This window comes from Medicago truncatula, chromosome 8, assembly GCF_003473485.1.
Source record: "Medicago truncatula cultivar Jemalong A17 chromosome 8, MtrunA17r5.0-ANR, whole genome shotgun sequence".
NCBI lineage: Eukaryota > Viridiplantae > Streptophyta > Magnoliopsida > Fabales > Fabaceae > Medicago > Medicago truncatula.
Window position 1 is genome coordinate 35,910,007 of NC_053049.1, and position 136,914 is coordinate 36,046,920.

The 136,914-nt window shown below is 31.7% G+C and overlaps 9 protein-coding genes across 22 annotated transcripts; 3 read left to right on the forward strand and 6 right to left on the reverse strand.

The window, feature by feature from the left end:
- The first annotated feature begins 17,211 nt into the window (after positions 1-17,211).
- LOC11411247 (BEL1-like homeodomain protein 4) lies at positions 17,212-26,238 on the forward strand. The gene is made up of 5 exons (XM_003629479.4): positions 17,212-17,599; positions 17,769-19,277; positions 20,181-20,566; positions 22,529-22,589; positions 25,219-26,238. Exons 2-5 carry the CDS (start codon positions 17,859-17,861, stop codon positions 25,870-25,872), a joined length of 2,520 nt encoding a protein of 839 aa, XP_003629527.2. The 5' UTR covers positions 17,212-17,599; positions 17,769-17,858; the 3' UTR covers positions 25,873-26,238.
- Positions 26,239-37,305: 11,067 nt separating this feature from the next.
- Positions 37,306-41,777, reverse strand: LOC25501643 (BTB/POZ domain-containing protein At3g50780). 2 transcript variants are annotated; one of them, XM_024772753.2, is made up of 3 exons: positions 41,491-41,777; positions 40,215-41,188; positions 37,306-38,529 (listed from the first exon to the last, which is right to left on the reverse strand). In XM_024772753.2, exons 2-3 carry the CDS (start codon positions 40,869-40,871, stop codon positions 37,558-37,560), a joined length of 1,629 nt encoding a protein of 542 aa, XP_024628521.1. In that variant the 5' UTR covers positions 40,872-41,188; positions 41,491-41,777; the 3' UTR covers positions 37,306-37,557. The 2 variants fall into 2 exon arrangements, with proteins under 2 accessions (XP_024628521.1, XP_013446421.1); XM_013590967.3 differs by lacking the exon at positions 41,491-41,777 and adding an exon at positions 41,322-41,460.
- Positions 41,778-47,939: 6,162 nt separating this feature from the next.
- On the reverse strand, positions 47,940-59,394 carry LOC25501644 (histone-lysine N-methyltransferase SUVR5). Of its 4 annotated transcripts, none has more exons than XM_024773630.2 (13): positions 59,157-59,394; positions 58,292-58,912; positions 57,343-57,613; positions 52,862-52,950; positions 52,464-52,737; positions 52,102-52,193; positions 50,095-51,037; positions 49,650-49,799; positions 49,282-49,398; positions 49,097-49,200; positions 48,873-49,004; positions 48,432-48,519; positions 47,940-48,292 (listed from the first exon to the last, which is right to left on the reverse strand). In XM_024773630.2, exons 7-13 carry the CDS (start codon positions 51,013-51,015, stop codon positions 48,203-48,205), a joined length of 1,602 nt encoding a protein of 533 aa, XP_024629398.1. In that variant the 5' UTR covers positions 51,016-51,037; positions 52,102-52,193; positions 52,464-52,737; positions 52,862-52,950; positions 57,343-57,613; positions 58,292-58,912; positions 59,157-59,394; the 3' UTR covers positions 47,940-48,202. The 4 variants fall into 4 exon arrangements, with proteins under 4 accessions (XP_024629398.1, XP_024629399.1, XP_024629400.1 ...); XM_024773631.2 differs by having other exon boundaries at positions 50,095-51,042; XM_024773632.2 differs by lacking the exon at positions 52,862-52,950.
- Positions 59,395-61,596: 2,202 nt separating this feature from the next.
- On the reverse strand, positions 61,597-69,843 carry LOC25501647 (histone-lysine N-methyltransferase SUVR5). Of its 6 annotated transcripts, none has more exons than XM_024773633.2 (5): positions 69,666-69,843; positions 68,846-69,462; positions 67,831-68,095; positions 64,547-64,638; positions 61,597-63,583 (listed from the first exon to the last, which is right to left on the reverse strand). In XM_024773633.2, the coding sequence occupies exon 5, from the start codon at positions 63,559-63,561 to the stop codon at positions 62,089-62,091; it is 1,473 nt and encodes a 490-aa protein (XP_024629401.1). In that variant the 5' UTR covers positions 63,562-63,583; positions 64,547-64,638; positions 67,831-68,095; positions 68,846-69,462; positions 69,666-69,843; the 3' UTR covers positions 61,597-62,088. The 6 variants fall into 6 exon arrangements, with proteins under 6 accessions (XP_024629401.1, XP_024629402.1, XP_039684865.1 ...); XM_024773634.2 differs by having other exon boundaries at positions 61,597-63,588; XM_039828931.1 differs by having other exon boundaries at positions 61,597-64,638.
- Positions 69,844-72,948: 3,105 nt separating this feature from the next.
- On the forward strand, positions 72,949-106,437 carry LOC25501648 (uncharacterized). Of its 4 annotated transcripts, XM_024771843.2 has the most exons (5): positions 72,949-73,065; positions 74,687-74,793; positions 74,895-75,194; positions 75,279-75,406; positions 88,960-89,126. In XM_024771843.2, the coding sequence occupies exons 2-4, from the start codon at positions 74,700-74,702 to the stop codon at positions 75,356-75,358; spliced, it is 474 nt and encodes a 157-aa protein (XP_024627611.1). In that variant the 5' UTR covers positions 72,949-73,065; positions 74,687-74,699; the 3' UTR covers positions 75,359-75,406; positions 88,960-89,126. The 4 variants fall into 4 exon arrangements, with proteins under 4 accessions (XP_024627611.1, XP_024627614.1, XP_024627613.1 ...); XM_024771846.2 differs by lacking the exons at positions 72,949-73,065; positions 88,960-89,126 and adding an exon at positions 106,116-106,437 and having other exon boundaries at positions 74,160-74,793; XM_024771845.2 differs by lacking the exons at positions 72,949-73,065; positions 88,960-89,126 and adding an exon at positions 83,018-83,279 and having other exon boundaries at positions 74,160-74,793.
- LOC11409723 (histone-lysine N-methyltransferase SUVR5) lies at positions 76,262-85,563 on the reverse strand. Its single transcript, XM_039829156.1, has 11 exons — positions 84,902-85,563; positions 84,455-84,763; positions 84,234-84,344; positions 83,838-83,948; positions 78,376-80,643; positions 78,005-78,166; positions 77,642-77,758; positions 77,452-77,555; positions 77,231-77,368; positions 76,819-76,906; positions 76,262-76,698 (listed from the first exon to the last, which is right to left on the reverse strand). Exons 1-11 carry the CDS (start codon positions 85,145-85,147, stop codon positions 76,591-76,593), a joined length of 3,762 nt encoding a protein of 1,253 aa, XP_039685090.1. The 5' UTR covers positions 85,148-85,563; the 3' UTR covers positions 76,262-76,590.
- Positions 106,438-111,680: 5,243 nt separating the features above from the next.
- Positions 111,681-116,985, forward strand: LOC25501650 (uncharacterized). 2 transcript variants are annotated; one of them, XM_013590974.3, is made up of 12 exons: positions 111,681-111,858; positions 112,000-112,111; positions 112,205-112,250; positions 112,714-112,783; positions 113,341-113,424; positions 113,557-113,673; positions 114,064-114,540; positions 114,711-115,211; positions 115,304-115,363; positions 115,452-115,538; positions 115,876-116,004; positions 116,231-116,985. In XM_013590974.3, exons 2-12 carry the CDS (start codon positions 112,102-112,104, stop codon positions 116,528-116,530), a joined length of 1,881 nt encoding a protein of 626 aa, XP_013446428.1. In that variant the 5' UTR covers positions 111,681-111,858; positions 112,000-112,101; the 3' UTR covers positions 116,531-116,985. The 2 variants fall into 2 exon arrangements, with proteins under 2 accessions (XP_013446428.1, XP_024629618.1); XM_024773850.2 differs by having other exon boundaries at positions 111,681-112,111.
- A 1,597-nt stretch (positions 116,986-118,582) lies between these two features.
- On the reverse strand, positions 118,583-119,371 carry LOC25501651 (STS14 protein). Its single transcript, XM_013590976.2, has one exon. The coding sequence runs from the start codon at positions 119,238-119,240 to the stop codon at positions 118,722-118,724; it is 519 nt and encodes a 172-aa protein (XP_013446430.1). The 5' UTR covers positions 119,241-119,371; the 3' UTR covers positions 118,583-118,721.
- Positions 119,372-133,809: 14,438 nt separating this feature from the next.
- LOC25501652 (uncharacterized) lies at positions 133,810-134,633 on the reverse strand. Its single transcript, XM_013590977.3, has one exon. The coding sequence runs from the start codon at positions 134,471-134,473 to the stop codon at positions 133,958-133,960; it is 516 nt and encodes a 171-aa protein (XP_013446431.1). The 5' UTR covers positions 134,474-134,633; the 3' UTR covers positions 133,810-133,957.
- Between the last annotated feature and the right edge of the window lie 2,281 nt (positions 134,634-136,914).

Sequence of the window (136,914 nt, forward strand, 5' to 3'; positions counted from 1 at the left end):
TCTCTATTTCATAAAAAAAATCTAGTCTGACCTATCGTAAGCTAGGTTGTAGGTTCATGTAGATTTACATGACCTATTCCCATTCTTATTTTTCACCGTCGCTTAACAGTGACTAAACTCCATTGAAAAACATGTAGGACACATAATATTGGTTCTCCCATCTCAGTCAGATTTTTTCTATATTATAAGGTGAACAAAAGTATTTGCCCCATAAATTTGATTGGATATAATATAAACATTCCTGATAAAAGGTTCCTAGACAAACAATATTAAAAAATTCATTGGCAGTACATTGTGAAAATGATTGTATTTTTTTTAACGCGACAAAATGAAAATAACAATTGAAAACTCATACTCATAAGTAGAGAAGTCGGAGTTTGAAATCCGATCATGGCATCATGATTCATAATCTTAAGGCATCAATCTTTGTTAGAAAGGCAAATGTAGATACTAGATCTATAATATTGGAGAAAGGTTTTGAAACATGAGAATAGTCTTAAAATCTTTGGGGCGACAAAGGGAATAGGACTTGATGGGTTAAAAACATAACAACCATGAAAATAGGAGGCTATGTTGGTAACACACACATTTGTATCTTGAAAGAGGACCGGTTACTTTAGAGTTAACTCACCCACGGGTTTTGATTCCCATGACATTAGAAATGGTTGAGATTTGAATTGTTCATTGTCGTGATGAACTCCGATAATTCCAAGACTTTTTATTTAAATCACATCTTTTCCATAAACCAATCATCAAACTCTCAAGCATTTAAAAACATCTAAGTAAACAATTGAAAAAATTACCACTGATACTCACAAATCCAAGTGGATCGATATTTTTATAACAGCCAAAAAGTTTTTTTCTTTTTGAAATGGAGGACCAACACATTATTATTATTTTTTAAAATATGTGAAATAAATGTACATTTAAACCTTTTTAGTCAAAATACCACATTTTTTGTTTTCACAAAATTAGTATTTTAGTTTTGCTCAAAAAAAATTAGTATTTTACTTAACATTGTAAGATTCACCTTTAAAACTTTTTTTGAGTTTCATATCTATCATATAGCACCCAACTTTTCAACTTAGGGCAGTATTTTGTTAAATGATTTTTGCACATACTTTTTAACATTGGACACCGTATTTTATACGGTTGATGCACACACTGATGGCTTATGACAACATTCTTTTGTTTTTTTCATTCTTTTATTTTTGTTTATTGGTCAAAAACAACAGTCAAAGAGAGAGTAAAAACATAATGTAAATACGAGAGAGTTATCTAAAAATTATCAAGAAATAGTTGTACAATATCATTTTTTTTTTATAATATTCCTACCCCTTGTAACATACATTAGGTATATTCCATCAACATCACAAACAATCTGAACATAAACACACCAACACATTGTAGAATAGTGGCTGGACAGGTACCATAACAAGTTCTAAAGTCTTTACCTAGTCACTGTCCATGCCATGAAATGCATGCATACTATCAATTTGTGTACTTGCCTATCAAAATCGAAAATTCAGTAACTACCTACATTATGAGATATTGCTGATGGTATTGAGTATAACATTGATTAATTAATATGAAAATGTTAAGCTAAACTGTAAATTAATTGATAACGGTTTGAGAAAAGTACTCAGCATCAGTTGTTTGCAATGAAAGGTGAAATGTGTATGTATTGGCTGTGATATATGAGAGACACCGCATCTACTTAATTGGTTAAATATACATTTAAGAAATTATTTTCATTAATTAGTTGTAACCAGAATATCATATATCTGCACGTGCAATATTGACCGGTGTTTCTATATGTCATGCTGGTAAACTAGTGACATGATTCTAATATACAATCCAGGCACGTACCACTACTAGAAAAACACGAATTAGAGACAGATTTTAGGATGGGAACAAAATCCGTCACTAATTACGACGGAATTAGTGACGAAATTTTGTGTTCAACACAAAATTTGAGCTGGCAAATTTTAGTGATGGAATAGTTTGAAATTCTGTCGCAAAACTTTCGTCGCTAAATTCATCACAAAACTGTAATACACTATTTTTGCCTCGATTGATACATAATTTATCCCTCTCTAAAATAGGGATGATAATTTGACACATAATTAGTAGGTATACCTGCAAAATTACCCACAATAGGTAGGATAGAAACCCACAACATGAGCACGTGTACATGCGTGGGTAATTAACCGCCAATATGAGCGGGTTTGGGAAAAAAAATAAGATAACATAATACTAGCATAATACAAGCATTTTTTTTTTAAGAAACAACCACAAATAATCCACACATGCAACAATGTATGATATGAAAGTTTTATTTTGGAATATTTTTTACTAACATGCGATGAGAATTCGGCGCGGTGGCTAGCAGTTCCGACACAGTTGCAATAGTACAGGGAGTCATTGATATATGAACATAGTAAAAAGTATGAACTACACAAGTTTATACAAAAAGTACAGTTAAAAAAATAATTGATATAAAAAAGTTTGGCTCGGGTTGCCGCTCATAAATCCCCTGTATTTGGTTGCAATAATAATGATATTATTACCAAATACGTGTGGACAATATGTTGCAAAATATTCGAAAATTTACTGAGGCTAACCTCGCAGAAACACAGTAAATTTTTTATTTTGCAGCCTTTTTAGAACGGTTAAAAGATGCATAGATTCAATTTTATGCTTGGCAAGATTCTAGTAAAACCCCTCACAATCACACTTTTGAAAGCATGTGTCAAAAGGTTGTGATTTGTATTGAATTCTAAAACCATTTCTTTCCCATATTTCATTTTGCGAGGGGTTTACGAGGGATATTCCCCTAGCAAATTTCAACCTTTTCAAATTGAGATTTTCAAGGGGTTTATGAGAGGTTGAGAAATGCTAGGAATATTCTCTTTCTAACACTCACTCTCCTATTAGGTGAAACTCATGTGGGTCTCACCACTTTATGTGGGATCCATTTCCAATGTGTGGTACCCACATGACTTTCACCCAATAAGAGAGTGAATGTTAGAGAGAGTGTTATAAAGAGAGTGTCCATAACACTCCTCATGAGAGGTTTGCCCCTCGTAAATGCATTTCTTGTAATGTAAGTTTACATATTAAATTGTTCAAACTTCACAGCCCTATTAATTAAACATTTGTTTGTGGTTAGATTGAGTGTATTCATCATTAACCAAATTTCACCATAAACCGATAGAGACTAACATCATGTGAAAGATATTACAACACATAGATTTTTCTCAGTCACCCCACGATTCCAGTAAAGCCACACTCTTCAAAAGTTAATATTCGTCCTACTTAATATAAGAGTACATATAAAAGAAAGAAAAAATTTAGACACAAACCTATATTGACTCTAATTGATGGATCTTGTGACGAAGAACTTGAGTCAATATATATAGTCTTGATCTTCATCTTCCTTTACCATCATAAGCAATGTGAGACTTGTTATAAGATATTTTATTTCAATAACACCAACAATCTTCACATTAATTGAAATAGATATATCTTTCTCTTTCATACTCTACCATCAGAGCTGAAAAAAAAATAAAAAAAAATCAAGAATATATGTCAAAATTTCCCGTTGCAAAAATTAGACCGGGTTGTGTGTATCCCTCATCGGACTTAACATTAAAACGAGCCAATTTTTAGATTCAAACTCGACCCTTGACCAATCAAACGTGATGAGATACAAGTTCAATAAACAATCTTTATACTAACAATTTAGAGTTTTTAGAAATAGCTTATTTCAAATTCCTTTCCTCTAAGGGTGTCCACCTCATCAAAAGCCTACATGGCATATGTTCCCAAAATTCCTCCTAATTTTTAATACAAGCTTAATAATTTTAATTATTATTAAAAACTGTTTTTTATTTAACATTAAATTGTACATAGTTGGTTACAATCAGATAATGATTAATATAATTACTGTTTCGATTAAAATTTGAACGTTACAAATCAAATAATTATTAATATAATTAGTATTCAATTAACATTTATATGTAACATTAAAAATTTGGTCGGTTACAAATTTATAATAAATAAATTAAATAAATTATATTTTGAATTTTGGGACGTTACACTAAGGCATTAACTTACTAATTAAAAAATTAATTGTATTAATTAATTTTTAAGGTTACATAATTAATTTTTGTTTGTTACAAAACTATATTACATAATTATTTATAAGATATTATTAAATATTAAATTAAATTTCAAATGTTATGAAGTTAATTTTTTGTACGTTACATGAAATATAATTTAATCGTTTAATGCACGTTTTATAATATTAAAGTTGTTAATAATATTAATTTTAAAACGGTCAAATTGATAATTAATTTATATTAACCGTTATGGTACTATTTTTCTATATAAATAGCAGAGCTTTTGGGTATGAGTACACAACAATCACAAAATATAGTTCTTCGTTTTCTGTTCTCTGGTGCTCTGATATCTATATTCTAAACTATTTCTGTAATTTTTCTATTGTAAAGGAAAATGTCTACGAAACACGACTTCATCTCTGATGTTTCGCCAAGAAAACAATCGTGGACATTGGTTGTGAGGGTTGTTCGTGCTTGGTTTGTTCAAGACTACAAAAATAAAAAACTATCATTTTCCATGGAGTTGGTTCTAATGGTTCTAAACAATTTTAGTATTTTTTTGTTTAAAGTATAGTGTTCTCATCTTTTTTATCTAGGGTGATCGAATTGGTGCATCTATACGAAGAACATTGATCTACAAGTTCAAGGAGCAACTCTAAGAGGAAATGGTGTTCACGATTTCCTCATTTGATGTTGCTAGCAACAATGGTTCGTATCGACCATCACACAACGAATACAAACTGAATTTCACAATCAACACAAAAGTCAAACTATCTAAAATTGTTTTGGTCCCAACAAACGTGTATTCGTTTACACCTGCACCTGATGTTTTCAATGAATCTTACGACAACAACTACTTGGTTGGTAAGTGACTATAATTTTCTTCATGTAGATTTTTTTAAATATTATTTTTGCTTACAAAAATAACACAATAATTTATATATTGAATTAATAAAATGTTTTGTTTAATATGATTCAATTGTACGTTATATTCTTTTAATAATAAATAGTAATTTGATCGATATTTTAATGTGTGTTATATATGTAGATGTAATTGGAGTCATGACTGGAGTTGGAGTTGAAAGAGAGTACGAAAGAGATGGTGTAAAAACTAAAATGAATGTCATTGAATTAGATTCAAATGGGTAGGTTTGATTTTATTTTTTTTGTAATTGTAATTTTTCATGACCTGTATTATAGTATTTTTATTAATATTTGTATAATCTTTGACAATTTTAAATAGGTACTGTTTTAAATATACTCTTTTTGGAGAGTATGTTGAAGAGTTGAACTCTTTCCTATCGTCCGGTGAATGTCAAAATGCTGTTGTAGCCATTATGTTGGCAAAAGTTAAATTGTTTCAAGGTAATAATTTATGACTAGCAATTGTGATTATTTGTTTATACGAATATATATACTTGATTCATATACTTTTGAATCTTAATGATAGGAAAACCAGCATTGCAAAATACATATATATATATTTTAATATAACAAAGGTATATATATTTTTTTTAACATAACATTTTTTTTCTTAAGTTATAATATTATTGATTGATACTTTTTATTATAGCTTTCTTAGTGCAAATACAAATTCTCCTGCATCGGGATTGATCCAGTTATCAAATTTATCTCGCATACCTGTAAATGAGGAGTTTCTCTTACTTACTCCTAGGACCACTATTGAGGAGTTGAAGAATTTTAATAAGGTTTTTATTTTTATTTTTATTATAGGTCTATTTTGGTAAAGTTTGTACATATTTTGGTATAATGTTATTTTGTATGGTGATGCAGGGCATCTCTTTTATTGTCTTGGGAATTTCAATTTTCAATTGAACAAATCGTTTTGTTGCATGCATTGACACTTCAATAAAAAATAATAATCAGTTTCCTTATTTTCAATTTACAATTTACTTATGTTTTAAACTTTACACAAATTCTAAAGTAAATACAAAAATTAAGTTTCCCTAAGTGTGAATAATTAGCGATAACCTATTATTTTAAAAATATTGTTTTTGTGTTTTAAACTTATTTTTTGTTCACAAATATAAAACCAAACATGATTTGTTAATGCTTTTTTTTATATTCAAAATTTAACATAAAAATTCATTTTTTTAATGAAATACAAAATATACATATATTTATGAGGTAAATTTTATTCAAAAATGTGCTTATTTTGATAAATTAAAAAAATAATGTCAATGAATATTATTTATGAAACCAAGAAAAATAATAGATGTAACTAAAATTTTGAATTTAGGTTTTTTTTATTTATAATTGCGATCATAGAGATCATTGTGATTAAGTAAAAAATTAATATTTTTATTAAGAGTGAAAAATTAAAACATAGGTAATCATATCCATTTGATATATTGAATGACCGACAAACCAAAACTAATACAAACTCTTACTAATTAGTTAATTTTTTAGAAATATATTAATTATTTATAGTGTTTTTATCTTTTGGGCTTAATTGTACTTTTGTTGATTATTTTATCACTCTCACAAAAATAGTCATCTATAGAATTTAACTTTTTGATCTCAATAAATGATTATTTATTGTTCAATTTTAAATACGAAGATAAAATATCACATAACGCTAAAATTATGGATGAAAAGAAACAAAAACAATGATATTTAAAAAATCTGTTAAAATTTAAATCATATTAAAAAAATTTAAATAAAATGTATTCCGTACTTGGCACGGGGCGTTACACTAGTACAAATACAATGCATGGTTGATCCCTAGACAAGTCACCAAGTAATATTACATAAATGTGTTTTTTTAAAAGATATTAATCTACAATTAACTCATAAGGAATGAAGTTTGAGTATAGCTGGCTTCAATCCATTTTGAACACAAGACAATATTTTGAAATAATGGTGTGTTTGTTTCAAGTTATATTTGTTGATTCCTGAGAATAAAATGATAAAAATATATATGTCTATGTTTGTTACAAGTTACTAAATTTTATTCCCGGTATAAAATGTTCTTGGGAATAGAAAAAATTGCCCAAAGAAAATGGTGGGAATAAAGTTCCCATGAAGATGAGATAATTTCATATGTAGTTACCTATTAGAATCACTATTTGTATGATTGCTAGGAATATTATAAAGTTAACCAAACATATTTTTTCTAAATACCTTGAAATAAAATTTTCATCTTTATATTCCATGAAATGTTATTCTTATGAATAAATTCAGTAAACTTGAAACAAACACACCAGAGGGTATGGGAAATTTGATAGGTGGTGGAAGGACAGAAATGTTGCTGACGGTGAAGAAAATAAAGAGAAAAGAAAATTTGCAAGTTTAACATAAGATTCGTGTTTTTGGACCAAAGTAGAAGAGACAAGGGCTTGGTTGAATAGTATGACTAGAGACCTAATATGTTGATTATGTTATGGGGAAAATGAAAATTTTGAGAAGTATGCAATTAAAAAGATTGAAAGTTTTTACTAAGAATTGCATGTTATAGTATATGAATGGACGATTTAAAAGAAGTGAAACAATTGAAAGCAAAAGTACATATATTTCCTCCACAATTTATACATTTTAAGCATGGGGAAGTTGTTCCTTAGTACTTAATTTGGAATCAATAAGCTTAACACATATAAACATTGTTGTATGTAATTAGTATAAGGAAAGTGGATCGGATAACATAGTGTTGTTCCTCAATATCAGTCATATAGAACGTGAAGTGTGGGACTTTTATTTAGATATAATGGAGTGTGAGTCTTTGAGTAAAAATATAAATTAACGAGTAAAAACTAACATCTCTTGTCCTATAAAACCTTTGAGATAGAACAAGTATTCGTTGTCCTCGTGAGCTTAGCTCAGTTGGTAGGAACAATGCATAATATATACAAGGTTTGAGATTCGAACCTCAGACACCACAAAAAAAAAAACAAGTACTCGTTGGTCAACCCATACCCGACATCTAAGTCAACTTGGTTCTTGTCTTGTCCGTACTTTTTTGTCCTTGTTTTTTTTCCTTTCGAGTTAGGGTCAAACTTGATGGATTTCACTTGGGTGACATATCTTTTTGGTGACATTAGTATTTTTTAGATGAGTGAGAATGATAAAAGAATGATTAAATAAATTATTTAGATGAGAGAAAATGATTGATTAATAGAGAGATAGCTGGTCAAGTTGTGTACACACCTACTTTATATGTTTGAACTATCATTTCAACGACATGTATAATTTTGATTATATCAAGACTTCTTGTTAGGAGTTTCACATTGAGTATTTACAAGTGTTCAATGTTGTACTTAAGCTATGAGGTTCTTCCACTTAATGAACTAGTCTTTTAGGTTGGGCTCTCCGCATGAGCTTAAATCTTAACAAATGTTGCTTTCATTGAAAGTTGGACCACGTAAAGGGCTACATATAGGCTGGATTAAGGTGCTCAACCAAATACTGATAGGTGAATGAAGCCGCCAAAAAGAAAAGGGCTACCATCAAGCTAATACCAATAGAGTGGACGTCAGGGCGTACATTGTTAGGAGTCCTGCATTAAGTAGATGCAAGTACTCAACGTGATACTTAAGCTATTGACTAGTTTTTTGAGTTGAACTCTCCTTACGGGCTTAAGTCCTAACACATCCCTCACCTATGTTTTCCTCAAATGAAAATTGATTTTTCCTTCAAATTTCTCAATGTTAAATCGTGCACCATGTAGGGTCCTAGAGAATAGACATGATTGTCACAACTTAAGTACTAACTCCTTTATAGCATAAACTTTTTTAAAACAACATTTTCATAATATCATTCATTATTTTTTGGATGGTACAACTTCTTCACAATATCATTCTTCTTTTATGATATGGAAGATTAGATAATGCTACAACCATAAAAACTTACTAAGAATTAAATATCGCATATAGCCAAAGCTTATGATATCGTTTTTTTTTATTGACAAATGTTAGTAAATAGTTATTAGAATAGTTTTTCTCTTTAATCCTAGTTAGCCCAGAACCTCAAACTTCTTATCCCTTAATTCAACCAGGTCGGATTCTAATCCCTGTTGTTGGAAGAAGAAAAAACATAGATTCATCGACTCCCCAACATAGAAAGAGGTCAAACTATATGATCAATAAACGCTTAAAAACACTACAATTATTGATCATAGAGTTTGACCGCTTCCGAGGAATTGTTTATATTGATCGATTAGAATATATAAAATGGTTTCCTCGTATAAATAAATTTTGATAGCAATGTTATTGGAGTTGGAGGCAAGCTCATTATAAACAAATCCCTCAAGCTAGATTGTGAAATTGAAAGATAGCCCCATCCGAATGTGCATGCATGAATTTGAGAAAACACCACCCTTTTGGTCCCAAATCTAAGTAGTTGATAAATAAATATATTTAATTAAAAGGACAAGCACGCGTAATACACATTCCATGATAGATATATCATATATAATATGCATGTCAATTGATTGATTGATGTGGGACTTTATCTAAAACAAAAACAAAGCAATTTTATTTTTAGGTGTTTGATGTTTATGCTTGAATTATAATTTATGGGTAGTGTGCGTTTATGGAAGATCAAGAAGATACACATAAAAGGTACATAGATGGCAAGTTTCGCTACTTGCTTGAAACAAAATCACGTAGTGCTTCCAAAAAGGTAAAGGGTGTTTATTGTGAGCTTTTAGACTTTAAAAAGTCTAACCACCAAAAAACAAAGGGGTGGTTCCTGTTCCTTCTAACTTTCCCAAAGTGGTGCGGCACTTCCAACTAGAACGTGAGCTTTAAAAACAATATTACTCATAGAAGCTATAAAGTAATACTTCTCTCTTCCTAATTACACGACTCATTTTCATTTTTTGTATTTATAATATTTTTAATATAAGAACATCCGCAACTGTGATTGTTTTACTTATTTAACACTAAGAGAAATAAACACCTTATTATCGAATGATAATTTTTGGTGCTTATAGAGAAGGATGTCTTGAAAATACCATCGGTTTTAGTTTTTTGTGTACCAAATTTAATAAATTTTAAAATAAATGAATTTTGTTAATACTTAATGATATACTCATCCGGTCCTAAATATATAAGAGGAAAAAAAAACTTTTTCATGTTCATTAAATAATAGTTAATGTATCTGTTTATATTATTCAATGAAGCATCTTAGTTAAGTTGCAATGAAAAGATTATTTGTTCAGTTTCATTGAATAACATATGTATTTGATTTATATTATTTATCAGTTATGTTTACAACCTGAGGAAGCATGTTCATTGATAGGACTTATTTAATAATTTTTTAGGTGCTCAGTTGAAAAAATTGAATATTTAAATTTGAAAATGAATGATGTATATATATGAAATCCACTTAAACATCAAAATGAAAATCTTCATTATAAATGAACTATCTTTAAACTTTTACAAATATAAATGACTTCTATGTAAAGTTTTTTTTTTTTTAAGTAAAGTTGTCTCAACTGAATTTGTTTTCTTTATCCTATTATACTATTAAATGTAGGATAACTATATAAAAGTATCAAACTTTTGATTTTTCACAAATGTATTTAAAATAAAAAGGAACATGGACAAAATAAATGTTAAAAGTGAATATCATCTGCAATATAAACTAGAAACACGTGTGAAGCCGACTTTGGCACGTGAGTATATGATCCTGCAGGGATAATTAGGTTTATGCAATGATAAAGTGGGACCCATTGTGTACGTGTGTGAGGGAAGAGGGTGGGATACACGTGACATCAGAAAGAAAGAAAGAGGGGAGGATGGGGAAGAAGGTTGGGTTGTCAAATTGTTTACTAGGTTTACATTTTTCAAAAGAAAAGCAAATTGAGTGTTTGAGTAATGAGTAGCTAGTGAATTGGAGTGTTATAATAAGGCTATAGCTACTTGAATTGCATTTGAAAGAAGACAATTCATACTTTTCTCTATTTGTGGGTTTAATAATCCTACTTGCAATCCAAGGAACCAAAAAACAAATGTCCTCTACAATAGTAGGACGTTTTTAAATTTAAAATTCAACCTTCCCATTGAACCATTCTAGGAATTAAAATATTAGTAACTTTATCTTAAAAGTCGTGCATTTTATATTAAATATGTAGTTTTTTAATAAATAATTGTTATTTTTTTAATAAAAAATTACTTTTTTTTAAACAATATATTATAGGAGTTTCTCGCACAAGGTGTGCGGTAAACCCATCGGACCAAATACAAGGTGCCGAGAAAAGTGGCACCACATCCAAAAAAACACTACAACTGGTGCCGGAAAAAACTATTGCACCTAAAAAAACAAACATCAAAATGAAAACAATATTTTAAATAGTTTTAACATGTACAATATTGCACATTTTAGACAAACCCTTTATATCCATGTTAATTATAAGTATGGTGACAACTTCTTATCTAATTTTGTAGAAGTCACGAATTGGTGTTGATTTAAGGAAAGTGAATAGTTTCCCACAAGATGATGAACACATGTTTAGTGTTGGAGTATTTTTGGTGTGGAAGGGAAGTTAGGAAGAGAGAAGTAGGTGAGAGAGAGCGTTCGAAGAGAGGAACAAGTGAGAAATAGAATAAGTTTGATGTATTGTTTTTTTTGTTACAATTTTGATGTATTGTTTGGTATAAGAGAAATAAGAGACTTTTTTTTAACTAATTCCTCCCTCTTTTTCTCACTTTTGGAGAGAAAGAATAAATGTATGAGACCTATCACTTAGTGTGTGTTTGGTTTGGAAGATAAGTTATGAAGAGAGAAATAGGTAAGAGAGAGTATGGAAAGAGAGAGAAATAGAGTAGATTTGATGTATAGTCGGTATAAGAAAAAATGAAAGAGAAAGAGAAGAAACACGAGTTGATTATTTTTTAAAGTACTAAAATACCCCTGATTAAAAAAATTGTCATATCCAATTTAATTTTTTATGTGAGTTCATTTAATTAATTTATTAAATTGCAGTTTTATTTTTAATTAATTATATTACTTTAAATCATTATTAATCCAAATTTATTTAATATTATCATTTTAATTTTGATTTGATTTAATTTTAGATGTTCATATTCTAATTAACTTACTTTCCATAAAAAAAAAAAAAAAAAAAACTACTTAATCAACTTACTCACACGATGAACACCACTTCTATCCTCAGTCCAATGCATCCCTTCCTCCATTCCATATACCTAATTATAAAATCCAGCTTATGCTATTTTTTTTTACTGTAGATCCTCGTTTTCATCTTGTAAAGAAATGCAATATAATGAGGGTCGTTTTCATTATAAATAATTGTTGCAAATGAACTACAATGCCCCACAATTTTTAAAGCTTGTCATGGTTGTTTTCTCCATGGAGACAGACCCTCCAAGACACTGATATTGCTTGAGATGAGAAACTTGGGGTGAAGTGCATTGTTGGAATAACATCATAAAATTGTTTCTCTTGCCACTTTCTCCGCAAACCAGCGAATAAGGAAAAAGGTGGTGAGTTCTATGCTCTTTTGTTCTCTCGCCCCTATTTCTCTTCTGCTCCAAACAATAGAAAGACCCAACTTCTATCCTAATTCTCTCTATCATATTTCTCTCTTAGCTATTTCTCTCCTACCAAACACTCAATATAATTTTCTCTTCTCAATTTCTCTTTTTCCCAGGCAAGAGAAATCTTCAACTTCTCCTCTCTCCTCTATTTCTCTCAAACAAACTGAGACTTGGAAAAGATATTTCAAAGGCAGCGAATGTGGTTTAGTGAGGGTTTTTGAATTTTAATGATGGTGAGACAAACTCACAAATGGGGAAGAGATATAGGCGAGATTTGGTGTACATATGTGCTGACCAAATCAAGACCGTTAATTAGATTCAATATATGTTATTATTCTTTGAAAAGGCAAAAAAATCTTTGAGTTAAAAGACAAAGAATATGCAACTCGTATTTAAAATTACCAATGACATAATAGACTTTTCACCTCTTCTCTCATTGTTCTCACTTTAGAAGAGAAAGAATAAAGGTATGGGATCCACCACATATTCTTCTCTCTCTCTCTCTCTCTCTCTCTCTCTCTCAAATTCGTTAATTCACAACTTTTTCTTTTTTTCAATTAGCGAAATATTATTACCATAGAGCCCTTGTAAGACACGAAGAGCATTGAAACAACTAACAAAAGATACACGAAGTTGTATACAGGTGGAACGCCAAAAAACCAGTTCACCACCAACTAAGAAGCAAAAAGCAGAGCCAAAAAACACAACAGCTGGTTAAACAAGGTCACCCTTTAAAACCGAGATATACCCTAGTTATGCACCTTCATTCACAATTTAATGTTATGTCAATATTAAGTGTCTAGATTATCAAAATATACAAGTTAAAAGATTATCGAAAGTTTATGATTTAAACATGTCTATATTTGATGAGAAAGCAGTAGTCGCAAACCGATCCAAAATTGGTTTCTCTCCCATTCTCCCATTTTCTAAAACACATGAAAAATGATAAATATTTTGTGAACATGAGCATAATTGAGCGTTGTTTTTGTTGGTAAGGAGAAGACCAATTTATAGATGACTTCATTTAATCAGAAACGTCCATCAAGTTTCAATAGCAACATATGAGAATTTTTTTTTTTGTGGTGGCAGGGTTCAAACCCTTGACCTTGCATATATTATGCATTATCCATACCAACTGAGCTAAGCTCACGAGGACAACAACATATGAGATTAAATCCTTATAAAATTATAGAGCAATGTTATTTGAACAACCCTTTCTTGTGACAACTTGTTAGACAATCAAATTATACAAAGAAATTAGGTAGTGGCACAAAAATCAAAGCAATAGAGAGAGAAAGTAGAAGACAATGTGAGTATGAGAGAGAAAGTTGTCACAAAAGTTGTCAAAAAATGATTGTTCAAATATCGTTACTCAAAATTATATAAGTTACAAACCAATTATTTTCAAGTAATTGGCTTTAAATAATCATTTTTTTTAGTAAATCACACTCTCCTCCCTTTAAAGATACTTGAATTATCTTATGTTAAACATATTAGAAAAGTTTTCACTCCCTACCCCCGAGAGAAGCTTGAATTACATTAATCTCTCAACTTATGTTAAAATATATATTTTCCTCCCTTAATAATTTTTTTATTTCTAATAATCTAGCGGAAAAAAATCTAACACACTCCCAAGAAAAACAATATTGCATGTCCATTTTATTATAATCAAAATTCGAATGCATATTTTTCTCTATTTTTGGTTCATAATTTCATTAACATTTAATTTTAAATCTTGTTATAAATTATGAAACAACAGAAAATAAAATTAAAATATGTGAAAAATTACTAAAATCGATAAAAGATGGGTATTTAAATTGAATTTTATATTCTAAATTATAAAATTAATAACAACATATTAAAACTTAATTATCATTTACATTGAAGTTACAAAGAAATGAATTTATTTTTCTTAAAAAATGGTTCAAAGTTGGAAGATATAATAAAAATATTTATATGTGTTAAAAATATATTAAAGTGTAGTTCAAATTAATTATTAAGGGAGAGAGTTGGACTTCAAGTATCTCATTAGGGAGGGAACTATAAATTTTACTTTTCAAGAGAGAAGTGTGTATATTTTAACATAAAAAGAGGAGAAAAGTGTAATTTATGCTTCTCTTAGAAAAGATGAGTGTAATTTACTAAAAAAATTCAAAAGATATTATTATTTTCTCAGTTTATTTTAGGTTATTATTTTTATTACAAGGTTACCAAACGTAAACTTTCTATATTTCTCCCACTTAGCCCAACAATTTAGAATATTAACCACAACATAAATATGATACATGAATTTAGTGCACTAAACTGCACCCATATAAACAGGCCCGGCCTTTGGGTGCGTAAGCAGCTCAATCAAGTTGGGCCTCCAAAATCTACGGACCTAAAAAAAATAAATTAAGTCTAATATCACACCCCGCTTAAATAAAAATATATGTATGTTACTTTTCTTTTTCTTTCTTCGGTACCAGTTTGAGTTTTTTCTAGACTCTAATTCTCTTTTGGACATAAATCTTATGGTATCAAACCACCTCCAATTTATATAATCACTCAATTAATCAATTTGAAAAGTTATTTTAATAAAAAGAATCACAACAATCATTTCTTTTTCGCATAAATCATTTGTTTCCCCTTTCCCACAACGGAATAATACCTCTATTTCACTTAATTTTTTTTTATTTCGTTTCATGTTTAGAAGTTCTTCTAATTATGATTTTTTAATGAAGTTTAGCTACAAAAAAAAAATGTTTTTATTTTAAAGGGCCTATTTTAAAAAGAGAACTGAACCTCCTATTTCATAGGAACGGCACGACATATAAACACATAATTACCTTAATATAATAATATATTAAGTGTGAGTTATTTTTTTTTTTTGTTGAAAGAATACTAAGTGTGAGTTATGACGGTCATGCATTATTTTCTAAACACATTTACTTCAACATGACACAAAAACTAGTGCTAAAATGGGTTACCCAGTAGATTAGGTTCATCTCTAACCAACTTCGAGTTTTATCAGACTGGACCAAAAATTTCTATTTAAATGCAGACTCTAAATATAATATCTGAATCCCATCGGCTCCGGATAAATATGTATGCTTTTATATATTTTCATATTTTGAAAACTTTATAAAAAAAGTTCCATATATTTTTGTATAAGGATTAATTTTATTTATCAAAAAAATATATAATAAGAAGAAAAATAGAGAAAAAGTGTGATTGTTTTGAGATGGTACAACCTCATTCAAGTTTTTCCGTTACGGTCTTTCCTAGATTTACAAGCATGAGGGAGTTTGATAACATATTATTTCAGTCGTCATGAGTTTAACTTAGTTAGTAAGGATAATAATACATAATATATGTAAGGTTCAAACCCTACCACCACCACAAAAAAAAAAATTAAAAATTAAACGCTGGTTAAAAATAATAATTCTACAAAGGTATTATGTTATAATTTATTTACAATTCTTTTTATGTATTAAAATAACCCATGATTTCACCAAACAAAAAAAAAAAAAAAACCCATGTGCATTTTAATGTCACAAACTGCGGGTGCAACTTTGTTATATAGCTACTAATTAACTTTCCGTTAAGGTAACCCAAAATGTAAAGTGCAAACATTATCCAAAATGATATGAATGATTAGAAGTTAAAATTAAGAGTTAACACCATTCCAAGAAGATTATTAATGCATGTTAAAGAAGGCGAAACATAAAAAACACCTGTAAAAATCAAAGGCTTCACCAAAATGGAAAATGAACATGACCATCAAGTGACAGCGCCAAACCTTAAAGCGGTTATGGGTGCTTTTCAGAAACTATGTCTCCCACACAATTAAACCTAACTTGTCTATTTTGCCCATCCAATGGCACGTGCCATCCATCCACTTCCTTTACCCTTCCTCATTTATCAATTTCTCATTACCCTTCTCTTCTCCTATCTCACTTCACCTATTAATTAATTCATAAATTAATTTTGTAACAATTTCAATGACCAAATTGACCTTGCTACTTGTCTAACTAAACATCTATATATGCAATGATTACCTAGGTTATTATAGTCATTTCAACATAATTAAAAAGATGGGATAGTTTGGATCATTGAGAGATGACTTTGTACTGGCCTTATCTTTATTTTATTCCGCATAATTTTATGTTGGTTTCCAAAGGACGTATTCAAATGACAATAAAATCCAACACTTCCAATAGCATCATCATGGATATATATTTTACACCACCAAACACCAAATCCAACCCTAATAAAATCTTCGGAAAATATTTCTTAACATGAATTAGAATATTCCATTAATATTATCTTGGCTGTCAAGCATATATATGAAATAATATTATTAGAAGAAAAAAAAAACTATATATATGAATATTCTCTTATTTTAGATTCCTTTTTATTTATTTTAGTTTTGTATAAATATGTGCAAGGTTATTATGGTAATTGTAGAATATGAATATTTTGTTATTGGCTTGCAATGTATTACTACCACATATGTTAATTTAGTGTGATAGTGAAGAATAGGAAGAAATGAAAATATAAAAAGGCATTATTGGTGGGAGAAAAATATTAAAGGAGGTGGTGAAGATCAAAGAAGAGGGAGAAGAACAACGACCGCTTCTCTTTCCTTTCTCTCTCTCTCTCTCTCTCTCTATCTCTCTCTCACTGTGTTTATTTGAGAGAGATATATGAGTCCCCTCCAAATCCACCATTTTTAATTTTTATAATTGTATGCTTTCTTTTTCCATAAGTTGTGTTGCATAGACAATAGTACTAACTGCAAAGAGCAACAAAGAGAAAGAAAAAGGAGGGACAGAGAAAGAAAGAGACCATTGAGAGTGCATATGTGAGTGTGCCTGTATGTGTGAGAGAGAAGGAATTCAAGAACCCTTCAATAGCTCAGAAGTGAAAACGATGTTTGAAAACTCTTCATCCTTTCATACTCTTCACATCTATCAGGTACAATATTACATGTGTGTCTATATATGTATATATATATATTACATGACATGATAACTCAAACCTGAAAATGATGAAAGCAAAATTTCATGTATTTTTATTTTCATATGTTTTCTAATTTTCTTGCATCATTTACATATGATATGATGTTTTATGTTTAATTTTTCAGATCGATCTTTGTTATTGATCAATTCAATTCAATTTGAAAGCAAGGAATATTGATAATGGTGAAGATGATGATGATGAGTAAGAAGTTAAGATGGGAATAGCAACAACACCATCATCAATTCCTTCAACTTTCTCAAATTCATCAAGCATACAAAATTATCATAGTTCCTTTAATTCATCAATCTTAGAAAAGTCTCAAAACTCAACCAATTCTATGTCCCAAGATTATCATCATCACCACCACCAGAACCACCACCAGCAAGGAATCTTCGCCTTCTCGAACGGATTCGAGAGATCGAACACTCCAGAAAACAACAATCCACACCAGCAACAACAGCAAATTCAAAGAGACAAAGTGAGAATTCAAGACTTCGACTCACAACAACCACCACAACCACCGCCGCCGCCACTAATAGGCAACATAGAAGAAGAACAAGAAGCTCTACCGGTTTACGAAACAACCGGAATGTTGTCCGAGATGTTCAATTTCCCTCACGGCGCCTCGGCAGCCGAATTATTAGAACAGCAGCAGCAGCAGCAACAACAACAAATGGCATCAACAAGAACACCACAAGCACCACATGGAATAGGCAATTCCAGTGACTGGTACGGAAACAGACAAACGATGTTAACAGATTCAAAAAATCATCATAATAATCGTGACAGTAGCAGCAGCAGCAGCATATTTCATCATCAAAATCATCATCAGATGTCAAACATTAATGCTGAGTCAGCAGCTGCCATGCAGCTTTTTCTCATGAACCCGCAAACCACCAGATCCCCATCACCTCCACCTCAACCTCATCCTTCATCTACTAATTCTTCCACTCTCCACATGTTACTTCCCAATCCTTCAACAACTAATCTCCAAGGTTATAATTCCGGAGCCGGAGGGTCTTTTGGACAATTCACATGGGCTCAAGAAGGAGGAGGAGGAGGAGCAACATCAAGTCATCACCAACTCAACAACAACCAACCAGAAATGGCAAGTGTTGTTGAAGGACAAGGTCTTTCGTTGTCGTTATCGTCTTCCTTACAACATCATCATTCAGAGGATTTAAGAATGGGAGATGCTGCTGCTGGTGGTTTTCTATATTACAATCAAGGAGGACCAGGAACTTCTTACAAGAATCTTGGTAGTGTTCATCATCATCATTTACAAGGAGGTGGATTAGGACAGATTAATCATATTCATCAAGGACATGTTGGATTTGGTTCATCTTCTTCTTCTTCTTCTTTAGGTGTTGTTAATGTGTTGAGGAATTCAAAATATGTTAAAGCTGCTCAAGAATTGTTGGAAGAGTTTTGCAGTGTTGGAAGGGGTCAATTCAAGAAGAATAAATTTAGTAGACAATTATCAAACCCTAATTCAAATCAAGGTGGTGGTGGTGGTAGTGTTGGTGGTGGTGGTGCTTCTTCATCTTCTTCAAAAGATGTTTCACCTTTGTCACCTGCTGATAGGATTGAGCATCAAAGAAGGAAGGTCAAACTTCTAACCATGCTTGACGAGGCATGTAATCTCTCTCCCTCTCTTTCTCTCTCCTACCTTCTCTCATTCTTCAAGAGTCAAGGTCTACTCATATTTTTTATTTTTTTTATCTTAATTATTTAATTTATTTATAAAACATATAGTACTCTAGTGAGTATCTTGAATTTCAGAAAGGCAAAAGCCGGCTTCTATATAGTAGGGTTCCACAACTTAGGAACAGTTGGTAAGGATTTGAGATCCTTATTTTAATCAAAACTTTTTTTTTAATCCTAAGATTCTATTGGTGAGAAGATTTCATTTTATAGTATACTAGCAATTTCTGTTATTTTTTTAAATAAAAAAGTTGAAAAATAAAAGTAGTTTGGTGAAAGGGTTAAAAATGAGACACTATACCATCTAATCTAATCTATATATATAAGAGAATACGTCAATCAAGAAGCGACGTTTCCTCTGATTATTATTATTAAGACTGACCAAACCAAACAGAAAAGAAAGCACTCACTCCCCAATCATATATACTACGTAGCAAAGTTGTTAGAATTGCATTGTCATCTCAAATCCATATATAGTACTCATCATATATGATTGTGATCATTCTTAATATCTCATTTCACTAACTTAGGAGGTATCGGGAGAAATGTCTTTTCTTTACTTAAATTATTTTCAATTTAATTTACATAAACACATTCATTTTTTTACTCTTAGTTTAACTATATGCATGGATTAGTTGATAGCCATATAAAATAATTAATTAAGTAGGTTGATGGTTGAACAAGCTTTATTACAAACCACACGATGGGAAATGAGTAGTAAATGAGAACGTGCATGCGCCGAATGAATCTATCTATCTTCCACCCGTTACAAAAATAGCTTTTTCAACAATGCATCATATCATTATCATATACTAATAATTAATACATACAGGTGGATAGAAGATACAGTCATTACTGTGAACAAATGCAAATGGTGGTGAACTCATTTGACCTAGTAATGGGATTTGGAGCAGCAGTTCCATACACGGCACTAGCTCAGAAAGCAATGTCACGCCATTTTCGTTGTTTAAAGGATGCAATAACAGCACAGTTGAAACATAGTTGTGAGTTATTAGGAGAGAAAGATGGTGTGGGGACCTCAGGTTTGACCAAAGGAGAGACACCAAGACTTAAACTTCTTGAACAAAGCTTAAGACAGCAGAGAGCGTTTCATCAGATGGGGATGATGGAACAAGAAGCTTGGAGACCACAGAGAGGTTTGCCTGAACGATCTGTCAACATTTTGAGAGCCTGGCTTTTTGAACATTTTCTTCATCCGTACGTTCTTTCTCTCACTCTCATTATTATTCATTCTTATACATTGCATAACAAGTCATATATTAGATAGGATAAAAGAATGGGTTTGAAAACAACATTTTTTATATCTTTGTGAGAACGTAGCAAGGCAATCCTAATTACGACTGCATCGGTTGTACGTATTGATTATAGTTGTATGAAATTATTACATCTGATAGTAATATTAAGTATAGTGGTCGATGAAACTTGTGTGCTTCGATCACAATTTAAAACCCTAGAGTAAGGGGTCCAATTTCTTTGTAGGCTACATCGCAATGTAGCAATCGTAGAGCTGATGGGTTGAGTTTGATCGTTTACAACAAGATATCAATGTAACGCCTTTATGTTTAAAGGTATTAGATTTAAGTGCTAAATTTATCTACACTCATATCCAACGGCTATGCAGCAACTACAATAGAGATTTCAGAGTCATTTGAATTTGAAGTTAAAGTCCAACCGCACCCTTTACATTTAGAGATTTGGATCGCCTACCAATATTACTTAGAGATTTGAGTCTTAAATTTATTTCCACTCATATAATATAGATTTTAGAGTCTCTTAAATTTGAAGTTAAAGTCTAAACATACCCCTTACATTTAGAGATTTGGATCGCCTCCCAATATTACTAAGAGATTTGAGTCCTAAATTTATTTCCACTCATATAATACAGATTTCAGAGTCTGTTAAATTTGAAGTTAAAGTCTAACAGATTTGGATCGCCTACCAATATTACTTAGAGATTTGAGTCATAAATTTATTTCCACTCATATCCAACAGCTCTGCAGTAACTAAACAATACAGATTTCAGAGTCAATTAAATTTGAAGTTAAAGTCTAATCACACCCATTACATTTAGAGATTTGGATCGCCTACTAATATTACTTAGAAATTTGAGTCCTAAATTTATTTCCACTCATATCCAATAGCTCTGCAGTAACTACACAATACAGATTTCAGAGTCAATTAAATTTAAAATTAAAGTTCAACTGCACCCCTTACACTTAGAGATTTGGATCACATATCACAATTGCACTGTGAATCTGTCGTCGAAAATGCATTTCCTACATTTAAATCTAATTAATGGTTACAATTACTATAGAAGTTTTGAGGACTTGGATGCTCTACAACTACATATGATGTTGAGATTGTAGAGACCGTTAGATATAGAGAGAAAAATAAATTTTAGGATTTCTCTTTGTAAACCTAACAGTCCCTACAACTATAACATCATAGGTGAGACAAGCTTAGATGATCCAAACAATGAATGCTAGGGTAAGATAACTTGCATGGGTTGATCAACAGCTCATATTATAATAATAATAATTGTGGCTTATTAGATTTGAGATAAGAGAAAAAGTTGTTCTTAATGATTGCCAAGATTGTGAATGTGAGGTACTATATCTACATACCGTGACATAATATAATACTCCTTTATTAATTAACTTTAAAGTTTGCAATAAAGCATAAGACACAGTACGATAGAAAGATACCTTGATGAGATCAATACTTGTACAAAAAGAGTAAAGTAACACAGTTTCCGTTAATTAACTAAATTAAGAAGAAAAAGGAGTTGCAGAGAGTGGATAAAGCCCCACCCTAAAGAGAGAATCTAAAAGCCATTATTTAAGCAATATAATCTTTACTCTCATTAAATTTCAGACACCCTGGGATGTTAATAACTCACTACTATAAAAGCTGTAAAGATGCATGAATGAATAAGTCTTCTTCAATATTCACCTGTTTTAACTGCAATTAATTTAACATTGATAAATAAAGTATAGTAGTTAATTTCATATCATAGATTGTCACGCCAGGGAGACAGACAGAAAGAAATGTTATGATATGATATAAATTGAATGTATAGTAATATTAGAGAAAGGTGAATGTGTGTTTATACGGTTAAGGGAAATGAGTGTGATGTCATTTTCTGGTCTCTTTCCTCAGGTACCCGAGTGATGCAGATAAGCATCTCTTAGCAAGACAGACTGGCCTTTCCAGAAATCAGGTTCGTCCCCTCCACTCTTAGCTTTCCACAATCCATATATATATATATATATAAGACAATTATTTTTTATATACTTATTTAACTAATTAATTACATGCACGGACCACATGCATAATGAGATAAAATATATATATAAAAGTAAGAAAGATATGATTCCGTGTATGAAATAATTATGAAATGCAAAAGAAGGGACCATTTGCAACTTTCATTGTTTTTTTTTGGGTTTTGTTTTCTCTTGGTTTTTTTCCTTCTTTCTTTAATTCTCTTCCTTTCATACAAAACACAAAAACCAACATCCCCTTTATTTATTATTGTGTTTCTTCCTTTTCTTATCTTCCATTTTTAACTTTTTGTTTATTTTGGATTTATCTATTCCTTCATATAACATAGGTCACACATTTGAATTGACGATGAGATTAACCAAATTATGATAAACTGTAGTTTTGTTAACATGACAAACACGGTAATTTTGTAAAACTTACTACCTATCAAAACATACATTAATTATACTATCGGAACGTGAAGTTTTGATCAACATAATAGTATCCATGATGTTTTGTTGAGATATATACTCCTTAATCAACCATTCAATGTCATATTATATTTTTATATTATTTTATTTTAAAATAAAACAAATTTAACCCACTAATATTCAACTAAACTCTAAAATACGTAAGAATTTACCTAAAATTTTAGCTGTTTTTTAACTTTTTTTCCCTCTAGCAAACACTTTCTCTCTCATATCAATTGGCTTCACTTCCCCCCAACTACACAATAGGGACCATAAATAAGGAAAATAAATGATCTTTTCTAGATATTATTGTCTCACCGTGGTAAATTCCTTTCATGTTTATGCCCTCTCTAGTCACCTAATTAATGCAAAATCTTACGTGTTCATGCAACTTCCCTTAATAGAAGTATCTTATTTCCTTTTAAAAGTTCACTTTCACATAGCACTAATCTTTCTGCATTAAAAAAAAAAATCATAGCAGTAATCTTTTCTAACTTAATTATCAATTAAAGTCTTCTTTTGTACTACAAAGAAACTGTCAGAGAAATGATAGTATATGGTAGCTGATTATTTTATTCTCAATAAACAGTACTTTTCTTCTTTATCTTCCTAATTGGTGTTTTATATAAGCAGCTACATGTTAAGTTCTTACCCCTTATGTATATACCTACACCTATAATAGTCAGTGATATGGGGAAAGGACAACACATTGTAGAATCTATAGGATCAAGGTCATACAAAACTTTGTCCCTAGCCTAATTCTAAGAAAAAAAACTGCTCATAAATAGTTCATATTGTCATTTTTTTTGTCATGTATGTCACCCCATATATAACATATATATTTTGGAGCTTAATCATGAGTCACAATATTTGTGATGTTTTGAAGAAAATATGGTTGGTACATCCTTAATTGTTTTCAGAAAACCTAATTAATATTTTCCAAATTTATAGAACATTTTAGAATATTGATAATCTGATGATTTTAGATTAATATAGTTATACAATATGTACAAGAAATTGAGTATTTTTATGAATACCATATATACAATAGTGAGACAAACAGAATTGAAAGAAAGCAGTCTTTTATGTTTCCTTTTTTCTTAAAGCAGAAAACAAAATTGAATTATTGAATGTACTTTTTACGTTTGTTGAAAATTAAAACTGAAGGTCAATATCAATTGCATAGCTCAAGGTTTGCATGCCAAAATTGTGCCATTATTTTAGAGGTGACAACTGTCATATCATAGTCTAAAGTTTCTATAAGTATAAGTATAGTGTACAGTATTTAATCATTTGATGTTACCTTATTTTTTAGATTTAATTATTTTTAAGTGAATTTAAATTTTTTGTTTTGTCTCTTAATGGGAAGTGAACTCAAATATACAGAAAAAACTAAGTACAAGGGGGTTGTACTTAATATCATTACAAAGATATAGTAGAAACAAAAAGAGAAGTAACAAAGTGGAACAACTAGTAACTGTAGAAAGAGGATACAACCAACACAAAACCCAGCTCAAAAAACAATGAATCATCCAAAATATAAATGCTCCCTAAAAAAATTGCTCAAAAACCACTTCCAAACATAGAGCTAAATACTTGTGACTAGCATTGTGCATTGTCTAATATGGACTAGGTTGATGAGTAGACCTTCCTATTTTTGGTAATTTTTAATAAAATCTTATTTTAATTTTAAATTTTTTTTATTAAAGATGGTAAAAATTCATCAACCATTTTTTAGATGTTTATATTAGCAACACTTATTTGTTCATATCTTTCTTCATGAGTACCAAAAATCATCTTCTTTTAAATCAATAAATTACCTCAAGAATGTGAAACAAGTGCATGCATATTAATTTTTAGATTTAAATATAATTCTAGTTCTTACAAAATTTATAATTTTTTACTTTTAGACCTTCTATTAATACTTTTGTTGTTGGTCTGGAATACATATCATATACATCGATTATTCAATAAATATAGAAAATAACTTATCGTTTATATCGGTGACGAGATTATCCTTTCACTTAGTACAATGCATAGCAAAGTGATGTTGACTATATTGTACAATGCTGCATAAAAAATTAATAGTACATTAAACGTGTGTGATTTAAATTTCAGGTATCAAACTGGTTCATTAATGCTAGGGTTCGATTGTGGAAACCCATGGTAGAAGATATGTACCAACAAGAACTTAAAGAAGCAGAAGGATCATCAGAAGGAGATCAAGAAGATAGAGAAAACAAGAATCCTCAAAGCAGTACCAGCAACAACAATAACAACACAAGTGGTCACTTATCTACTACTACAACAACAACAAATATTATTGCACAAACTCCAACACAACCTTCAACAACAACATCTACAACAACAACACCACAACCTACAAGTAACAACAATCAGCTGATGAGATCCAACAATACTATCAATGCCAATGAAAACGACCCATCACTTACACCATTAATAAATAGACAAGGCTTCTCGGAAAACCAAGCAATGTTGTTGCAACAACCATCTTCCACCGTTAAAACCACCGTCTCTGAGGTGGCACCACCTATCTCCGATTCAATGGCTATTGATGACACTTGTCGACATGGCAGCTTTGTTTCAGCGGAATATGGGACCACTACTGGTACCTCTGCTGACATTGGTTCTACACTCATCAGATTTGGGACCAATACTTCTGGTGACGTGTCACTCACTTTAGGGCTACGTCACGCCGGAAATTTGCCTGATAAAACATCTTTCTCTCTTACAGACTTTGGAGGCATTTAATTTTTAATTTTAATCTATATATTATTATTATATTATTACTTCACATAATAATCATCATCATAATAATAATACTATATATTTATTTATCAAGATTATGATATACTATCAAAAGATAACATTTTTCCTCTTTTGGTTTCTCTAGAGCTTTGATATTCCTCCTTCTATAATATGCATTTTATGGAAGGAAAGGAAGAAGGTAATACGGTTTGAGAAACCGTAGCCTTATATGTGCCATCATGATCATCAGCTGGCTAGCTAGGTAGCTCTTGGTGATTTGTATAACTGTATAGTAGGTTGTTTTATGTGGTTCTTTTTTGCCCCATATTTGTACTTAATGAAGGTTTTGTATCTTAATTAATTAATTAATTTGATCATAGCACTTTATCCATTATGTTTTGTTATAAGCAATATGTATTAATGGGAGTACAAGATTGAACCCCATTACAAAGAACCTAATTAGTTAACCACTTTGCAAGCAAAAGAAAGGGTTATCAAACCAGGAATTTCCCAAATCAGTCGGCTTTCATCAAAGGTCAATAATGTGTTGATATGGTTGTGCCGGTGAATGAGATAATTGATCTTGTCAAAAGATCTAGGAGAGAGTATCTTGTCTTTAAAGTTGACTATGAAAAGGTGTACGATCGACAATGTACGCTGGGATTTCCTGGATTATTGATGGTCGAGGTTTGGGTTCTATGATAGATGGAAGGTTTGGATCTGGATGTGTGTTTTAACTAATAGTATTTCAGTCTTAATTAGTCAACGGGATTTCTATTGAGGAGATTTATTTTCAAAGGAGTCTTAAACAAAGAGACCCTCAACAACATTTTCGCTTCCTCCTCATGGTGGAGGGTTTAGTGGGTTGATTTGGTAAGCTCACACCCTTAATAGGTTTAGTATCTTGTTTTCTTATTGATACTTCAGGGTTATAGTTGTGTCTCATCTGCAATATGCGGATGATACACTTTTCATCAAGGAGGCAACGATGGAGAATTTATGGTCCATTAAGGTTATTGTGTGTTGTTTTAAGCTCACTCCTGGTCTTACTGTTAACTTCTTTAAGAGCAGCATCTTGGGGTCGTTCACGACTATGGCGGCAAAATTCCTTGTGTTAGGGGGTCACCAGAATTAGGTTCTCAATAGCATTCTGGTGCATCTCGTTCATGAAAATTCCAGTTAAGGTTGGAGTCTTTTTCCAACTTCAGAGGCATTTTTGTGGGGTTGGTTGAAAGGAGTGAGGGAAATATCTTGGGGTAAGGTGGTTCATGATTTGTAGGGTGGGTTTGGTTTGAAGGAAAAAAGGACTTCTAATTTGGCTTTACATAGGAAGTGAAGATGGTGATTTATCACCAGGGACAAGGAGTTGTGAAAGGATCCACACCTTGCTACTCAAGGTATCCCTCTATTTAGTCACATACTTTTTATATTAGGTGCACGATCCTAGAGGTCAGTACTCCGTTCGCTCGTCCAATCTGATGGTCTTACTAGAATTTCACATCCTCTAATCAAGTTCGTATAATTCTTAGCACTTTAAGATTTTATGGTTGGTCAACATTCTTTGTTGATTTAATTTCTCTGGTACAAGGTTGCAGTTTAGTCTAAACATATTATCAGTGAATAAGAGAAGCTACTCTTTGATAGTACAATACAACCTCAATTATCTTATCCATTTTAACATTTAATTGTACAACTGGAACATTTTCTATACTAATCAAACATCTATAAATTCTTCAATATATCAAGGAACTCCTTTGAATTGAAGAAATTGGTGACTATGTACAAGTAAGTCCAAAGTGAGCAGAATGATTAAGTCAAATTTATTGAATATCATATGACTTTAGTCCCCATGAGACGATACTAAATGAATATCCATTGAAAAAAAGGGAGAAAAAAAAGACGTGTTCTAAAATAAAATGCAATATTCATAAGCAGTCCTCGAATACATGAAAAGCATGAACGATGACCCTCTTTGTTACGTTTGAGGGTGTTGGATATTTGTATGTTGGCTTCACTTTTGCCTAAAAAAATATTCAAGTGAGATGTTGGACACGATGTGCCAACATCCTGGCATGGTTCAGTTGACCTGCACCTTGCCTTGTTTTTCGCACGCATTATTTTATTTAAGGAATCCATGCCTTTATTCTTGTTGGTCAAGCTGTGTGCTTTTAGCACAAAATCAGATCGTTTGTGATTTCCTAAGAATGTGTTATCTACTTAGTAAAGTTTGGAGGTGATCAGGATGTTCCTAATAATGTGCCTACATATTAGGAGTTTCCTTTTCTGGTTCTGTTGTTTATGAAATGGATCACCGATTGTTCTGAAGCCCAACAAAGTGTACTGACCCGTATTGCTTCAGTATTTAAACAAGACTGGAAGACCTAAAGAATTATTCAAACCGTCATTTTGAAGAATAGATTGTTTAGGGTTTTGAGTTTGTTATTTGTGAGCCTTTCGTATATCATCTTGATGCATGTTTAGGACTGTGTTTGAGTTGTAATTTGTGCACTACTCCGAAGCTTTTAAGCAAAGAGTTAGGTAGTTTGTAAACTACACCAAAGCTGTGAAGCACGGTGATTAGTTGTTTTGTTCTGAAGGTAACTTCATTTGATTGTGTCTATAATCTGAGAATCACAGGGGCTGTGATTATTTGTAAGGGAGTGAGATGGGTCTCAGATCTAGGAGTTCCTAGGTTGAAGTCAGTACCGGTAGGTCCTAGGTCATTAGTGCAAACGAGAAGTTTGCTGAGAGCTTTTGAATAAGGACTACACTAGTGGATTTTCTTCCTGGCTTGGTAGCCCCCAGAGTAGGTGACGTTGCACCGAACTGGATTAACAAACTCTCTGTGCCTTTTTCTTTCCTGCCTTTTTTTTTGTTATTTGTTTATCTATTAGCTTAATGTTTTGATCATCTCATTCAACATCTATTTATCTCTATAACTTGTGTTGGAACATCGCAGAGAACATTTTAAGACTTACGTGTTAGAATTTCATAGGGTTATTAGCTCATGATGTACATCAATCAAGTTGTATTTATACACTTAAATTGATATACGATTTGTTGTAATATCCTTTATGTGAAAGTAAAATTTGTTTGACTTTGTATCAAATCAGATACAAACTCAACCTTTGTAACAAGCCTAATAATGGCAACCTCCTTTGTATGAAGACCAATTTGAAGATACATGTAAACACTTGGTTGCTCAACAAGAAAGGTGTTAGAAGTTGTTGGGAAGACTATTAGGTTTCTGGTGTAAGAAGTCATGGAGAGTTGAAGTATGAATGCTCAAAGTGCCTAGAGAGGTATAGGAAAGAATACTTTTGTTTTAGTGAATTAATCCATCGATTATAATGAGGCAAAAGCTCTATGTAAAGGGAGGATAAGATAGTAGAAACACTTATTGTGAACTACTATAAAAACATGTGTACTTTATTCTTTTTTTTTTTAATAAGACAAAATAAATTATATTACGACCAAAATGCATTCTCCCCAGCTTTATTCATTCTTCTTTAGTTAAGTTTTTCCAAAATGAAGAAAATCTCTTTGATAAATTGTGTTCATAAAAAGTTTTTAAACGTTCAACACATTCAAACCCCCCTCTTTCTCTAAACTATATTTTTTTTTCTTTTTGTTTGCTTCTACTTTTGTGTGCTATAATGATATTTTGTGTAATGGTTTAAAAATTCTCTTCTTTGTGTTTCTAATATTTTCAATTGCTATAAGAGTTCGGTCCTTAAAACATTCCAAAAATTTAAGAATTGATCGTTTGGATTTGACTTGGTTTCTCATTAGTTGATTCCAATTTTCAAAAATAAGTTCTTTGTTTTTGTTTAGAAAACAGGAATGACTAAATCATTCTTTTAAAAGATTTTATTTAATAAAATTCAAAATATTTTCTTAATTCTTTTGTTTTCTGTCATTTGTTTCTACTTTTCCATCAACATTTTTTGTTAGTGTTTTCAAGTCAACTTATATACGCTTTATTATTTTTGAATGAGTTTTTAAAGGTATATATAAAATATTATAAGAATCTTTCTCACGAAAAATAATTTAGAATTCTTTTCAAAAAAAGAATTAAATATAAATTTATAAGGGTAAAAAACATAGAAGTTCATGTTTAATTTATTCATGGTTAAAAAAATTAAAGTATTCATGTTTAGTTCATTCATAGTTAAAAAAAATCTAAAGTTTTGCAAAATAAATTTATATAATATGTTACACACTAAAAAATTGAACTATACCCTTGACTTAACTTAAAAACAAAATCCAAAAATGTTGACCGAAAACATTTAAAAGACCATTGTTTAAAAAATATTATAGAAAACTAAAACTTAAATATAATATATTTATAAGGCCAGAAGCCTTATTTATTTTTATTTTTTTTAGAAGCCTAATTTAATTCTAGAGAAAATATTATAGGCGTATGTTAGTGATATAAGTTAGTTAATTTCAAGAATTTGAACCTTAGATTCTCTTTATTAATACTTTTTCGATGTGTCGTGTTCTTTTTTTTTTTTTTTTTGGGTACAAATGTCTTCCAATATTTTTTATTTTTGAAAAAAGCTAAAATAATGTATTAAAACCAACAAAAGCTTCTTTGTTACAAGATGTATCAAAGGAAGCTAAAATGGTCAGATGTTACAATAACACAAACAAACTACTATACAATAGTTGAAATAAAATAAAAAATCATGTTACAGCCTGAAAGCATAACAAAGGACTCAATCTCTAAATCATGTACTCAAAATCGAAAAGGGCATAATACGATTTTAACCACCAATATGCTTGAAGTTTAACTTTTTTCAATAAAGAGGAAAGTTGTTATGTCTTACTATAAAAATGTCTCATATTGCGATCCTTCCAAATAATAAAAAATTGAACTCCAAATTATATTAAAAGCCAAATGAGACTTGTTGGAAAAGCCCCCAAGACCTCCAAACCGATATCAAAAGCCAAAGTTGATTGTAAAAAGCACAAGTAAAAAACAAATGGTCTTGATCCTCCACCGTGCCACAAGCCGTGCACAAAGAATCATTGTAATCCAAATTGTTTCTCCTAAACAGATTCATTTTTGTTACTAATCTATTCAAGAACAAACGCCAAATAAAAAATATTGCTCGTAAGTGGAATTTTCTTAAGCCACAAAACATGATTAAAACGGTCATCAACATCAATTTTAGAAGTTGTCAAAAGATAATAAGCATATTTTACTATGTATGGATGGGAAGAATGAAGCTTCCAAATCCACCTGACAGTTCAACCTGCAAAACAACAAGTGACAACTGCTCTGCACACTCTCTCACCAACTCTTTCTCTCATGCTAACAATCTTCTACACCGCTGCCACGCTTTACCATTTGATTTCCACCCAAAAAAAACATCCCCGCAAATGTCAACCAATATTTAAGACTATAGTTTATTTTATTTTTTTAGGGGAAGTCTATAGTTTTTATTGGTATCGCCATTGTTATCACCCATTATCGATAATTAATCAGTTTTAGGGATGGACCCAGCCTTCTGAAATTTTAGGTGAAAGAATAAATTGGAACATGGGTTATACACGAATAGCCCACATGGTGGTACCAATCCTATTTTTTTGTCACCTTTTTTGCAAATGCAAATTATAATAATAAAAAAAAATGTAGCTGAAATATAATCGTGTAATCATTTAGCTGAGTTAAAACGCTGCTTGTATGATAGCCCTTCGTTACTTTCTTTTCTTCCTCCAATTGCTCATACTCGATTATAAATAAATAAACTCAATATTCATGTGGTCCAATGTCCATATGCCAACCAATATATTGTATCAAAAAATCAATATGGCAACCAAAAAATATAATTAATAAAGAATATTACTGTATGATAGCGAAAGTTTACAGTATTTGTTTTATTTAAGTGATGTGACATTTTTTCTATACTATCCCACCCAAGTTAGGAAGAATAAGGAAAAAAAAGGAGAGATAGCCCTAGTTCTCTTAAATTAATTTCGTGTTGATAAAGACAATTTAACCTACATACGACAAAACTGTTCACGAATATAAAGTTTAAATGAATTAACTTTAAAAAAAAAGTGATTTTTAAGTAAAAAAAGTTTCAAATATATATATATATGAAGGAGACAGTGAAGCATGATTGAATTTTTGAAAAACCAGGCGGGATAAGGTTGGAGTTAAAAGGTCCTACAAAGAGCACATTCATCTAGAGTCAGGCCAGGACCACTAAACATTTATTTAAGTCTCTGGCTAATCAAATTGTGCTTTTTATCTTTCAAAAAAAATATTGTGCTTTTTACAGCAAATTTTAAAAATAAATATAATAATTCGTACATTCAGCTTTTTACACATTATTATTATATGATTCAGTTAAGTACTTTAGTTTTTTTTGACAAGAGTTAGGTATTTAGTTATTACGGTTAATGTATAATTTAAGTTTTTCATTCATTCATAACTTTTTTAATTAATAGTTCTAAAAAATATTAATTACTAATAAAAAGATTTTCTTTTTGAAGAATGTAATAAAAAGGATATATTATTTAGCGTACAATTTATTTTTTCTAAAAAGTTCTCATAAAAAATCACAAACAAGTGTTTATTCCAATAGGGGAGATATTTTTACCACTACTACAAGTATGGGGTCTCAAATAATTTATCGAATTAATATTTAATTAATTATTCGGTCCTTGAGTCGGATATCGAGTTTTCAAAAATAAATAAATATAAAAAATAGTTATTGGTTGGTCAAAAAAAAAATAGTTATTGATTGATTTTTTTTTTTTCAGACACGATTTTAGTTCATTGATCACATGTATTTCTGTAAGATTAATTTTACAGCTTATCCATTTATATAGCTAGCTAGTGAGGGGTATGAGCCTATGAGGGAATATCTTATTTTGCATCTCATGCATGGCAACATTATTAACAAGAAAAAAAGTACTCTATAGGGAAGTTTGAATGTTTTCATCATGTGTCCCTTTTCAATGAAATTTCAATTCATGAACGTGTGTCATCAATATTTCATGGTATCAAATTGATTTTCAATTTTCCATTTTAAGCTCAGATTCCTTATGAAACTGTAGCACACTTTTGTACTAATAGGAGTAAAACTAGAAAACAAAATTTCACATTCAATAAAAAAAAAAATCAAAATATTTATGAAAGAGACTTGCTTTAAGCCTAAGGGTGAGGACCCCATGTATTTAAATTTCTGCATGCGTGAAAAACTGGGAATAAATTCTCCCTAAAAATATTTTTGTTCCTATCCCAAATTAATGTCATGCTAAAAACTTTTTAAGATATAAGGGTATCTTTTAGAATTCCCATGAGATAGTATAGTACTATATACATTTGATTTTTCACACAGAGAGTAATAAAAAGCAGTTTTAATTTCTGCTATGTTAGCTACATGTGTGATGTGGACTTGTAATCAATGAAAGAGACTGAAGGAATGTCCCTTGCTTTTTTGTTTTTACTTTTGAAATTGTGTTAGAGACAGATTCGGTTACTAGTAGGGCACATGAAATTAAACCAAGTGTCACTAAAAACAATTTAATTTAATTTAATTTAAAATGTTACTATAAGTTACGTGATTGGAATGATGTATAAAATTACAGCAACAGTTACATCGGGGTATAGGACAATGTTAATGTTGTACTATATACTATACATCAATATTCAGATCCCAACCAAGGAAAAGCAAAATAAAATGAGCATCTTTGCCAGAAATATTTCTGCTTTTTTAGTTGTACCTTGAGCTTGTAGATGCCATATTGTACTGTTACTATCACATGAATGGATTATGATATAAACTTATGGTCTAAAATACTTCATGTGGTGTTGAACGAGTGAGAGAGCTAGAGGACCAAATTTGATTCCTTGAACCCTTTGAACCTTTGACTGTTAGACGTACCTATTGAGTGCTGACAAGTGATAAAGAAAAGAGAGAGTATATATATGTGCCAATGTCATTGTTTTTCATGGATTAGGTTTGGGTGATTCCACGGAGTAGTTAATCTTGACGGTAGATTTGTTGTTCAATGGTTCAAATTTATTCAATGTTGATTTGACAGTTTAACACAATAATGATCTTGACGCTTCATATTTTATCTGACGGTCAACAGTAGTTATTCTATCAACGTAGTAACCGTGTTAAATCCAAATCCGTTTTTCATAGCACAAAAAGGGAAAATTAATAAAATGACATATTTATGCCATTAATCAAATTAGACCCTTCATCGTGTGTTATCATCCTTATAAAGAAAAAAAAAAAACTTGTGCTATCATCTAATAACATCAAAACTTTTTGGTTTGCACGTTAAGATTCAAGAAGGCTTTATGGTATAGAGCGAAGCTCTCCCACAGTAAATCAATATATGGCGATGGGAACATCTTCGAAGCAACAATCAAGTAGCATGAAATAACTGTGAAATATCTTAAAAATTAAAAGACTATTACTTTTTTCACCCTATGCGTTTCTCGCGCCCTATTTTTTTCCCAAAATACCATTTGGATTATATAATCTGAATTTGAGTTTTTACCACCCTAGGATGAAAAAAATGAGTTTTTCACCAATTCGGATTCTATAATCCGAAAACCTCAAAAAATAGGGCGCGCTATTTGATTTTTTCGGATTATAGAATCTAACCACCCCCTAAACACCATTTTTTTATGGTGCTGATGCAGTTCGAATTACATAATCCAAACTGCACAAGCACCAATTCTTAACATGTTTGTAACATGGATAGTCATTTTAAGGACAATATTAATCTTCCTAACTCTCATCCTTGTGTTTTTGGATCAAGACTCCCTTAGAAGAGACTTCTTACGGGACTACGCCCCTCAAAATTCAAAATTTCATCGTTTAGACCCTTTTTCATGATGCTGATGCAGTTCAGATTACATAATCCAAACTGCATCATCACCAATTCTGAACATGTTTGTAACATGGATAGTCATTTTAAGGACAATATTAATCTTCCTAACTATCATCCTTGTGTTTTTATGATTTTATTTGACATGTTTTTATCATTTTTTTTACTTGGTTTTTTTGTTGTTTTTAAAAGAAAAATTCAAAATTGCTGAAATGGGAGAGATTATGATTGTTGATTATACATAAGCATAGTTTGGATTATGAAATCCGAACTGCAAGGGGCATTTTTTGAAATTTTACAGGTGCGTGAGAATGTCATAGGGTGGGAAAAGTAATTGTCAAATTAAAAATATTTGTTTTCCACTTTGTCTTAGTTAGTTGTTTGGGCCTTTGTTTTTATGGGTCCTTTGTGGTGTAGGCCCATCTTACTTTACTTTTAGTTGCTTTCGGTTCCAAGTTTTGGAAGTTTTACCCCACACCCCTACATTTATACCTTTACCCATACATTTATTTTAAAATTCCAATTTTGTCCTTGTATACAAACTAAAACCACCCCATCTTGTTTCACTTTTCTCTTTTTTTTTTAAACTTTCCAGAAACACAAGATAGAATGAGTGATAAAATCATACTCCCTCCGTTTCAAAATATAAGCAAAATTCAATTTTTATGTTCATTCATTTAATGATGTATGTGGTTCATAAAATATAAGCAAAATCCTTTTTTTTTTGCTTATATTCTGAAACGGAGGGAGTACACCTTTATTAACCGTAGTTCTAAATTTCGGTCGTCACCGTTGTTGTAGTTTTGTTTGCGGTCATTCAATTTCATTTCCTTCTACTTCTAAAATTCTTCTTCAATTTCTACCTTCGATTACTCTATGATTTTCACTTATTATGTTCCTCTGATTGGATTTGGATCTGATAGTGCCTACGTTGTTTTTTTTTTTGCTCAAGTAACCTAGTGGCTAGAGCTCACACAATTTAATTGTGAAGAAGTGAAGTGTCCGGGATTCGAACCCCGATCCCTGCATATAAAATGTGATATCCCTACCAACTGAGCTAAGTTCACGGAGATATAGTGCCTACATTCTATTCACTTCTATTTCTCAATTTCATTTCTAGATTTTAATTTTAAAATCTAGTTTGTTTTATTCTTCAAATCCGTTGGAAATAGCTTATTCTTCTGTTTTGAAATTTCCTAGTTTTTATTTAATTTGTTGTTTATGTCGATTGCTAATTTCAATAAAAAGAGTGGAGAAACTATGATTCCACAACAGTTACATGGAAAACATTGGCACCCATAAAACCTCAATCAATCATTCCCGTAAATAATTAAGAGATCAAACACAATTATATGAAGAAACGATTCTGATAACAATAACATTCCAGTTTCAAGAGTCGACCTCGGTAAAAGAAAACTCAAATTGAATCGCTTTTGACAAAGAAGGGTTCCTGTAATGCTTATTGTTTGTTGAGAGCGTTTTCCAGAAAAAGGTTGTTGGGGTGAAAGAGTGATTGAGTTTTCTTTTATATAAAAAGGTAAATTTGGTACATTGTGTCAAATGTTGAGGTCAAAGTATAAATGTAGGGATGTGGGATATAACTTCCCCAAGTTTTATTGAGAGCAATTTTTCTCATTTTTGCTTATGTATTATTATTCATCATCTTCTCTACGACTTTGAGTTGAAGATTCTCCATAATGAAATTTAAAATTTTCTTCAGTTTCTTTTTCTCTCTTCCTATGGAAATTTAGAGTGTTAATATGTTACCATATTTTATTTTCATTTTTTTGTTGAAAAACTGTCTTCTCTCTCCATATTTTATTTTGAATAATCTCTCCTTATTGGCCAAGTCTACCGTGTACAAGGAAGATAAGTCTTGCATCATGTACAAGGTTGTTTTCACCATTTGATCAATAAGTTTCACCATTAAATTAAATAAAATATAATGTAATTTATAAATCCAATGCTAAAATGTCGACTTGTGCATGGTGCAAAAGTAATTAACTTATGCATGTTAGACAAATCCTTATTTTATAAGTATATGATTGGCATCAGGGCCGAACCTTGGGAAGTGGAAAGAGCTCAACCGAACCGGGCCTTCCAAAGTGATGGGCCAAGTGATGGACCTCGAGAAAAAAAATTATTGCTCAATATCTCCACCCCCACTCAAAAAAAGAAAATAAACATGTTTCATGTTTCAATTTCTAACTAAAAAATCATGTTCCATGTTTCTATTTCTAAGTTTAAAAACACGTCTTTAGTAAAAATAATTGCTAATTTTGATTTCAGTAGCTGATAATCATTATATGAATGTTATTTTTAATTTAAATTGAAGATTAATCTTTTAAAAAAATTGCGCGCTTTTTTTACAAGGGATCTATTTTTAATATGAGAAGAGTCTCTAGTTTCATAAAGACGGCAGAAAAACATGTCTCGGGCAGACTAGTGAGTCGATTCTTCTAACAAAGGTTGTCTTGTTTTAGACCAATCAAAGCAACAAATATATGATCTTTTTTGAAGAGATTTACTTTGTAGAGGATTTAAGGACATGCTACGATTTTTACATTAGGATTAGTTAAAAACTAAGAATCCATTCCACTCCTTTGAAGAGATTATACAAAAAAACAAAAACAAGAAAATTCATCAATTGAGTGATGTTTCCACACAGAATCCACAATCAACTCATGCAATTACAAATAACACATTTCAATGCTAAACTTTTTGTCAGCTGCTGGAAAAGGTTAACACACGTTCTGCTGTCTACTTAATCTCTACAATCCGTTAAACTCAGTTATATAAAATGCAATTCCACTACTTCTTTATTTATTCGTCCTTCTTTGACATCGTCGAACTATCTGACACGGCATTACCTTGATTTTCGACATATGGCCTAATGAATGTTCTGCGCCACCAGACCTCAAAAGCTCTTTGAAGATTAGGACAGCTATCTCCAGTTTTCAAGAAACTTCCAACCCAAGAAAGCAAAATACTTTGTTGATCCTCCAAAGGCAAGGTGAGAATCGTCCTCCCAATTCCTTCCTCGACAAGTTTCCTATCAAACGACCTGCATCCGTGTTGTAGCCAATTGTAGTCACTCATTAGAGGCTGCAGCCATGTTTGCAATAACAATTGCCGCGTGTCTTTCAATGGCAACAACTCCCCTCTACCAATGCCGACATATAGTTTTCCGGAAATGCAGCTGACGTGATAACGGGATACAATTGGCAACTTCGCATGTAAGACAGCTAGCTCCTGCTGGTTTGCCCATAATAGCGCAAACTCATCAGCAGCTTGTTTGTCAACTAAGATATCAAGCAACCACGAAAGGTTATCAGCTTCAAGAGCTATATGCTTTACTACGGAATCTCTTCCGTCGCTTGGTTTATCTGCAAAAGTTGGTTCTGCAGCCTGCTTGAAGAGAGACACTAACGAATCTAAGCAGCTTCTGCATGATCTATATATCATGTCATTACAGCTGTCGGTGGAACGCGCGTAACTTGGAAGACTGTTGTTCTCTCTAAGGAGCTTTAGGACTATGGATTTCATCTCCCGGCGACCTTTTTCCTCGTTGCTTTTGAGAACAAGTTCAATAATGTGGGAAAGTGTGTCTTTCGGGACATTGGAAACGTCAGAAGAAATTCGTTTCAACACAGGGTTGACTCCAATTCCTTCCCCTTGGAGTTGAAGTACAGTTGAGACCACTTTTTCTTCTTCTTCATCTCCAACCCATGGGACAGCCTCCAAATACTCCAAGCATGATTGGACACACGAGCTGAAGCCAAGGAATTCTGCAACCTGAGGAAATATTATATTTTAGGCTTTTAATATTTCTTCTCCAAATGGTAATAATCATGTCATTCTAATAAACACAAACGCAACAACTGCTTATCATAAAAGTCCCCTCAAATCTTTCACAAATCCTTAATAAAGCCACATATCATATGCTATATACTATATACTACAGATTTATCAAAGTGTAATTTATAGCTAAACAAAATGTACATGCTATTTTTTTTAAATAAAAAAAGGCGCGTGCTATAACTTAGCATTTCATGGAAATTTAAAAAAACTAGGTCAGAAATATATCAGTGCAAATACTCGTATTCCATTATGTAGTGACAGAATAACTGAGAAGGATGAGTGTCTTGCAGATTCAGCAGGATCGCCTTAACTTAGATAATATCTTTGTTCATACTGAACTTAATGCTTGCTTGTCTTGTAAAACTAGATTTTCACCAACATCTGTGTTTATGCGCTTGATAATATTGATTATCTCAAAACTTGTCACATCTCACTTTTCTTTGGAAAGTATTTCCTTGGTTTTGCTAAGAAGAATGAATTTAACAGCGAAAACCAATAAATTATGTGAGGTTTTTCCTAGTCTAATGGTACCTCCATTTTTAGGGACACATGTACATTTTCTACAAATGGGCTCTAAAGCTATGTTGAATTTATGAATATGAAATATAATAAGACAACATAGGAGGAAAGATCTAAATACTAGGACACTGGATTTAATATAATGGAGGACATAAAAGAGTGTATTTCTAATATATCAGAATAAACTGGTCAAATAATAAGGAGACCAATTAGGATTGAAGGCACTATACTTTGTATGATACAAAAATATAAACCGTAAGTTTAGTCACCAGCACCACCTTGTATAATTAAAACTTGTAGAGGTAGGTTCCAAGTCACTCGAGCAATAAAAATACTATGACCTTTTAGGAATAAGAATACCTCAGCAATTTACAGATTACGTTTGGAAGGAAAAAAACATGTGATGCCATGATTATATAGCAATAGTAACAACAGTTTTAATTCATGGAACACTCTACTCTCCAATGCAAGTGTTGTACCCTGTGTCACATCATTAGTGACAACAAGTCATACAAACAAGTTATGCATATATTTTTGAAGAGTACACAAGTATTTTACTCATTAACCATAGCTTAAAAAAAGCTCTAATTCCAATTGAGTATCCAAAAAAGAGGTTTGTTTTATCATCATCTATACATAAGTATCTTTATAGAATGGAGAACAGATCATGTAACAAAAATAATCAAGGCCACCCAAAAAATATGCATCCATTAATTTCCTTAAAAGAAATTATTCTTGAAACAAATATACCAGTTTTCATTTCACTGCAGAAGCTTCCATTTCATAATCATAATGTTTCTAAGCTCGATTACAGTAATAGTATCACAAATAATACAAAATCATTCATATTATTTCCTAAACTCAAACTTCTTGTATACTCCATAACAAATGAATATGCAGTTGCTAGTGGCATTTGGTGTGTAAATGCAATGAAAACCAAATCATTAGAAGCAGTGGTTAATAGCGATCTACAAGCTGAAGTACATGTATAATCAAACCATATATCAAGCTAATGGTACCGGAAAGATTTATCATAAGGGAGCATGAAATAACTCAACAGAAAGAAGTATTAAAATTAATGGCAGTTGTATAGAAAATACCTTAAGAATTCGAAGAATGCGAGAAACATTCTGTTTCATAAGCCTCTGTTTCATTTCCTTGCAGTACATCAAACCAACAGTTTCAACATATATTTCAACATCCTCACAATCGCCGATTTGAAGACAAGACATATCCGATTGCTCCGAAATCTTTTCAGAAAAGAAACTACTCTTCTCTATCAGAACATCCCTATGCACACTCAACTTAACAGAAAACCCTTGCTTCCCTAATAAAACCACCTTCATATCACATGTTCCAGGTTCACCAAACTCAATAGCCACCTTTCGCGGCATGGTTTCAATTTTCGGTCTAGAAGATACTCTCTCAGCAGCTAAAGATGTTCCGGCTAAAGACCTTTCTACACCAATACTACATTGTTGATCATCAGAAATCACCAATCTAGATGGTGCAGGTGCAGAACCTCTTCTCTCAGTCACTTGCACCGCGACCGGCTTTTTCTGAACACTAGTTTTAGGTTGTGGTTGTGGTGGTGATGAAGAAGGTTTGGTTTTATTCAAAGGATTTTGAGGCTTATGACTTTTCTGAAACACAACAGGTGAAGGACAACACCAAAACCCTTCAGGGGTAACAGCTATTGGAACATTCCTAATCTTGGCTTGTCCTTGATCTACCCTATTAAGCCTAACATCACCCATGTTTATGTAAAGCAATGATTTTTACAGACACAAAACTAATTTGGAACAAGATACTAAGATTGCATCAGTGAGAAAATGGCTGTTGAAAAACCAGACATAACCAAACAAGTTACAAGTTTCTATGTAACAAACATTAATTGTACTAACTAACTAACTACATAGTCAAGTCAAAGGGTAAGAGAATATTTAGCCAAATTTTGTTCCAGTGTTTCCGGAAGTTGAATTCGTCCTTTGAATTAACTGCTTTTCCTTCATAAAAATCAACACTTGTAAGGTAATCTCTGAAGCTGAATCTGCTTTTTCCTCAAATTGAATCACTGTAGTTTCATGAAAACATAAACAATATTAATTTTTATATTATTTCCTCAAAAGGGTCAACAAAGGAATCAAATCTACATCAAAATAACAGGAAAAAAAAATATGCAGAAAATTAAACACAACCAACCATACTTTAAAGTAAAGAATTTTCAAAAGCATAGAGTTATGAAACAACCCTTTAGTTAACTACAGATCAGAAGCATAGAAAAACTAAATACAGAAGATAACAGAACAAAAACACACAGAAAAATGATTCTTTTCTGAAACTAGCTACTATAACACAAAAAGATTAAAACTTTACCTAAAAATGGTGTGTTCTGAAACCCTTTCAGTGTTGAAAACAATGAGTGGATTGTTTTGTTAAATTTGTAAAGTAGAGAAAAGAAACAGCACAGGAACCGAAAAAGCAAAAGGAGAATGGATGATGATAGCTCATGAACTGTGTTTTCTACTTTAACAGTTCCATTCCATGCTTTTGATGATTATTTCACTTTGTGGGTCTCTCAGAAATTTTTTGTTGTATTGAATTGGACCACAGAATTATATAACACTAGTACATTATTTGTTGTATTCTAGTATTTTCATTTTTCAAATGTTATTGTTTTGTTTTGTTGGGAACAAAAACAAAAGATAAAGTTATTGTTTTTTTTTTGTTTGTGTTTTTGTTGTAACTTGTAAGATGTTAATGTTTGACACAACTCAGCACACATAATAATAATGGTGACAGTAAGCATGCCTTCAAATTTATTCCATTTTTGAATATTTTATTTATAATTCCATAAATGTTTATGAGATTCTTTGTGTCTTAGTTGCTTTAGGAGACCGTCGTTGGATTTTCTAGGCTGGGAGTTATGATCATGTAGAGTAAAGATGAAGTATGCTACATTGTGTAATGACTAGTACACCCACTTGTTAAGATGGTTCATGTTCTTGCTCATGCCAAATTTTTAGGTAGATGAGTGAGGTTTTTTTTATCTTGTCTTGATATTAATTATAGAAATATGTCATAATCTTTACTTGATATTAATTATGGAAATATGTCATAATCTTTATTAAAGTATTTTATATGCATATGACTTTAGGTAATAACATCATATGAATCTATTTTTGCTTAATTAAGAGTCTTCATTTAAAATTAAATAGTTTTAATTTATCTTTGGAAATCTTTTGTGTCCATGTGACATAGAAATGACGGTCTAAATCCAATCAGAAACTTTTATATACTTGTCGGAGAACATAAGAGTTGGTCACAGTAAGTACGAAGTAGTTTCAACTTTTAACGATGGTTTATGGTAGTTGAAGGTTGTCCTTCACCAATACGGGGATATGTACCTGCAAAGACATCCTATATTTGAGTCAATGGAATCTCAAGATGTTTTGAAGATATTTCTCAAAATGAGAGTATGTACCTGATTTCGTGCCATATCGTTTCAATGGGCACTTTGGCCTTTTGGCCCTATCTTTGCATCAATCATATAGATTTTTTAAGCAATCAATTAGAAAAATATAAATTATTATTCTTGTTTAATTTGACTATGAGTATACAGAACATTTTAACAAAATTTAGACAGACAGTGGCTAAGCAAAATTTTCAAAGAACATGCTTAACATGAAGGGAACAGTTGTAGATAATAACATACTACCTTCAAAAAAGTTGAGGGGGAAAATTCATACAAAGAGAAATGAACTAGGGACCATATGAGAGTGATGATGTGGAGTGGATAGAAAATTTTATGTCAAATGAAAATGAAAAATATAAAGTGATGTCTTACTTACTCCGGACCAGCTAATGAATAGTGAATGAAATCTATATTATATATATAAAGAAAACTACATTTTTCAGCACTTTTGGGTTGAATTTTCTTTCCAAAAATATCCTTAATTTTCAATACAAATAACACATGTAATAAATAGATAAGAATAAATTTAAATATTAAAATAAATGTAACAAACACGACATGAATATTTTTTTTTTCCTTTATCATTTAAAAAGTGTAACAAACTATAAGAGTATATTTATACTTACTTTTTCATCATTCCAATTATATCCTTAAACAACTTTTTCTAAAATAAAATTGTTGTTGGCGTCATTAAAAAAGAATTTAGATTATTTTTTTTCTAATATTGTATTATTGTCGGTGTTGTTGAAATAAATAATCATGGTTAGTTTTTTTTTTTTTATAACTTGAAAGCAACAAACATTTATATTTTTTTAGTTTTAATAAAAATCAAAATTTCATGAAAAAACACCCTTCATAATTTTCAAATGTGAATGCTCGTCTTTTCGCTAGTTATATATAATGACAATTACTTAGGTTATTTTTTACTAATTTTTATTTTATTATTTATCTTTTCTGTCCTAAAGAGATTTGTTTTGGTAAAAATTCACCTAGAGAATTGAAATTTAAAAGATGAGACAAAAAGTTGAATGGTTGGAAATATGATTTTATTTTATTTTTTAAGTATTAATAATTAATTAATAGTTTACACTAACATCTAATATGAATTAACTATTTCTCCACGTCATACCATGTAAGTGTAGTGTAGTGGGGTGATTTGACAGAATACACAATTGATATTGGATGATAGTATAAAAAAAATTTACATCGTAAATGTGCATCCTATTTCATTTTTATTTTTTTTAAAAGAAAAATTTAAGTGAGTTTGACTCCGGGGACTCACCAGGGTTAAGACAGACCTCAAGGCTTAAAAAACACTTGCATGGTACTTACACGTGAGGTTGGAGTTGGCGCTAAAAAATTGTTGATTTAGTAGAGACTCGCGGATAATAAAAATTAGAGGCTTTATTTGCGCTTCATCCTTGTCTTGTTAAACCTGTTTTAACACTTAGGTAACTTAGGCATGTAGAGAAGACTTGTAGATCCAATATTAAATAGTATATCAAATGAAGAATAGTCATATCATTAGAGGAATAAATGAGTCGGATCGAAATATGATTTATGACATTATTTGATCTATATAGTCGACCATATTTAGTGGATAAGACTTAGTTGTTATAGTAAAGAGACCTGGCAAATTACATTAAAGAAAATTCTAACAAATATCTTAATGACACCTATTAAAGAAGCAAATATAACAATTATCCCTCATTGAACATTAAAAATTAAAAAAATATGTTATTTTTAGTACAAAACTTCCACTTGTTAATAAAACGCTTACATTAATCACCAAACATGACTCATTATTGATTAGTGCAAGTACAAATTATTTTTCTGAAGTGTTCAATGAGAGATATCTAGTGAACAAAAAACTTGATAATAATTGTCAAACCCTTTTAACTTTTAAACTAGCAAATAAGTAGATTTTTTTGTTTGCCGGGATTTGAACCCTGGACCTTGCATAAATTATGCATTGTCCCTATCAACTAAGCTAAACTCACGAGAACAGTAAATAAATAGATTAATTAGCTGAAAATACAAATAATAAACTGGTGGAGTATTGAATTTGACCCTTTTGATAGGTAGGGGTGCAATCTTTGATTCTTTTCCATGGAAAAAATCGAGTTAAAAGAAAAGAATCCACCTTGTGTGATTCGCAAGTTTTCTAATGAAAATTAGTCATCATAAAGCGGTGGTGAAAAATTATACCAATAACATGGTAAGCTAAAAAACAATTTTGCTGCAAAAAAAAAAAATGATGATTTTATTAATAAAAAGTAAAACAAAAAAGAGTACAAAAGTGTCACATTAAAAAGTAAAACATGTTAACTATGTTGACACCTCTTTACCACCACATATCATTATAGTACTCTAGAAATATTAAATAAAAAAAAAGTACTTGGGGGAATGGGGCTAGGGACTACACCAAAACTTAAGCCAAGATAAGTAGATAACCAAAGGAACTCATAGTCTGACCTTGTCGGAAAAGAAAATTGTTGTATACACATATTGTTTGGCTGAGAAACACATGTAAAAGACGAAAATACCTTTCGGTAGTTAACTGTCTAGAAAAAATAAAATCGGCTGCAGTTAATTGCCGAGGAAAATTAATTTTCAAAAATAAATCTCCTTCACACTTAAGTACCAAGGAGTTGTTTCTAGCTTTTTAAAATCAAGTCTAATGGGCAAGTTAGCAACTATTGTTTCTTACAGTTTTTATTTATTTATTATTATCATGTTATAGGTAAGTTAGCAACTATTAATCTCCATATGCAACATGTGAGGCGCACAAAAATTAAAATTTTAATAATTATTTCATTATTTTTGTTTTTGCAGGCGTCTGCAATGTATTTTCTTAAAGTTTAAACTATTTTTTGGTGAATTCTTAAAGTTTAAGAATTTTAAATGCTAATTAAATTTGCATGGACATATGCAATGTAAATATCACACAAATATGGCAAATGTAGAACTTATTGACGGTACGTGAATTGAAACCCAAAATAAATTAATGTAAATATTTGTGAAAGATGTTTTTCCAAAATGCAAAGTGGGTGGAGTATGAAGGAAAGATTGTTTGTGAGAAAAAGCAATTCATGTCACACATAAAGTGAATTATTACAACCACCGATTCAGCTCAATATTTAATTTGATCAGATTGAATAAACCTCTCTTTATCTAGAATAAATGGGAGGAGACAAGAAAAGAGGGAGACCAAGGAGAGAGACAAACGGTAATTAAAAAGCCAGAAACAACTCCTCGGTACTTAAGTGCCGAAGGAGATTTTTTATTTTTTTTAAATTGCTTTTCCTCGATAGTTAACTGCAGCCGGTTTTATTTTTCTTCGGCAGTTAACTACTGAGGGATATTTTCGTCTTTTACATGTGTTTCTCAACCAAACGACATGTGTATACATCAATTTTCGTCGGAAAAACCTATCAGAAAGGTAAAACTTAACTAGTAAAAAAGAGTGTAGAACAAAGAACAGCAAAAACAACAAGGAAAAGAGAGTTCTTAAAAAAAGATCAACGTCAATAAAATAGTTTGAATTTAATAAATCATTATATACTATAATTTGAAAATCTAAAATTCAAAGTATAGTAGAACCCATCCAAAACATACATTTTTGTTGAAGTCTAATAGAAGCAATTATGTCAGCATACTAGTTGCCCTCTCTAAAAATACGAAAATGTTAAATTGCATGTTTTTTTGTGAACTTTGTAAATACAATTCAACCATTTGTTCCTTAGATGCAAAAGAATATATTATAACTTTTGAAAGCCATAGTAACGAAAGAGTCACTCTCTAACCAAAATCTACTCCAACTCTTATTATAAGTCATCTCGATAAAATTCATGAGCCTGTGGATGGGACTCTACCAAAATATACAAGGAGCATTAAACACATGAACCTGAACAAACAAACATTTTAAAATCACAAATTCTTGCATGTCGAAATAAGAGTTTGACTTTATATGATTCACAAGCAAGGAAATATTAGAACACACTAACACTGTGTGTTTGGTATGGTTGAAATAGGGAAGAGAAGTTGAAGAGAAATGTTGAATTTCTCTTGTTTGGTTTGAATTGAAATAGAGAGAGGGCATGGACCCATAAACTTTATTCTTCTTTCCAAGGATGCAAAGAAAAGAGTTGGGATTTTTTTTTTAATAAGCCATTATAAACCCACATAGATAAGTGAAAGCGTTGGCTTCAAACCTTGATCATATATTTTTTCTTTTTCCACCTTTGCCCTTGATTATGTGCAACATGCCACGGATTAATTTTCTCATTCTACAATTGTTGCCTACTTACCTTGCTTGTACCAGTTTAGTTATTGTAAAAATAATGGCTGAAAAAATAATGGAGTATTATTAATCTCACAAATTATTCCACTCCATTCATGCGCTTGCTTCATTAATCTCACAAATTATGTCAACACAACCAATTTGAACAAACCAATTGCCCTCGTTTACTCACACTCATTTAGCTCGGATAAGATACTATCGTATAATAATAATTCAGTTAGAAAACCGGCAACAGAATTGTCCTTGACAATTGAAACTTTGGTAGGGTATGATCACATTCTATGTTCCTTTGAGATTTGTATGAGGCAAATACTGCATTTGGCGTTCCAATTTCGAAAATTCCTCATTAGCAATAATTTAGGGAACTATCACAACCAAAAAGTAAAAATGCAACAAACTAAGGACCAGTTTGGATAAGTAACTTGATTAAACACATTCAATATACTACTGTCTGTAAAGAGTTTAAATAAATTTATTACCATAAATATGATTTTTTTTAAGAGCCACAAAATATTATGTTGAGTTGTGAATACATCAAACAATTTTTATTGGTATATCCAAAATACTTATACATGTTTGGCACAACTCTCCCTTAAGAGTTTTAAGGTTGATGCATCTTCAAGCCAGATTCAAACTTAGACATCTGATAAACCGGAAGAAATCAAAACAATCACATCCGATCGCTATTGGGTCAATGCAAAATTTAATTTTTCAATTTTCAATAGTAATCATCACAAAATTGACAAGCAACCTAACTTTGCAAGTTATTTTGCCAAAAAATTTAGGGAGGCAAGATAAGTGGAAATATTTGATACATATACATTCCTGCAACAGATAAACAAATGAGAAGAAAACAAATATAACAATTTACCCAACCCAAACATCCTTAAATTCAGAAGGGCATTCCCTAATTATTGCATAGATACATGCATTTAGGTGGAGAAAAATTAGAGAATAAAGCAATAGAAAAGGGAATAAAAGTGGGCTAATTAAGGTTTCCTAAATTTTTTTAAATCAAAGCAACTTTCATTTTAATCTATAACAAACTGACTGTGAATATGATCAAGTATGTCGAAGACAGTTGACAAATTATACTTCGATTCATAGGTATCCTGCATCAAATAGATGTTCAACGTGTCTCATCTTTTAGGAGACAATCTAAAATACAACCATTCAATGTTACACATACATAATTTCCATATTGGACACTTTAAATGTTACACACACAAACAACTTATTCCCGCAATATACTGGACAGTCTAAAACACTTACAACAACAGAAAAATGTCGAGGTTCTAGTAAAGGCTTCCTCAGCATTTCAAAGATCCACAAAGACAATCTCCTTCTCCGGGCACAGGCTCATAGTCATAATTAAATGTTAATTCTTCACCCAAAGCAATCTGTTAACAAGAAACAAAGTCAAATCTAATCTGTATTGATGTCAACTATTCACAATCAAGCAGTAAGTTATAACAATAATGGAATTTTTCAGTTCGGTAAAAGTAAGTGATGTGCGCATATAGAGGAGACAGTACTCACATCTCGACTTGCGTAAAGACCGATATGTGCATGCTTACAATCCGTGGCCTCTACAAGAACTTTGTAATCCACGAGATTGGGTGAACAACTGCAACAACAATAATAGCAACCCACCAATCATTTAGTTGTAAATACGTTTACTTTGTAATTATGTATAATAACTGTATTCAACCCATTAATCAGGTCTGTTAAGTTTAAAGTAGTTTATATAAACGTAATTATTAATGTTTGTACTCTTTTATCAGCTCTGAAACAAATTAGAAATATTTTCTACACATTTAATAACTTTTTGGAAATAAAATCTTATGCTTAATCATATTCAGAATATATCAAAACCATCTTATGTTCAAGGAAATAATATCAAAGTCCTAAAGATGTTGCCAATTAAAAATGAACAAATTGCACCATGTTAATTTTTTGTCTTATCAAATCTATGCTCACCTGTTATTGATGAACCTAGACACATTTCCATATGTAGTAGAATCAATGACATATCGGGGATGTCCTTCGACCAATCTACTCGTATGGTTAGCACGAGCATCAATGTCTAAGAAATAACTGCAATTTTCTTTGCTATATTTGGTATTAAAACAGGCCAAGTCAGCAAAAAGGAAGAAACATCAAGCAAACAAAAGAAGAAATTACGTCTTGGAATAAATGTAAACCTTCCGCGTCTGTTGTGTGCCTCCTGCTGCTCTAAAACTTCACCAATGTACTCACACACAAACGTGCCACGCAAAATAGCTTCACCAGCCCTTACTCCGAATCCCTGTGAATCAGATAACAAACGTCAACATAAAAAGCTTTTTGAGAGTCATTGTGAATTTATTAAAAGAAGAATAGTTGCCACCTTTTTCTCTGTCATAAAAACCTCTAATTTAACACGAACTCCGTTCTGCAATATTCTGTTTGGACAGGTTTTATTGCATCCGCACTTATCGTTGCACTCGAAGACAAGACTACCTTCCTGAAGTTTTTTGAGGAATTTCCAGCATTGGAAAAAATTAGTTACAGATTAATAATACAGAAATAGAAAAGAGAAATGTAAGATGTAAATTCTACTAGGTAATTCTAAAAAAGTAAATAAAATACCTACAAAATGAATATGTTAGGATTTTAGCATATTCTTGATATGGTGTGAACAAACAATGCTTAACATATTCAGAACAGCTTGGGTTAGGGATATATTGTAGTTTACAATTAATGGAAATAGTTTACCTCCAATATGATTCGACCATTTACATCGTATGCGAACCTTCCGGCCATTGGTTTCCCAAATATGTCCTTTTCTTCATCAAAAAGGTATACGTGATCACACGTTTCAGGACAGCAAGTAGAAGATAAGCAATTACAAGACAGATGCAGATCCTGCTAACAAAATAGTAGGTTAAATATTGTCGGGAAAAAAACCACAAGGATGAAGTGTTTTTTCTTTGAAAACATTCTCTAGCTCCAATTTTTTTTTTAAATGCCAAAATCTGTATTCTTGTGAGTTTTCAATGATAGAATTCCGTCCGATTTAGCTCCTTAATAAAACACAACTACATAGAAGCTATTTTTGAAAAATAAAAGAAACAAAAAACATTTATTTTCCTATACTAGAAATGAACTGCTGTATCATTACAGTTTGATCATAGAAAAATTAAATCAAAGATATAAATACCTCAGAATCAAGACTACGCAATCGATCAAGAATCGGCTTTGTCACATAGGTAAACATCTCCCAAGGCTTAGGAAGATATACATATCGCTCTTGCTCACAAAGATAATTTAGTACTTGTAGATCTACTACACATATCACAGGAGTTGATTCCGCCGCAAAGCTTATGTCATTGCATAACACTATAACCTTTCGCGACGACCCTAATTTTTCCTTAACAGCATTCTCATTATCAATACAAGAGTCTTCATTATGATCATTACCAGAAAGCTTGAGCGTTTCGCCTGAGATGTTCTTTGCAAAGAAAGGATCAACATCATTGATGACCGACACTGGATTGATCTCCAATGCACTTTCCGGATGTGCCAACACCAAGTCCGTGCAAATCAGGTTCTGGGAACCACCACAATTTTCTTCAGCTTTCCTCTTTAATGTACGATGGTTTGAATTTGAGGTCTGGCCCGTCTCGGCTTTGTGCCAATGTCTCTTACAAAAAGAAAATCCAGGATGGGAACGATACTTACAGCTATTACCAGAACCAGTTGTACCTCCACAAATGGGAGTGCTTACTTTAAGACGTCTTTCTCTTTTGTTTGAGAAATGAGCACAACAGTATATATTGTTACCAATTGCGGTTCTCACACACTGCCTTCCCTTGTCTTTGACATATGCTCGACATTGTCGATCCTTGGTACCAGCTTCTGCAAATATTTGAATAGCCATTTCATCCACAGGCCTTGATACTGTTCCACTGCTATAGGAGATCATTTCTGCAGATTCTTGCAAGCTAAGCGAATCCCTTTGGTTTTCTATATCAGACTCTTTCATTACAACTGAACTGTCGCTGAGTTCATCATCCATTTTCGATATATCATATTCGCGATTTACAACACAAATATGTTCTTCATTATGAAGCATTGCCATGATGACTGCTCCAATCTAATTACTGTTCTATCAAAAGTCATTCCATGAAAGAAGAAAAAAAAGTAAGTTAATGACATAAAGCATAACTAGCTTGCACAAGGCTTTTATTACTAAATAACACAACAATCAAATCGATTATTTTAACAGAGAACGAACAAGTTCAGATCAACTATGAATCTTAAATTCATAGTCACAACATTTTTTTTTGACAAAACATAGTCACAATGTTGTTAACTGCATGGAAAATAACGACCATTTTTTTAATTTCACCACCCCACAACGCTATAGAACCGGTATAGCCGTTATTTGACAATATTTTGTACTGAATCACATATCGTAAAAAATAGATATCTTCATGCAAAAAAAGATAATATGCATTAACAATAAACAAAATCATCAAAACAATCTATAGGCATGACTGAATCTTTGTTATCAAAAGGCATGACTGCTCATTAAAAGTTATCCAACTACAGAAACAAACATAGTTTCAGTTAGCTTAAAGTATTCAATATCCAAATTGTAGCAATGATCTAATAACTGAGATCTCATTTATCTTTATAATTTTTTTTTTTTGAGATCTTGTTATTTAATACTGGGCTGGGCAAGTACATCACACTCCAAAATCCAAATCTAGAGCCTGTTTGTTTTAGCTTTTTTTAATGAAAAAAAAAAATCTTTTTTAAAAAACAATCACTTTTAAGAGTATTGCATATGTTTGTTACATCTTTTTAAAAAAATCAGAATCTAAAAAAATTCTAAAAACAACTTCAAATGAAAAGCTGTTAAATGTAGCTTCTCAAAAAAAGTGATTTTTATTACAATAAACAAACACAAAATAGATTATTACTTTCATGAAATCTCTAAATTATTGAATGTCAAAATCACTTTTATTTTAATTCGTAACAAACGGGCTCATAATCATCTTTAATTTTTCTCATTTATCAGATCTAACCATCTTTGATTATTAATCATCATTTTACACCCAAAAAAAAAACTAATCATCCTTATTTGTTATATATATATAAAAAAAACAAATCATCCTTAGGAATTAAATGATTGTAAAAAGCACCATGAATAAGATTCAACCTTGAATCCTTTGCACATTCAAAACAGCACAAAACCAATACAGATTGAACTCCAGCAGTAGAACAATGATAATTCCTAATCAAGGCACCGATCTGTAAAATTGAACGAAGATCCGATCAAGATTCAGGGATAATTATAAAAAAACAAAATAAAAACTATGTAATTAGAAAAATATAAAACTGGGCATCAATCATATCATCGATTTTTTATGCAATCAATTAGAAAAATATAAATTATTATTCTTGTTTAATTTGATTATAAGATTTTTTTATTATAAGGATAAAGTATACAAAATATTGTAACAAAAATTTCAGAGAATATATGTAACATGAAGGGAACAGATGTAAATAATAATATTCTACCTTCAAAGAAATTGAGGGGGAAAATTTATGCAGAGAGAAATGAATTGGGGACCATGGGAGTGATGAAGTGGAGTGGATGGGAAAATTCATGCAGCGAGAAATTCATTGCAGATGTAAATAATAACACATGATGACGACGACGACAACGTTGATGATGAGGAGGACGAGGAGAGGGATGATGATAGCGAGTAATTTATATTCTTACTGCAGTAGCATCATCAGTAAAGGTAATATCCTAATCCTCATGTGCAGTCACTACTTTATGACATTGAATCTGTGGAAAATGAAAATGTATTTGGGTAAGATAATGTATCAAGAAAAAAATACTTAATGTGTCTTCAATATATATTAAAGAAATTATAGATATATGCACCGTCAGTTTAAAGTTGATAACTCACCAATCTATCATACATGTCAGTATGTCACTGATTCAATACCCTAAAATTGTGTTTTGCAATTCCCACTGCCATATGTAGAGCTGCATCTCCTGAAGTGGAGTGGATGGGAAATTTTATGAAAAATGAAAATGAAAAATGTAAAGTGATATCTCACACACTCTCTGCATCGGCTAATGAATAGTGAATGAGAGTATATATAATGACAATTACCTAGGTTTTTTTTTTACTAATTTTTATTTTATTATTTATCTTTCCCACCTAAGGATTTTGTTTTGGTAAAAATTCACCAGGGAATTGAAAATTAAAGGATGAGACAAAAATTTGAATCGATGGAAATATGATTTTATTTTCCTATGGGTATTAATTAATTAATAATTTACACCAACATCCAATATGAATTAACTATTTCTCCATGTCATACCATGAAAGTGTAGTGTAGTGCGGTGATTTGAAAGAATACACAATTGCGCGTCCTATTTCATTTTTATTTTTATTTTGAAAAAGAAAAAAGTTTAGTGAGTTGGACTCACCGTTCAAGACAGACCTCACATTGGCAGCGGGAGTTGAACCCACAACCATATGGATGAGTCAATTTCTTACCAACCGAGTCATCCTTCGTTGGCTTTTATGCGCAAAAGCCAACTGAAAAGTGTGGTGTGTCAGAAGAAAACGTTACTACTACTACTCCTGAGTCGTGAGTTGTCTTGGTAGCATCGTTTTCATGTGCTAAAGGCAGAAGACCAGGATATCACCATTTACACACTCTATCTTTACGCTTATTTCAGGTGCCAAAGACAAAAAATTGGGTACAATAAAGACATTTTTTGAGTTAAGATGACAACATATAGCAGGTATTGCACCGGTAATTGATGATAAACTGCCATTTTCTCATGTTATATCATTCGTTTCAATATACTTTTACAAAAGTGATATAGAATGGAAATAAAAGAAAAACTAAGGAAAGAGAGTACTACCTTCATTGGGGAGAGGGAGTATCTTTGATACTAAATGAAAATGAGCCACCATTACCAAAATTTGAAAGGTGAGCGCAACTATTAAATTGTAAAGTAGTGGGTGATTTGAGAAAATACACAATTGTTATTGAATTACAATATAAAATCATTTTACACTGTCAATGCATATCCTATACTCATAATTTATTATTTTTGTTGAAAAGTGTGCTGTGTCAAATACTACTCCAGAGCTGTGTTGGTAGCATCAGTTTTCATGTGCCAAAGGCAGAAGGCCAGGTATCACCTTTTACACACTCTTTCTGTACCTTTATTCACCAAAAAGTTTGGGTACAACAAAGACAATTTTGTTGGTGAAATAAAGACAATTTTAGTAGTTGAGATGATAACATTTTCTCATATTATGCCGGTATTTAATGATAAAGTGCCATTTTTTTCATATTATATTATTAATTTTAATATACTTTTACAAAAGTGATATAGAAAGAAATTGTAGACAGAAACTTTTTATATTGATGACTTCAATTTGTGTATGTAATGGTATGGGTCTAAAACGCCTAATTTAAATAAAGATTGGATAATAAACAGGTCCAACTATCTAACCCAGTATGAAGACAACCCGACTTGCCCACATCTGTGTAAGGGATGACGTGGCGTGAGAGCTACTTCTTTGGGTGCTCAAAGAGAGATCAGAAAGCTCAAAGAGAGACTAAACAGTGAATTTGAGAAGAAGTATCTTGGTGCGGCAAAAAGGATTCTTGGTATTGGTATCGTAAGAAACATAGTAAAAGGTGAATTGTTCTCGTCTCAATATGGTTACTTGAAGAAAGAGGTGAATCGGTTTAGAATGAGTGATTCTAAGATCCATTAGCACTCCTTTGGGTCATCACACAAAGTTGTCGGTTACGTAATGTCCTCCATCTGAGGATAAGAAAAAGAAGATGGATGGTACTCCCCATAAAGCTAGGGTTAGAAGCATCGGGTATGGCATGGTTTGTATTAGGCCAGATTTAGCATATGCGGTTAGCATAGTGAGTCGGTTTATGGCAAATGCATTGGTAACCTTGCAATTTACAAGAACATTGAAAGGCAAATGATACGGGGGTGCTTATAGCAGAAGGTCCGCACAACACTAATGGACATAATAACAACAAAAGGCCCAATCAGACCGATGAAAAGAGAGTGAGAAGGAAAGCCCAAATGGATGGATAATTTCAATAGTTGAAAACAGGTGTTGACAGCTCTTAGGCCTTATCTATTACAGCTCATTGTACTGTTGCCAATCCTAGTTTATAAAGATATTTTCTTTTCCCTTGAAGCCAAACCCCAAACAGTCTCAATCCCTTTCCACATTGTCATCATCCGTATCATGGCTGGACCCATTTGTTCCTTTGCCGAGGATATGGTTAATTTGTTCAGCCCCGATGTTGAGATCGCACTGAAGATAAGCTAGCAATTCTTCTTCTTCGCGAGTGCCAGTTCATCGGTTAATTTCTCGTTATTCATTTTGAGTCTCTTGTTCTTAATGGATAAGTCTGATCGGTCCACGGATCCAGTCGAAGTGGATCCCATATCTTCAGCACCAGAGTTTGAAGGTGAGTTCCCGCCAACTCCAACAGATCTTACAGCTGCTGGGTACTGGGTCTTCCGACGCTTGAGATCACACATCTTGTATTTATGACAATCAAGCGTCGGAAGACCCAGTACCCAACAGCTGTAAGATCTGTTGGAGTTGGCGGGAACTCGCCTTCGAACTCTGGTGTTGAAGATACGGGATCCACTTCGACTGGATCCATGGACCGATCAGACTTATCGATTGAGAACAAGAGACTCAAAATGGATAACGAGAAATTAACCGGTGAACTGGCACTCACGAAGAAGAAGTGCGAAGAATTGCTACCTTATCTTTAGGGCAATCTCAACATCGGGGCTGAACAAATTAACCATATCCTCGGCAAAAGAACAAATGGGTCCAGCCATGATACGGATGATGATGATGACAATGTGGTACGTGAATGTGGAAAGGGATTGAGACTGTTTGGGGTTTGGCTGAAGGGAGAAGAAAATATCCCTATAAACTAGGACTAGAAACAGTACAACAAGCAGTAATAGATAAGGCCTAAGAGATGTCAACACCTGTCACGTGATCTCATATTGTAGGAATTCTCCAAGGCTATATAGCCATCAGTTAATGAATGAATAAGGCAACAAATTAAAACCAAAAAACCTTCCCTCTGAATGACAAATTCTCTTATCTGGAAATAGCCTTTAGTCTACTCTAACCCTAATTACAATTGCTACTGCTATCATTAGTGCTTTAATTAAAATATGTTAAGTATGTGTAAACTCTGTGTCTATAATGAGATCACACATCTTGTATTTATAATGATTTTACAATAAATACATTGAATGCTATTTAGTAAGCACTAGCCTAGAAAGTTGAATACTCTAGGAGTAATAACACTCAATCTAGGAAGTTGTAGAATTAAAGGAATATATCTAAAGATTCTTAATTTTAACAAAGACCTAACAATTGGTGCTTTCATTACTTTTTGTCATAGTAAATGGATTTTGAGATTCTTGAATAGATCAATGAAAGACGGTTTGAAATGCACAAGAACAACTTAGGAGGAAGACGTTTTGGCAAGGTATGTGCATGCGGACTATGCAAGCAATTTGGACAGCAGGAAATCTTTATCAGCATTTGTGTTTACATTATTAGGCAAGGCGGTTAGTTGGAAGACAAATCAACAATTTGTGGTGACATTATCTACAACTCAAGCGGAGTAGATTGCCCTTGTTAAAGGGGTACAGAAAGCCATATAGTTGAAAAGGGATGACTGGTGAATTAGGAATTGCTCAAGAATGTGTGAAGATACATTTGATAGTCAAAGTGTCATCCACATGGAAAATCATCAAGTGTATCATTAGAGGACAAAGCACATTGACATTCGTTTGCACTTTATTAGAGACATGATTGAGTCAAAAGAAATTGTGGCTGAAAAAGTTGCTTCAAAAGAGAATCTGGCTGATGTTAATACATGGAACACTAGTTTGGGTCAGTCGAGTCTCTAGAACTCACTAAGGCAAAAAGCGCTTACAAATGTACTTACATATTATCACTCCCCAGCAAGACCCTTATATGAGTTGAATCCTTACCGACTTCACCAACTTTCATTGTGTGCCAAACCAGGATAAAAGTTTTATGTGGTACGACATTTCCCTTCAATATATCTCATCTCAATCTCTCACTCATTCAAACACTTCTTCTCTCCTTAATTCAATCTTCCAAACACTTCTTTTCTCACAATTTCTCAATGGAGCAAACAAACGTACAAGGACAAAAAGAAAGACAAATGGAAAACAAAAACTGAGATATTTTAACAAGATTACTCGGAGAAGGAAGAATAAAAAAAAGAGTTAATTGTCCAGTAAAACCTGAAGTGTAATGCATGTATAATACACACATAAATAACATAGGCAAAACATAACTCTAGAGAGAAGACAAACCTCTGCACAAAAGAAAATGCCAGCCCTGAAATTATGATTCCATGACCTGAAAAGCATTTCTTCCACCAATGAAATGGCACTTGCCATTACAGTTCCTTGAACAATTAGCAGACCTATTAGTCCACACAGTTTTAGCCAAGCCATGACATCTAAAGTAGGTGGAATATGAGGCCAAGAGAAACTTGCACAGCCATGAAATGCATTCACAGCATGGAATGAAAAAATGAACATGACTCCACCGACCGACCAAGCCTTTCAAAAATTTAATTAACTGCAACAAGAATCCAAAATTAGCTTATCTTACTGGTAGAGCAATAAGCACGTCAAATTTCCAGCATGTTTTTCCAAAACAAATAATTATGCTTCTAAATAAACCATGCCAACTTGACAACACCCTTTTTACCACTATCAAATAAAAGACAATACAGCTTAATTACCATAATGATCTTGTAACAAAATTTGGGGCTTTGCTTGATTGTACACAAGTATACCCATTAACTATAGCTTAAAAAAATCTCTAATTCCAATTCAGTATCGAACAAAAGGTTTGTTTTATCACCATCTATATAAATGATATTTACATCACAAGTTTACTTTGTATGCAACTCTTCATAGAATGGAGGAGATCATGTAACAAAAATAATCAAGGGCTCCCAATAAATATGTATCTATAAATAGCTTTTAAAAGTCATTATTCATATTTCCTAAACTCAAACTTGTATATGCTCCATAATAAATGAATATGCAGTTGGTGGTGGCATTTGGTATGTAAATGCAATGAAAACCAAATCATTAGAAGCGGTAGTTAATAGCTATCTACAAGCCAAAGCACATGTATAATGAAACCATTTATCAAGGTAACGGTGCCGGAAAAATTTATCATAAGGGATCATGAAATAACTAAACAGAAACGGGTACTAAAATTGATGATAGTTGTATATAAAATCACCTTGAGAATTTGAAGAATGCGAGAAACCTTCTGTTTCATTCGCTGCTGTTTAATTTCCTTGCAGTACATCAAACAACCAGCTTCAACATATATTCCAACGTCCTCACGATCGCTGATTTGAAGACAATACAAATCCGATTGCTTCTGAATCTTTTCAGAAAAGAAACCATTATTCTCTATCAGAACATCCCTATGCACACTCAACTTGACAGAAAATCCTTCTATCTCTAATTAAACCACCTTCATATCACAAGTTCCAGGTTCACCAAACTCAATAGCTAAAGATACTCTCTCAGCAACCAAAGATGTTCCAGCTAAAGACCTTTGTGGACCAATACTACATTGTTGATCATCAGAAATCACTAATGTAGATGATGCAAGTGCAGAACCTCATCTATCACTCACTTGCACAGTGACGTTCCATGACGAAGGTTTGGTTTTATTCATAGGATTTTGAGGCTTATGACTTTTCTGAAACACCAAAATCTTTCAGGAGTAACAGCTATTGGAACATTCTTAATCTTGGTTTGTCCCACATTTGTTGAAAAAACAGACATAGCCAAACAAGTTCCAAGTTAAAACATTAATTTCGACAAATTTTGTTCCTTTCTTCCGCTGAATCTGTAGTTTCATAAAAACATAAGCAATATTAATTTTTACATTATTTCCTCAAAAGGGTCAAAAAAAGGAATGAAATCTACATCAAAATAACAGAAAAATATGCAGAAATGTAAAGAATTTTCAAAAGCATAACCAAAGAAAGAGTTATGAAACAACCCTTTTCTTAACTACAAATAAGAAGCGTAGAAAAAGTATATATAAGAGATAACAGAACACAAAATCACAGAAAAGATTGAAACTTTACCAGTAAATTTTCTTTCGGTGAGAACAATGAGTAAATTCCTTTTTGATCCGAAACACCACAAGACCCGAAAAAGAAGGGAATGGATGATTAAGCTTCATGGCTTTGATTGATAGTTTCCCTTTTTGATCATCAAATCATAATTTTTGTGATTTTGAGAAAATGTTAATTTTTTGTTTGTTTGATAGATAAACTTGAATTAGCGGATCTATGATAAACCCTTTTAGTTTTTTTTTTTTTGGTATAAATATGATTTTCATTCATGTAATTATAGGTCATTTGATTTTTCATTCTTGAACTTACTAATCCTTCCATTTTGCCCTTGCAATTACTAATCATTTGAAAATTCGTCCTAATTACAAAAATTTGCTGAGGTGGAGGGTAATTAGATACGTGACATTTGGTGAATGGAGTTTTGTCAGGACACGTCAGCAGATGGCGAGGGAAATGACATTTTTGCCCTTAACGAGTATGGACTCGCACGCAATGACCATTTTACCCCTTCCTCCATCTTTTCTTCTTCACGTATTCTTCTTCTCAATCGTACGTCTGAAACCCTAAAAGATGGCTAAGCTAAATAATTAAGGTCTAAGCCAATAGGTACATTAACATCAAAAGATGGCTAAGCTAAATAATTACGCGCGCGAGAAGAATACGTGAAGAAGAAAAGATGGAGGAAGGGGTAAAATGGTCATTGCGCGCGAGTCCAGACTCATTAAGGGCAAAAATGTCATTTCCCTCGCCATCTGCTGACGTGTCCTGACAAAACTCCATTCACAAAATGCCACGTATCTAATTACCCTCCACCTCAGCAAATTTTTGTAATTAGGACGAATTTTCAAATGATTAGTAATTGCAGGGGCAAAATGGGAGGATTAGTAAGCTCATGGATGAAAAATCAAATGCCCTATAATTACAGGGATGAAAAGCATATTTAAGCCTTTTTTTTTTTAATAATGTGACTGACATTGCTCAATGTCAGATTTATGATTTTGAATAAATATATGGAGTGCTAGAGAAATCCTAAATAATGTTGATACATGTGATTGACTTATGTATCAGAAAGACGTTGTTGATCGATTTAATTCAGTTAGTAAGGATATTGCATATGTAGAAGTCGAGGTTTGAACTTCAGACACCCACATTTAAAATTTGTGAACTCCAATCACTAGACTACTTGACAAAACAAATGTTTGATTGATATATTACATATTTTGTATGATATGAATTGTGAAGTGTTAAATAACACTCTCTTTACTACCTATTATTTTATTTTATTGGATGAAATCAATATGAATATCATACTTTGAATCCTAAATAAGTGGAGGGATTCACATTGATTTTATTCAATAAAGAAGTGAGTGTTAGAGAAAATCTTGAAAATAGAAGAGTGGATGTTTGAGAAAGTGTTGAAAAGAAAGTATCGGTAACATTTCTCTTTCAATGATATGTTGGTGTGTATTTGCATATATTAAGATGACAATAATATGTTCATGTATCCATGGATTGCGCGGTTCAATATTAACGAGAGAAGTGACCACATAGTGCAATGTCGATTACAGAGAAGCATACCTCAATAGTCGAAAAGTATAGTACAACATCAATGAGAGAAGTGTTATACAGTGCAATATCGATGAGAAAAGCATGACCCAATGTGTAGTAGATTATATTTCATAATCATTTGCATTTCATAATCCATATGGGTTGTATCACACAAGTAGAGTCTTCATTGCTAGGTTAATTGTGCGTTATTTATGGTGTGGAGTGTTTACTCTTGATGTCATATAACATGTTATGTATGTTTGGATATGTATTTTTATCATCCCCAGTTGAAGTTCAGAATCAGCTTAGAGTTGGGTTGTAGAGTCTCTTTTATTCCTTCTATCCTTTCTGAAATTTTATCACTTCGAATGATACATTTTATGAGAAATGAATTCTATTACATTATTTATTCCCTTGCAACGTGTATGGTTTGTGATCTCATTGTTGGAAAATGGTTTATACAATGAGGCAATGATTGCGATTGTCATTTTTGAAAAATATTTTTGAAATAAAAGATTTACTCGTTTAAATTAAGAGGTGATCGTGAATGTTTTATGCAAAGGTTTTTAAGTATTTTAAAAATAAAATAAAATACAATCATGTGGTTAAATATCGGGATGCTATATATAATCACCAAAAAGGTATATATATAATCACATTTTCATGATAGCAAGTAAAAGATTCACAATAACATTTCAGTCGCAGACCCTGCAAGCAAAATAGTAGGTTAAATATTGTCCGGAAAAACAACGATAAGGATAAAGTGTTTTTTCTTAAAAATATTCTCTAGCTCAATTTTTTTATTAAAATGTCAAAATCTGTATGCCTGTGAGTTCTCGATGATAGAATTCCGTCCGATTTAGCTCCTTTATAAAACACAACTATATAGAACTATTTATGATAAATAAATGAGACAAAACATTTATTTCAGTATATACTATTAATGAACTCCTATATGATTAGAGTTTGATCATAAAAAAATTAAATCAAAAGATAAAGACCTCATAATCAAGTCTAGGCGATCCATAAAGCATCGACTTTGTTACATAGGTAAACATCTAAGGCTTAGGAAGATTTACATATTGATCTTGCTCAAAAAGAGCATCTAGTATTTGTTGATCTACTACACATATCACAAGAGTTGATTCCGTCGCAAAGCTTATGTTCTTACATAACACCATAGCCTTTTGCGACGACCCTAACTTAAAATATGGTGTGAATTGACGACAGAGTGAAACTTATCTTGGTCCAACTTATTGGTTGCAGGATCTGATGTATTTGCAGATTTTTCCTTAAGGTGGTCATTTGAAAGTGATGCCAAGGGAGTGACTGGGTTTTGTACATTGCATCCTCTTGCACAAATGAACTCATCCTGATGCCAATTCCCACAAATTTATTTCTCACTGCAACGAAACAAAGTATTTGCAGCCTCTGAGCATTGAGATTTTTCCAATTCATCTGCATGAGGCGGCTGGATGGATATTTCTCCCATCTCAAGCAACTTATTTGCCTGATTTCTTTTCTTGAAATTAGCTTCAGCCCTTCTCCTGGTCCTATTTGATGCTTCTTCCAAACCTCTTTCAAATTTAGGATTAGGACGGGTAAGTCTGCCAGATTTTAGTCTGTGAGCATAATAACGAACTCCACTATTTGCCAAGCGCCTGTTGGCTAGATTGCGCTCCATATGAGCAGCTTGATGATGGCGACCGAGATCAGGTAGTAAATCAAATTTCAAATCACAAAACCTGCAACTAAACTTCCGCGAACCACTTCGATTCTCGGAATTATCATTGCCCAAAGAAGCTTCATTTCCCTGCTCCATCATTTTAGGAGAATCATCACCGGTAGACAACATTAGTTGCTCAGGAGTTTTCGAAAGTAGCTCAAATTCGACAGGGTGAACTGACTTAACATGCAACCATAATTCCTCCATATTTCCAAAATGACAACCACAAGGAATACATAGAAAAAGCAAGCAGTGTTCACCAAACTGCGCATAGTGTCTCTTCTGAACATGTGATTCCAATAGTTTTTTGTTAGCGAAAGAATCAAAACAAAAGGCACATGCATAACCTCTGAACAGCCATTGTGCTTCCTTTTCATGACTTTCCATCCAATGGTTGCCAAGTGTTTGGTTATCAGAAAATTCTTCAAAGCAGACCTTACACTTAACAGCATTCTCATTATCAATACAAAAGTCTTCATTATGATCATTACCATAGCTAGGAGAGCCTGTCCACTGATCATTACCGGAAAGCTTGAGCGTTTCGCCAAAGATGTTCTTTGCGAAGAAAGAATCATCATCATCATCATTGATGACCGATTCTGGATTGATCTCCAATGGACTTTCCAGATGTACGAACACCAAGTCTTTGCAAATCAGGCTCTGGGAACCACTGCAATGTACTTCAGCTTTCCTCTTTAATGTACGAGATATTGAATTTGAGGTCTGACCCATCTCAGCTTTGTGCAGATGTTTCTTACAAAAAGATAATCTGGGAAGGGAATGATTCTTACATCTAGTATCAGCAGCAGTTGTACCTCCACAAATTGGAGTGATTGATTTAACACGCCTTTCTTTTTTACTTAAGAAATGCACGCAACAGTATCTATTGTTACCAATTGTGGTTCTCACGCACTGCCTTCCCTTGTCTTTGATATATGCTTGACATTGTTGACCCTTAGTAGCAGCTAGCAAGCTAAATGAATCCATATGAAGCCCTTCCATTACAAATGAACTGTCACTGAGTTCACCATCAAGATTTGAAATATCATATTCGCAATTTTCAACGCAAATATGTTCTTCATTAGGTCCGTAAGCTGCTCCTTGATTTGTCTCAGAGCAACCGGTATACAGAATTTCCATGAAGACTGCTCCAATCTAATCACTGTTCTATCAAAATTCAAAAGTCATTCCATGATAGAAGAAAAAAAGTAATCTAATGTAGTTTTTATTACAATGTAATTAATAAAAAAAGCTGAAAATAAAACACAAATGACATAAAGCTTTGGTATAAATAGCTTCATAAATCATAACTAGATTGCACAATGAAACTAGTCATTTTTAGATCAAGATAGAACCTCATACTTCATAGGGCTTTTATTACTAAATAACACAACAATCAAATCCATTATTTAAACATAAAATTAAATACATAGTCACGTTTGTTTTTGACAAAACATATTTACAATGTTGTTAACTGAACGGAAAATAACAACCATTTTTTTAGATTTCGTTATGCCACAACACCATAGAACTGGTATAGCTGTTATTTGACAATATTTTGTACTGACTATCAAATATTGTAACGCAATAGTTGTTTGAACAAATTCTGCTATGTTATAATGCCTCTATAGCTGGAATTTAACAGAACTGTACAGTCAATATAAAAATTATGTATCCTCATGCAAAAAAGATAATATGTACGAACAGTAAACAAAAACAAATATATGACTGCACATTAAAAGTTATCCAACTGCAGAAACAAATATAGTTTTAGCTAGTTTAAAGTATTTAATATCCCGGTCGTTGCAATGATCTAATAACTGAGATCTCGTTAATCTTTATATAAAAAAAATTAAGATCTTGTTATTTAATGACTAAAACACTGGGCTGGGCAAGTACATCACACTCCAAAATCCAAATCTAATCATCTGTGCTTTTTCTTATATACCAGATCTCACAATCTTTGATTATTAGATTTGGTATATGAGGAAAAATACTCGTCATTTTATACCCAAAAAAAAACTAATCATCCTTATATGTTATGTTATATGTATATAAATAAAATTAAATCAAATCATCCTTAGGAATCAAATGATCATAAAAAGAACCATGAAAAAGATTCAACCTTTAATCTTTTGCCCATTCAAAACAGCGCAAAACCCTTACAGATTGTACTCCAGCAGTAGAACAATGATAAACCCTAATCAAGGCCACGATCTGTAAAATTGAACAAAGATCTAATCAAGATTCAAGGATAATTAGAAAAATAAACTGGGTAATTAGAAAAATATCAAATAGGGTATCAATCATATCATTGATTTTTTTATTTTTTTTTTTGCAATCAATTATATCATTGATACATGAAAATTTGTAATAAAATATAATTATTATTCTTGTTTCATTTGACTATAAGATCATTTTATAAGGATAAACTATACAATATATTGTAACAAAATTTAGGTGCACGTTAACTAAGCAAGAGTAGTAGTAGTAGTAACATGAAGGGGAACAGTTGTAAATAATAGTATACTACCTTAAAAAAAAATAATGAGGGGGAAATTTTATGCAGAGAGAAATGAATTGGAGTGGATTGGAAATTTTATTTTATGTAAAATGAAAGGTGCTGTTCACTCATTCAGCTGCGGCTAATGAAAGTGAGCGAAAGTATATATATACAACAATTACCTAGGGTTTTTTTGGAATAATAACCTAGGGTTTCTTTTTGACTAAATTTAATTTTATTATTTATTTTTTCAATCCTAGGGGAGGTTTGTTTTGGAAAGTTGAATGGATGGAAATAAGATTTTTTTTTTTAGCATTAATTTAATTGTTATCTTTTAAAAGTTGAATGGATGTGCTCTATCAGTGTAAATTAATAATTTACACTGACATCCAATATGAATCAACTATTTCTCCAACTGAGTTGAACCCAGGAGTTGAATGGATGGAAGCGAGAGTTGAACCCACTACCTTACGGGTGAGTCAATTCCTTACCAACTGAGCCAACCTTCATTAGTTTTTATGAGCCAAAACCAACTGAAAAGTGTGGTGTGTCAGAAGAAAACGTTACTACTACTACTACTCTTGAGTCCTGAGTTGTGTTGGTAGCACCGGTTTTCAAATTGGTCAAAGACAAAAAAAAAATAGTCCAATAAGGACAATTTTTTGAGTTAAGATAATAATATATAGCCGGTATTATGCCCGTATTTAATGATAAACTGCCATTTTCTCATATTATATTATTAATTTCAATATACTTTTACACAAGTGATGTAGAATGGAAATAAAAGAAAAACTAAAGAACTATACAGAGAGTACTACTGCCAATAGCTTCAAAATGAAGCAAAAACCTGAATTGAGGAGAGGGAGTATCTATGATACTAACTGAGAACAAGCCACCATGACCAAGATTTGAAAGGTGGCGCAACTATTAGCTTTTCAATAAATATGATGAACTGAAACGAACTAAGAGGGATCACAAAGAAGTTGAAAGATATAATTCATACAGGGTTGGCCCAAAGCCTGTCGAGGCTTGGCTACATCACAAAATTTTAGGGGTCCAAAAATAAATAATTTATTCAGGCCCATCATGAGTATAGTGGTTAAGTAATGTTATCGAAAAGAAATTGACAAGAAAGTTGGCTTAGATAAAAAAACACCTTGGGTAGTGAGATCTCATTAGAGGAAGAATAAAAAAGTTTTCTCTCTTGATTCTCTTAGGATCTCTATGTGGGTTTGAGTGACTTGAAAAATGGGTAGAAATTAGGTATTGTGCTTTGAGGGCTTGTGAGCTAATTTCTTTTAACCTCTTTGGTATCACTCATTTCATAGTGGATTGAAGAGCTGCTCTCTCCCAAGACATAGGTCACATTGGACGAACTGGGTAAACAAATATTGGTTTGTTGATCCCTCTACTCTCTTGTCTTTGATCTTTGATTATGCTTGTGGTTTTGCTTTGCTAGTTACTAGGTCTGTCGTTGTTGCTTGAGACTACTTTAGATTTGGTTGCAAAAAATTGATTTCTATCAGTCAAAACAGGAAAACAATGTATGTTCCACATTTTATGCAAAATTTGAATCCAAATTTAAATTTGAAACTCTATCATTTAGAAAATAGAAAACTTGAATTCAGATTCCTTCAACTGAATCAGTAATGAAAATCAGTGTTTTGCTATCAGTTATCTCAAACTCTCAAAAACCACAAAAGTGTCAATTCTCAATCGTCTCCAATTCCATTCGTTGTTGTGGATTACCCAACTCAGGGAGTGTCAATGTATTATTACTTCTCATCAATCAGAATCATCCTTTGATCGTTGATTTATGTTTTGATTATAGTTTCAAAAATACACTTTTTCATATTCTTATCTTTGTTGTATTCTATCAAATTCTTAAGAGTCGAAACGTTGTGTTTAAATTCTGTCAACACAGATATGTGTGGAAAGTGAATCGTCGATTGATGTAACAAATGGGTTTATTCTGGAATATAACGGGTGACGGTTTATTTATATTAAATAGGAATGTCCCGTGATCCTCAGATTAAGCGACTGCAAAGCTGTGTTTAGACTGTTGTGGGAACAACAGATTAGGCTAATTTCTGATGACGTGTCCTTAAATTGGTTATTGTGTTTAAATATGATGTTCATGTGCTATTGAGTGTTAATTGTTGGTGTTTCTATTAAATGTGTGTAATTCGTATTAAATATGTCATGTTTGATGTCAAATGAGTTGCTATATTATATGTTCTGTGATGAGTGTTTTCTTGTTGTGCTACGTTTTGGGAGGTTTCTGGGGTTCAAATTCGATTTTAGGCTTTGCAAATGAATTTCTGAGGCAGAGATTAAAAAATCTGGAAAACAAACTAAGAAGAACCGATTTTCAGGTTTTAGAAGTCAATTTTTACGATCAACTTTAAGAAGAATCGATTTTGACCCTTTAAAAAAAACATGTGATGCACTGCAGCTTCAATACATGGAACACTAATTTGGGTCAGTTGAGTCTCTAAAACTCTCGTAGGCAGGGAAAGACCCAAAGCTCAAAAAGCGCTTATAAATGTACTTGCATATTATCACTCACCCACAATATGAGTGGAATCCTCACCAACTAGACCAACTTTCATTGTGCAGCAATCCAAGAAAATACTTTATGTGCTACGACATTTCCCTTGTACATATCTCATCTCAATCTCTCGCTCTTTCAAACACTTCTTTTCTCTCAATTTTTCAATGGAACAAACAAGCGTACAAGGCCAAAAGAAAGAAAGATACGGAAAACAAAAAATGAGATATTTTAACAAGATTTCTTGGAGAAGGAAGAATAAAAAAACAATTAATTGTCTTGTAAAAAGTGTAATGCATGTATAGTAGATACATAAATAACATAGGGAAAACATAATTCTAGAGAGAAGACAAACCTCTGCAAGAAAGAAAATGCCAGCCCTGAAATTATGATTCCATGACCTGAAAAGCAACTCTTCCACCAATGAAATAGCACTTGCCATTACAGTTCCTTGAACAATTAGCAGACCCACTAGTCCACACAGTTTTAGCCAAGCCATGACATCTAAAGGTGGAATATGAGGCCAAGAGAAACTTGCACAACCAAGAAATGCATTCACAGCCATGGATTGAAAAAATGAACATGACTCCACCAACCAAGCCTTTCAGAAATTCAATTAACTGCAACAAGGATCCAAAGTTAGCTTATCCAACTGGTAGAGAAATATGCACATCAAATTTCCAGCATGTTTTTCAAAACAAATAATTATGCTGCTAAATAAACCATGCCAACTTGACAACACACCTTTTTACCACTGTCAAATAAAAGACAATACAGCTTAATTACCATCATGATTATGTAACAAAATTTGGGGCTTTCCTTGATTATATCATGACCTTCAATGCAAGTGTTGTATTCCGTGTCATCAGTAGTGACATACAAGTAGTACAAGCCAATTATGTATATATTTTTGAAGAGTACACGAGTATTTTACCGATTAACTATAGCTTGAAAAAATTCTCTAATTCCAACAAAAGGTTTGTTTTATCACCATCTATATAAATGATATTTACATCACAAGTTTACTTTGTAGTTTGTATGCAACTCTTTATAGAATGGAGACAGATCATGTAACAAAAATAATCAAGGTCTCCCAAAAAATGTGCATCTATAAATTGCATTAAAAGTATTATACTTGAAACAACTATAAGTCACCAGTTTTTATTTCACTGCAGAAGCTTCCATTTCATAATCATAATTTTCCATACTCGATTACAGTATTACAAATAATACAAAATTATTCGTATTTCCTTAACTCAAACTTGTATATGCTCCATAACAAATGAATATGCAGTTGCTAGTGGCATTTTGTATGTAAATGCAATGAAAACCAAATCACTAAAATTAATGACAGTCTTGTAGAAAATTACCTTGAGAATTCGAAGAATGCAAGAAACGTTCTGTTTCATAAGCCACTGTTTCATTTCTTTGCAGTACATAAAACCAACAGCTTCAACATATATTTCAACAATCAACATCCTCGCAATCACTGATTTGAAGACAATACAAATCCGATTGCTCTGAAATCTTTTCAGAAAAGAAACTACTCTTCTCTATCAGAACATCCCTATGCACACTAAACTTGACAGAAAATCCTAGTTTCCCTAATAAAACAACCTTCATACACTCAATAGCCACCTTTCTCGGCATGATTTCAATTTTCGGTCTAGAAGATACTCTCTCAACAGCTAAAGATGTTCAGCAAAAAACCATTCTGAATCAATACTACAGTGTCGATCATCAGAACCTCCTCTTTCACTCACTTGCACCGTGACCGGATTTTTCTGAATACTAGTTTTCGGCTGAACCTGTGGTGGCGGACAGCTATTGGAACATTCTTAATGTTGGTTTGTCCCATATGAGTTGAAAAACCAAAAAAAACCAAACAAGTTCCAAGTTTCAATGTAACAAACATTAATTGAAGTAACTATTAGCAAATTGTGTTCCTTTCTTTCGCTGAACCTGTTTTTCCCCCCAAGTTGAATCACTGTAGTAGTTTCATGAAAACATAAAAAATAATAATTTTTATATTATTTCCACAAAAGGGTCAACAAAGGAATCAAATCTACATCAAAATATGCAGAAATTAAACATTAAAATAAAAAAAATTCACAAAGTGTTATGAAACAACCCTTTAGTTAACTATAGATAGATGAGAAGCATAACAGAATAAGAACATGAAAACCTTACCATTAAATAGTGTGGTGTGAGCAACCCCTATAGCTCTTCCGAAACCTCGCAGTGTTGAAATTGATTGAAGGGAAACACAGAACAATGAGTGAATTTGGGTCTTGCTATATCGAGAACTAAACTATAATTTGAAGTGTTTTTGTTTTTCTAGAGGGTGTTTATCGTTTTATTTTTTGACGGAAAAGGTGTTTATGATTGTTGTTGACTTTTGTTTTTTTTTTTTTTTTTTTCCGAAAGAAGGACAATTGTTGACTAAAAGAAAGGGTCGGCTGACATTAACTTGAAACTTGAAAGTGTACTCCTCCTCAAGATCTCAAATTCGATTTTCTCTGATGTCAGTTTGAAGGATTAATTTAACTTCTTAAAAAAATGGTGATTTAAAATTCTTTAAGACTAAAAAAATTAAAGGAAAATTGTTGAGAGACTAACATGAAAAGTTTTTTTTAAGATGATTAATATGAAAAGTTATAATATTTTGATCATTAAATTTCATAATTGTTTGATTTTGACTCCAACGTATTAATTGGTTGGGGTATTTGGTAGTTTAATTAGTTTGAATTAAATGTTAATGAGTTGGAGATCCCGATTCAAGTTTTAGGAATAAGGAAAAAAATCAACTCAACAATTAACATTGGCGCTTTTTAAAAGAAAAAAAGGTTAAATATGTTTTCCGTCCTTATAAATATACAAAGTTTTCGTTTTAATCTCTCTAAAATTTTTGTTTGTCTTTTAGTTCCTCCAAAGTTTTCATCACTACTTTGGTCCATACTTTTTAGTCAACTCATGTCCAACCTTCATATTTTTTAATAAATTTTTTTAGAAATGTGTAGAATATCATGAAAAAATTTCCTAAAAAAATTAGAATTTTTTAATTAAATATGAACCTTGAAGTAGCAAAAATATATTTAACCCTAAAATAAATCCCAATCGCTCAATTTAGACCCCTCGAGTTTTAATTGCTCGATTTAAACCTCTAAAGTTTACCCCATTTAGTATCTAATAGCTCCTCATTGATATTTTGACTTTTTTGACCTATAATAAAAAGGACGGTCTTGTGCACTAAAGCTCCCACATATACAAGATTCAAAAAAGGGGTCATACCATTTTGGTGTATTGTATGCACTTTTTTTAGGGTAATCATTTTGGTCCTTAAACGTGTAAGAAGTAGTCATAATAGTCCAAATGTATCAAAATTCCAAAATAGTCTCTGATTATGTGCTTTATTAGTCAAAATAGTCTTTGACTCTAAAATAATTCATCGATACTCACAATAACTTTTTTCATATAGAGATTGCAATGACAATAAGTAAGTACATATAATAACTGATATAATAATAAGTAAGTATATTGAAGGACTAATACGATAATATTAATGAAGTATTTTAATGTCAGAGATTATTTTGATTAATGAAATGCACACTCAATAACTATTTTGAAATTTCGATACATTAAGGGACGACTACTCGTTACATATTAGGGGCCAAAATAACTTATCTTTTTTTATCCATAATATTTTATCAAAATTATAACATATACTCTCTTCGTCCTAAATTAAGCGAGACATTTGTTCACTTTATATTTATTAAGAAAAATGTATAAATAACTGAGAGAAAAAAATAATTTTAAGTGTTCTTGTCAAGTATCAATGCATTTTTCATTATCAAAAATGTAAAATGCAAAATGCAATATATTGCATTGAGAGTGATAAAAATGATTTTTTTTTTTTGGTACATAAAAATGATATTAACATTGTATTAAAAAGTGAAATAAGTCTGTAAGTTTAAAACAATATATTTTTACAAAAATCTAACTCAACAAGTAGAGCCAGTTAATTGTTGGAGTTGGATCTAGAGGCTTCTGGTTTATGAAAATCTTAGACATTTTTGTTGGCTGGTGATGCATGCTAGCCTCCCTACCAATGCCTTTCGTGGTTCACGACATCTTACCTCTGATACTTCTTGTCAAAGATGTGGTGCATTTGTTGAAAGCGATATACATACTCTTCGTGATTGTCATATGGCAAAGAATATTTGGAGGCACCTTAGTCCTACTTATCCTAACGACTTCTACATACAAGATTGTCAGCTTTGGTTCAAACGTCATGCTGTTAGAGAGACAGGTCCTAGGTTCATAGTTGCCTGCTATGAAATTTGGAGGAATAGAAATGAAGAGATTTTTCAAAATGTTAGGAAAGCTAATTGGGAGTCAGTAAATAACATAATATCCTATCATTCTTCCATGGTTCATGCTCTTGGCCCAACAAATAAACGTCATGCGACTCGCCAGGTGCGTTGGAATCCTCCATCAGAAGACTTTATTAAAATCAATGTGGACGAATCTTCTTTTGGTAATGCAGGTTTTGGAGGTCTTTTGAGAAACAATAGGGGGAATTGGATTCATGGTTTTTCCGGATCTTGTGGAAGAGCTACCAATTTGTTTACTGAACTTTCAGCCATTTGGAAGGGTCTTCAGTTGGCATGAGATCTTGGTTATAGGTCTATCATCATGGAATCTGACTCTCAGGTAGCTTTGGATCTTATTGTTGATACTAAACAAAAGGCTTTTCATCCTCATGTAACTTTGCTTTCTCTCATTAGGAAGCTTTCTTCTCTTCCATGGGTAATCTCATTTAGTCATACTTTAAGATAAGGGAACAAATATGCTGACTGGTTGACTAAATTTGGTGCAACTAATACCGACTCCTTGAAGATGTGAACTTCTCCTCCTCAATTGGATATCACCATGCTTGCGGATACCTCTGGGATGTTTAGGCAACGGATTGGCCAGTTTGATTTTCTTGTCTTTTAATTTCCTCGTCATAAAAAAAATAAAATTACAAAAGTATCACCTATTAATGGATGGAGGGAGTAGAAGTTTTTGAAAAAATAAATTAAAAAAAATAGGATTAATACATGCTTTGGTCCCTTAACTTTTTTTGAATTTCAATTTGGTCCTCTAACTTTAAACTGTCTCAATTTGGTCCTCTAAGTATACCTCCGTTTACCCAAGTGATCTTTTCTGTTAGTATTTTTCAAAAAACGTTAACTTTATCCATGTAGCCAACATGGACAAAGTTAACGTTTTTTGACAAAAATTTACCATAAAAGACAAGTTGGATAAACGGATGTATACTTAGAGGACCAAACTGAGACACTTTAAAATTAAGGGATCAAATTGAAATCCAAAAATAAGTTATGACACCAAACCATATATTAAAACAAAAAAATATCATATAGTGTCAGACGGCTAATTTAGGGGGTTAAAATTTGAGAGTAAATATCAGAGAATTGTAAAACTGGTCAAATATATGAGCCTGAAGAGAGCAAAAACAAACACGCGCAATGTTATTTTCCCAGAACTTTCCATAGCGATCTTCTGATCTCTCCGTCGAGAGTGGATTGTAAGTTCTTTCTGTCATTCTACTTTTTCATATTTTCACAATTGCATTTTGCTGGGGATCGCTATCGCTACGTAGTTCTATTTAATTGCATGGTTATTATGATGATAGGTTATTGCATGTTCAAAAACTATTCTTCGTGGTCCAATTTAGTCCCTTGCAATTTGAGTTTATTTTTTGTACTTAAATTGTAAGGGACCGAATTGGTCTTCATTCTTTTAAAAATTTAAAACCTCTTTTAATGTATTGTTTTTAATACCAATTTCCAGTTTTACACTTATAATTTTCTCTTGATTGGATAAAGTTGAAAATCTTATAGTTTACCATTTCTACCACCAATAACTGTTTTTTTTTTTTTTTTTTTTTTTTTCTATTTACTGTGAGGTTTCTTTACAATTGTGTTTAATGTAATTGAAATGCTTTGTTTGTTTTTATTTCTGCTAACTTTTTTTTTGTCACAACAAAGTATGGAGTAGTTTAGGCAAAATATTTTGAAGTTGGGATGAATGATGGGGTGGTTTGCTTTTGTATTTGCCTTATGGTTTCTTTGTGATTAATTTTTGTCCTTGCTTAAGATGAGGATGAAATAAGCATAGCAGAAATGAGGATGTTGCGCTTGATGTGTGGTAAGACTATATGAGATATGATTAGAAATGAAAATATTAGAGAGTTGGGGTAACACCTATGGTAGAAAAAATGATGAAAAATAGACTTAGGTGGTTTGAGTATACAGAGAGAAGACCTATAGATTCTGTAGTTAAGAGAGTAGATCAATTGGAGATAGTCAGATCACCAGAGGCAGAGCAAGATCTAAAAAAACTATAAGAGAAACTATTAGGAAATACTTGAAGATTAATGACTTGGACCAAAATATGGTTCATGATATAACATTAGCCAACCCAATAAAGGCTTGATTGCCGTTGTTGTTAGAGATATGATATTCATACAACCATTTTGAAACAACTTTTGAACAACTTTCTCATACTCACATTGTATTCTAATTGTCTCTCTTTTTCTCTATTGTTTTTGACCAATAAGAAGAGAGAAGAAGAATGTTGTCCCAAAAGTTTTCACAAAATAGTTGTACAAATATCATTACTCTTGTTAAGAAGGAAGTGTATTGTACAAGAAGTTCATGAGTTCTATGATTTGAAAGATCTCGAGTTTCGCTCTGTTTGTTTTTGTGTGTTTTGAAGAGAGCAATTATTGTTGCTTTTTGTATCTGCTAATCACTTTGATGTTCAAGTGTTCTATCATTTTTATCTATTATATTTATTGTTACCCTTTCCATTGTTAATGATTCATGTTGTTCAATTTTACTTGTCACTCTAAGCGTATGTTTGGATGTGCGGCACATTTGTGAAAATTGCGGCAAAAAACCACAACAACGCAAAAGCTCCATTTTTTAGCTTCTAGAAATCACGGAAACTTTGCAATAAAAAATCCTTAATATTATTTTGAACTTTATAAACAACAAAGGAACAAAAAAATCTTAAAAATAAACGGAATTTATAACATAGGAATATCTCTTATTTTCTTGAGGCCTCGAACTTTGACTTACCATTTTAAAAACTACTTGAGATCTAGAGTAGACCCTAGTTTGAACTTTGAAGTCTTATTCCAGAGGACAGTAGAGAATGGCAACATCATCATCAAGATTATTCAATTTGTGTTCTTTACTAATGTCTACACTTTTTGCATACTCAGCCTCTGTTCAGTTAAATGACCCTGGTATTACTACTTTATATATCTAATTCACTAATTTATACTATAATCTTTCTGATTTATGTCAATTTCTGAAGTATGCTTTTTCTTCTTCTTAATTTGCATAGATTGGTATTTTTGGTTTCCCCTCTATTCATGTGCCTGCCTCATTAATCTCAATAGCTGCATCATGAAAATCAAATTGAACAAACCAATTGCCACAATTACTATATGGATTGGAATATTATTGTGTAGCAAAGTTGTGGTTGAAGATTATGTGTATGAAATAGCAGGGTTTTGGTCACTGGATCTTAGTGAGAGAGTTGTTAGGGAGAAAGTAGGAAGCATATTCGTTATTATATCTATATTCTTTCAGATGGAAGCTGCTTCTGATGTTCAAAAGGATATTTCAAACGTAGTAAAATATGGTGAGGTGTTTAAAAGGTGGAAACTCTTTTTGTCAAATCTTAATTATGCTAATTAGTTGAATTAATTGAGTACCTTGGATGCAGGGATGCTGGTCTTGGTGGTTTTCAGCTACTTGCTACCTTTTGTCTTTTTTGTGGTCCTAAAAGGTGAAATGAAGTTATAGTCCTAAAGTGTGATTTGCACTAAAATCACAATGGTTCGCCATGATTCTGTAAGTATTATCATTTAATAATTCATTGGGGCCTTACGAAACCGGCAACAGAAGTTGTCTTTGATAATTGAAATTATGGTAGGGTCTGCTCACAGTCTATGTTCCTTCAGATGTGAATGAAACAACGACTACATTTGGAAAGTGACTCTAAAATGAATGTTTGTATTCATTGGATGTGAGCATGCCCTACCATAATTTCAATTATCAAGGACTGAATTTTATACACACCAGAAATCAGAAATAGATAATTAGTTTCATGGGATGAATTTTATCCCAAAGATTCTGTTTCAGGTTTCAGTTTGTTTTTATTTGTATATTGCACTTTGTTTACCAACACTAAAAATAGATAAGAAGTTTTAATTACCTTTTTGATCCCTTAACTTATTTTTAAGGTTCAAGTTAATCCTTTAACTTTACAAAGTATCAATTTGGTCCTTCAGCTTTACTCCCTTAATCCATATTGGTCAACTTCGTCCAAACCTTTAAACCAACTCACTCTAATTCCATATGTGAGTTTGACATGGTAAGTAAGCATTGTAGACTAAGAATATATTGTAAATTTTATAGCACACAAACCAACTTTTTGAATGACCAAAGGGACACTTTAAGATTAGAGGACAAACTTGAACCTCAAAAATAATTTAAGAAACAAAAAGGTAATTAAATCTAAAAAACCTCTATAAATGAAATGTAACATTCAACAATACTCCTCAGAAAATTCTCAAGCAACCTAATTTTGTGATTTATTTAACCAAAAAAATAGAAAGGCAAGATAAACAACCCTAACATTCCTAGTTATTACAGAAAGACTTGCATTTAGTTTGAGAAAAAATTGAGAATAAAGTAATTAAAAAGTGCACAAAGCACGGTAAGGTTTCCTAAATTATTTTATATCAAAATCATTTTTATTTGTAATAGATAAGAAACAGATCATGCATCTAACCAAGTATACCAAAACCAAACCATAAATTATTTGGATTCACAAAGGTTTTCTTCCTCATTGAGATGTTCAACAATCAACATGTCACATCGATTAGGACACATCAAGTCTAAAATACCATGCAATTTTACAGAACACATACATAATCTCCTTATTAGACACTTCAAATTTTAAGCAATTAACTTATTCCCTCAACTGGGCAATCCAGAAATACTATTACAACAACAGAAATAATGTTTAGCTTCTAGTACAAGCGATTCCTGCACTTCGAAGATCCACACAGACAAGGAGATCCTTCTCCATCCACAAGCTCATAGTGATAATTGTAGGTTAATTCATCACCCTTAGCAATCTGTTAAAAAGAAACAAAGTTAAACCTAATGCATAATAATGAAGCGTTAATTTGTAACATGAAGGAAATTTTTCATTCGTATAAAATAAGTGATGAGTGCATATAGAGATGTGTACTCACATCTTGACTTGCGTAAAGACCGATATGTGAACGTTTACAATCCATACTCTCTACAAGAACTTGGTAATTCACAAGATTAGGTGAACAGCTGAAATAACAAAAAGAGCACACCATCAATAATTTTGTTTTAAATAGCTTATATTTTGTAAGGGTTTTTAATAAATGGTTGTTGTTTTTCAATAAAAGGTTGCTACTTTTAGTTTCCTTAACATGTGCAATATTGCACATGTTAGGCAAACCCTTTCTACTTTTTCATTTCTAATAAGTTATTAAATGTGTAGAAAACATTTCTAATGTATTTCAAATCTATAATTTCTGGAAGGAAATAATAGCAAAGTTCTAATCATGTTGCAAAGTAAAAATGAACAAATTGGACCATTCTATTTTTTTGTCTTCTCAAATATATGCTCACCTGTTATTGATGAACCTAGACACATTTCCATATCTAGTAGAATCAATGACATATCGAGCCTCTCTTTCGATCAATCGACTCATATCATTAACACGAGCATCAACATCATAGAAATAATCGCAATGTTCTTTTCCATATCTGGTATTGACACAGACCATGTCAGTAAAAATTAAGAATCATCAACCAACTAAATGAAATTATATCTTGAAAGAAATGTAAACCTTTCACGTCTGTTGCGTGCCTCTTGCTCGTCTAAAACCTCTCCAATGTACTCACACACAAATGTGCCGCGCGAAATAGCCTCACAAGCCCTTACACCCCATCCCTGCGAACCAGATAGTTATAGTTATATTATAACATAACAAGCATTTAGAGTCATTTTTAATTAAGCAAAAGAAGAATAGTGGACACCTTTTTCTCTGTTTTAAAAACTTCCAACTTAACATGAATTCCATTCTGCAATATTCTGTTTGGACAAGTTTTATCACATTTGCACTCTTCGTTGCACTCATACACAAGATAACCTTCCTGTAGTTTTGTAGAGAAATTTCCAGTATAGGAGAAAGATATTCATAAATTAATAATAATACATATATAAAGAAGGCAAATATGCTACATAATTGACTCTTAAAAACTAAATAAAATATCCTACACAATGAATATGTTAGGATTTTAGTATAATCTTGATTTATTGTTACCAATCAATGCCTATAATATTCGGAAAAACACAAATTTTGGATATAATGGCAGCTTACAAATAATGGAATATTTTACCTCCAATATGATTCGACCATTGTTATCATATGGAAACTTGCCGCGCATTGATTTCCCGAATATGTCTTTTGCAATATCATAATCATTATCAAAAAGGTATACATGATCACAAGTTTCACGACAGCAGGTAGAAGATGAGCAATGGCATTTCAATTGCATACCCTGCTAACAACACAATTGGTTAAATATTATCTGGAAAAAAACTATAAGGATAAAGTGAATGTTAATGAGTTCTTGAAGAATTTGGTCCAATTTAGCTTATTTCTTAAACACAATTATAAGTGAAATAAGAAACATTTAGTTTAGTATACTAGACATTTACTCCTATATGATTAGCTTTATCAAATAAAAATAAAGTCAAAATTAAATACCTCATAGTCAAGACTTGGCAATCGACCAAACATCGGTTTTGTTACATAAGTAAAGCTCTCCCAAGGTCTATGAAGATTTAAATATTGCTCTTGCTCACAAAGAGAGTCTAGTATTTGTAGATCCATTACACAAATCACAGGAGTTGATTCCATCCCAGAGCTTATGTCATTGCACAATTTTATAGCCTTCTGCGACGATCCTAATCTTGTATATTTTGAATCGATGATGGATTGAGGCTCATCTTGGTTCATTTCAATACTTGCAGGATCTGATGCATTTGCATATATTTTCTTTCGGTTTTGTTCATTCAATGCATTACATCCTCTAGGACAAATGAACCCATCTAGATGCCAATTCACAACAATTTCATTCTCACTGCAAAGTTTTGCTGCCTTCAAATAGATCTTTTCTGGCAAATATCCATATTTCTCCTTCAGTGAGGCTTCAAGATTGTCTCTGCAGCATGCAGTGCAAGCGATTGATAAAATATCAAGATCTTTAGGTTGCGGTTGAGTTTGATGAATATTAGAAAACAAAGTATTTGCAACTTCTAAGCATTGAGATTCTTCCAATTCAACAATACATGTTGTCTCGTTTACATGTGGTTGTTGCATGGATGTTTCCCCCGTCTCATTTAACTTTCTTGCTTGATTTCTTCTCTTCAAATTAACTCGAGCACTTCTTTTGATCCTATTTGATGCTTTTTTAAAACATCTTTTGGATTTCGGACGGCTAAGTGTGCCAATTTTTAGTCTGTGAGCATAATAACGAACTCCCCTCTTTGCCAAACGCCTCCTAGCTAGACCGCGTTCCATATGAGCAGCTTGATGATGACGTCCAAGATCAGGCAGTAAATCAAATTTCAAACCACAAAACCTGCAACTTAACTTCCGCGAACCACTTGGGTTCTCAAAATTATTATTGTCCAAAGAAGCTTCATTTCCCTGCCCAATTGTTATAGGAGGATCATCATTGGTAGGCAAAGTTAGTTCCTCAGAAGCTTTTGAAAGCTTAAATTCGACTGGGTGAACTGACTTAACATGCAACCATAATTCCTCCATATTTCCAAAATGACTACCACAAGGAATACATAGTAAAAGCAGGCAATTTTCAGTAAACGACACATGATGTCTATTCTGGACGTGTGATTCCAGTAGCTTCTTGTTAGAGAATGGATCAAAACAAATGGCACAAGCATAACTTCTGAATAACCAATGGGCTTCCTTTATATGATTTTGCATCCAATGATCGCCAAGTGTTTGGTCATTAGAAAATTCTTCAAAGCAGATCTTACACTTATTAGCATTCTCATTATCAAAACATGAGTATTTATCACGATCATTATCATATTTGGGAGAACCTGTCTGGTGAAGAGTCTCTATTTCATTGTAATCATTACCGGAAAGCATGAGCGTTTCACCTAATATGTTCTTTGCAGAGAAAGAATCATCATCATAATCATCATCACCAGTGAACGCCATTGGATCGATCTCCAATGAACTTTCTGGATGCACCAACAGAAAATCATTGTTGATATGGCTCTTTGAACCACTACAAAATTCTTCAGCCTTCCTCTTCAATGTATGGCAGTTTGAGCTCTTGTTCACCTCAACATTGCGCATATGTTTCTTGCAAAATGGAAAACTGGGAAAGGAATGATGCTTGCACTTGGTCCCAGCAATAGTTTTACCACAGCACATTGGAGTAAGAACTTTAGCACATTTTTCTTTTTTCCTCGAGAAATGCACACAACAGTATATATCGTTTCCAATTGCCATTCTCACACATTGCCTCCCCTTGGCTTCAATGTATGCTTGGCATCGTCGATACTCAGCATCATCCTTTGTATCAGGTTCTACAGATATTTGAATATCCATTTCATTCACATACCTTGATATTGTCCCATTATTAAACATCATCTCAGAATCTACAGGATGAACTGCGACTTTACTCAATGGACTGATCAATTGACTAGGAAGCGCAGTTTCCACAGGTACCTCCACAATTCCTTCTTGTCTAGAAAATGTATTTGCGCGGCGAACATTAAGTTTAGGCCTTTTGCTACCATCTTGAAGACTTGCTTGGTGCAAACCATCATTACTAAAAGAATGTTGATGTGTGCTACTGTTGCTAGAAAAGGAAATAAATGTGGAAAACCATTTCATTACATCATGGTTCCCTGTTTTCCGCTCAAAATCTAATTTTTGTTGTGTCGGTGCATCGCGGAGAGTGTGGACATCATTCCACAAAATAGAATCAAACAATTCCTGAACAAGAGGAAAAGAAACGAGTCAACCAAACGTATTGAACCTTTTTTTTGTTATTAGGTATTTAAAAAAAAAGGCTCATGTATTCATTTATGAGTTCAAATAGTGTTTTTTTTTTCTTTGTAAAATTCTTGTAGAGTGATAATAGATATATCAAGAATACATCTTAGTAATGGAGAATATTCAAAGTATATACACAAGGTGATCTTATTTAGAGGTTGATCCAGACATCATGCTCTAAAAGGGAGAAAAACACAGCATTTAATAATTAAACAAGTTTAACACAATTAATACAAGTAGAACTATTCAATTGCTTTGTTCATTACTAGAGTTAGTCCTCCAAAATCCTTGATCCAAACATAGACCTAAATTTTGTCTTCCAAAATCCTTGATCCAAAAATATACTATATGTTTTGGATGAAGATGTGGTGTTTAAACCATTTGCGAAGTTGCTATTAGATCAATGTGATGATCCTCAATATTTTAGACTCCCTTCGTGATGGCGTGTCTAAATAGTGGTATCAAAAGGTGTTTGACTTGCATGTGATTGATTCAGAAGTTTTCCTAAAATGTAGTGCTCAAAATGTGTTTCACCTTGATGCATGTAGTAGCCAAGACCTAGAGGAAAATGTAACTGCTTCTATTTCACGTCCCACGCCAGCTTACCCCCTCTTCGACCTCCTACCATTAGTTATTGGTCGCATGACAAAAGAGAGGGGAGTCTTTGTCGAAGTATGACTTTGGAAGTAGGCACTTCAGTTATATGCTTTGAGGGTTCACTAGATGTCCCTACATGTGTGGCGTAGCCTTTATGGGGTAAGGGTAAGCTATAGTGACCCCGCCAATATGGGTCCGTCCTATCCCATAGAGCGGCCACGTGGTTCCTAATTGTCACAACGGTACAAAGTTTTCCAAGCACGAGGCTTGGAGGGGTGAAGTGATTGATTAAAGTGCCATCAAGAAATAGCTAACTTCAGAAATGGCGGTACATAGCCCCAAGCACGAGGCCTATAGCCGGAGGGCGGCGTAGTGATTGATTAAAGACATTATTGTCGAAGTATCGGGATTTTGCTATGGCGTTTGCAAAGGCGTTTTATTATGGTAACACACAACCCCCTAACTAAGAGGTGCTTAAAGTCCATTAGAGATATGGTTTCTCCCCCCTTTAGCCGACGTCATAATTGTTAGCATGACGCTATAACACATTGCAGAAGACATGTCTGTGTGTGTTTCACACATATCCTTATATGAAAACGGCAGATCACACTGTCTATGATTGACGACTTTTCAAATTAGAGATTCAACGGTTCTTATCTTATACTTAAAGTTACTTCTTCCAATATGTTCCCAACAATTGCTTCTCAAAGGTTAACTGGAGCTGGACCCTTGGATGTCTGTAAAAAACACTCTGAAGCGAGGTTTCCGACACCCTGATATTTATACCCCTTGTCTGAGAGATCCTTTTATCCCTTGATTATGGTGGAAGCATTATTTATAATCCTCAGCCTTCACCCAACAACTATAAACGTGTAATTGTCAACGTTAAGTTCTCATCGTTTTCACTTTGTAAACTGCAGGTAACCCCCTCTTTTTTTTTACCTTTATTTTTGTCTCTAGTTTTTAAAATGATTTCGATTATGGAATGTGATAATGAGGGAAATGTAGTTCAATCTATGAAATCGATTGTATCGTAAACTCAAGAAAACCTGATGGTATCGATTGGAATGTCTTTGATTGAGTGTGGAAGCCTCTCTCTCTAACTCGGTCGGGTTCGGTCACCGTTGGTCTGAATTTCTCGACTCGAACCCACCCGTAACAACTCAATCTAAACCGAATTTAAGACTCATTGACCCGTGACCCGTTTACACCCGCATGTTTCACTCATTTCTCCCATTTTTTATTTTTTTTTTGGGTCAGGCCTCAGATATTTGTCCAACCCTATCTAGGACGGGTGCAGATCCTCTCCATTTTATGAGGAAATGGCCATCTCAATTTCTTTTCACATAAACAAGACATGTGGCAAATTAAGATATCAATGGCTCACATATTTTTCTTCACACATATCAATCAAAAAAACTTTATATAAGGAACAAAAAAAAAACTTATTTGTTCATCTTCCATAAAAAAAAATTATTTCTTCATCTCGCGACCCAACCTAGCCTGAGGTTCCGCAGCCGTCGGCACTGAGGTTCCGTTGCCACACCTTCGTCGTCGGCAATGTAACCTTCACTTACCAGAATAACTTGTAATCTTTCAATTCCCCTTTGTTTTCTTTTCTTTAACATTGAATGGGTTTTACTCATAAATCATGACCAATTTGAATTGGCATGGGTAGACCACCAATGGAAAATAAACAGAATCAATGATGATACAGATCATATACAACTCAAGAAGAAGAGTCCTCTGACAGTGACACCAAGACAGAACAACACAACGATGACAACACGAAGACGAGTCAGAGCGCAGCGATGGCAATTTCATAAACAAGACTGGCGATGTTGAAACGGAATGAGAAGGTGTGGTGTGGAAGGCTGAACTCAGAGGGGGGGGGCAAGGCTTTCTAATTTCTATGTTTTGTTTTGTAATGAATCAGAACCATTGATTTCAACTTATCCACGTGTCCTGTTTTTATTAAAGGAAATTGTGATGGCCATTTCCTCACCAAATGGAGAGGATCTGCACCCATCTAGGACTTCATAGTAGATTCATCAAAATCCTTAATGCTATAGCACTAACGTGTTGCTGTGGTTTCTATTTGACAATACAATATTAAATAGCGGTTATGACTACATTGTAGCGTAGCAGAATTTGAACAAAAATCACTATCGTTCTGCAATACACTATTTAGTGCAAAATAATGTCAAATAGTGGCTATAACATTGTTGCATAGAAAAATTTAAACAAACAGTTGTTTTGATAAAAAAGAATAAAAAATTTGTTATGTGTGAGCCCACAATTGATAGCATAACTTTCATATAAAATAACAACGAATTTAGACAGAGAAAAATGTCTCTTTTCTAAGGAGTTTTACTCTTAGGTTACAGTGGTTATCTTCTGTAATGCATCTATTATCATTTCAGTAGTATAATTGTTTCTTTTCTTTGAATTCAGTTTCCTATCAGATGATCATTCAAACATGAATAAAATTCCTTGCTTTCTCAATTCATAAATTAGATGCCAAAATTATAAATTACCTCCTGAAGCTGCTCTATTATTTCAGCACTGTTTGAACTCTGGCATCTTTCATCCCAAGACTCAGAGGAATGCACTTTCCAATTGTCTTTTATATATTGTTGCATTATACTCTGTAAAAGGAAAACAAATATGTTATACTACCTCAGCTTCCTAATAAGGAAGTTATGAAAATATTAATTGAATGAAACCATGATAATGGTATTTAAACATTTATCAACTGAAAATTGAAAATACTTGTAGTTGTGAAATTTTCAAACTACTACTACATATTCAGCTACAAAAAAAAAAAAAAAATGCACAAATTATGCGTTACCTTAATTAATTGTCGTAAAAGTTGTCAAAATACAACAAAGATAAGAAATAAAAAATTTAAGCTTATAGGAATAGAAATTTACCTTTTGCAACCTCTGAACCATTCTTCCAAGATCTGAATAATGTTGACAACGAGAAGCTTCCATAGCAAATTGCTTCCAAACCATCGCATTACGATAATCTTCTTTCAAAGCCTATATGTAATGTAAAAAAAAATTCAAAAATATGTAGAGATTACAAAAAAAATAAAAAAAATAAAAATAGGGGTATGGAGAAGAGGAAAATAGCACCACCAAAAGCATACATTAAGATGAAGCTGATCAACCATGTAGAGCATTTCGACAGCGAGCTTTTGCATTATAAATTGTCGCGCAATCCCCAAGTCTTGTACCATTTGCAATCCTTCTTGATAAGTTTTATATGCTATAGGTTGAGGAAACTTATCAATTGATTGAACAAGAAGCATATCAACCCATGAAAAACTCCTTGTTTCCGGAGAAAAAATGACGAAACATTTGCTTTGTTCATCAACATGAGTTGGTTTGGCTTTCACAATTGATAATGGCCAATCAGCCATTGCACATTTGATGCCTGCATTCCACTTCCCTTCCCACTGCAAAGACAAAGACACACAAATTAACATGCATCACTTTCTTTTTATAAGTTATTTCTATAACAAAAGATAAATAAACATAAAGTAAACAACTAAATTTTTATAGTAAGATGTAAATATATATATATATATATATACCTTGAACCACACAGCCACAGGTTCATCTACTTCATCTCTGTTGTTTTGTGATGTTTCGCCTTGAAACTTATCCGCGGTGATTTGTTCGAATCTTTTATGGCCAGACGGATTCATTTGGTCTTCACTAGATGAATCTTCACCAACAATGTCTTGTAACGAATCGTCACTCAGTATGTCTTCTTGACGATTTTCAACACAAAGGAGTTCTTCAAAATGTGTATTTTGAACACATGGAAACATAACCATGATTAGTCTAATCTAATACTCTTCCATCAAAGATCATTCCATAAAAAAAGTAAGATAATGTAGTGTTTATTATATATAGTAATTAATAAAAGACTACAAATACATATAAAATTTCAATGAAAGAGGCTGAAAATAAAACACAAATTACATATATAACTTCAAATTTTAATGGATCACCACAATACAATTTTTTAGGTTAATCAATAAATGCAAGTTCAAGTTATATTAGTTAGACCATTTTAATATGCTATAGGACGGGTATGACTGATGTTTGACAATATTTTGTACTGAATTATGTATGATGAAACATTAGTTCTTTATATAAATTTTGCTATGATTTCCTCGAGCACAGTCAAAATTAGATATCTTCGAGCACAAAAGTTTATATATCAGCAAAAAAAAACTAACAAAACAATCTATATAGCAACATATAACTCATAAAATCAATGTGTTCTAACTTCTACAACAATTTATTTACTGATAAATGTTAATAATAATTTAGACATCATTTTAAAAAAAATGTTCTTATGCTATTGAAAAAACAAAATTTTATTACTAGATTAATCACTAGTAATTTAATATTTTATTACCATGGTTAAATATTGATTAAGAGGTTAACTACCAGATTAATAGTCAATTTAATAACTAAAACACTTGATAAGTACATCACACTTGAAAACCCAAATCAAATCATCGATTAAATTTGGTATATAAAAAAAATAATCATCATATATTAAAAAAAAAAACTTATATGTAAATCAAAGTTAATAATCTTTAAAAATCAAATGACCTTAAAAAGCATCATGAGAAAAGATTCAACCTTTAATTGAACGACGATCTGAAAAATAGCACCCTAATCCACGATCTGAAAAATTGAAACGAAAACTACGGAATTGCCTCCACGATGAGCACGATATTAAACCCTCCTAATTCACGATCTGCAAAATCGAACCAAGATCTGAAGTTATTAATTTTTTTTAATGAAACAGTGTAATTAGATAAATATATAATGGAGGATCAACATCGATCTTTCATGCAATCAATTATATCATCATTGATGCATGAAAATTCCTAATAAAATATAAATTGTTCTTCTTCTAGCCAAGTTAGGAAGACTTTGTTAATTTGACTATAAGAATAAATTTTATGAACATACCTCAAGTTAAAATAGGTTCACCATCAAAATTGAACCAAAATTGACAACCAAAATATTGTAACGTAATTTAGATAGACATTAGCTAAGCAAAAATTTATGAAATGGGAGCAGTTGTAAATGATAATATACCTTAACAATTTGAGGGGGAAAATTCATGCAGAGAGAAGTGATTTGGAGACCATGTGAGTGATGAGTGTTGTGGATGGATGGGTGTTAAATTTTATGTAGAATTAAAAATGTTTGTGTAAAAGGATTTGAAATTGAAGTATGTGTTCTCTGCGGCTATTGAAAAATAAAATAAACATATATAGTGACCACAATTACCTAGGTATAATAAAGTGCTTCTGTGTTTGGGGAAAAAGTAAGTGAAGATGACATGGCGTTAATTATTTTATTACTTTATTTTGTTTTTTTTAGTGTTTTGGTAAAAATATTAGATTTCATTTATAAAAAAAAAAAAGAATTAAAAATGTTCCGTGAACATAGCTCAGTTGCTGGGACATTATTATATGCAGAGACCGGGGTTCGAACCCCGGACACCCCACTTATTCACTCTATAAGGTTAATTTTAGCCACTAAACTACCTGACCAACAAAAAAATAAATAATATTAATTTTCGATTACACACAGGATTGAAATAAAAGATCGCAGAAAGGTGATAATAAACAGAAACATTAATATAGATATTAGTAATTTTGTTCAACAAAGATATATTATATTTAACGTTAGAAATTAATTATTATATTGAAAATAGAAAAGTACGTTTTTATTTTTTATTTTATGAAAAAAATGTGTTATCGTCACTATTACTCCTGAGTTGTGTTGGTAGCAACCATTTTCAGGTGCAAGTAGGGGAAGGTATCACCATATAAGAGAAAACAAAATTCTTTTACACAGATTCCGGCTTTCATACTCTTTTTTCTTCTCTTTTTTTTTATCTTTTACACGTTCGCACTTGATATGTGTAATAAAGCAGCTCTTTCAAAAACGTCACTCAATTTTTTTTCCAACTAAAAAGATAATTTTTGGTGAATTAAAAAGACAAATAAATTTCATTATTTGTTTGCCTAGATCCATGTTAATTTTACATTCTTTTTGCTAGGCCCATGTTAATTTTACTTGTATTGTTTATTATGCCGGTATTTTGATCAGAAACCACCATTTTTATTATTATATTATTAATTTTAAGATTTGGTAAAATAATTATGATTAAATAATATATTTTTATGCTGAGAATATTCTTTTTAAACTTTTTCTTGGGAAAGTAGAAAATATATAAAATAAAAAGAAATATATACAAAGTCTGGATGACATTAGACCTGATCCAGGAATAGCTCAAGCGGGAATACAACGTGATAAGTAAGTTCAAGTGGATCAACTCAAATCTATCTTAACAAAAATACACTAATCACATGTGCAACCCAGCGAACCCGCGTACAGGCGCGAAACCTTACAAAAAAAAAAATGAAAAGTGAATATTACATAGAACAGTTAGAGTTTAAATATGGTGAATGGATCGACCGCCAACACGATATCAAAATTTAAGTGTTAAGAGTTCCCTGATCAACAATAAACATAAAAAACTCTTTCGAGCAATACTGAAGTGAAGGTAGACAAGACCCCTTGAAACATGAAGATCTCAACCAATCTGAAATATCAGAGAAGCAAAAAATCATACCACCAAACACAACGGTTTCAAACAAACACGTAAGAACTCATGTCGAGATATAAGTCAAATTCTTTTTAAACCTTATTATATAAAATAAAAATATTTGTACCAAAAAAATATAGAGTAAAAATATGTTGCATCAAATTTTGATATTGGCAATTTTTTTTACAGTAAAGTTTTAGCAATTAATAAATTTGACTACATTGAAACCTTTTTTTCTTTAGGATGACTAGATTGGAACTCGGATATGTATATGTAACTGAAAATGACGTAATATTGAATAGAGAGTTTGGATGGATTAGGTTTTGGTCATAGAGAGTTTCTTTCATAACAAAACGACAGCCATAATTCTAAGCCTTATTCTATTGATTGACTTTTGTATATAAAATGAGTTTTTAACTGTTGCGTCATCCTCACATAAGAGGGATGATTTAGTGTTAATTTTGACATAAAATTATGGCTAAAATATGGTTTTAGTCCCTGCAAATATGCTTCGCTTTGGTTTTAGTCCATGTGAATTTTTTTGTTTGTTTTTGGTCCCTGCAAAATTTTTTGTTTTTTAAAATAGTCCCTGACCCCATTTTTGTGATGATTTGCATACGTGGCACATGATGACTGAACCCATTTTATAGTTTTTGGTCCTTGCAAAATATTTTGTTTTTTAAAAAGGTCCCTTCAAAATTTTTTGTTTTTGAAAATAGTCCTTGAAGGACTATTTTCAAAAACAAAAAATTTTGCAGGGACCAAAAACATTTTTTTTTCACAGGGACTAAAACCAAAACGAGGCATATTTGCAGGGACTAAAATCATATTTTAGCCTAAAATCATTCATCCGAAGTCTTTTATTATTAAATAAGTGATTTTCACATATTTACAGTATTTTCTGGTTGTTTTTATACAATTTTGTTTGTTTTGATTTCTCGTTTTAATGCAGTGTGTTTTTAATTTTTCGTTTTAGTGTGGTGTTTATAAGTTTATTTGATTCAGGATGAAAGATTATTTTTCGGCAAGTGCAGATTCGATCAACGACTTTAGTGTCGTTAACGTTGTAGATCCAATGACATGAGTATTCTGGAGACTTGAATATAATCATATTTGTATGCATTAAATAGATGTTTTATGTTATTAACATAGATTCTACGAGTTTGTTTGCAGATTCGTCTTTTTTGTTTTTAACGACTTTAAATTTGTATTATATCAAAATATATTCTATCAATTTAAATGAATGAATATCATTTATCTTGGTAAAAGAAACGGTTGCGTATTACTCCCCAATCTCTTAATTATATGAAGGAGAAAATATCAAAGTCAATGAACTTATTTATTGTTGTAGTATTTTTAAAAATGACAAAATTACATTTTTAGTCCCTTAACTTAATTTCAGATAACAGTTTGGTCTTTTATCTTTTTTTCATTTCAATTTTGTCCTTTTTGTCCATTTTCATATACATTTTCAAGCATCAAATATAATATTCTTAAACAAACATAGACGAGGATCATAGATTTGAAGACTGAAAGACCATAAGAAAATAAAATCATGAATTTTAAGCTTAAAATTTCATATGAAAATAAACAAAAACGACCAAACTGAAATGAAAAAAAGATATAGTATTGAATACACTCGTTAGTATATATATTTGGAAGAACCAAGTTCACCCACTGAAATTTGTAATGGGAGAATCGAACCTGAGACTTTGACAGATATCAATACTGTTGGTTAAGTTCATATAAGTAAACGATGGAATTAGATCCCTTAGATTAGTCGGTACTTAAATCGGATACCTAGTTTTAAAAATAAAACAAGGGGGTGGTGGGTGGAAGAAAATTTAAAAAAAAAATAAAACATCAAATTTAGTGAAATTACTTATTGTTATAACTTTTTCAAGATTTTTCTACATATATCTTTATAGAAAATTGTGAATTATTAAATACACAAATTGATAGTATTAAAAAGACAAATGTTCTCGATAGAGGTATAAATAAACTTTTTTTTTTATGAGGCGGTCAATAAACTACTTATTTATTTTAAATAATAATAATAAACACCTTAAAAAATGTATTTTTTTTATAAATGACACCAAAACAATATTTAAAAAGTGTATTTTTTTATCGGACCTTTCAATAACAAAAAAGGATCATGAATTTTGAGTAGACATGGCAACGGGTTTTAGCATACCCGCCCCCGCTTCACTGTATCAAGCCCTGCCCCGCCTCAAACCTGTCGGAGATAGCAAATTGACCCTCAAACCGGCCCCAAGCAGGGACAGGTTTCCCAGCCCCGTCTCGACCCCCATCCGCACCTGTAGTAAAAAAAAAAACTTTTTTTTTTTTTCATTTTTTTCACAGTAACGTAAAAGATGTAATAACAAAAGCTTCTAAAATCATTACAGCTCAACATCTTTTAAAGATTACAACATCACAGTAAAAAAAACCTACTTAATTGCAAGATTATTAAAACAAAAGAAGGGCATACGAGTAATATGATTATCAAATATAAGTGTAAAAAAATCATTTAAAACAAACGGGGTGGGGGTTGGGGCAGGGCGAGTTTGACCATCCATCGGCCCCGTACTAAAGCAACGGGTTTTCCCCGCACCCACACCCAATTAAATAGGCTTTTTCCCGTTAAATATTACGAGTTTCAACCCCTTTTCACCCAAAATCCTCAGTTTTGATCTCCCAATGCCCAAATGTGTTTCCAGAGTTTGTTTACAGGTCAATACAACTAAAAGGGTTCACAAGAACACATCAAACATGAAAACAATTACCATTTGAACATAATTCACCAAATCAACCCATTTTACAAAATCAACAACAACAACCCATTTCTCATCATCAAATCATGATTTATGAACACCCAAGCCATGAATCATCAACAAAATATCTCTTAGCAACAACAACATCAATTAAACATGAATCTCATCACAATTCAACAACAACATAGCACAATTCAACATTTAGAGCACAATTCAACATATATCATTTTCATATACTAAGAAGATACAATTTCATCAACAACAATTCAATTATCAACAATTTCATGCATTCAAACATATCATCATAATTAGAGCACGGAATTCAACATCTAAGAACAATTAATCACTTATTCAATTAAGCACTTAATCATACAACAAATGAAAAATTACACTAAATGATTATGATTGAATTCTAACCCCCTTACCTTAGTTAGCACAAATTCCTAGCTCAAACTTCACTTTAGCTCCTAGGATCTCTACTACTTCTTGAATCTTCAAGCTTCTTCTCCTCTAACCCTTTTTCCTCTTCTTTTGCACTTTCTCTCTCTACCTCTCTCAAAATATCTTATGTAATGAAAAATGAATGATATTTTCTTTTGAGACAAGGCTTATATAGGCTATTCCTCTAATGAGCCTAACCCTAATGCCTTAGTGGATTTAACCCACTCAAACACAATTCTAAAATGTTTCTACACTCTTAACGGTAAAATACTAATAACGATCACTTAACGGTAAAATACTAACAACTAATTACTACACCAGTAACTTAGCAAAATAATGGTTCTCACTAAAACACTAAAAATAATCCTCACCAAAAATTACTAATTTACTCTTACATTCAAAATGACCAAAATACCCCTGAGTCCAAAATGACTAAATTACCCTTATAACACGAAAACCCATTAAAATGCACCAATGATAAATAACCACACACAAACACATATAAACACATATTAAAACAATTATAAATAAATATAGCGAAAATCGGGCTGTTACACGAACACCCCTAGTTTTTCACATCAAATTAGTATTTTTTAACAAGAGACAAATTATTTAAGAAATTTTGAAGAATCAAACACTCAAAAAACAAAACAATTGAAATTTTGACCTAAACATCGAATTTTGAGATGATTTTTACATACACTTCTAAAAAAAACACATAGAAATGATACAAAAAAATTCAGAACATTTCTAAGACCTCTATTTAATTTTATTTTTCAACCAAAATGTGCAAAATTATAATTTTGTCCCAAGTAAGGATATAGTCACATGTCAAACTGTGTTCTCTAATTGTGTAGGCATGGTTAGAACATCATAACAACCTTCAACATTAAAAAATTTAGTTTTAAAATGAAGGACGGATTAATTATGAATTGTTTAAAACAATCTTAATTATGAAAAATGAAAATTTATTAAGTAATCATTCCTTTGTCAGAAAATTCTAATTTCAGAACATTTCTAAGATCTCTATTTAATTTGATTTTTCAACCAAAATGTGCAAAATTATAATTTTGTCCCAAGTAAGGATATAGTCACATGTCAAACTGTGTTCCCTAATTGTGTAGGCATGGTTAGAACATCATAACAACCTTCAACATTAAAAAATTTAGTTTTAAAATGAAGGACGGATTAATTATGAATTGTTTAAAACAATCTTAATTATGAAAAATGAAAATTTATTAAGTAACCATTCCTTTGTCAATAAATTCTAATTTCTTGTTAAAATCCATATTTTAAAGTCATAAACATGCTTGCAAAAAACATAAAAAAATTCAACATCTAAATCACTTTTCTAGACTTCGCGTTTATAAGTGATTTTATTAGAGGGTTAATGTAACGCTCCTATTTCTATTAAAGCAATTAAACATGCGAATAATACATTTATTCAAGAAATAGAGATTACGTCTTATTCAAAATTCAAAACACGATAGACATGTATGTAAACCTCAACAGTTACAGCGGAATATAAATCAGAGTGATCAAATATATACATGCCATGAGCAAATAAATCATATCCCAAAGATAAATCTCAAAACCCAAACATACGGGTAGTCAACAACAAAATAATAATCCAAATGAAAATATAAACAACCTAATCTAGACCGACACGACAAGCCTAGATCAGAGCCGACACGACACCGATATCGGAGGAAGCTCCCGATATCCCAAGCAAAAACTCACCGAGACTACTCCTGCACAACGTCTACTCACCCATACAGGCAAGTAGGCGGTTAAAACCACTGGGGGTAAGCATTACATTATCATAATCCAGATAATAATCAATTCAAATAATATCATGTACTTGAATAATATTAGCCATGCATAAACACTTATACCACAACGTGATAGTTCGTATCCACATATATCAATCACATGAATAATTATCCAATCATAAATATTCATTCACAACATCAATCATAAACAATCATTATCAACATTCATTCATCTCAAAACATCACCAATCACCCAATTCACATAGGACTCATGCTATGATATGCACTTATGGACACATAAATGCATGCGGTACCAAATCTCAACAAGGTCGTCACCTTTCGATGCCACTTGCACATCGATTGTAAGGGCTCACACCTGCCTTACAATAATCTCGAAGTAAAAGAGTCATCCCTTTTACAGCAACAACGACTATGATGCATGGACATGTGTAATGACTCGATAATGCGACAACAATTCACAATCTCAACTCAATATATAGGGCAACACCCAATTATATTGATTATCTCCACAACATTGCATTATCAAGAAAACATGTCCACACACAATTAAATCATAGTATTCATCATCACACAGACAACTTGATTATCAACAATCAACAATATCTTTCACACAATTCACTTATCACATGAATAATTCACCACACTATCTCGGAACGAAACAACTAGAACAAGTCGAACACTATTAACCAATCTTATCCAATAATGTCTACATGAAGTTAAGTCGTCTTCGGACTATCATACAAGACCAAGCACAACTTAAGTTCATAAAGGAATCCCGTTTTCACAACCTTTCATTTCCCACTCAAAAATATCATTTCACTTTGATAATGGTATTGGCCACCCTTGCAAGCCTCACCTAAGTCTATATGAGCTGTAGGTCTACTTGCAAGTCTCATTGGATTACAAAATTTGTTTTCGACAAGGTTTGGAACTCTCAAAATCTCACAAGTTAAGACTCATTTCAAAAATCCCAAGTCTATGCGAACACTCATCGTTCCAGCAGGCTTTGGGGAATTAACAGCGGTTTAACATGTTTAAAACATCATTTAAGAAAACTCGGATTTGGTCCCCAAAGACCGGAACGAAAGATCAAGGTGGTTGGAACTGAAGCTGTTCGCTTAAGCGACCCTCTGGTTCGCTTAAGTGAACAAGTTACAGTAGCAACTCGCCTTGTTCGCTTTCTGGTCGCTGACTGGTTGCTCACCAGTTCGCTTAAGCGACGACATGTTCGCTTAAGCGAACGAGTTCCAGTAACAACCAGAAATCTTCGCTCACTCGTTCGCTCACAGTTCGCTTAAGCGAACTGAACCCAGAAAAATACTATGAATGTTCGCTTACCAGGTCGCTTAAGCGAACCTTCACAGGTTTGCAGAAATTTTACAGGTTTGGAACCCCTTTCACTCAAAATTCCCCAATTTGATTCCCAAATCCCAAAATATGTTTCCAGAACATGTTTACAGGTCACTATGATTAAAAAGACTCATAAAGGCACAATCAACCTTTAAAACACTTGACATTTGAGCTAACTCTTCATTTTCACCAAAACACCAACACAACTCAAATTCTCATCATCAATCCATGAATATGCAAACCCAAGCAATTATTCATTAATCATATTATCAAATAACATTCATAACATCATTTGAACAAGCATCACATCTCAACTTTAACAACAACTTAGGAGAAATTCACCAATTGAGCACAATATTCATAACTTATCATTTTTGCATATATGAACATGTAATTCCACCAACAATCATACAACTAACATCAATTCATGCATACAAACATAACATCACAGCAAGAGCACGAATTTAGCATGAATTGTTCATCAACCCATTTTCATACAACATGAGAAAATGCAAAATTACATGATTGTGATAATAACTAACCCCCTTACCTTTGAAGAAGATTAACCCTAATCCTTGCTTCAATTCAGCTCCTAAGTCACCCACTTGATTCCTAAAGCTCTTCTCTTCACCTCTTTCTCTCTCTACCTCTCTCTAGAAATGTTTGTGAAATGAATGAATTGGTTCTCCTAACACAACCCTAGTGTTATCTCTACTAATGGGCTTAACTTAGTTTCTAGTGGGCTTAACCCATTTCTATTCAAACCAAAATATTACTACACTCCAAACGATATTTTAATTAATAACGGTAAAGTGTCACTAACGGTAAAATCTAATCACTACCCTAGTAACTTAGTAAAATAAGGGTTCTCACTAATTATTAAAAGCAATTCCCACTAAAATTATAATTTTACCCATCCTCACAAAATTACCAAAATACCCTCCTAATACGAAAACCCACGTAAATGCACCCGATGACAATTAAATACACACAAGCACAAATAATCACACACAAACACAATTAAAAGTAATTAAAATAAACCTAACTAAAAATCGGGTTGTTATAGTTAACACTAAGTAAAATCTCAAATTACAAGGTTATAATTTATGATTTTATTTTTACATAGTCATTTTTTAGACTTCGTGTACATTATAGGATCAATTTGAACAATTAACTATTCATTTTTCGGGTGTGATTCTGTTGGATGTTATAAGTGATTGTATTTTTTTTTTAGTGCAATTGTCGTTTGGAACTTCCCTAGGAACTACCTCTCGAATAATGACCGTATATTTTTCTCTTTTTTTAGGAAGAGTATTATGGACTCCTTAATATACATTTTTTTTATTTAAAAATGGATATAACATAAAGTGATGAGATTTACATAAATTTTATTAAGTAGAAGGGTGAGTGTTAGAATAATGTTTTAACATTTTTTACAGACCTAAGAATAATATACACTATACACACTCCTCCTGTTCTATCTATAATTGCGTCAATAAAAGTAACTAATATGATTCAAATGTAAATTAGACACAACAATGTATTTTTTTGTCTTTCGTTTGTTTCAAGTTATATTCGTAGAAATGATAGAAATTTTACTTATAAAAGATTATTGGAAATAGAAAAATTTTCCAATAAAAAAGGTTGAGAATAAAGTTCATGGGAATAAATCCACGTGTAAAAACTACCTATTATAATTCCTATTTTTAAGGTTCTTGAGAATATCATAATGTTAATCAAACATCTTTATTCTAAATACATTGGAATAAAATTCACATCTTTATATTCAAAGGAATAATATTCCTAGGAATAAATTTGACAAACTTGAAACAAACACACCCTTAGGAAAAAAAAAAAATCTAATACTTTTAGGAGTTTATATTGTCTATTCAATTTTATTTTTTACAAAAATGAAACGATATTTATTAGTATATCAAATGCAACATTTTTATGATGAATATGTGTACAAACTCATATCGTTAAAATTTGATTGAATGCTTTTAGTACATTTATTTTATGAAAAGTCCTAAATTGAAATTTAAAATATGTGGTTAATTGTTCAAATGGGCACTGTAATATACATAAAATTTTCAAAATGATCCTGTAAAAATAAAAACATATATTCTAGCCTGTAATTTGATATTTGTTTTTGACTCTATCATATACATGAAGTCCATAAAAGTGACTTAGATGTTGATTTTTTATTTTTTTTTTCATGATTTTTTGTGGACATGTTTATGGTGTTAAAACATAGTTTTTCAGATAAAATTGGTATTTTCCGACAAGAGACAAATTATATATGATTTTTTAAAGAATCAAACACTCAAAAAACAAAACAGTTGAAATCTTGACATAGAAATCGAATTTTGAGAAGATTGTTTACATAGACATCTATAAAAACACATAAACATGATATAAAAACTTTCAGAACATTTCTTAGACACCTCTATTTATTTTGATTTTTTAACCAAAATGTGCAAAATTGTAATTTTGTCCCGAGTAAAGATATAGTCACAGGTCAAATTATATTCCCTAATTTTGCAGCCATGGGAACATCATAATAACCTTCACCATATATTATTTTAGTTTTAAAATGAAGGACTAAGTATGAATTATTTAAGAAATTTTTAATTATGGAAAATGAAAATTTATCATTATTTTTATTTGAAAACTCGGTAACCGATCCAAGGACCGACTAATCCGAAGGGACCAATCCCACGATCCACTTGTGGAGGGCCGTTCTAAATGAAAATTTATAATTAAACATTCATTTGTCAGAAAATTCTAATTTCTTGTTAAAAGCCATATTTAAAGTCATAAACATGCCCGAGAATCCAACATCTAGATCATTTTCTTGACTTCGCGTATATTAGAGTACCAAAACTAGGAAGAATCTCAAATTATAAAGTTACAATTTGTTATTTTATTTTTACATAGTCATTATTTAGACTTCGTGTATATTATAGGGTCAATATTGATCAATTTAATTCACTACAAAAATGTTTTCAAACAAAATATGACAATTATATTCACTTTATTCATCCGTACAACACCGAAAAGTTAAAAATAATGTTATCGAGTTTAATGTCTTCAACCCCTTTATTGATTATCACTACTTGGACACATTTTTGACCCCCCATCTCCCCTTAAAAATTTATTTTGGAACAGTTGTCTGACACGTGTCGTACGAATATTGCCATAGTGTTGGACATAGACGCGTATCGTACTGTAGGACACAATTAATGTCAGAGGTGTCCGTGCTTCATAGACACATAGTTATAAAATGAGAAATCTAACATATTGAATTTGTACTTAACATGCTTACACTCAATACATTTAGACTCAGCATATTTGAATCAGTCTACAACTGTAGATTGTTTTTCCTTTTAGGAAAATCAAGTGAGTTTTTAGTCTAGTGATGAACAATTGAAGATGGTGAGGGAGTCTATTAGTTCAGTAAAATCTGATTCAAAGTGTAATAGTTGTCAAAATTATTTGAGAAGTTAGAGATTATAACTTTTTATTAAGGAAAAGGACTTAAAATGTATTCAATATAATTTTGTATGTTAACCAAGATTGGAAAACTAACCGATAATTTAGCCGCCTTAACTAATTCATGGGCAACCTCTTTTGTTTATCTCTTAACAAACTTGACACTAGAGTTTTTATAAAGATAATTAAAAAGAGCTCTACAATGATCAATGATAGCCCCGAATTCAGTTACATCATGCTAGCGGGAAAAAAAAAAAACTATCTAAGTTAGAGATTGTAAACGTAAAGCTTTTAATTTGTCACTCAAATTGAAGCAGCTGTTTAGTTATTATCAATTTTCTACTTCCGTTAAAATATTGATATGGTGGACAAATGACCAGAGTCGTTAATTTTTTTATTTGTTGGATGGAATTGTTATCACTAAATTTTCTTAGGTAAACTAGCAGAATAATCTGCCAACTTATTAACTATTATTGTTACTGTGCTAACTCTTCCTTTTGGCCCTCCTTTTATTCAGAACATTCACTAGCCTAACCTAGGAAACATTTATGAATAGGGTAATTTTCAAGGGTCTTGAGACATATATAAGTGGTCGAATTCAAAACTTCAACTCCTGCCATCTAAAATAACAGGTTAAACTAACTAGGGCAGCAGATTTGACTTGTTTTTCACCCATAAAACTGCTACGCAAGATCTATATCCACTAGCAACCTAGCGAAATGTACAAAAAATGTGTTCTTCGTTGCATCATTCAAAAAGATGGTAGTTTAGTTTGGCACTTGTTATTTCAGATAGTATTTTCATTCACCAATATTCTTGGAGAAGATCCATGATTGTGATTCATATCTGCTCATGTTTTTGCCTTTGATTGTTGGGATTAAAATCTTAGTCCATTGAATATATGTATAATACATTATTTAGAATTTAAAGCTTGTACAGACCTTATTCGGAGAATATGGTATGAGACTCCACTAAAAATAACAAATCATATTTCTGATAAAAATTAGTGTTCTACAAAGTTGAAGACTATTTAATTCCAATTTGACGTGTCATTGTTGTCGATAAGGTCAACTACTTTGTATCCCAGCAATTCACTAGGGATTTGAAAATTCCCTTTCGATCAAGTTATATCTGGACAATGGCTTTGTCGTTCTGTATGGGGACAAACAAGTCAACCCTTCCGCCTCCTGCTCAATTTCATCAGCTGCGTCGTTTACATCATACACATGCTATTGCTGAAGTGTATTCCTTGCTACTTCAACATTGCTCCAATACTTCCCAAGCGTCAATGAGCATTCCCCTGACTTTCTGGAGGAATTACATTCTCTGCTTGATCTGCAGTTGTCTAACATGTTTGCAACACCTTCCAGATTACCTCCGCATCGTTTCCAAGATCATTGCGTTCCAAATAAATAGTTACAAAATATAAAAACCAACATAACGACATGGTACTTAACATGATTAAACTCAAAAGTTTAGACGAGTCTATAGTTGTAGATTTTTTTTTCCTCTGATGAAGATCGTGAGATTCTTTAGTTGCTGCTCAAAAGTTTAAACGAGTCTAATTTGAACCACGCCTAATTGCAGTAGTTGCAAAAATTATTTGACTAGTTAGATTTTGTGAATGTAAAGCTTTTGTCATTCAAATTGGAGAAGCTGTTGGTTCTTATCCATTGATTCGTTTTGCATTTTCTGTAAAGTTATGATTAGAAGTTGGAAGAGTGGATCATAGCCATATTCTGTGAGTGGTTGGTGCTCAGCAAATTTTCTTAGAATTTTTCAGGGTCCTTGGTCCAGGAGCAGTATAAACTAGCAATTTATATAGAATTAAAACTAATAAAACCATCATATACATATTGAGAAATGGAATTTAGCTTAGTTTAATATAGGACAAAAAGTCAAGTCAAATGATATAGATAAACAACTTATGCTTTGAACTTGTAATAGCCGAAAGAGAGGGAGAGAAACTAAGAAGGAAGAGGCATATATACTATAACTTTAGTATTTCATAAGTCCCTCATCAGAAATGTGAAATAACTGAGAGGAATGTTTTCTTATAAATAAGAGTGTAGATCTTACTCAACACTCATTGGTTCTATTCATTGTTTGAGCTGGGTTGTGTGAGGTTACAAGTGACTGCATTTTTTTAGTGCACTAATTTCTTGTCACTTGTAGCGCTCACCCAACATGGTCTGAACAATGACTGGTATATATATATTTTTCTCTCTCATATACATTCACTTAAAGGGTGAAATCTACGTGGACACTACTTGAAAAAAGTGGAGATCAACATAAGTTCTACTCAATAGAATTAGAGAGTGTTAGAAGAGTGTTTTGAACATTTTATACATAGAAATGATTATATACACACTCCTCATGTTCAATATATAATTTTGTCAATAAAAGTTATTTTGTCTTATTAAAAATAACTTTTGTCTTATCACAAAATTACTTTTACAGAGTTATAATTTGTGATTTGATTTTTTCATAATTATTTTTCAGACTTCGTGTATATTATAGGGTCAAAATTGATCAATTTAACTCACTACAAGAATATTTTTAAACTAAATATGACAATTATTCACATTATTCAATCATTCACAACACCGAAAAGTTAAAAATTATGCTATTGAGTTTAATGTCTTCGACTCATTCATTGATTATGACTACTTGGACACCCCCCCCCCCCCCCCCCCCATTTTTTTTTGGATAAGTAGTCTGACACGTGTCGTACGAATGTTGCCCTAGTGCTAGAAATAGACGTGTATCGTATTATAGGAACAATTAATGTCAGAGGTGTTCGTGCTTCAAAGACACATAGTTATAAAATGAGAAATCTAACATATCGAATTTGTACTTACCATGCTTACACTCGATACATTTAGACTCAACATATTTGAATCAGTCTATACCGTGACGAAGCTAGCAATAATTTTATGAGGTGGTCACCCGAAAGTAACCAAAGTCATAAAAAATTATGACACCTAAAATCGAACTCGAGGTAACCAAATATATATTATTAGGAGTAGCTAAACATAAAAATATACCTACAAATTCAATAATTTTTTTTTTTTTGGGGTAGCCATAGCTACCCCTCTCTTGTACAAGCCTTCGCCCCTGAGTCTATAGTTGCAGATTGTTTTTCCTCTTATGAAAATCAAGTGAGTTTTTAGTTGCCGCTAGTGATGAACTATTGAAGATGGTGAGGGAGTCTTTTAGTTCAATAAAATCTGATTCAAAGTGTAATAGTTGTCAAAATTATTTTAGAAGTTAGAGATTATAACTTTTTATTAAGGAAAAGGACTTAAATTATATCATTATTTAAAATATATTCAATACAATTTTGTATGTTAACCAAGATTTGAAAACTAACCGATAATTTGGTCGCCTTAACTAATTCATGGGCAACCTCATTTATTTATCTCTTAACAAACTTGACACTATAGTTTTTATAAAGATGACTCAAGAGAGCTCTACAATGATCAATGATAGTCCCGAATTCAGTTACATCATGCTCGTGGGACAAAAAGAACTTTTTTTTTTTTTTTTTGTGGTGATCAGGGTTTGAACCCCAAACCTTGCATATATTAATACATTATCCTTACCAACTAAGTTAAACTTACGAGGACAAACAAAAAGAACTATCTATGTTAGAGATTGTAAGTGTAAAGCTTTTAATTTGTCACTCAAATTGAAGCAGCTGTTTAGTTATTATCAATTGTCTGCTTCCGTTAAAATATTGAAATGGTGAACAAATGACCGGAGTCGTTAATTTTTTTATTTGTTGGATGGAATAATCTGCCAACTTATTAGCTAGAAAAAGAATCCTTTGAACCTCCTATTCCCCACCTCCAACATTATCCAAATAAAAAAACAAAGTTTACTTGCCTAAATCCAGAAACTATAAAATATAAGTCTATGATTATGTGTGAGTCAATGCTAACTTTGTTATAGCATTGCACTTTGCATTTTTAAATGTGTGCGCCCAATACTAACTTTTTAGCATTTTTGCTTTTTGAGAAATATATTTGTATAACCATTTTTTAACAACTTTTGTGACAATTTTCCTCTCATACTCACATTATATTTTTACTTACTCTCTCTATTACTTTGATATTTGTGCCAATACATACTTTTCTTTGAAAAAATGTGGTTGTCCATTTAGTTGTCAAGCAAATTGATGTTCAAATAACACTACTCTTGCTTTTTTGGGTCTTAAATGGATTTTAGTGAAATTCTTATGTAATTTTCAAATGTTACTACATATTCACCATTTCTTCTTCAAGACATACTAAGGGCGTACTTATCCGATTGTATTGATTCAACATGTGATGGAAATCTAAGAAAAAGAAATACAACTTTTATGTTGAATCCAAAGCAAAATATAAAGTTAACTTTATCATTCTTTTGAAATAATTAAAAAAATATGATATAAAATTTATATTTTGTGAGTGTGTTTAAAAGATTTGTATTTGGGCTTGTGACTATCTAAGAATAATCCAATCCGAAACCCAAATTCCAAATAAGACGTTTTGATGATCAAATTTGCTAATTATTGAAGCTACTCTATATAATGCATGTTTTGGGTTATTTACTCTAGTAACTATTGTTATTGTGCTAACTCTTCCTTTTGGCCTAGCTTTTATTCAGAACATTCACTAGCCTAACTTAGGAAACATTTATAAATAGGGTTTCAAGGGTCTTGAGACCTATCTTTCATTTTGTTGTTTTTGCTACCTCTCATTTATATTGAATTTTGTATTTGAAAATCTTCGATGGAATAGTAAAACTTTCAATGCCGAAATTGTTGACGTTATGACTAAGGTTTGAACCCTAGTACCACCACATTGTATGTGTGAGTTTATGATGGCTTTGCCATCTCGTCTATCTACCAAAAAAAAAAAAAACTAGATCAATCCACATAAGAATAACGAGATTTAAATTCTGTTTAATTAATTTATGTGATTCAATTTCTTTTCCTTTTAATCTTCAATTCTTTTTATCTCTGCAAAATTGTTTTATTTGTTAATGCTTAATCATATCAATTTAAAATTTTCTTCTTAATGATCATGAATCAGATATTCAAAATGATTTAACATGTTAAATGAGGTGGGCCTACTTAAGTAGTCGAACTCAAAACTTCAACCCGTGCCATCTAAAGTAACTGGTTAAACTAACTAGGCTAACATGCTTTACTTGTTTTTTTTTCTTCCCATAAAACTGCTTCGCAAGATCTATATCCACTAGCACCCTAGCGAAATGCACAAAAAACGTGTTCTTCGTTGCATCATACAAAGATATGGTAGTTTAGATTGGCACTTGTTATTTCAAATAGTATTTTCATTCACTAATATTCTTGGAGAAGATCCATGATTGTGATTCATATTTGCTCATGTTTTTGCCTTTGATTGTTGGGATTAAAATCTTAGTCCATTGAATATATGTATAATACATTATTTAGAATTTAAAGCTTGTACAGACCTTATTCGGAGACTCCACTAAAAATAACAAATCATGTTTCTGATAAAAATTAGTGTTCAACAAAGTTGAAGAGTATTTCAAAAAAAATAAAATTGAAGAATATTCTGCACTAATAAATGATTAAACAACAACATGACAAATCCATATAAACACACACTAAAAAACAGTCACACACTGTACCTCCTGTCTCACGTACGTTAAGCTAAAGGAGACAATTTGTGTTGCCTACTCGATCGAGACAGTGCACTTGTATAATTGATGCTGTGTGCCAGCCAAATATGTGGTTCACATTTTGGAACACAACTTTTATTCTATCACTTATGCTCTAATGATTTGAACAAAAGGATGTACCCCTTTTTCTTTGAAATAAAGTGCCCATGAATCTGTTGTGAATTCGATCAAAAATCACACCAATAACAAACTTGATGTGTGGAGTAAGGGATAATCAAGCAATCAAAATAAAGTGTATGGAACAATTATAAACACAAGCCAAAAGTAGAAATCAGCGAGAGAGAAAGGAAGAGAGAACACAAAAGAAATTTTTGACCCAATTCGGTCCAAATTGACCTAGTCTGGGGGAGAGAGCAGCCTTCCGTTTCACTATATGATGAGTAACCTTACAAAAGAGATATCAATGCCTAATTCTACCAAAAGTCCCAATCTCTTCCCGTAACCAAGATACTCAATCCTAATAGTGTTTCCCAATGTGAATCAACCCTCAAACCCTAGTGTTTGTTCCAAAGAGACAAACTCTATACAAACCCTAGTTTTGTTGTTGCCTTTCTAAACCCTTGTTTCAGCCCCCTCTATCTCAATGTTTACACTGATACAATGTCTATATTTATAGTAAAAGAATCCTCAATAAAACTCGAACAAATCTAGGCCCGAAAATACGTTTCTGTTTTATTTTCTGCTGTCAAAATCGGCCATCGTGCTCACCAAATCAGCCACCGATTTTTGCCGAACCAACAGACAAAAAAACAAAGTCCAAAATCGGCCACCGATTTTCAGCTTCCAGAATTCCAATTTCTTTAATTTTGAGGCACTTTCACAACAAAATCAATAGTGCATTTTTATCTCAAGCTCCAATTTTAATTTGCTTCACCATGGTAATATGTTATCACTCAAGATTATTGAAATCCTTCCAAGATTCATTTAAAGTTATAGAAAATTACTCTTCACATTTATAGAATTGTTAATTTTCTTATATCGGCGGCAGTTAATTGCAACTAACACTTTTAAGATCGGTTGAACGACTTAAAAAATGACTGAACTAATCTTAAAAGGGTCAGCGACAGTTAACTGCCCCTGAAAAATGTCGAGTCGCTGATATAAGGAAATGATAAATTTTAGAAGTGAGAAGAATAATTTTCAAAGCTATATGCATATGAAATAAGTAGAACAAAGTCGGATCACTTAAATAATATCTCCGGTTCGAGCCTTATGAGTTTAGTTGGAAGGAGAGAGTCCATTAAAGATAGTCAATTTAATTCATGACGGAGATTAGTTATAAGGCTAAATTGTATTTTTGGTCCTTTAACTATTTAATTAGTATCGCTTTGGTCCCTTAATTAAAATCTGATTTATTTTGGTATTTTAACTCTCTCTCCTTACACATTTTGGTCATTTTTGTTAGTTTTAATTCAAAAACGTTAGATTTTCTTCATTTTCTTCTCCTCTTCTTCATCTTCATATCATATCCATCGACCTTCAACAACAAAAATTCAAGAAAAATTCCAGAAGAAAATGAAGAAAACCTAACATTTTTGAATTAAAACTAACATAAAGGACCAAAATATGTAACGGAGAGAAGTTAAGAAATCAAAATAAATCAAATTTTAATTAAATGACCAAAGCGATATTAATTAAATAATTAATCATCAAAAACATAATTTAGCCTAGTTATAATTTATAAACAAAGCCGATGAATACCTCACACCAATAAAATGGTTAAAAAAAAAATATAGAAATGTGTGAGTTTAGATTCTTGTCTTATATGGATGCTAGTTATTTTGTAATCCTCAATTAAAGAGTTTTATGAGACATTTTCGATGATTACATATATCTAGGAAGCATGTCTGTCAGATTGATTTGAAAATCGATCCCCTCACTTGGTCTAAACCATATACTCACATAATTTTCTTCGTATATATTGGTATTTTCTGGCTTTGAAAATCATCATTCTGAATTGCAATGGAATTTCGACTATATGATAAAATAGAAGTTTCATTTGTTTATTTATTGGGACCACACAAATTTCGACTATTCATGCAGTGAAGTTTAAATAACAGATGTGTCCAAAGAAAAAGCCCTGCATTTTTGTTATTTTGTTTTACTCGGTGCATTGAGAAAATAACTATAATATTTTGTTAAGATAATGTTCAGATGGTAGATTATATACTTTGTCATTTTGCCTACAAGCAATGCCTTATAAACATACCCTAATCGAGCATTGTTATTTATTATAGAATTTTTATCAAAAATTTATAAAAAAATGTCTCAACCAATAAAATTTGTTATTTGGCTGAAATCAAGGGAGATAATGTGTGTAATTAAAAAAAGGTGTTAACAAATATACTGTCTTGATATTTTCTTGATAAATTTTGTCAGTATCTATCATTTCCGTAATCTAATACATTAGAAGAATATAAAATGTTGTTTAAGCGAATAATGTTCAATTTCAGCACGGTTAATCTTATCAAAGAAGGTTACTGGTCTTTGTCTATATCCTCTCTTGGTTTTGTTTTTTATGGTACCTTTATGCTATGGTTTGAACAAAGTTAACCTTAATTTTTAATTGGAAACATGATGAAAAGTTTATCTTCTATAGGGGGAAATATAAATTATGAGAGGCATGCAAAAACGAGGTAGCTTGATTGGTCATCAGTTGAGGGATGTTGAAGAAGCTCTAAAAGTTCAAATAACTTCAAAAAGTAACATAAACATTAGTTTCATTAGCATTTGTCTATCAAGAAAAAATATCCTCGTAAGCATAGTTCATTTGGTAAAGACATTACAATATGCTATATTTGTGTTCGAATCATAGATTTTTCACTTATTCACATTAATCGCAACAAGAGTTAATACATGTACAACTTACCAATATTGAATCTAAATAATAGCTTATCCGAGTCGAAGGTCCGACCAAATCTGCCAAGATTCTTTTGAAAAAATAAAGTATTTAAAGTGCAACTTTTGTAAAATTTTGGTAAGTTTTGGCAAAATAAATGTGACATCTTGATTTTGAGTATCGAACAATCTCACCGTCAATTTAAACATAGTGCGTGTTAGCATTTTTTGGGCGAGACAAAAGTAATTTTGAAGACTTAAAATTAGTTTTGGTGTGTGTTCGGAGTTTCTAATTAGAATTTATTTTCTTTAAAGGATTAATTCCAAATTGAGGATAAGATTTTTAGTTTTTGCCTTCAAATATAAATTTTACACTTACCTTTATATCTAAGACGCATCTAAACTTAAATCATCTTACTTTTTTTTAAAGCCAAAAAGAATATAAATAAAAAAAGAAATAGGAAGTACAAGACTTCGGGCATGTAAACCACAAAAACAACCCGAAACGGGTGATGCAACGATACAATACATAAGTGGTATAAAAAGAAATAACCCTAACCAATCACTACCACAAACAATCCAGCAAACCCACGTGTGGGCAAGAAATCGAATTAAAAAAAAAAAAAAAAAAACCAGATGAATCGTCTGCCAGCACAAAAAATTAATTTAAACAAAAAAAAGTTAAATCAACACTAATTTTCTGCACACTTAATCAAACACACCAATGCCATCATGTGATAATGTATATTGTGCATGTGAACATGAACAAAGCTCCGATCCCTTGGTTAAGCAGTTATCTTTCAGCTTTTCCCTAAGCTTTTTCCTTCCTTTTTGGTTCACTTTTTTTCAGTCTCAGCAAATGTACAGAGAAAAAAGGAACTTTCTTAGATCAGTAGTTTCACATAACGACAAAAAGGGATAACTGGCCACCTTACCACACTCCCATCATTTTCTTTTTGTATTGGTTTTGGTAAACATAAAGTTCAATTGATTAACATATTTTGTATATTTGTGGTAATATGTGACAACCGTTACTCTTTGATGTTGATAGACAATATGCTCATCTCCTAATTCAACCAAAAACATTTAGACAAATAGAAACACCACAAAACCTATACTCCTTTATAAAGCATACAACACCTTTATGCATTAGCTTTTCACCCCTTTTGAGATAAATACTTGCTTTACTTTCTTTGCAACCAGGTCTATTTTGTTACCTAGTCACTTGTTTCATCGTTATTGGTTAAACCTTAGTGGTCTAGTGGGACTCTATGCAAATAAAATGCCATTTTCATGATACAAATGGATTAGACATGATAAATCACACTCCTAATTAATGTGAAAGAAATCAATAATTTTGGTAGCCTTCCATAATGTGTGTAGTGTATGTTTGAATTGTTAATGAGATTGGACAAATTAAGATGAAGTATTGTGATTTACATAAAAACTATACTTTGAATCTTTAAAAGGTTATGGTGTTGTTGTGATTTCGTCGAATTTATCGTCAATCCCTTTAGTGTAGTTCGGTTTGTAGGGATATTGTGGTATGCAATGATTGAGGTTCGAATTTGAATTTTTCACTTATTCAACTTGAGGGGTGAACTTCTAACCACTTGTTAATACCAAAAATAAGATATTTGGTCGAAATCATGATCAAGATTTCGACAAGCCATATATGTTATTTCGACATGCTGCAAAGTGCAAAGGGATTTCGACCAAGAGCATACAAACTTTGACATACTGCAATTCCGACCAAGTGTTGCATGCATATGGTTTTTCGACCAAACACAAGTAGAAATAATCTAAAGTTACAGTTGGAGTGCAATAAGGCAGAGTGAAACGTGTAGCGGCAAACAATGTTGAAGTGCATGGAATTTTCTAGTGTCTTAGGAAGTTATTTCTACTTTTAATATAAACCGTAGGATTTAGTGGTAGTTTTTTTTCTACAAGATCTATATATATATATATATCAGTTTGTAATAAGAACAAATGGTTGATTTTTTTTATTTTTAAAAACTCTGTAACACGCCACGTGAGCAAACGGGTTCAGGGATGGACAGATTGACAAATTTCAATCACCCTCTACATTTCCTGCAATTTAATATTGCTGTTCTTCCTTTATTTTCTTCTTTCTTTTGCAATTTGCATTTCTTTTCATGTCTCTTTATTTTCCTTTCTTTTGAATATGCTCACTTGAGCATTTTTTTTCTATTATGTTGTCATGAGACAACTTGTTATTAAAAGATGATGTTGAATGCAATTCTAACATCAAAATGAACAATAATTTAGTTCTTAAAGAATGCATGAAGTGATATCATAAACTGTGAGACTTAAACAAACACTTTATAAAGACATTTATCCGGTCCTAAACTATTGATGTAAACACCATTAAACTATGGAAAAAAAATTAACCGTCATTCCAAATATACACATAGGATGGTGCATTTAAGTGTGGATTAAATATGTTATAATCTCAATAAAATTAAGTATCTTTGAAATTTAATCCTTATAATTAGTCCCTACTACTTATAAAAATGGACGTTTATGATTATAATCTCAATAAAGTTATGTATCTTTTAAATTTGATCCCTATAATTATTTGATCATTTGTAGTCCCTATATCTTATAAGAATGGACGTTTATGTTTATAATCTCAATAAAATTATGTATCTTTTAAATTTAATCTCTATAATTTTTTGATCATTTGTAGTCCCTACATCTTAAAAGAATGGACTTCTTTGTCTCTACATAGGGCTAAAGCACCCATTTTTATTTTTATGAAAACTAAAGACTAAAAACACTCATTTTTATAAAAGACGTAAACTAAAATTGATAAAAAAAAAAAAAAAAAAAAAGGTATATGAACTTAAATAAAAGAATAGATTGCTTATAGGAATGAAACAGATATTTTAATATCAATAATGGATTAATACAAGTGATTAGGGTTTGAATTCCTTAAAGAAGTGGTAAGATATTCCATCTCTAACTTTTGTGCATGAAAACAGTTAAACTAAAAGATGAAAATCCACCACCATGCATACTATATGTTTTTTCTAAAAATAAAAAACATTTGTTCACAATTGCGGTTACATTTGTTCACAATTTTCTATAATATTAAAATTGGAGCCTTTTATAATATATCAAACCGTTATTGAAAGTTGAACTACCATAGACAAAAAAGATTATTTGAAGATAAAAAAGGTCACCTGCTACAACACTGTATGACTAACCCAACTTACCTATAAAAATAAATGGCACAATCATAGTCAAAATGCACCTCTTCAACCAAAACCAAACTAATATGTAACCATCTCATATAATTTATTTCAATTTTGCGTCCTTTATTTGTTTGGTAAAATCAATTACCTTATGATTAAAGATTGATGCAAAATGAGATAAATGGTGGAGCACATGCACCAACTCTCACCGACGAGAGTCAATGTAAATGTCTCTATCTCTAATCTAGTCATCTACAATGTTCACAAATTTGGTGGTATATATACTAACTCATAAATACTATTATGGATTCTGAGGAGCCAAGTTATAAACATTAATAGTTCTGCATTCAAATGAAAATAAATTAAACCCTCAAATTCTATAGGTTAAACTAAAAATGTATTGGATACACATGATTGAAGCAGCATATGAGGTAGACAATGAAACTAAAGGACAAGACAAGAATTTTTAAATGGAGTTAATGTGAAAATGTTATGAGAGGCACTTGTGTTTAGCCATGCCTTGTCCTTTGTTTAAGCCTAAAAGGGAAACTACTTTTGCATAGTGCATTTTTACACCTATTTATTTACACTTCCTTATCCGAGGAAAAATAAAATAATATAGGTGCAAATAACATTTTTAGCAGATATTATAATAATATTTTCTTCAGAGTACAATTTAATAAAATACTAATGAAATTCATACATGGCTCTCAAAAAATGATATAAAAGTTTAACTTCCATGCATCGTCAATGCAAGAAGTTTTATACCGTTAGCACATAATAATCAATCATATGTGTGACTTAATTAAGTGATTACGAGAAATGTCAAATGTTTTTAATGATTAACGATTGTTTTTAATTGATGGTGTAAAAACTCTTTATACTAATGGTGTATATGAATTAAATATATTTTGTAATTCTTCTAATGTTATATTGCATTATAAACACTTATAAGATGATATGTAGCTCTTAATAATAACATCAACAACAACAATTTACATTTTTATTAAAAAAACAATTTACATTTATTTTTTGAATATTTACTACTTTTTCTTTTGACATAGATATGTTATAAAGCGCATCTCTTTTTTGTCTTTAGACGAAGTGGTAAGCACCATTGAAACACATCTATAATTGTGATGTATCAGGTTCTAATTTAGATGAATATGTTCAATCTAACAATTCGGCATTGCTAATTGATCTAGCTATGATAATTACAAAATGTAATAATGCATGTTAAAAAATTCATTTACATGTTGTCACATCTGAGTTATGCACGATATTTAAAAAATGCTTAGTTGATCCATGTACATATCTTCTCTAAAACTAACAGCCTCCATTCATCCATCTTTTTCTTCTTTATCCACTCAAGAGGGGTAGTTTAAGATCAATTTTTTTGTTCGAAATCATCTCTTTAGATTTTTTTTCCTTCCTTCATTTTGGTTAAACAAGTGATTTTCACATATATTTAATGTATCATTTTGTGATTTCGTCGTCTAGGTGCAACATTGTTTTTCTTTCCCGTCTCGTCTCAATGTCCTCAGTTCAGATCGACATATTACCTCTGATTCAGTGCAAATTCAATCAACGAGATTGACATCTTCAACATTACAGATCCGAAAACATGTGTATTCCAGACACTTTAATTTTGTCATATTGTTGTTTTTGTCATAATTGTTGACATTTTGTTTATTAACCGATGTGTTGTGAATTTGTTTATTGATTTCATCTTGTTTTAGTGATTTTGAATTTGTGTTGTCCGATGTATTATTTATTAAATTGAATGAATGAAGTTTTTTTTTTTTTTGTCAAATAGTCCGGTAGTTAGAAATTCATTGAATCTCTTTTTTAGTCAAAAGAAAAAAGGAAAATTGAAATTCAATTATTAAAACACTATATAGTTAATGAAATACTTATGCAAGTTAAACTTAAAATGCAACAAATAAATGTATATTACTATTATTTTGACGATAAATGTATGTTAATGAAAAAAGAATAATATTTGATTGTTATTCTAAAATCACAATTAATTTGAGAAAAATATTATAAATGCACTAAAAAAATAGAGAGTGAGTAATAAATTAGTTGTACTTATACCACTAAGATTATTAATCTAAATATAGTCTTCTTTGAAGATAGTGAAGTTGGCCACTTTAAAGCCCTTCTTCATCTCTCTAGTCACCTTGGATCTCTAGAACCTTTTTTTTGTTTATTTTTCCACTTTTAGGTGTTTTGACATTTTGCTTACTCTCTATCATTGCTACTTCCCTCAACAAACCCCAAAAGGTAACCCTTTACAAAAGCCTAGGAACATAGCATAACAATAATCATTGGAGTAATAATAGTCAAAAAGAACAGTCTCATTGGTCAAAAGCTTCATTCTTTACCTTAATGGGTTTGGTTTGGTTTGGTTTTTTTGTTGTACAGTGTCATTAATGGTTCTGTTTAAGTTCTAAGTTGAAATGCAACAAGAGTACAAGACAAGTTTAGTGTTTCTGCCTCATTTCTGAATTAACAAGAATAAAAGTTATGTTCTTAGGTAAGTAGTATTTTCAACAATTGTTGTTGTTTGTTATGTTAAATGTAATTAGTTTTCATTGAAATAACTTTGATTTTTCATGATGGGTTTTAGGAATGGGACTTGAAGGTTTGATTCCAAGGCATAATCGTTCAAAGAGGTGTGATTCTCTATTTAATGTGTTTAAATTCTCTGTTTTTTTTTTTTTTTGTTGTTGAAACTCGGTATCCGACTCAAGAACTGACCGTCCATTAGCGGGGAGGCTCAATTGAAGTCGGAGCAAAGTTCTATATGGACTGACCCAGCTTAGGTTCACTTGTTACTTGAAGTTGGGTCCTTTATGTCTCTTGATTGTGGAATTTATGCTTGAGGGGTTGCTTGTTTTTCTGAAAAATAAAGCTTTCACATTTATGTCAAAATTGTTATTTTTTCCTTTTGGGACTAGTTTTCTATATCCATTTGGATTTTGGGGAGAAAGGGGTACCTATTTGAAACTAAAACTGAAGGTTCATTACTCTTGAAAGGGTATCTAAAAATACAGTTTTTATTATATGAATTAATGAATGAATATTATAACTTATCATATATTAATTGAGTTTTACTGTTTTTATGTTATATGGCAGCTTTCCTGATAAGGAAACAGTGAAGGAGGATTGTTCAGATAGCGTTGAGATTTCAGATCAAACAAAGCTGGTATAATATATCATTCCTCTATTTCATCCAAAAGTTGTCATAACCTTTTTTAACCAAGTCATAACTTTTTTCTAGCTTTTTAAAATTGGGGGAATTTGAAGGTACAATTCTTCTAAATACATTGAGTTTAATTTTGATATATTGTCTGTCAGTGTAAAACTTTTTACGGTCAAATAATCACAATTAATTGTATATGTGGCTTTTAAAATAGTTTTAATTAAGCCATCATTTTTTTAAGTTAAGTTGGTATTATGAACAAGGACGGAAACCCAAAATTTTAATGAATAATTTTTATATTTTGCAAAACTTAATATGGCATGGATGATTAGAGAACTGATTTTGTGGCATGTCCTACCACTTCATGTCGAAGGTCTAGCGTCCGGTGTCCGACACATGTGATTACATAGAATTACTTCCATTTTTTTTAAATTTTTACCTGTATCGACGTGTCAATGTCTGTGTCAGTGCTTCATAGAAAGCATGCATAAGTGGTAATAAATCCCATCACTTATAAGCAAGATTTTCATGCCTAAAGTATGAATTTGATCTGGTTCCAGGACACAGGTTACCTCACAGAATGCAGTGCAACTAGGAAAAAACAAACCCCTATGAATAATGTTCGACAAACGCTGAAGCAAGAGGTAATGCATCACAACTGTTAAGTACAATACGCAGCCATGTTTTTTTTGCAGTATGGTTCAATCAGTCATTTTGTTTTAATCATGTTATAACCCTTTTATGTTTTCCAATTATCTATGTCTATTTTGTTGCAGATTCTACAATTAGAGAAAAGACTAGAAGACCAATTTAAGGTCAGATGCACATTAGAAAAGGCACTTGGATACAGACCTATATCTCTTGTTAATCCAAATGACATGACTATACCCCAGGTTGGAATTTCTTCAATGAATGAATTATAACAATCATCATTTTTCAGTTATTAAACCACATTTTCTTTCCAAGTTCACTATTAATAAGATTAGTGAAAAAATGTGTAATTTCTTCGATATCAACAGTTTTAACCAATTATCAACTGGTGTGTGACAAATCCAGAATTAATGTACTAAATTGTTTTTTGAAATAACATTGATTTTCCATGCATAGATGTAGTTTTGGTTTCTGCCATGTATGTGCCCGAAAACATAAAGTTATTGTGCAACCCTTAAATGATCATTACACATTGTTTAGGAGTCTATTATAAGTTTTAAATATTTGGTATGACTTTCTTGTTCATGTTCATGTATTGTTATTTGTCTGATAAGTTTTTTCTTTTACTCCAGCCAACCACAGAATTAATTAAAGACATTGCAGTTTTAGAGTTAGAAGTTGTATATTTGGAACAATATCTTCTCTCCTTGTACCGTAAAGCATTTGAACAACAATTATCCCCCGCTGTGGCTGCATCTGCATCTACCGTGGAAGAAAGCGAAAAGTCTCCTCCTGTAACAACACCTAGAGCAAGATTCCTTCAAGTTTCTCCACCCGAGGTCTTAACCAAAAAAGAATGTTCAGATGTACAATGTATTGATCATGAGCTTCATACACTTCAAAAGGAATGTAATAGACATAAACTTGAGACTCCAGATAAAGAATACATTGTACATCATCCAGAAGAAAAGCAGTCAGACTCTAGCGTGCATCGATGTCACTCCTCGTTATCCCAATATTCAACATCGACAGCAAAAGTATCTTCTCAAGAAGAAGAGTTGACTGATTCTCTACGCGCCTGTTATTCTCAACCCTTGTCCATGATGGAGGTAAATCATGCTTCATGAAAAATTCTTATACCTGTTTTAATATGTCGTGTGGCTCCTAATTCATCAGTTCTGTTATGAAGTTCTGTCTATATGAGCATTAATAGCAGAGAATGATAGTACTTTTCTAGGCCTTAATTTGACTAAATTTTGGCTCAATTTGTTTTATACAGTATGCTGAAAGTATTGATACTTCAACCAAAGTAATCAGTCTAGCAGAACATCTCGGTACCCGAATATGTGATCATATTCCAGAAACAGCTAATAAGCTTTCTGAGGATATGGTTAAATGTATATCAGCTATATATTACAAACTTGCAGACCCACCTATGACTAATCCGGGCCTTTCATCTCCCAGTACTTCGATAAGTGCCTTTTCTATTGGCGATCAAGGCGACACGTGGAGTCCAGGGTTAAGAAATAACTCCTCTTTTGATGTACAGTTAGATAATCCTTTCAACGTTGAAGGATTCAAGGAGTTTAGTGGGCCATATAGCACCATGGTTGAGGTACCGTGGATTTATAAAGAGAATCAGAAGTTGGCAGATACAGAACAGTTGCTCCAGAATTTCAGGTCACTTATTTGTCAATTAGAAGACGTAGATCCGGGGAAGTTGAAACACGAGGAGAAGTTAGCTTTCTGGATCAACGTACACAATGCTTTAGTGATGCATGTAATTATCATTTCTCAAAACCATGTTACCCTTTAATACATTTCATTTCTCTCGATTAATTATTTAATTGGTTTTTTTTCTTTTTCTAATAGGCTTTTTTAGCTTATGGAATTCCACAAAACAATGTGAAAAGAGTCTTTCTTCTGTTGAAGGTAAAAGGCAATACTAGCATTTTTAGTGAATTTGAGTATGAAAGCCTATATACTTTGGCTGACTTTCTCTATGTATTGCTCTTTACAGGCTGCATATAATGTTGGGGGTCATACAGTTAGCGCAGACACAATACAAAATACTATACTAGGGTGCCGAATGTCTCGTCCTGGACAGGTAAAACATACAATCCTAACTCTTCCCTATAAGAATTAACCGCTTGTATCATATTGCCTTTATCATACTAGTCCTTATGTGTGAGTTATTTATATGACATAAGATAAAATAAAGTCAAATTGTTTTCATAAGCTATCTTGAAGAGCTTATGGAAATAAGCTGGGAACAGCTTAGGGACATGTCATAAGTTGCTTCAATAAGCTCTTCCAAACAGCATCACAAGTGCTTATGTTGATAGATAAGCTCAAATAAGCTAATCCAAACAAGCCCTTAGTTAAAATTCCTATTGTGTGACTTATATGAGATCTTCTTGTAAGTAACTTTCTTCCTCTTGTAGTGGTTCCGCGTGTTCTTTTCTTCGAAGACAAAATTCAAACCTGGAGATGGACGACAAGCGTATGCAATCAAACACCCCGAGCCTCTTCTTCACTTTGCACTTTGTTCAGGAAACCACTCTGATCCAGCGGTACTTATCTCAGTTCTCGTATATATAATGTGATTTTCATTTGATTATGACATCTCCTTTTTTATAATACTTGATGCTATTTTTACAATCAGTACTCAACATTTGTTTGGACAAATACCTTCTGCACTGTGGCTGATCAAGTTAACAAAACAAACAATAACCATTTTTACATGTTTAATGCAAGTGTGTTGTTCATGTAATCATGTTGTACTGAACATTATGACAGGTGCGTGTATATACACCGAAGAGAGTGTTTCAAGAACTAGAGGTTGCAAAGGAAGAGTACATTAGAGCCACGTTTGGGATACGCAAGGACCAAAAAATGCTGCTTCCTAAGATTGTAGATACATTCTCCAAAGATTCAGGTTTGTCTCATGCTGGTCTTATAGAGATGATCCAACAGTCTCTACCTGAATCCCTGAGAAAGAGTGTTAAGAAATGTCATGCAAAATCCGGGAAGAGCATAGAATGGATTCCACACAACTTCACTTTTCGATACCTGATACCTAAGGAGCTGGTTAAATAATTACTTGGTAGCTTTATGTGAGACCGTCTACAAATGTGTGGTCAATTAGCAGTTGAATATTCTTATTGTGAAATGTTTGGTAGCTTTACTTGGTTAAATATTCTTTTGGGATTTGGATTTGGTGCAGTAATTGTGTCACGCAGTTTTCGATCTCAACTGTCCGATCTCAAATTAACAGTTGAGATTGTTTTAATTTTAAACTGATTTTTTTATTGGAAAATCTGAACCATCTGGTCACATATTAACGGCCGAGATCGAAAACTGCGTGTAACTGAGTCTTTTGTCTACTGTTAACAGATCCTGGTTTTGTACAAAATTGACACAGATAGATCTAATATTTCAATATGTTGTAGCATTTGGTATCTGTGATATGTCTTGTAATGTTATTTATTATAGTATTGTAATTGTTGTAGTCGATCAATTATCAATTGGATTTCTCCTGACTTCAACACAGATATCAAATTGAGATTCAAATCGGGATACATAGACCTATTTTTCGATTCATGAATCAAATCTTACAAAATCAGCTTGTTTTTTTGGAAAATCTTCATAATAGATGTTTTAAATCATGGCACCAGTAGTTAACACTGGCTTCAATTATCTATCCTAGTGGAGCCGTCTCCACGTGTAAATCAATGATAATGTCTTTAGTTTAGATATGAACAGAACATAACTGTTGTTTGTACTGTCCAATGTTCACCAATTCTAACATCTTGTGTATTAAAACTTCAGTTAAGTTTAAAATGATGTTAATATTTAAAAATAGTCTACAAGGAGTTGTACTTGGTTTTGTGTTTTAGGTATTTAAATCAAGAAAATTACGGATTTGGAGGATATACCATTAATGCACGGTGCAACGGATTGTTGATCTGATAAATATAATGATTACGGTCCATTGCATAATGGACCGCCGTTGAGAATGCAAAATGAGTGTGAAGATTCTCTCACACACATTAGCAGCAGGAGTAGTGGACAAAAGAGATTTTGGATTTACATGAGACAAGGATAGGATGTGATCCACACCCTTAAGTGCCCTGCATGTGCACGTGACTTCCAGGTACTATGGTTCATTGGAGTCATAAAGTTAGTGACCAGTGGATGGAGAGAACCCCACAAAAACACAAATGCATGCCTAGTTTGTACCTCTCCATGCAAACAGAAAACTTTAATGACATTTATTTTTTGCAGCTTGGTAAGTAAAACAACCATATACGGAATAGCACATAAAACAGATCGGGATAGCGGATAGTATTTCATTGAGCTTGCCCTACCTAAACTATTCTCTTAACTTCTTAGTAGACGATTAGCTTTCTTAATGTAGTTCAGTTGGTATGGACAATGCATAATATATTCAAGATTTAGGGTACGAACTCCAGCAACCACCAAAAAATAAATGTAGGATTCAAAAGAGATGTAACTAAAGTCTAAACGAGAATTGTTTCTCGAAATTTGAACTTGATTTATGAACATATCTTGATTGACCATTGGATTGTGAAAACTTATTTTTATTTTTATCAAAGCAAAAGGTAGACGAGTGTAGCTGTTTTACTTGGTAGTGAAGTACACGTGGCTAGCTGATATTAATTAGTTGGTTGTGGATAATTTATCCAACATTATTTATGTTTCTTTTGGCTGTCTTCCCTTCCCAAAGAAAATATGGAGTTATTTATGAGATAAGTAAAGTCTCATAAAAAAATTATTTCATCTAAGAACCAAATTTGGATTCTCCAAAATTTCGTCATTTGATTTGATGAAACTTATTAACAACTTAAACTTCTTATCTAATAACTATGTATGAAAATTTATTTTACTTTTGAAACATGAATTTGATAAAATCACTTCACATAAACTAGTTAAAGTAAAAACCATTCATACATAGATTACTTCATATCAAACTTAATTTTAACAAAAATCAATTCCACAAAATTGAAATTATAATTGACTAGCCCTTGTCCAAACATACACACTAAAATATTAATAATATATTTCCCTGATTTTCTTTTTTAATAATTAATAATCTAAGATCTAGTTTGTGTGTATGACAGATCAAGATCTGTAAAGTAAGATTATTATTATTATTTATTACTAGAAATTATCAATTTGAAAAGTTACACTTGCATGAAAGATCAGAACCAAATCAAGCAGATCAACACTAATAGAAACATCAACATTACAATCACAACAACAATTTTCAGTAAGGACTCTCTCCAACATAATTCCCAGGTGGATAATAGAAACAAATACTCAAACTAGTATCTTCCTTACCACAAGTAGTTTGAGCACACCCAAGTTCAACACTCTTCCTCCAAACAACTTGAGTATAAACACCACACCTATGATTCACAACACATGTATTATCACTATGATTATAAAACTCCTTCTCCTTCACCCATTCCTCAACCACCATGCGCGGTGTCACAGCCGCGCCGCGTGCCATAAGCTGGTTGGCACCGTATTTTCCGGCTGTTAAGTTGGCAAACTGACAAGACAGTTTGTCACGTTGATAGCGGACTAGCTTGCTTGTTGTGTTGGCTAGCTGCTCACTCCATGTTAGTGGCTCTACACCTACTGATGCTCTTGCTTGGTTGTGTGTTTGTAGAAACTCCCTTGCCGTGGCTGAAAGCGGTGGCGGTGGTGTTGCGGTTGAGGTGGTTGAAACGTGGAAAATGGTTAGAACTGCTAGCAAAAACGTTAATTGACAGTGAACCATTTTAGTTTGGTTTCAGTGTGTAGTTTTGTTGATCTATATGTGTGCGAGCTTCCTTAAAGTGAGTGCCGTGCATAAGTCCCAATATTTATAGAGGAAACAAAGGCGAAGGCGAGGTTGATTACATGAATCAAACACGATTATATTTTTCTATCAAAATCATGAGGAAGTCTTTTTTTAACAAAAAATAAATAAATAGAAGACAAAATTAATAATGAATTGGCCGCAATTGTTAAAGAAATCCATTTTAGATAAGAGATTATATGTCAATTTATTTATAAATGAAGGCCATCCTTACCTCACAAATTAACTTTGTGGAGTTGTGTAAGATTTAACCACTCTTCTAATAGTAATATAATTGTATGTTTTCGAATCTTAACACTAAAGAGAGTCCGAGGTAATATGGTAATATCCAAAAATATTTATAAAATAGATATTTAAAATATATTTGTATATGTCATTCAAAATAAATATATGTGTAAATAAAATTATATATGCACAAATTCTAATATGAATCAATATCATAAGTGTACATTGTGGATCAGCGGTTAAAAAGATGTTTAAAACTCTAACCACGACACAATTTATTAAAACAAAAAATAAATATGTAGCTCCTCATGTGGTAATAGAAGCTTGTCCTTTTCATTTTTACGATTGAGATAGCAACTTAATTGATATAAATTAGATTAAAATAACAAAAATAAATAAGTAATTTGTATTTGAAGTTTTGAACCGAAATCAATCAAATTACTAACTTAGCCATCGAGACAAAGAGAGTCATAAGTTTTCATTTTTAAAAATTTGAACAAGTTCATTTTTTTAAAATTATTGTCGACCATCATTAGACTTTTGATTTTGTATAATTTTAAGTATTGATCAACAATTGAACACCCATGATTACGATGTATCTTAAATCTCAACTAAATTTATGTAAAAGATGTACTCTTTCCATCTTAAAATGTAAGCAAAAAATGATCAACATAAGTTTATGTATTTGATACAAATTTTGAACTAAATACATTAACTTTTATTGATCAATTTTTACTTATGTTTTAGGACAGATGGAGCATATTGCATATACTCCATAAGTGAACTGAAAAGTCAACTCATTGGTTTTCGAGGTAACTTATATGTAAGTGCATTTATTAAACCTAATTAGGAGATCATGCACCGTAGTAAATGGAAATTGTTTATGGTGTGTGAGGTTGAGTTTTTCTAGGCTTAACATTACTAGACATTTTTTATATTTTTTTAAGGATTTCTTGTTCATTCTTGAGATTTATTGAATAATTGATTTTGTATATTGTATATATTAGTTATTCAATAAATTTAAAAATCAGTTTGTTGGTTAATAATGGCGACCTATGAAGCACCGGTACGTCTAAATGGTCATCAAATCGTATCCAATATGCAACGATACACTCTAATGCGTCGTCAATACCTGGAAACTATAAGTGATGATGTTTGAGTAGGCTCACATTTGGGCGTAACATGTCAATTAAGAAGCCTTTGAGAATTTATCATGCACAAAAAAAAACACTTTTTCAAGTGTTATGAACACTTTTTTTTAAAGATTTTCGCAAACACTTACTTTTTGATTGAATGAAATTAACGTGGCTCTTACATTTTAGAAATGAGTCCCATTTAAAGTGATGAAACCTATAAATTTCATTCAATGACACTCCTATAAAATGTTGAAAATAGAATGTGACTGACATTTCATTGACGCTCCTATTAGAAAAATTGTTGAAAATAGAATTAGAATTATGGTGAAACTATACTCTGTTGCTGAAAGTTAAATCCCAGCAATATAGAAAATTAGCAAAGAAAATAGACACAAAATTGATTACGAAGTTCAAGCCAACAATGACCTGTCTCTGGGAGATCAACACCACTATCAATCAAAAAATTCGAATCAAGATTACAAACAAAGATCGTTTTAGTATTAAGACCCCTTTCAATGTTCTACATGTACATTCAAACAAAGAACTAAAGCGTTATTCACTCAATTTTCTCTCAAACCATCGATCCCTTACACTATAGTATTAAGACCTCACAACAACTATTTTTTAAGACGAACTCAATTAAGAGAATAAATAGCATAAGCACTGAAGATAATATTGCAAATCCTTCCGTAACAGAAGTATCTATAAAATTGACAATCCAAACCAAAGATGTTATGCCTGCATGAATTGGTAAACTGTTTATCTACAATGTCTGATTCATGTACTTCCTTCCTTAATTTTGGAGTGTACACTAAAGCTTGGAAAATGGCAATTGTTGAAAAGGGACAGACAAGTTTAAAATCTAATTTTTTATTTTATTGTTGAACACTAATTTCAAAATCCTAATACGAAACTTATGATCTCCCAATGAAACTATTATTTCTGTCATGTAATAAAAACCTTAATGTTGAGATTACAAGTCTAATAGCAGCTGAATTTTCATTGTTTTGTATCATCAGTAAGGATAGGCCAGGGCATGAGTATGAAACCCGAGGACCTAATCAATCTTTCGACTTCCCTTTCACCGAGAAAATGCAAATTAGATCGACAACTTTCATCAATCTATCTCCTCCTAGTTTGGTCTTATCACCCACTTTCTTGTTTTAGTCATCAAAACATGTCATGTAATGTGCCGAAAATAACTACATCCTGTCCAGGTTATCATATAATCATCATTTAACTGAACAAGGATGACAAATCTTAGCTCCATAACAAAGTAATTCATACCTGCAACAACAGAGTACTCTTACCAACACTAGGATCACAACATTAACAAAGTTAACCTTAAATCATGTTCTGTATCCACTACCAAAAGATAAACAAGTTATGCTTAAAATAAAATTTGCCATAGCTAATCTATTAACACGTTCATTTTGGAATAATTTAAAGAAACTAGTTCACTTGCATGTGCATTATACGTTATTATGTTGTTATACTTTAGTCAAACAATTAATTTTTTTTTTCAGGAATGATCTTGAAGCAAATTCCTCAAGGAGGGAATCAATGAATGAAGCAGAGAAAATTGTAAATGGTTCAATATTTGGGTAAGACGAGAAGAGGTGTATTCTGTTGGAACAAAATATGTTTAGCAATAATAACCCTTAAGAGTTTTGAAGATAATAAAGTATTAAAAATTGTCAATTGGATACGTTAATATTTGTTCAAGTGTACAGGATTATAGACAAAATTTGACATCTTAAATTGATCTTGAAAGAACAAATAAAGAGCAAGAGTATCAACAAAAAGAGAAGCTTAAAGCATCTGAAGAAAACTGCATCTGAAGTTTGTAGTGCTCCTGAAGACAAAGTGTTTATGAAGTGATGACGTCATCAGAAGCTATGTATCACCAGAAGCTGCAGTTCATCAAGAGATGGAACTCAAGTTTTCAAAAGTTGTTTCAAGGACTCTAACTCGCCTAGAAATTACAGAAGACTGGAAGAGTGTGGCAACGGCTAGTTTGAAATGCATTGGATGCTAATTCTTCAAAGAGCGTTGACATAATACGTTTGTACGAAGTGTACAACCACTACTCTGTTTTTGTCTCTGCTACAAGACAAGAAAAACAGCTCTGCCTGCAAACAATGTTTATGCACATTGAGAATGCATTTGAAATGGATCCTTCATAGGACAATAACCATATCAGGCAAAGGATCAATGGTGATTTATAAAAGCTTCAAACGACTCTATTTTGGATGTGCTGGCAATTCAACGTTTCTCTCAGACCTCTATATAAGGGACTGAAGACACAGAGTATCTCAAGAACAATATACGCATCAGCTAAGCATAAACTCTGTTGAAATTGCTCTTCACTACAAAGTTCACTTAGAATTTCTTAACAAAGCTTACATCTTAGGAAATCTAGAATCTTTAGAGTCTTTATCTGATTTGTATTGTGAACATCACTGATTGTATATCAAGTGTTCAATCTCAAACATTTTTCATTGTAATTCTGTTTGAATTTAGAAGTCTCTTGCATTTGTGCTTGAGCAATAGAAGTCTCTTGATCTTGTTCAGGAGCATAGGAAGTATCTTGCAGTTGTGCTTGAGCAAGTTGAAGTCTCTTGCTAGTTTTAGCAGTGAGCATTTGTAATCAGATATTACATAGTGAACTCTCCTTGGAAGTGCAAGGGGGACAGGACTAACTTCCGGTTTGTGCAAGGAACCTGTATAAATTGCTTATGTCTTGCTTCTCTCTTTCTCTCTGTTTTTATCCGCTGCATCTAGTTCTGAACATTTATTCAGAAGTAGAACTCTATCTGCTTCTGAACTGCTTGTTTCAGTTAGGAGAAGAAGATCAAGAAAAAGCAAACACAATTCAACCCCCCACCCCTTCTTGTGTTTTTCTCACCTTCATATTCGTCTCTAATAGTCCCACATCGAAACTGTGTCAATAACAGACACGAAACTTTACCTATAAAATAATAGAATAGACTCTAGTTTTATAACGAGGTTGTTCCCTGCATATAATATTCATTGTACGAGGGTAATTATAGTGGAGGTTACAAGTGATCGCATTTTTTAGTGCACTAATTTCATTGTCACTTGGAACTTCCACCATCCTTACCATATCACGTCTAATGACGGGTATATATTCCTCTTTTTCATTTGAGGAAGAGTCTTATGGACATTCTTTAACACATATTCTCTAGTAGAGTGAAATTTATGTGGATGTTACATTTAAAAATTGGATCCAACATAAAGTGATGATATTTAGTGTTCCTATCATTTTATACGGGACCTAGGAACAATATACATTTCTTGTGTTTGCGTCTATAAAAGTAACTTGATATATCTTATTCAAAATGTAAATTAGATACAACAATGTTTTTTTGTGATAGTTAAAAAATCTATCACTTTTGGGAGATTATGGACCCGTTTGTTTTAAATTTTAAAAAAATGGATTTTACTTTGTATTTTTAAAAATGGATTTTTTAGAAATTTACTCAAAGATAGTAGAAGTTATTACAAATTCATTTGATATAGGTTCAAAAAGAGATTTTGACAATCACTAATTCAAATATTCATTGTTCGAGATTTTATATAGTAAAAATCACATATTTTTTCAAAATGACATCTTTCAAAAACAATTTTTATGAAAAGCTATTAGAAATAGTTTTTTTTAGAGATTTTTTCAAAATTTTAGTATCCAAAAAAATTATAACAAAATGATAAAATACTTATAATGACATTTTAAGATAAGATATTCAAACGAATTTTTCATTTGAAACTTTCCTTAAAAATTTCTTTGTTAAAAAAATTATCACAAAAACATATTACACTAAAAAAAATCTATTTTAAAAAAAGTTATAACAAACAGGACCTAAATTGTCTATTCAAAACTGTATTTTTTTTTTACAAAAATGAAACGGCATTTTTTTTAAGAAAAAAAGGAAACGTTATTTATTAGTACATCAAATGCAACATTATTATCATGAATTTTTGTGAAAATGTTTATGGTGTTAAAATATAGTTTTCACATAAAATTAGTATTTTTCAAAAAGCGATAAATTATTTATGAATTTTTAAAGAATCAAACACTCAAACAAGACAGTTGAAATCTTGACATAGAAATTGAATTTTGAGATGATTGTTTACATAGACATCTATTAAAAACATATAGAAAAGATATAAAAAGTTTCATAACATTTCTAAGACATCTCTATTTATTTTGATTTTTCAACCATAATGTGCAAAATTTTAATTTTGTCCTGAGTAAGGATTTTATCACAGTTCAAATTGTGTACCCTAATTTTGTAGGCATGGTTAGAACATCATCACAACGTTCACCGTAAAAAATTTTGAGTTTCAAAATGAAGAACGGATTAATTATGAATTGTTTAAGAAATTTTTCATTATGGAGAACGAAAAATTATAATTAACCATTCCTTTGTCGGAAAATTTAATAGCCATATTTTAAAGTCATAAACATGCTTGCAAAAAAGCATAAAAAAATCAACATGTTGATAATTTTTCTAGACTTCGCGTATATTAGAAGGCCAAAATTAAGAAGAATCTCAAATTAAAGGGTTATAATTTGAAAAGTGGTGTTGGATTTTAAAGTCCTTATTTTTGCCTATTAGGGAAGAAAAGTGGTGTTGGATTTTATTTACTCATTCGAGTGCACGGCTCCTTTGATTCTTTTTCAACTGAAGAAAAGTGGTGTGTCGCACTCGAATGAGTAAATAAATCTGGACAAAACATAGTGTTTTTTCTATACAAATTGGTAGATTCAAATGAAAACGGTTTGTAAGAATCGTGGAGGTGGAAAAAGAAGCTCCTAAAATAAATGAACCCAAAGTGTTGAGCCCATAAAAATAGAATAAATGGTCCAACAAAATAAAAGCCTCAAGGTGCTTATTCTGATTTTTTATAGGCACACTCAATAAAAGCCTCATTTTTTGTGTGTAATTCACACCCTCATCTCATAATACAGCATAACTACATGTATAATACACATTTTCTATTGTAGTATATCGTAAATTTGTAATTTAATTTGTACAATTTAAAAATATAAATATGTATAGCAAACAACAATTAAACATGCAGTGTACAAGCTTGTATCCCGGAGCTTACTTGATTGAATGTTGATGCTTCAACTTTGAGGTTTTTGGTTCGAATCTGACAGTCAAATACTCCTTCCGTCTCAAATTATAAGCAAATAAAACTCAAATCACATTTATTAAGAAAATTAAAACATAAGAATTTAAAATATTACTTTTTGTATTTTTTTTTTTTTAAATAAGTTTTATGGGAAGATGTAAAAACAATTTTCATTGACCATTTTGGTTATGCAGAAAATGGAGAAGAGAGAGGAGATTGAATGTAATTTACGTTTAATTTCATGAGAATAAGTAAAGAGTTTTTCTTGAAAAAGATAATTTTAAAAAAATTAAATAGGATAAAAGTTTATCATTTTTGCTTATAATTTGGGACAAAGAAAGTAAGTATTTTTTCCTTATATTTTAAAAGATAGAAAGTACACCTAAATTTAGTCCCCTATATTTTAGCTTTTTGCAGTATTAATCATTTTGTTCCATTTTGACCCAGACAATACCTAAGTGGCATGCCACATGTGTAATTACTGATTTTTTTTGAAAATTAAAATGCCACATGTGTATATTAAATTAAAAAAATGAAGGAAAAAAAAAACAAAATAAAATTGGGAAACCCAAAAAGAAAAAGGAAAATTGAATGGAAGGCTCACACGTGAGCTTCTTCCCCAAAACAGTCTCAAACCCAGTAAAATAAACTCAAGTTCCTCATAACAATCACAAAGATCCCCTCAAAAAAAAAATTCAAAAAGATCAGACCATCGTAGTAAAGAAAGAACCAATACAATTTATTAATTTTTACTTGTTAAAGCAATAGTCAACATTTGTTTTATTTGGAGCCTAACTCAACCTTTGTTAAACACTTAAATTTTTAGATTTAATTGCACTAATCCTTAATTTGAATTCTTAAAAGCAAAAAAGAAAGTGGGTTTTGTTTGCAATTTACAAAAAAACTCTAATCGTAAATTAGAATATCAATTTAGAATTCCTCGTTGCAATTTTGCTTAGAAATTCTGACTCATTACCTGCAATATTGTTTGCTCGTTCTCGGCCGCTACCTATTATTCACTCTATTGATTTCATTATGAATTCATCTTTCTAAGTTTGCATTTTCTTTGTTTCATTTTTTTTTCCTTTCTCTCTGCTATCCAATAATATTTCTTTGCTAGTCATTATTTGACAAGCCACAAGATACTCACATTTCTTATAATTTCTTAATTTTTTTGCATATGTTGCATTTGTAAATTTATCTTTAATGTCATTGTTATGTCGTCAACACGCTACAAATACCTACGAATTCATGCCGTGGAATACTTGGAGATGAGATGTCTTGTATTCATGGACGTTGTTTGGATAGGATTGTTGGGCAAGTATATGTTTATGTATGTTTTCACATTATTCATGCAGCTTGTCACTGCGACTTCTACTTCCATCTTCAATAAAGATAAAAGTGGTTTAATCTCTTTTCTTTAACCACCCAAAAGGCTCACCCATTGTGAGTGGTTATTAAAATTTTGATTCAATAAGATGTAGAAACAAATATGTGATGAATAGGATAATTAAAACATTATATTCAATAACTAGTGGTGTATATTAGTCACCGATTTAATGCTCATTTGAGGATAAAATTTGGAAGAGGACAATTCATTGTGAAGACCCTTTCTGGTCTACGGAAATTTAGGATTTTGTTTGGTCTATGGAAGAAGAGAAAAAAACTAAAACTGAACTTTTTGTTTCCTAGAAATTAGAATTATGCCACATTAGACTTTTCCCTATCCTGCATCCAAGAGATAAAAAAAAATTAATGACGTGTAACAAGGTCATCCGATATGTCTTGACTAATATTTTTTTTGAGGGAATGTCTTGACTAATATTGTATTAGTATATTAAAAAGGTGTTATGTCTTTGAATTTAAGGGGGGATAACTTTTTTGGATCAAATAATTTAGTGGTTAAAAATTCACCTTTTTAAACTTTGCCTTATGCATGAATTTCTCCGACTATTGAGTTACATAAGAAATATTGTAAAGTAATATTGGTATAGTCGGCTCCTGAATCCAGTTTTCATTGTCAAAATGATCACCAGAGCTAACCTGTAAAGTAACATTGTTAAGTAAAGCCTACACTCCTTTACCAACTCTTTCTCTAACGCAAACAACTGACGCTTTCAATTCCAAGTCTCTCCTCCCTCTTCCCGCCCCTAAAGAGAACATATTTGCCACTAACATTCGCTAATTCATAGAAAACTCAAACAACCTCTTAAATCAATCCTTTAGAGGAATACCCTCCAACCAATGATCATACCAAAAGTAAGTATCAACACTACTATTAAATTTTCTCATTCTCCTAACCTCTGAACTCTTTATCCAAATGAGTAGTATCCCAACCAATCCAAAAAATTTCCTAGAATCCTCACACCCAAAAAAAAAAAAAACTGATCAAATACAAATTCTAAAGAATAATTGATACATGTGGAAGTCTTAGAAAGTTGCCTGATTGAAAGAGATGACATCACACAGGGGTGTTTGCGGTGCAGTTTGGTTTGGTTTTGAGGCTAAAAGTCATTTGAACCGCAAGATAAAAAAAAGTATGCGGTTTGGTTTGGTTCGGTTGACTTCTAAAATAAAATTCGAACCAAACCAAACCAAACCAGTGCGGTTTTGATTGGATCGGTTGGTGCGGTTTTTTTTAGACAATAATAAACACTAAAATCAAATTAAAAAGCTAAAACACAACATATTTTCAGTAATGTTTTAAATTTCATCCAACATTATAATTTTATTTTCATCCAACTATGTAGCCCAAATTAAAACGTGGACAAAAAGTAATTCAACTTTGTAAGAAATACAAAAGACTAAAATTTATATCATTCTCAAAGAGTTCAAGTAGCACATATTTTGAACACAGCTATTTAGGATAACTAACCACCATATATCCAAAGAGAAGTTTATGCTTTTCCAAACCGATATATTATTTTTTTAATACAAATTAACATCTTATACCACAACTCTTATTATTATCTACTGGTGGAAAGACGGATTATCGATATTTTTCTATTTATTTTGTTATACTACGTGTGTGTATAACTTGAATTTAATTCATTTCGTGTGTTTTTCAATTTAAATTTGAAAAAGGATTAGATCATTAAGGACAGATTTATAGCAGAAAAATATTGAATTAAAAGATAGTTAATTTTCAAAATTTTGGTAAGATTTAGATCTGTGTTTAAATTTAAATTTGAAGAAAAATTGATTTACTAAGGAAAATTTAGACCATAAAAAGATCCAACAATAAAGTAGTTAACCCAAAGGATTCGAGGTTGATATTTATAAATTGAGAAATGCTAACTATTATCATCAGTCACTCTTTAAACATCTTAGATAATAAATTTTTATGAAAATTTGTGTATTAGTTGTATAAGAAATTGAACTATTTAACTTTTTCAAAAAATACTTTCTTAATGTTGATAAAAAAGTTGAAAAAAAAGACCCATAAAATCTTGGCTTTAAGATAAAAAAGTATTTGCAATAAATTGGTATGATATATTTTTTTTACTCAATAGGTATGAGACTAGTCCCGTGAGCATAGCTCAGTTGATAGGACAATGCATAATTACATGCAAAGGCTATTAAAGAGTACTTCGGAGGCCGGACGATTTTTTTGTTAATGTGCAGACTTGTAAATAAACTTATTCTAACACCAAACAAACCTATGTATGCTTGCGCGTTTTGCCCTCCTCCTCTCATTTTCATGCTCCTGTTAGCTACTGCTTGCTTTCACAAGTCACAACTATAAGCTCCTTCCTCCAATCTTCCCTCTCTCCAACTCCACTTTCTTCTTTCATTTCTATCACCACATCAATTCCATCTACATCACACTCCCAACCAAAATTCTCATTTGAAAATTCTACTCCTAAACTCATCTTTAATTCACTTTTTGTGATCACCCACAAACAGTACTATCAATCAACTAACCTTTGACATGTTTTGGATATGAAAGAAAATTCCAAAACAAGGAAAGAGCCTCCTCTCTTCAGATTTCCTTTTCACAACTCACTATCATTTGTTTCTACATTTGATAAACGATAGAGGACCTATACTTTGGGGAAAAAAATTTAAAAAAATGGAAAAAGATAAGCTTCTAGTTTTTACACTTATTATTAGTCATTAACCTATTCTACTTAGACTTGTAGGTTTCCCTTTGTTTAATTACCTCTTACGTGTAGTTGATCAGATTATAATCCATTCCACATTTTTTTGAGATATTAATTTGGCCTCAATAATTATAATATTATTGGTTTCTGTTTTTGATGTTTGTTTTGTACTACATTCTACGTGTGAAGTTTATCCATCGTTTGCATTATATGCTTAAGGCATGTCAAAGGTTTGGTGAAGCTTATTCTGTTCATGGGAGCTTGTAAACAAGGCTGAATATCAATTATTAACTGATTTTTGTTTTATTTGAAATTTGAAAAAATAATAATCGCATTTTCTCTTAATATGCTGGTAGGCATATTCAAATCGAATTCTATTTCTCTGAATTGTGCGTGTGTTTAAATATTTGTGACCAACCAACAATTTTTCAGTAGTCATGGGTTAAATATGATTTAGATAAATAACTTAATCAAATGTCTATACTATTTTTAAGTATTTAATTTAGGGTTTTACTAGAAGTCACCCATGAAGGTGTTTTTTAGCAATCCACACCTCAAGGTGTGATTTTTATTTTTTAGTTATAACTTTGCTAAAAGACACCTTCATAAAAACTAGTTGGTGTCTTTTAACAAATGCTCATAGAATAACTTGATAAAAGACACCTTTATAAAATGTGTCTTCTAACAAAACCCTTTAATTTATAAGTGATTATAATTGGTATTTCTTCCTAAAGATAAAGTAATTAAAGTCAATTCATATAAGCTATATATCTTAGAAGATCTTAAGGAAATAAGTTAAAAATGGCTTATAGACATTTCATAAGTTATTTCTATGAACTCTATCAAACCATCTCATGATGTTTATATGTTATAGTTCGTATGTAAAGTAAAAGAAATCAATTGATCAAGCATACCACAAGAATCATCCGTTATTAACGTCCTAAGAAGGTTAAAAGCGGAGGGATCGTCAGTAGCAATGTCTCAATTTTATATAGCATTTATTATTAATTATACAAACTATTTCGTCGAATATTAGAAAATTTGACTTACCATATTTAACGAAGTCTCATGTTCTGACTACATTTTTTCATCCATAAAATTTGAATTTGAGACCGTAAGAGATTGGAATTTAGTTTCACTTTTAAACATTATGAGGTTATGAGATTGGAATTTAGTTTCACTTTATCGTGTTAGTTGTGATCCTCTCTTCTTACCTTTAGTCTCATTTGTTATTAGGCTATGCTCAGTGTAACGGAACTCGAGGTAAGTTAACGTACCTATTTGGTTTAAATGAATTCCTACTATTTTGGAACGGTTTGGTAGTTAGCCAGATGTTAGTTACGCTTTAAAATGGTGGAGCGCATATGCACTATGTTTCCGTACAAGTTGGAAGGAGGTGGTTCCTTCTAACGAAATGATTAAGAAGGTCGACACATGTATGGTGTATCGAGGTGACTACCTCGACGGGCCTTACCTTGACTTGTTTATCGTGTCTTCTTATCTTGTTCCTAATAAGTCTTGATACGGAATGATCTATTGGATAATTGGGTCGGGCCTTTTAGGCCCGTACCATTACACCTATATGCATCTTAAATTTGTAAAAAATAAGATATATAGAACTTAATTATTACTATATATTATTGACTATTTTGGATCTATAATTAAGTTTATGCCTATATTATATTGGAAAAAAAATACATAAAATCTGTTTTAACTCATGAGCATTCCTAACATTTAATATTACTCTAACTATTTTGACAATAAAATAACTTAATTTCTTTTATAGGCGGGAAATATTTAAAAAAAAAATTTAAAATAAAACTCTTCATACAATTTATTAAAGAAAAGTAATTATTTTTTAACTACTTTCTTGTCAATCAAGATATGTACAAATCTCCAAACCGTCAATGAAGACATGTACAAATCTCCACACCAAATTGTTCAGATTAGGAGGCCATCTGATATGATGGTAGATGGATACTAGACAATAGATAGTATTTCTTGTGGTCATTCTTATCTGCAAAATTTTGTTTTTTTAGATTAATTGAATAACTGGTGTATCTGACAAATAATTAGAGGAATTTAAGAATTCTTATAAATGTATTATTTATAGAGTAAATTACAATTCTCTCAAAAAAAAAAAGATTAAATTACAATTCTCTTCTTCGAAAGATGTTTGAATTACACTCTTTTCACTTCTTATGTTAAGATATAACTATCCTCTCTTGAGAAGTAAAATCCTTGAGTAAATGATCCTTTCTTCCCCTATGAGATGCTTGAATTACAACCTCCTACCTTAATAATTAAATATGCATTCCATTTTAACATAAATAAATATTCTTGTTATATATTTACGAACTTCTAGCCACAGTTAAAAAAAAAATCATTTCTTTATAAATTGATGTCAATGATAATTAAATTTAAAAACTTAATTATAATTTTATAATCTAGAATATAAAATTCACATATTTTATTTTTATTTTGTGTTTTTTCATACTTTAACGGGGCTTAAAAACATATGTTAATTATATTGTGAATCAAAAGTAGAGAAAAAATACATTTAAATTTTTATTATAGAAAAATGGACCCACGATACTACTTTTCTTTGCATTTTGTGTTTTAGATTTTTGTTGCTAAACTATTAAAAATAAAAAATTATTATAGGAAAAAAGTTTATGTTTTAACATAAGAAATGTTGAGAATGTAATTCAAGTTTCTTAGGGAGGGGAAGATCAACTTTTTCTAATATATTTTGCATAAGAGGGAAGAAAAATATATATTTTAACATAAGAGACAGAGTGGAGAAAAATGTAATTTAAGCGTTTTTCAAAGGAGGGAAGAGTAACTTACTCTTATTATTCTTTTCTTTTTTTGTCAAGTAGTTTAGTGGCTAGAATTCACCTTATAAGGTGAATAAGTGGGGTGTCCGAGGTTCGAACCCCGACCCATGCATATAACAATGCATTGTCCGTGCCATCAATTTATCTTAATATAATGTGAAAAGTGTTACCCCGACCCATGCATATAACAATGCATTGTCCATATTCTGAACCACATACATCATTAAATAAATGAACCTAAAAAGTGAATTTTACTTATATTTTAAAACGGAGGGAGTTGGTGTTTATAAAAAGAGATGGAGGAGATACTTATCGAACAAGAAGATAATACGAGAGACAAATTAGTTCATTTATACATAAAGTTAATGCAGACCTCACATGGATTTTAGCATCTCTATTTAACGTTGTACGTCATCATGTGACATGTTTAACATCTAAACTTAATTAAGTGGTGATATTGATTGATGTCATAAAAATCGAGAGACTACTGTGTTAATTCCTAAAAGTTAAAGATTAAATTGATTCATAGTTAAAAAATCAAGGAGTGAGTAATCAAGTGGTTGAACTCAATTAGATTGAATAATCATTCGGTACAATACATGGAGAAATAAAAACTCCATGTAATTTTTAGCGACTAAAGATTGTTGCATTTACCTATTAATTAATTTGGTGTAGTTTTTGGTTTTAGTTTTTAAAGAATTAAAATTGACTTCATAAGTGCAAACATGATTTTGATATCTTCTTGAGAAGATTTCCTGATGTTATCAAGTAGAATTGATTTCACCTTTTGAATTTGACTCTACCAAGATGTAATTTTTTTGCCATGTAATTAAATTTTGGTCTCAAATTGTTTATTCAAAACTCATTCTTACACAAATCTATACAAACAAAAATTAATTTTCATTCATGTTACTTTTAATCATAATCAATTTTGTTGAATCAATTCGTTTAACCAAACACAAATTTTATAAGCTTATTGCGAAAGTTCTAATAAGTTGAAATAAAAGTATGAGAAGAGAGAATCTAACTAAGCTAATATAATTTCTTCTATTGTCAAAAAAAGATCTCTACAATGTACAAAACTTAATAGTAATTTTTTTCTTTTTTTTTCTTCAATAATATATACAAGTTGATTAAGTAATCAAGGAACATATTTTCTTCCAAAACTACCCCTACTCCGGAATAGCACTCAACGCCGCCATAAACTTCCCTCTACCACCATCACCACCACCATAATTTCTCCTCCTCCTCCCACTCACCGACCTAACAACACCAACACCAACATCCCCACAATCACTTTCCGGCGCAACTCTCCGGCAAGGCTTCCCATCACCAGAAAACATCACAATCTGTTTCCTACCAACCCCACATTTCTCACCACTTTTCGTTAGAGCCGAGCTAGCCTTCACGGCCAACGCCGCCATTTCCACCACCGGCAACGGCTTCTTCAACCGTGTCAACGGCAAAGCAAAATAAAGCTGACCAAGTCTCAAAACCTCATCTTCATGCATGGCTAAAACAACATCATCGAATCCCATCTCATCAGAATCACATATGAAACAATCAGGGTATAATTGTAATACATACCCAACCTTAACCTCGTACGTGAATTCTCTCATCGTACCATCATGTACGACAACCTTAGATGTTTCAACCTGGGATGAATCAAACGAGGTACAATTACCCATGGTGATGTCTTCACAAAATTGTTTGAAATGATTTTTTTTTTTTTTGTTGTTGTTGGGAAATGAAAGTAAACTAAAGAAGTTGAAATTTTTGTTCTAGTTTGCGGATTTGGTGTGTGAAGAAGCTATTTGTAGCTTTTATTAGTTGGAAATGAAAAAACAGCGAAACCGTGTGTGGTATGTATTTATAGGAAGAAACATTGGAAAATGACAACGATTTTGTTGACACGTAGGATAATACAATTACTTTTATGTTTTTTTTTTAATTCAAGGAAAATAGAAGATTCTGTGATTATGTTTTGTTTGTGTTTTGAAGGAGCGTGGAAATAAGCCGCGGGAATGGATTTCCAGGCTGGTGACAGGGTGTGGTGTTTCTACACACAAACATGAACAGTAGCATTTGTTGTCATGTTTCATTTTTTTTTGCCTGAATTTGTTGTCCTGTTGTTTTAGTTGTTGTGGTTTTTAGTTTTTACTATCATTGTTTTCGAAATATTAGGATGGCTTGTTATTTGGTTCAATTTGGAAAACTACTTAAATAAATATCCCAACCCATTCAACTAAATATGGAGTAGTTTAGTTTTTTTTTATTTTTAATGTGACAATTTTTCAAAACAGAGGGATGACAATTTTACTAAATTAAACTCACTAATTACCGGTTGATTCTCATTGTCTGGTCAAGTAGTTCAATGGCTAGAGCTCGCACATTTTAAATATAGAGAATTAGCGTGTTTAAGATTCGAACCTCAGTCTGTATATAATATGCAATATTCCTACCGAGTAATTCTCATTATTATAAAAGTAAAGTAAAAAAAATAATATGAGAGTGATGTTTCTAATATTAATTAGAATATAATTGATTAATAAAACAATCAATATTACATTGAACATTAAAATGATAATGATTTTAAGATAATTTTTTATTGTAAATCTTTTAGTTATGGTGGTACATAAGAAGTAGTTTAATAAAGTTGGTAAAAAAAAAAGTAGTATAATAAAACGACGGTTAAGTTGACAAAAAAAAATCGACGGTGAAGCACCATGTTTAAGGTGAAATACAACATATTTCCTCTAAAAAGAATTTTATTTTTGAAAAATATTAAATAACAAAATTTAATTAAAATAATAAGTATTATTAACGCAACTAAAAAACAACAAAGGATGGATTTTTTTTTCTTTCTGAAAAAACAAAGGTTGGATTGTTATAGTAAATTTCTTTTGCCTGTGGGAAATGATTTATGCAATATTTCATACAGGTAAAAAAACATTTTTTGCACAATATGGTTAAATTATGTTCAATTTTAAAAATAAATTCAAAATTTGATATAAATAATCCTCATATTTATCAACTTTTGGGATCTATTTTTTTTAGAATAATGCGATTTGATTAATCAAAATTTGACAATTTATAAGACAATTTTATAAAATACGGTCAAAATTTGACAATTTATAAGACAATCTTATAAAATACGGTCAAAAATAAATGTTAATTTATTTAAAAAAAAAAAAAAAATTAACCTATTTAATAAAAAAAAATATCATTAAAAAAATTTGAAGGAAAAATATCATTAAAATTTGAAGGATATAATATTTTTAAGAAATGATGTTTTTTTTAAGAGGTTATAATATTTTTTCTCTCTTTTTTTACCATGATTTGGTTTATGTTTTTTCTTGGAGATTTTGAGTTGATTTACTATTTCTGTTCACTGTGTAGAAATGGGTACTTCTTTTACTGAATTTGGATTAATCAAATGGTCTGGAATCCGATTGCGTACTGCTGTTGCTTTACTGACCCAAAAGAAAAGAGATTCCCTGACTGATTGCGTAAGCGCTAACTTCGAAAACACATGTGAGTTGAAGGAAAAATTGAATTTGATCACTTTAAGAGAAGAAAAAAAAAATTAAATTTAAAAAAAAAATCGAGATTTTTTTTTAGGGAGAATTCGAGTTATTAAATTTGATTAAGGGCACAAGTTTCTTAGGTAAAAAATGAAATACAATTCTCCCTAAATTAAATTTCTTACGTCAAAAATGTTTTTTTTTAAGAAGATAAAATGAAATATATAATCAAAAGCATGGAAAATCAGCACAAGAAGTGTCAAAAATCAGCTGAAAGAGTATCAAGTTACATCATAATAATCATAGGATACAAAATAAAAGTGGTCAAGTGCCGAGACCCCTATTACAGATGGATGTTCAAACAAGGTAATGGGTTCAACCACAAAAAATGATAAGAGAAAACAAAGCTAGGACGATTCGCTTTCAACCACCAGAAAGATTGAAGTTTAATTTTGTCGAGTAATTGATCAAGAGTAGCCTTCTTTTGGTTAAAGGCCTGAGCGTTTCTTTCGATCCAGATCACCCAAATACAAGAAAGCCATATGAGGTTAAAAGCTGAGTGAATACTTTTGGAGTATCCCCCAACAGTGTCAAATTGATGTAAA

What these genes read in the sequence shown, in the direction of transcription:
- LOC11411247 (XM_003629479.4), top strand. Translation starts at nt 17,859, where the DNA reads ATGGGAATAGCAACAACACCATCATCAATTCCTTCAACTTTCTCAAAT. An exon ending in TTTGAACATTTTCTTCATCC is followed by an intron (nt 20,567 to 22,528) that starts GTACGTTCTTTC and finishes CTCTTTCCTCAG; the next exon opens with GTACCCGAGTGATGCAGATA. An exon ending in CTGGCCTTTCCAGAAATCAG is followed by an intron (nt 22,590 to 25,218) that starts GTTCGTCCCCTC and finishes TTTAAATTTCAG; the next exon opens with GTATCAAACTGGTTCATTAA.
- LOC25501643 (XM_024772753.2), bottom strand. Translation starts at nt 40,871, where the DNA reads ATGGGTGATGTTAGGCTTAATAGGGTAGATCAAGGACAAGCCAAGATT. An exon ending in GCATTCTTCGAATTCTTAAG is followed by an intron (nt 38,530 to 40,214) that starts GTATTTTCTATA and finishes ATATTTCCTCAG; the next exon opens with GTTGCAGAATTCCTTGGCTT.
- LOC25501644 (XM_024773632.2), bottom strand. Translation starts at nt 51,015, where the DNA reads ATGGCAATGCTTCATAATGAAGAACATATTTGTGTTGTAAATCGCGAA. An exon ending in TTTTTATGACAGAGAAAAAG is followed by an intron (nt 49,201 to 49,281) that starts GTGGCAACTATT and finishes TCTGATTCACAG; the next exon opens with GGATTCGGAGTAAGGGCTGG. An exon ending in GTCTTTACGCAAGTCGAGAT is followed by an intron (nt 48,293 to 48,431) that starts GTGAGTACTGTC and finishes TCTTGTTAACAG; the next exon opens with ATTGCTTTGGGTGAAGAATT.
- LOC25501647 (XM_024773633.2), bottom strand. Translation starts at nt 63,561, where the DNA reads ATGGAAATTCTGTATACCGGTTGCTCTGAGACAAATCAAGGAGCAGCT.
- LOC25501648 (XM_024771843.2), top strand. Translation starts at nt 74,700, where the DNA reads ATGGCAACATCATCATCAAGATTATTCAATTTGTGTTCTTTACTAATG. An exon ending in TGTTCAGTTAAATGACCCTG is followed by an intron (nt 74,794 to 74,894) that starts GTATTACTACTT and finishes TAATTTGCATAG; the next exon opens with ATTGGTATTTTTGGTTTCCC. An exon ending in TTCAAACGTAGTAAAATATG is followed by an intron (nt 75,195 to 75,278) that starts GTGAGGTGTTTA and finishes CCTTGGATGCAG; the next exon opens with GGATGCTGGTCTTGGTGGTT.
- LOC11409723 (XM_039829156.1), bottom strand. Translation starts at nt 85,147, where the DNA reads ATGGTTATGTTTCCATGTGTTCAAAATACACATTTTGAAGAACTCCTT. An exon ending in TAATAGAGCAGCTTCAGGAG is followed by an intron (nt 80,644 to 83,837) that starts GTAATTTATAAT and finishes CCTCTTGTTCAG; the next exon opens with GAATTGTTTGATTCTATTTT. An exon ending in TGCCAAGTCTTGACTATGAG is followed by an intron (nt 78,167 to 78,375) that starts GTATTTAATTTT and finishes TGTTGTTAGCAG; the next exon opens with GGTATGCAATTGAAATGCCA.
- LOC25501650 (XM_024773850.2), top strand. An exon ending in TTTCAGATCAAACAAAGCTG is followed by an intron (nt 112,784 to 113,340) that starts GTATAATATATC and finishes ATCTGGTTCCAG; the next exon opens with GACACAGGTTACCTCACAGA. An exon ending in ATGACATGACTATACCCCAG is followed by an intron (nt 113,674 to 114,063) that starts GTTGGAATTTCT and finishes CTTTTACTCCAG; the next exon opens with CCAACCACAGAATTAATTAA.
- LOC25501651 (XM_013590976.2), bottom strand. Translation starts at nt 119,240, where the DNA reads ATGGTTCACTGTCAATTAACGTTTTTGCTAGCAGTTCTAACCATTTTC.
- LOC25501652 (XM_013590977.3), bottom strand. Translation starts at nt 134,473, where the DNA reads ATGGGTAATTGTACCTCGTTTGATTCATCCCAGGTTGAAACATCTAAG.